Source organism: Mesoplodon mirus, assembly GCF_964341445.2.
Source record: "Mesoplodon mirus genome assembly, chromosome: 5".
NCBI lineage: Eukaryota > Metazoa > Chordata > Mammalia > Artiodactyla > Ziphiidae > Mesoplodon > Mesoplodon mirus.
Window position 1 is genome coordinate 10801179 of NC_138980.1, and position 144179 is coordinate 10945357.

Sequence of the window (144179 nt, forward strand, 5' to 3'; positions counted from 1 at the left end):
GACTAATGGATAATCGGAAGTGGTATATGCATACAGTGAAATACTATTGAGCCCTAAAAACGAATGGAGGATGGATATGTGCTACAACAGAGATGAAGATTGAAAACATTATGCTAAGTAAAATAAGCCCAGGGAACTCTACTCAATACTTTGTAATGGCCTATATGGGAAAAGAATGTGAAAAAAAAAAAAGAGTGGATGTATGTATATGTAGAACTGATTTACTTTGCTGTATACCTGAAACTAACACAACATTGTAAATCAACTATACTCCAATAAAAATAAAAAAAAAATAACTCAGTTACAAAAGACCATATATTATTCCTTTCCTATAAAATGACCGGAACAGGGAACCCTGTAGTGAGAGAAAGACTATTACTGGTTGCCTGAGGCTGGAGAAAGTGATGGACTGATAGAGAGGTGACAACCAAAGGGTTTAAGCTTCTTAATGAAACTCTGAATATATTAAAAAGCATTGAATTGTACTCTTTAAATAGGTGATTGGTACAATATGTAAATATATGTAAATAAAATGTTTAAAGACATCTAATCTTGAATAGGTATGTGTAACTAAACTGATAAATATAAGTAGATATTTGATGATTTCAACTGTAGTTCAGAAAGTATACATGTTCACACTAGCCCCAAACATTTCTTTGTAGATCTCCTCTTTGGGAAAATGGAGGCCCTCTCCAACCATATCTTGGTTAGATATAGGAATGAAATAATGGGTCAATGTGAATGTTGAAGAATATCAGTTCATTCCATTTTCAGTTCTTCCTGCCATGATTGTCCATACCAGTTTTGATCTCCATCCCTGGTCAATTACCACTTGGTCCATACCTTTCCCTTGACCATGTTTGTGTGTTGGAAGATGGAGGCAGGAACGGATTAAGACCTTATTGGTTCTAATCAGGGAATTGACCACATTGTCAACAGCTATACATAATTCAAAATAAGAGAAAACAAAATCTAACTCAAAATTTACATAAATGTGGAAATTAAAATAGCTTTCCAACTTTTGCCTTCTCTCTCCTCTTTCCCTTTTTCTTTTTGATCAGATGACATACTCTACAATGATGCCAGTGCCGTAAGTAACGTTTCATTTGGTGGTCAGTTGGCCGAGCATGGAAAGTGGGTAAAGGCAGATGCTGAGCATCAAGACGTATCTTGCTTTGGTTCTGAGTAGAAAAATTAGCATGTATAGAAATGCAAGAGTGTAACTGTGCTGTAGTTTTAGCGTTTGCATAGAGGCACATAGATGACACTTTCCTTTCTTTTCTTTTAGAAATTTGCTTCTGCCATAAATCCTTAGTTTAAATCTTCCTGTCTCTGACAGTGTAAAAGATACCTTAAGTAATGGAGGGGTGGGGGAAGTAGGTCAAAGAGTTTGATTTGATATGGGTGAAAAGTAGCAGGAATATATTAAATTGATAAACCTAGTTTTCCTGTATATTTCTATAAAAATGAAAGAGGCTAATAGAAATACACAATCAGCATACACATGCAAGCATAAACCATGTCCGCCTGTGTTCTCCTAATGATTGAATCATTAGTGGTGCCGTATTGTTATCGGTGTCTTCGACACTGCCTTAGGCATGACAGTCAAAATGTGACTACTACACTCATTGACGGTTTGACAGTTTCCACCTGAATCAGAATCCTAAGACAAGCTTGCCATTTTAGAAGGTAACTACCGCTGCAAAATTAAATCTAAAATAATTTACAAATATATCATACTATATTTTAAGCAGTCACTCTATTAGCATGTTTTAGGCCTTGTTAAAAAGGTTTTTATCTAGTTATTGTTATTTTCTCACAGTACGTTGAGACCCTTCTCTGCACTACTAAAATTAAAAAGAAATTTTAGTAACATGAAAATGCTAAGATGGCAACATTCACTAAAAATGGGGAGATCTTAAAATTTATTGTTTTAAATGTAACACCTAAAAAAGGAGACAATTGAAAAAAATCAAAATAAATTGAGGGATTTTATCTGTTTTATCCATAAGTTTAAGATCATGGAATGATTTTATGATTCTGGAGGCTTTTCAATATTATTCCTCCAGTAACTAACCTGCATTTACTCAGAATATCAATCAGCTGCATTTTTGTAGTGCATAAAACACTCTCTAATTAAGCTTTATTTAATTTGTTTTAACTCGGAGTGTAAAGGAGATGACACAATGTGAATTACTCATTATAGCAACCTCCCCTCAAGACTACATATGGGTACGAAGTAATGTCTGTGTGTGTTTTTATACTGTAACATCACTTACAGAAGGAGTTCCTCAGAAAGATAACAATAGTAATGACACTTAGCATTTATATAAGCGTTCTCTCTCTTCACAACACTTTGTAAACCTTAACTGAATAATAGTACTTGCTGCAATGAGGTTGCAACACCAGTGAATTAGCATGTCCCTTGCTGTAATGTTAGAGCTCAGAAATGTCACTTCACTGTGTCTGTACCTGTGGGAATGATTGCCCCCTCATGATGGATTAAAACCAGATACAATTGATTGGCTGATCTCTGCCTGCACTGTGAAAGAACCTTCATAACCTTTGGATGTTTATACTGATTAACTCAAGCAAAGGCATCTTTATTTGTGGTCTCAGACCAGCCCCCCATTGACATAGCCAAGTGGAGAGTTTAGGGTAATTCTTTGGACAATTCAGTCCCAAATCTCCACTCACTCTGAGTCAATGAGGTAGTTGCCTCATTACTCTATACCAGGGTTTCTCAGACTCAGTGGTCTTAACATTCGGGGCTGGAAAATTCTTTGTTGTTAGGGCCGTCCTGTGTATGGCAGGATGTTTAGCAGCATCTTTGGCCTCTATCCACCAGATACCAGTAGCACCTACCCACCCCACCCGCTAGTTGTGAAAACCAAAACGGTCTCCAGACATCGACAAATGTTCCCTGAGGCTCAAAACTGTCCCTAGTTCAGAACCATTGCTCTGTGCTTTGCTGGTGGCCAACATCCTTATTCTGCATCTCAGCACTACATATTTGTCTCCAGCAGCACCTCCTTTGGCAGTGAGCTTTGGGTACATTATTCCAGTCTGAGTCTCACTAACCAGGAAACTCCAGTGTGTTGGTTTCGGGAACCTTCATTTCAGGTCAGTTTGGATGACATGCAGCCTTCCTACCTCCCCCAGTCAGCCCAGAGTCAGGAATCCTCCCATCCTGTACAGAACAGTACAGAACAGCGGTGTAAACATACCCTGAAAATCAGTTTAGCATTACAGGTTATGAAAAACTTCCTTCACAGGGTTCTGAGATAAGTTGACAGAGGCTAGTTTGAAAGCTCAGCCTTACACATTTTGCTTCTTAACTGGGCTTCGAAAATTGTGACGACTGTAGTTGTAAGGAAGATACTACCTCAAGGCCCCATCATAACAGCTTCTATCTGCCAGATGTCTGCAGTTTTTTTTGTTGTTTTTTTTTTTAGCGGTACGCGGGCCTCTCACTGTTGTGGCCTCTCCCGTTGCGGAGCACAGGCTCCGGACGCGCAGGCTCAGCGGCCATGGCTCACGGGCCCAGCCGCTCCATGTCATGTGGGATCTTCCCGGACCGGGGCACGAACCCGTGTCCCCTGCATCGGCAGGCGGACTCTCAACCACTGTGCCACCAGGGAAGCCCTCTGCAGTTATTTTTGATTCTGTATTCAGTAAGTTTTATATGGATCTAATTCCCAGAAAAACTCTCCAGTCTGTTTACACGGACAGGATAAACTGGCTGTGTTTTCTTTGTATTCCTAGTGTGAGCTGGTAATTATCCATCTACTGCTGGGATATTTCATGTAACTGGTGGACATTTTAGACACCATGTGCATCCTTAATCTCCCTAGGATTCTCTAGCAACAAAACTATTTGATATGAAAACCTTTGATATTACAAGTTGTGTTTAACATTTCAAGCCACATTTACATCAGTTCAGTTCGGTGAACTGCTACGCACACAGGATGATGTATCATGGAGAGAAGGAAACCTATAGATGCACTCAGTAGCCTGAAGGTATATTACGCCACATAAGAAAAGTGAACTGCTGAAGGAGTATCTAAAAATTTATTAGCACAGGGTACATTAGTGAGGCAGTTGAGCACCATCCCAGGAGATTTTTCCAAATAAATAAATAAATGAGAAGATGTGTGGCCAGTAAAAATGATGATGAAGTTCTTGATGTATAGATTACATATACTACGACTGTGGCCTAATCTGTTGTGAACTAATTATCCAAGCGTGAGTGTACCAACTCCTCTATCTATTTAAATACTACAGTTTAAAATCTCAGTCTTTTTTTATTTTCTGCAAATCACTAAAGGCTTTGACAATTTCCATGCGGGCTAGAACTAGGCAAGCCCTCAAACAGTTACTGTAGATCAAGGAGGTACTAATGGCTGTAGCTGAAACACCTGCTAACCTGCTCTTGTAAGCATTTATCCACTATTTGCCTGCGGCAGAAATAAATGAATAAATAAACTTTTGCTAGTCATATTACATGAGTTAATGCATTATAGCATTATGTAAAGCAGCAAAGCACATTCTTCTGGGGCTTTTTAAAAATCATTATTTGTGGCAGGTTAGAACATATCTGCTGGCTTCTCTGCTCCATTTTCCTCACTCAGGTTTCTGTCAGAGCCCTCGCAACTACAGGGCTGGTTAGCCTTTGCTCTCTGAAGAGCACCATTGAGACAAACAGACTGCTGAATCCTCAGAGTTTGAAAATGGCATTGCAAACATGATGAATGTATTAAACACCTCAGCTGTCGATGAGCAGAATCAATAACAGTGGGTACCGAGCTTACGTTATATCTACTTACACAAGGTTTGCACATATTTGAAAAGGAGATCTTTTGACAAGTTGGCACCAGCTGTTTCGAGAAATAACCCAGCTGTATATCCCCAACACACCTGGCTCTCCTTTTATAATTCAAGGAGAAAGGATATAAAGCAATGACCAGAAAGGGCAGACCACTGCTAGAAGTCTTATTAGCAGGTATATTTTCATTCCTATGTTTAAAAAGGCTAAATTATCAATTAAAAATAAAAACGTAGAGTTGGTTGCTCTGATCTTTTAAAGCTATAAGGATACAATACTTTAGTCAGTAAAATATATAAAATACATCTCTGCAAGACAGTATCATGAAACACAATGATTATAATGAATAGCATCACTGAACATAGTATGAATAAGAATGTGTTGTGCTTCAAAATACACTGTCCATAGACCTGCCTAGATCTAAACTTCCAAGGTTAAATTTATGTTTGCATTTTCTATAGGATTTGCTCTAATTTTTAAAGATCTCTTTGCTTTTCTGATTCAGAAATCTTATATGGAAAATTGTGCATATTAGGACATAATGTGAGAGTATGCTTCCAGAGAGACATGTCACCTAAAACAAAGGGAGAAGAGAGTTTAACCCTCATCATTTTTAGCATCCTCTTTAAACATTTGGTATTTTACTGCCTGTGGGAGAAATGTTCCTAATTTAACTTCTTCAGTTGTTGTTGCTTAATTTTCTTATACTGCAACAGGAATACTATGGTAGAAATTAAAAATGGAAAACATCCTTGGCATTATACAACTTTGCATAAAATTAGCGATGTGCTATATTTCCTTGCAAGACAATTGCCTAAATCATTTACATTTAATGCATTAAATTTTGGAATATATCTATGGAAATGATATTAAGAAAACAATACCATTTACAATAGCATTAAGAAGAATAAAATAATTATTATGGAGTGTAAGACATGTACACTGAAAACTACAAAAATTTTGGAACAAATTAAAGAAGATCTAAATAAATGGGAAGACATCCAATGACCAATGAATCAGAAGATTTAATATTGTTAAGATGGCAATATTCCTCAAATTGATCTACAGATTCAACACAATCCCTATCAAAATCCCAGTGAGCTTTTTTGCAAAATTTGACAAACTAATCCAAAAATTCATGTAGAAATGCAAGGGAGAATATCCAAAACAATTTTATAAAAGAAGAATAAAGTTGGAAAACTCACACTTCCCGATTTCAAAACTTACTAAAAAGCTGTAATACTCAAAACAGTGTAGTTCTGGCATGAGGATAGACATATAGATCAATGGAAGAGAATTGAGATTCCAGAAATAAAACCTTACATTTATGGCCAATTGATTTTCTACAAAGGTGGCAAATCAGTTTTATGGGGAAAGACTGGTCTTTTTAACAGATGGTGTTGGACAACTGGATAGCCACATACAAAAGATTGAATTTGGACCCCTACCTCACACCATACACAAAAAATTAACTCAAAATTAATTATAGACTTAAATGTAAGAGCTAAAACTTTTAAAATCCTGGAAGAACACATTGGAGTAAATCTTTGTGACCTTGGGCTAGGCAATTTTTCACTTTTTTAGATCTGACAAGCAGCAAATAGATAAAGTAGACATCATTAAAATGAAATACTTTTATGTTTCAGAATACACAGTAGAGAAGGTGAAAAAGCAACCCACAGAATGAGAGAAATATTTGCAAATCATAGGTCTAGTGACTTGTATCTTAGATATATAAGGAACTTTAAAAAATCAACAAAAAGAAAAATAATCCCATTAAAAAATGAGCAGAGAATCAGAATAGGTATTTCTTCCAAGACTATGTACAAATGACAAATAAGCACATTAAAAGATACTCAACATCAATAGTCACCAGGGAAATGCAAATCAAAAACATAATGAGGGCTTCCCTGGTGGCACAGTGGTTGAGAGTCCGCCTGCCAATGCAGGGGACACGGGTTTGTGCCCCGGTCCAGGAAGATCCCGCATGCCACGGAGCGGCTGGGCCCGTGAGCCATGGCCGCTGAGCCTGCGCATCCGGAGCCTGTGCTCCGCAAAGGGAGAGGCCACAACAGTGAGAGGCCTGCGTACCGCAAAAAAAAAAACAGCAAAAAAAAAAAAAAAAAAAAAAAAAAACATAATGAGATATACCACTCCACACCCTCTAGGATTGATACATTAAAAAAGACAGACAATAATAAATGTTGAGGATGTAGAGAAATTGGAAGTCTTGTACATTGCTGGTGGGAATCTAAATTGGTGCAATGACCTTAGAAAACAGTTCCTCAAAAAGCTAAACAGAGTTAATCATATGTCCCGAGTTATCATATACCCAGGGTAAATGAAAACACACATCTACCCAAAACTTTTACATAAATGTACAAAACTTGTGCATGTGTGTTCACAGCAACATTATTCATAGTAGCCAAAAAGTGTAAACAATCCAGATATCTATCAACTGATGGATGGATAAATGTGGTATATCCATTCAATGAAATATTATTCAACAGTAAAAATAAATGAAATACTGATACATGTTATAACACAGATGACCTTGAAAATATTATGGTAATGAAAAAACTAATCATAAAAGACTATGTATCATATAATTCCATATAGATATAATGTGTAATAATGAAGGATAACTAGACATAAAGCCTCTGTGTTTTCTTCAGCTTTTTTGTCAGTAACAAGTCTTAGTGTTTTTCAATATCCGGAAGATAATATGCATGATATCTAATAGTGTTACCAAAGGAAAGAGTCATTACCATTTGGGAAATTTCTCTGAATTTTTTTTTTTTATTGAAAGGGAGAGGTCTATGATTTGTGGCAAAACACTAAGATTACTGGATGTTATGTGTAAAAATAACTTCTATGAAGTAAAAAGTTGCTAAGTTCAGCCACTGATTTCAGCACAACTAGGTACTGAACCCCTGCAATGTATCTAGTACTATTTTAGGCCAAGGGTCTTCAATGGTGAACAAGCTTCTATGAAAACAGACACTAAACAAGTAAACAAATTAATAAAATGTTTGCAGATGGTAATAACTGTTATGAAGAAAACAAAAGAGGGTAATGAGATAGAGTATCTGGGGGATACTAAATGAAGGAAATGATACTAAATGATGCTAAATGAGGGAAAAGATCTGCAGAATCCAAGGAAAGAGAGCTCCAGGCAAGTGCAAAAGGCAAAGATCCGCAGGTAAAGAGGAATGAGTTTGATGTCACCAGGAGCAGCAGGGAGCCTGTGTCTGTGGTGATTCACACGGAATGGGAGGAGGTCAGATGAATAGGCAAGACCAAACCATCTGAGGTCTGGTAAGACCACCCGGGCGTCTGGAATTTATTCAGAGTACAATAGCAAGTTGTTGGGGGAGGGGGGTTTAAGGTGGGGAAGTGCCAGGATCAGATAGGATTTTTAAAATTATATTGACTGTGTAGAAGAGTGTAGAGGCAGGGGCCTGTGTAGCTTCTCTTCAGGCCAAGGTCAGTGGTGCCATGGACATGGACGGCAGCCACGGAGATAGTGAAAAGAGCTCAGATCCCAGTTACTTAAGACATTTCTTTTTCTGTTTGATTTTATTTTGTGGGTTGTAAGAATATGGAACCTTTTGTTTAGAGTTTAAAAGTGAATTCTGACTGATTATCTGGTCTTGCCAAAATGAAAGGCACACAAAGGCATCTGTTTCTGGGCAGCTCTAGCCACCTCTACTTCAATTCTTAGGGTGTAATCAATAAACATAACAGAGGCTATTCATTCCACCAGGATGGATTCCAACAAAAGGGCTCTATTCACACTGGTAACAGGTGGACTTCACCCATTCCATCACAGTATGTATTATGACTAGCATCTTCAGTCACCTACCTGCTTTACTGCTTAGTGGTGATGAAATGCTGTGTTGGCATAAGAATGACTCTCAGCCGGGCTGTTTACACTTGTGGTGGCCAAGACGATGTCCTTCCAATAGAGGGTGAGTCCCTGTGTATGATGACAGATCATTCACACGTTTGAAAGATTATGAAATTTAGTGTCTACTAAAGGCTTGGATTGGGTTTTAAAGGTGTTCTCCCAAAAAGATAGTATTTTCAGTGCAACCTTTTAAATCGGTGTTAATAGGTTTGGTGAATTTTAGTGGACACGTGGTACTGGTGACATTTAAACAAAGTGGGGTTTTTTGAGGCATGGTTATTATCTTTTGTCCAAACTCTTCCATGGTGAGGAGCCATCTACCTTTCCTTGGATTTGAATTCACCAGGCCAATGGCAGTATGGATACCTACAAGCCCTTATAAATAGTGAACATTCATTCACTTGAGCTTTTTCAGTAGAAGGCTGGTGTTCTGGGTTTATTTTAGAGCAATTAAATATGATTTATTTTCCATCATTTATTGACTTATTCATCCAGCAAATGATTATTGACTGCTTACTGCTATGTTATACAATGTGAGGCAGACAACGCAGGCTAATTAATAATAATAATGGCTAGCATTTGTCAAATAGATACTAAGATCCAGCACTCAGTGCTTCATATGTTTATTTCACTTATTAAAAATACCTGACGATGCAGCTGCTATTGTTATTTACAATTTATGGAGAAGAAAACTGAGGCATGAAGAGTTTTAAAAATAAGCCCACGCTAGTACATGATAGATCTGGGAGGTGAATTCAGGAATTCTGCCTCAACAGCCCTTGCTTCAGTGCTAACATATCCAAACTGCCCAGAGATGGCTAACATCCTGTCCTCAAGAAGTTTGTATGCTGATAGGGGAGAGGCCACTTAAGCAGACAAGGATAGTTCATAGTTAATTCAAATATAAAAGCGGGTAAAAACAGAAAGCTATAGGTATTGAAAGAAAAAAGTCACTTCTATCCAAAAGCAGTGGTTCTCAACTTTGGCGGAAGGTTGTAATCACCTGAGGAGTTTAAAATATATATATTGATGCCTTGGTCCCAGCCCCAGAGATTTTGACTTAATCGACCTGGCATGCCCTTAGGCAGCTGGAGTTTTGAACGTTCCCGAGGTGATTCTCATGTGCAGCCAAGTTGGAAACCCTGGGCTAGAGGGACGAGGGAAGAAGTGAGGAAGGGGAGAGGATCAGAGTTGATTTGTCAAGAAGAAGTAACTATTTTAAAGTCAAGAATGTCAGGGGTGCAAATGGGAGTGGAAGGTCATGCTGTGATATGGAAGAGGTCCTCGCTACTCAAATTGTGGTCCTGGGACCAACAGCACTGGCATCACCGTGGTGTTGGTTGGCAAATGTGGGATCCCAGGCTGTCCCAGACCCCACGAATCAGAATCTGCATCCCCAGGTGATTTGTGTGTGTACATTATAGTTTGAGAAGTGCCAGCACAGAACAAAAAAATCAAGCTGGGAAACTACAGAGCATATTTAGTGGTTGGCAAATGGTACCAAGGGCCAGTAGGTGGTGTAGAGAGTGGAGCACGTGCATTGGCCTGCTTTGATTGATAAAATAAGCAGTTACAATTTTACTCTCTATGGTTGGAAGTTGAAAAACTTCCAAGCAAAAGTGATGTGTACAGGGACGGTTTAGGATAACAACCTGGTGATAAATTGCAGAACAGATAGGAGGAGGGCAGAGCCACAGGTGTAGAGGTGCTTTGAGAGGCCCCTGTGTGAATTCTCTATTCACAAACACCCAAAGAGTGAATTCAGTAGGCAAGTTCTTATCTTCAAAACACGTTGTTTTACTTTCAGGAATTCTTTTCCAGCAGTCTGACTTTAGAGCTACATTATGTATCTGAATAGAGATAGAGGCTGCATGGCAGCCAGTGTGTATAGAACAGCTTTGCCATTTCATCCATAATACACTTTCCCCCCAATAGTAGAAGACTAAATAGAGGAACAAGAACAGAATTCTAATGATATAAGAAAAACATTTCTATTTTTCCAGTAGCAATATGATAACTATTGTACTGTAAATTTTTTATGTCATCATGGAACAGGATATTGATAAACTGTTCTGACTGTGAGAGGGGTTACTATGAATTCTTGGGAAATGATATCTTCAGATATTACACCAGCTGAAAATACTTAATCCTGAACCCATATTGTATGTAATTTTTTAATTTGATAGTTATGACATTCTTTAAGATCAATAGCAATTACAGTGCCTAAGGATCATCATTAAAAGGGCAGCAACCATTTGATGCATGAAAATGAGCTTATTTATAGAATTTTTGGTTGGCCAAGTGCTGGGCACATGCACTGACATTATATTCTTTTAATCTAAGAGAAAACTTTTTATGATACAATGTCTAATACATTGTTTTGCACATAATAGTTCATTTGTTAAAGTAAGAAATGCAAAGGTTTGATATGAAAGCATATTGTATAACGAATAGACTTTAGAAATCAACTTTATAAGGATAAAATTTATGTAAAATAAACTGCAGTTGTTTGAAGTGTATAGACTTTAACATTGAAAATAACTGGATACTGAATAATCAAATGCATTACAAGTATCTTTGAAGTTATCTGTTAATAATCAATATAATACCACAATGATCACAAGGTAATAACTCTTAGTGTGGTTCATATTTTTAAATTTAAACTTGCAGGTAGAAATTTCCAAAGTTTACCCATGTCTTAAAACTTGATACTGCAATTTGTCTGCGTTGCCACCAGATGATGGTGTTTGCTTTATTCATGATCACTTGATCTCAGCCACTGTTACCTTTATAAAACAGGTGAGGTGGACTGATATTCAAACTATGAACACCCAAATCTTTTTTCATTTGTCCAAAACAAAACAAAGAAAAACACTAACAAATTGGTTTTTTGTTGGCAGGCATTCACAGTATAAATAAGAATAAGACATGGACTCAAGCCCTCAAATTATTCAATATACTAGTAAGGTATTATAGAATACAATTACTATGATAGAGGAAATTATACAGTAAAAGAATTGTTAAATATAATAAAAGAGGTAATAAAGCAGCACAGAGGGGAGAATGCTGAATTCTTCCTAGTGAAATCTGGGAATATTTCATAATAATATTTTTCCATTAATCAAAGCTTCGAGGGGTGAATAGTTCACCAAATGTGGAGAAGAAAATGAGAATATGGATAGGGTAGGAAGCAAGACATGCCATGGCACAGAGCATAATTATTTGTAAAAAGACAGTGAGTCTGTGATCAAAATATGGGGTCCGTGGCTGAAGTGGGGAAAGATAGTACCTGATAGTAGGTTTAAAATAGATGGTCAAGGGCAAGGCATACCCTACTGTTGGGTTTAAGTCTCATTTTTTAGGCAGTAGGGAACAATTGAAGATGTTTAAGAAAAAGATGTCATGATAAAATCTAAAAGATAAAGAGATTTTAAGAAATAAATTTATGGATGTAATTTTGTCTTATTAGGAAGAAACACAGCTCGTAAGAAGATTCTTGGGGAGGAAACATTCTCAACAAGAATTTTCCAGTAGTCTCTCATTTCCTCTGCTTTTTCCCCTGCTAGATTATCAAATCAATTTGTGCTGCAGTCTCTTACCATTTGCCCTAACGTTCAGGCAATGGAGTGACTCGTAGTTCCTCATTAAAGCCTCTCTCTCGCTTCCTCCTCGGGACCTTCTCTCTAGCTGAACTGTGGTTGGGATGTATTTTTGGCCTTCTTTCCCCTATTCTCTTTTTTTCCTTCCAATGACCATGGCTGTGCCCTGGGCTGTTAGAGCTCTTTATAAAGGTTTGGAACCCATTTGGGATGAGGTTGGGGGTAGGAATGGGATAATTACTTTTCCTAGTCTAAATCCTTTAATGGCTGCTTTGTTTATTGCTTGCCTTTACCTTGAGTGTTTAGTCTTTGTTTTAAAATAGAAGTGAGGGCAATGTGCCCTACATCTGTTTTGTTCTAAGAATAGTTGGTTTGCTCATATGGGGTGCTAAATGCTGCCTAAGTCTGGGTACCCTGGGATAAGGGCTACTTCGCTGTTTTCCATAGAAACTGCTTTTCGGAGCTGGCTTTTCTCTCCACTAGGCTTTGCCAAAAGACCAAAGGCTCACAGTTTGGTCACTGATAATACTAATGCTCTCCGACAATAAGTTGGCAACCTTTCCTATTAGAATGTCTTTGAAGTGTTTCAGGTTGGGGCTGGAGGCTAGAATTTGGGCTGGCAGGAAAGGATGCAGGCTTTTTCATCTGAGAACCAAAACTACCCTCCCGACTCCTTATTTCTCAAACTTCCTTGCACTGTGGAAGGCGTTCGGCCCCCTCAGTCACCTTGCCATCATTACAGGGCACTTCCAAGTGCTTTTGGAAGCCTGGCAGTGAATGTTGTCTCCTTCCCAGAGAAATAAGTTTGCGAAGATGCAGCGAGTACAGCATTCTTATTAGAACTCACCTTCTCACCGGCTTCTGGGCAGAGCGCTCACCTGCCCTTAATCTGTTACTTCTCTGAGCGTGTTTGTTGATGGCTGGGAACTGTACAAAGGCTTTAGGGAAGAAAAAAGAAAGAAAAATAGAAAGTTGAATTCCCAGCCATTCAATATCCCCTCCTTGAGCAGCGCACGGTATACGGTGCCTCTTAGGGTGCAAAGCATGTGAGGGGACCACAGCAGCAAAGGTTCCTGAAGCCTCTTGAAAGCACGTATAAGTGAGAGCAGCTTCTGAACTGGTTTTTGCTGCCCCTTAATAGAATTGTGTGCTGTTAGAAAGATCTTTCTTGATGGTGCCGCCACCCCTCCGTTCCTTCTTGCCCTCTTCCCAGGCCCACCTTGAACAGCTTATTTTAGGCACCATCTTTTCTCCTGGAGGGAGCATACACCACCTCCAATACCACTGCTAACACTTAGGTAGTGTTCCATGCCCTTTCCATAGAATAACTCATTTTCTACTCACAACAACCCTGATGAAGTGTTAGTCGCCATTTCTTTGATGGAAAACCTGAGGCTTAAAGAGGTGGCATAACTTGCCTGAGATGACTGAGCTGGTGGAACAAGAGGGTCAGATGTGCTCTGATGCATCACTCAGTCATCTCTCTGTCTTTAGCATCTTTATATCTCACATCTGAAAGGAGCCTTATTAATGACACAACCATTAATGAAAACCCTGCTGCCAGTAAGCCCAGTGAATTGTGCACATCTGTCTTACTGGATTCTAGTCCCTGTGCTGGATACCTGTTTTCAGAATAAACTTGTCCCTTTCAGAGACTATACATCTTGTTCATCTCATCACCCTTTTCATTATGGGGGGACACGGCTGAACCAATGGGTTCAGTGACAGTCCTCTGCTCCACTCACCATTTTTGGTACCTGGAAGCCGTTGCACATCATAGCATCTATTAATCTTTCAAAAGATGTTCACAGATATGGGAAACAAATGTGGAGAACTGTTGTGCTGCCTGGGAATTTGTTGTTAGGTCTTTCAACAGGTCAGGCCACATAAGTTTGAGGAGGAGGAAGAAGAGGAGATGAAGGGAGAGAGAATGTTAGAATTACTACTTTTTGTGCAGCACCTACTACAATCTGGCATTGCTAGGTGTTTTCCCCGTATGTCACAGATAATGCTCCCAACAAATCTAGGTGGGAAGTGTTTTCGTTTGACTCTATTTTATCAATATGATGATTGAGGTTCAGAGGTGTCAAGTAATAAGGATCAGGGTGACACAGCTAGTAAGGGGCTGAGATCATGTGAAACTATCATCTGAAGCCCTTGCTCTTTCACTCTATTAAGATGCTTTTAAAGAAAGCATATGACAGTTGCTTTTAGCCAAAGGGAAGTTGGAGGTTCATGACCCAGGACTTCATTCTCACCGTGGTGCCGTGTCATTTGATGGTAATGAGGATTTTAGGGGCCTCTTCTGTGGGCAGAATGTCAGGTGATCCTTGGAGTATTTAAATATAGATCTTCACTTTGGAAATGAAGCTAAATCACCTTTGCCATGTGAATTAGTTTCACCAATAGGACATGTTGGCCTCGTTTCCTTTCTACGTGTTAATTTATTAGTGGGTCATCAGATCTTGTAAGGGTAGGATTTTGTTGGAATGTCTGTCTTTTACTGCCTCTCATTTTCCTCTTCTTGCCCTCTCCCCTCTGTCCTTCCTTCTAGCATCATGGACAAGTGCTGAGGTGTGTCACAAGCTGTTCGTGACCTTGGGTGAGCCACTTAACCTTTCTAATCCTCAGTTTCCCTGTCTATAAAATGTGTATAACAATAGTACCTCAGACAGTTGTTTTGAGGAGAATGTTAATTAACATGTTTATGCAAGGTACTTGAACAAGACCTACAATACAGTAAGCTTAAATTCGTCATTGTTACTCCTTAAATAAATAGGTATTAATCCAGACATGGTGCAAGGCAACTGGGACTCTTTGCTGGGGCGCAAATGGAATTTCCCTGGTAGAGGATGTCACTAGTTTTCATCGTGATGCTCCTCTCCATTCTCTTGTATGATTATATTTCAAATATAGTTTAAAAATGGATTTTCAGAGTCTTTTTTTTTTCTTATTCCCTGCTCCCTGGCATCCCATCTCTTTGTCTCTTTTCTCTCAGAGTACTTGGCACCGTGCCTCTGTGAGGGTACATGGGCTCAGGGAGCGATCTGGGAGAAAAACAAACCTAGTAATGTGGAAAACCAAGGTACATAGGAAAAATAACAATTATGTAGCCCTCACCAAATGTTTTTCATCTTGAAAGTGCTTTGAAAACATTAACTAATTAATTAATCAAAGAGAATTTCTACCAATCAGTGAAAATGCTCTTTACAATGTGTTAAGCCTCTTGAAAGGTATGATTTATTCAGCGATGTTTCTATTTAGTCTTAAGGGAATCATCAGTTTCCTTTTTTGGAGACATTTCAGGAGATTTGGGGAAATCTCTGCACACCCCTCTGATTCTGTGCATCCCAGCCAGCATGAGCAAGTAAACACATATCCACACTCACCCCCATATACACAAACACAAAATATTCCTTTATCATGATGCCCCTTGACATTAAATATGGTAAAATATTACATAAGATTCTCTAATCTACTCTGCTTATCAACTTTTTATTGACCTGCCAGCAAAGTCAAGACAAAAAATTCCTGTTGAGTGTCGAGTATCAAGGTCACCTGTTACATCCATCTACTTTCCTGTCTCCTCTACTGGCCTGGGAGCCTCTCAAGAGCTGGGACTTTATTGCCATATCCTCAGAGCCTAGCTACTCATAGAAACTCCCCAGCATTAGCCCTATTCTCTAGCCTACAAAACGCCACTTCATCTCTTTGTGACATAGCAGGAGATTAGTAATAATAATCTTATGTTCATTCATTCAACAAATATTGAGCATCCGCCATTCATTTATTTATATATTCCTATAGCATACTCTTTATTCAGTGCAAGTCTCTGTGTGACTCATGGTGATGGATTCAAAAATGATCCAAACAGGGTTACTGCATTCAAGAAGTTTGTTGTCCAGGAGGAAAGAGAAGGCAAGAACATGAATAACTTTAATGTAAGGGGAAAATGGTCTTCACCTACCGTGAGTTACCTTCAGAAAAAGGGGAGAGGATTTCTGGCTGGGGCAATCAGGGAAGACTTTTGGAAATAGTTGATGACACCTGAATGGGATATTTGAAGAGGAAGTGGCTTGTGGAAATTGTGAAGGAGGCAATGGTGCGCCAGACAAAGCGAAAATAAGAGGGGAAATCCATGGACAAAGGAAAGCACAGTTGTATGGGAATCACTGATTTTTGACTAGAGCCTAGGCTGGGGGAGAAGGTTAGGGGACCTAATCTAGGAAAGGAGAATTGGTTCTATGTTCAGGAAATGCATGGCATATGCAGCACTATACTGGGTCAGCCCTGGAAACAGCCATCACTAATCTGTCTTAGCACTCAGAAAAATGTATTATAGATCACGGGAATGTGGTGTCCAAATCCCTCTTCAGACCTCTCTCCAGGAAGTCACTGTTTTTTTTAATTGAGATATAGTTGATTTACAATATTGTGTTAGTTTCAGGTGTACAGCAAAGTGATTTGGTTATACATATTATATATGTATATATATACTTTTCTATTCTTTTTCATTATAGTTTATTACAAGATAGTGAATATAGTTCTCTGTGCTATACAGTAAATCCCTATTGTTTATCTGTTTTATATATGGTATTGTTCATCTGTTAATCCCATACTCCCAATTTATCCCTCCCCACCCTTCCCGTTTGGTAACCAATAAGTTTGTTTTCTATGTCTGTGAGTCTGTTTCTGTTTTGTAAATAAGTTCATTCGTACTACTTTTTAGATTCCACATATAAGATTCCATTATATGATATCATATAGTATTTATCTTTCTCTCTCTGACTTACATCACTCAGTATCACATCTAATCAGATGCCTTGAAACACATTTGTTCAGGAGAGGAGAATCGCAAGCCACTCCTGGGCCACACCGTGGAGAGCCTTAAGTGATAGGCTGAGGAATCTAGGCTTTATTTCTCTGGCTTCAAGTAGTAATCAAGTATGGATTCAGAGTCAACACCATTAATATCATTCACTGGACTATAATAATGTAATCCGAAGATATACAGAATTTCTGTTGAAATGTGGGTGTTTGGAGGTTTACCTGAACATTAAATTAAGCCTTTCAAACATTTTATGTAAAATTTAAATTTGATCTCCTCCTTTATTCTCTGGTTATCAGTTTCTATTTCTTGTTATTATTAAGTTTCTAACGAGAGCTGTTTACCTCTTGTTTTCTAATTCCCTACAGGCTTGTAAATTCAGACCTGTTGTAATACTACATAAAATTAAAATATGTAGGTTCTGAGCAGTTGTTTGAGGGGTTTTCTGAATGTAAATTCAGATTCTATGACAACTGTGCAAGCTACTCAGACATTATTTCTTTTATCTGACTGATTTTTGGCAAGATGAATGATTATTGTACAAGTTACAATCTCTACCATTAAGTTACAGAACCAAGACAGTCATCAGTTATTCTCTTCTATACAAGGTGTAGCCTATGCAAAAATGCAAATACTGGTACATGGGTGAACTACTTGGCACTGAATTAATCTGGCTGGATAGAATCACATTCTGAGGGTCTTTCCTGACCTTTCTCAAAAGCAAAAATTACTGAATTTTCAAAAGGATGTTTACAGACATTGGAAACAAATATAGAGAAGTGCAGTGATTTTAAAAAGCTCAGGTTGTCTCTGCTTCTAAATTTCCCATTCTTATGAAAGTAAGACTTTTCCAGAATATTCTCTGTAAGGATTCTAGGAAATTGAAGAGAATATGTGTTAAGAGTGAATGATCTGGGAAATGGTTGACAACCACACTGCACTGCTGTTTAAAAGGAAAGGGAATAAAGGCTTGTCAAAGGGGACTCAGAATCCTTTGCTCCAATGACACTCATTTTGATTAGGTCCTCCAACCAAGCTCGCTTGTGCACTCTCTCTCTCTCTCTCTCTCTGTGTGTGTGTGTGTGTGTGTATATATATATATATATATATATATATATATATATATATATACATATATATATATATCAGATTTCTAATTTGCCAAATAAGCTAAATAATGCTCCTTTCGAGGGGCTATCTAAATTGCATTTAGTTTCCTAGGAGGATAGAGATATTACTGTACTTAAATTATTGTGCACACCAAGGGCAAATTAGCCACTGCCCTCACCACCACCCCTCCCCACATCCAGCTCCATGTGCAAAGGGGTATCAGGAATTCAAGACGGCAGAATGTAGAGCTCACCACACAGGTGATGGCATCAGACGGACCTGGATTTGCATCCCAGGTCACGTACTTACTAGTGTAACTTTTCCCTAAATGGTTTACTCTTTCAGAGCCTCCGTTTCTTAATCTGTAAAATGCGGATCATGACTGTACCTGCCTCAGAGAATTACTATGGGGAATAACACTCCCAATCTCTGTTAAAGTACTCAACAGTAGAATTATTAGGAGATAGGGTAGAACATGCATGGGATGGAGGTGTTTTTCCGTATCTAAGCATCTCATTCTTATAGTATGAATTCTTACAGGCTAGGAATTTGCAAAGAGCTACACACCAATATCCCCTTTAGAGGTAATACTCCAAAATGGAAAGGTGTTTAACAAACGCTTCCTATTCGTAGTCAAAGCCTCCCCTTGTCACTGAGCAAGCCCAGCAGTCTGCTAGAAGCAGAACCGTACAAAATGCAATTTTTACTTTCCCGTGGTTCGGAGCCATTGCTGGTGCTGAAAATGAGTGGGGAGGCAGTGAGGCATTGAGTGCAAGGTCAGGCCTGAAAAGGCAGAGGAATGAGACCTAAGAAAAGGTAGAACCCAGAGGAGTGGTGACAGGTGGGAAGGGAGGTGCCAAAGGTTCGCTTGCTTCCCTGCAGCATTTCCTCCGAGGGCTCCCCAGGTCCCTGTGCCCTTCCCCAGCCAGGAACCTCTGAAAAACTTGGATACTCTGTCTGCCACTCATGACACTCTGTACCACAAGTCTGTCGTGAAAGAGGCCTGGGTGTAAAACCTGGCTCTGCATGGTGACACTGGCTGTGACCTGGATCAGGTAACTTTCAGCCTCTGATTCTCAGATACCTTGTAAGATTTAATGGGCAAGAAAAGCACCAGCAGTGGCCCTTCCTCTTGGTAGACCCAGATATATCCTCAGACCCAATAGCCTGGTTAAGCTGCAGACCCCATAATGACCCCCCAATCCCGACCTCCCCTGAGACTCTCAAGTCAGACCTAGGTTCAAATCCCAGCTCTGTGACTTACTCGCTGTAAGACCTTGGGCAAGTTGCTTGATATGGTGTGTGTGTGACAGTGAAAGAGAGAGAGAGACAGCGAGTGAGTTTAAAGTTTACTAGGTACTATTGGATAAAATGGAAAATAAAAATAGATATCTCAGTTTTCCCCTGGAGTTTATAGTTTAGCAGATTTCTTTTTGGTGGGGAGCCTCAGTTTCCTCATCTGTAAAATGGGAATAACAGCATTTAGCCAGAAGAATCGTTGTTAAAGTTAAAATTAAAAAAGTTCTGAGCAAGGTGACTGTCATGTGGTGGGTGCTCAGTAGTGGATTACTGATGTCCTATTGCATGCACTTTCTACAATATTGAATTATCTCTGTATTCCCCCACGATGCCATCCCCAGAAATCTGTCTGCTGTATTTCCCATGAGCCACTTTTGTGTAGTCTGATTGGTTACTGGATAACATGAACCAAGCAGCAGAGCCTGAGGGCTAGTCACGTGGGCTTAAGCACCAGATGAACCAGTTCGGGTCCTTCTCTGCCACTTATCCAAATGTGTGACCTTGGGAAAGCTACTTAACCTCTCTTAGCCTCATGTTACTCATCTTTGAAATGGAGGTAAGAACAGTTCCTACCCTAAGAATCATTACTCCTAAGAGTTTGTGTGTGTGTGTGCGCGCGCACGCGCGTACCCATAAGAGAGAGAGTAAGTTTAACGTCTACCAGGTATTCTGAGATTAATAATATGGTCTAGAGAGTTGTGTGCATTGGGAAGACTATACTAACTAAATCACATAACTAATGGAAAATTGGAAATATGGCAACTTTTAAAAAGAAAAGTGAAATGATGCCTTGAAAGCCTATACTAAGGGGGATTTGACTCAGCCAGAGAGATCACAGTTGGCTTCCCTGAAGAAGTGACACTGGAGTAGAAAACTGAAGTACAGATAGGAGTTTGCTAGATGAATAGGGAGGGAAGGACATTCATTCCTAGCAAGCTTTCATCATCTGCATCACAAGCATATGATTGCCATCTTCTCGTCAGACTGTAACCACAAAGAGCTCTGTGATGTGTCTTTGTCATCTTCTGTCACCTGTAAGTTCCTTGAAGGAAGTAAGTGCTTAGTAAATATTTCTTGAATGAGTGAATGTTAATAGGAAATCAATATGTGTTTGTTGAATGAAATACAAAGTAACTGCTCTGCCCTCATCTCATGGCTTTATTCAGGATGCACTTAAGGAAGACACATAATTTAGTAAAAAAAAACAAAAACAAAAAAAAAGACCGACATGGACCTTGCAGGCAAACAGACCACACCCTCCTTATTTTGGCCCTATCACCTTGAGGAAGTCACAGGACATCTCTGTGTTAGTCTCCTCATGTGTAAAATGGGAATAAGAGTAGCTTCTTTACAGGGTTATTTTAAAGGTTATGATGGTAAGTCTGCAACGCCTAATTAAAAGGGTGACTCAGAGTACACAGCCAAGAGATGAGTGTTGTGAATATTATTAGTATTAGAACATTGGCAAATTGCAGGCATGCAGTTTTTCAAAGACTTGCAGATTGCTGAAGACAGGCTAGGTACCGCTTGAAGGCCAGAGGGTATTATCATCCGGACATCCCGCAGACCTTTACGTTGCTGGAAATGTCTAGAGTTCATCAATGCACTGCAATCTCTTTCCAGTTCCTGAGTCAAATTGCAGGTTCAGATTCCCAAATGCATTGGTTATCATTGACTAGCAGCAGTTGGTAAAATATCCTGGGGCCTCAGTTTCCTTCTAGGGTTAATCATATAGTGTTTGCACAAGATAAAATAAGTTAATTCATGGGCGTCTCATAGCACAAAGCCTGCCCAGGATAAGTAAGCAATACCTGTTAGCTGTTACTATTTCGACGGCCAGGCCCTGCTGGATTCTCTGTCAACTACTCTGTAACTGAATCAGCCTTTCCTGGGCTGGGAATTGCTTCCTTTTGTAATTCCCTTTACGGAAGGAAGAAAAGCAACTCCCCGCTGAGGTCTGGAAGCCTAGCTTCCCGGGCATCGCCCCCTCCTGAGCAGGTTCAGGGCCACTGAGGAGTCTAGGTGAGGCAGGTCAGCAGGGGCTAAAGGCTCTGGAAACTCTGCCTTCCCTCTGGAAACCACGGAGCTCGGCCCTACCCCTCTCTGCGTTCCTAACCCTGGAAGGCGCGATCTGCGGTTGCAGCCGAACAGTGGGCACGCTCGCAGCCCAAAGCAAGCTCGGGTCATCCGCGGGGCGCTCGGGCTTGCTGTGCTCCCCTGCGTGCAGGGACCTGGCTGCAGCTGCGGTGCCTCGAGTTTCGAAGACCTGGAACCTCGGTGCGTGCAGCCAGGGAACCGAGCCTCCCCCCAGCCAACCCCAGAACAGAACTGAACTCTGCACCAACCGCGTCTCGCGCACTCGGTGTCTGGTCTTGGAAATGCCTGGTTGGGGGAATCTCTCTGCAGACAAAGGGGTGCAGGAGCCCCTAGCGCCCCTCTTTCGCTGCCTTAATCCCCTCCCTGGTCCCATACCCCGCAGCCACAGCAGCTGCAGCCCCAGCGCCACCACCCAAGCCCCGGCGGCCTCGGCCTGTGCGCGCGCTCGGGGCCGGGGATTGGCTCGCACTCCCCATTCAGGGGCTGCGCAGGCTGGCGGGAGGTGCGCGGCGCTCCGTGTGTCTCTGTGTGTTTGTGTCTGTGTGTGTGTGCGCGCGCGCGTGCGTGTGGGCATGTGTGTGTGCGCGCGTGTGTGTCTGTGCGGCGCGCGGGCGGGCGCGTGTCTGTGCGCGCGGGGGATCCAGTGCGGGAGCCACTGGGTGTACGTGCGTGTGTTATGGGTTTGATTCCAGAGCAGGTTGCACACTGGTCCTGGGTGGCTCGCAGGCTCAGGTCGTGCTTGGGCGTCCTCCTCCTAATCGTTTGCGAAGTAGCAGCAGCCGCAGCAGCCGCAGCAGCCGCAGCAGGAGCGGCGGCACATCGGCAGCAGCTCAGCGGCACAGCCGGCAGAACTGTGCAGAAGCGAGCACCGTTTGGGGAGTTCGGGGGGCGGGTAAGAGGGAGGAGGGGGAAAGCCTGTCTTGGTCTTTGGGATTATTTTTCCCTTTCTTTCCTTCTCTCTCTTTCTTGAGGGTGTGTGTTACACCCTCGAAGTGAAGGAATTTTGCTCCAAAGCGAGCTGGGACCGAAGACTCTAGGCTAAGTTATCTCTATGTAGATGGTGTCAGGGAGCGAAGCTACTGACCGAGCCGCTGGTAAATGTTTTTCACTTCTTACTCTTTAATGCTTAAGGCTTTTTTCCCCCCTCTTTTCTTGCTTCCTTTCTGTTGCTCGTCATTCTGCAATCGCTCCTGAATCAGCCTGCAGTTCCCTTTTCTCTCTCTCCTTGCGTTTGTGCAGTTTGCAACTTGTTTCGTGGTTTTCTATGTATTTTTTTCCTCCTTCATCCTCAGATGAATGCTGGAACATTTAAATTCGGCACTTCAGGAGGTCATCATTAGTTGCATGAGTTTCAAGGGGGAGGGGAAAGATTGGTAGAGCAGACTGTTATTTCCCTGCAGAAGGACTGCCGGTTTCTCTCTAATGTTCATCGCAATTATAGGGATTTTTTTTAAGGATGCATTTTAACGTTGCATTGATGTTTAAGGTTATCGTTCTTCAGGATTACAATGCATTTTGACTCAGTTTTGACAGCATGACAGAAGCCAGTGATTCCAGAACTACTGTATGGTACATGCTGGCTAAAATATTCAAAATTAGAGGAAGGATCATTTGCATTCCAAAAGAGAATTTCTCAAAAATGCTGTTTTGCCTCACATTGCTGCAGACTTCCAGGAGGTAATAATAGACACCACTACTCATGTTGCTTGCAAAGATAATAAACATATAAGTGGTTTAGTGCATCACATACTGTCCTGTTCTCCAGTGTTTGAGCTTTTGCTTAAATTTACTTAATAATAAATTTAGGGCTATGGAAAAGGAGGGAGATTGCTAGTATTGTTTTATTTAAAATTGCGAGACATGTTCAGCAATTTCTAATCCCCAAACCAGCCCTTTCTTAGATCTTACTTGAAGTGGCATCTCGTCAATTGGGGAGGGGGAGGGGGAGGGCAGTTTCTGCCATCCACATGGAACAAAATTATTTTAAATAGCCAGCATAATGCATGCAAATTGAACTCTTAACTCCTTTCTTAGAAATAGAACTGACTCTAACTCTTGCTTCCAGGATGTTTTAAATATTATTTAAAAATTAACGTACCACAGTTCTTTCATGTATTCGTATTTAAGTTCTTTGGAGGGTCCTTAGCAGTTAACCATGTTTCGTTTGTTTTGCTCTTTTTCCCCCTAACTTTTCAGTTCCAGTTCAGTAGAAACACTGAAGGGTCAGTAAGTAAAGGCAAATCAGCAGTTTAAAAAGAAATCAGTTGATAGTTGTGAAAATTTCTGCTAAGCCATGGGAAAATAAGCTAAAATAATGACAGCTTAAATGTAGGGAGGGAAGTCGGGGGTAGAACGGATTGCAATTTCAGTATGTGTGTTACCATCCTGAGGAGCTCTGAACTCTAGATTCAGATGAGGATATCCAGTTCAGGGATACTCTGAGGCACACACATTTTACAGAGGGAAAATATTGTTATTTAAGGAAGCCTGCTTCTCTGTGCTTGCCACATCAGAGACCAGCAATTACCTAGGTGCAAAGAGTATGTTTGCAATAATACCGCTCAACTGTGTTTTAATGTAAACTTAGCTGATGTTGGAAGAGCAGCATAAAACAGTTTAGGACTTGGAACAAAACAAACTGTAAATTAACTCAAGTCAGACCCTCTTTTCTATAGAAGAAAGCCTACTCCAAGACACCATGCAAATTCACCTGTTCTGGGCTGCCTGTGTTGACGAAAGCTTTTCTTGAAATTGTGGACAGGATTCCTAAGATCTAAAGCTTATTTCTTCTTTTGTAGTCTGCTGATGGTAATAAGACGTTTTATTTAGAATGAAAGCTCAGCTTACTCCTGGGTCCCTTGAGATGGCAATATTGCTATTTAAAATATTTTTAAGGAACCTTGCCATTTACCATTTTGATCAAGTTGGAGGGAAAAACCCAGCTTCCACTTATTTGGATCACAGTTGTCTTTGAAGCATTTGTTTGCCTGGTTACAAAGGAAAAATGAATTTGTATAGTAAATTATGATCCTAAGAACCCAAGTCTTCTAAAGCATGGCTTTCTCATTCTAAGACCAAAACCAGAAAGCAGTATACTCCATGCTGAGCAGCTGCATTATTTCTCTGGCATATTCCACAAACAGGGGCACAAACAGATAACTGACCAGGCTAAGGACTGATTTCACGTGGCCCATGAAGCAAGATTTCTAATTGTTATATAATATATTCAGAGCATGAATTTATTTATGAAACAGCACGATTAGCTTCAGTTTCAGCATCTTCACTAGTTATGAAGACCAAGAGTCCATTGATTTAAAGAACACATTCCTTCCTGCTGTGGTTGGTTTTTACCCACCCACCCCTTTCTACGTCTAGTTTCCTGGCAACTTCGGAAAAGCTCTGAGAGTTTGTGTTAAAATATTAAACATAGCTATGTTTTGGGTGTATTGCCTGGTGAGATTGCTATTCAGTCAGCTGGATTTGTAATTACTCTTATATGGTTCTGTGTGGTATAGTGTTTGTGGCTTGTTGGTGGTTTTCTTATTATTGTTATTGATGTTAAGTTTTCCATTAAATCTTAACTAAGCTCGTTTTTCCTTTCTGTGCCTGGTGTTGATCTCAGATTAATGTGTCAAAATAATACCATCCTCTTGCTAAGCTTGTTGGTAAATTAGGTAGTTTACGTTCAATTGGTGTTTGTGTTGAATTTCAGCATTTCCAAAGGCATGGCATCTGACGTCTTGGGGAGAAGGTAACTTTTTTAGGAGGACAGGCTGTGTAGCAAGAGACTGTTGGTTCATGGAACTTGACAATGACAATACATTTGCCTGTATTGTTAAGGCTCCTATTCTCATTTTGATAAGAGTAGAGTTTTATCTGCATGTATGGGGTGTTTATTATGCTAGAGTTACTGAATGTTCCTTGAAGTAATGACTCTTTTTTTCATTGTGAATTGAAAGGAACTCTGCACTCCTTGTGTGTTTTTGAGGAAAACCTGTATTGGTGAGCTTTTCCATTGTTTTCTATTCTGTGTAGACTAATTTTGAGAAGTGATTTCTGGTGAAATATGGTCAAGGTCATTGCCAAGGGCCTTTTTATCCCTCTCCACTTAAAAACTCAAACTTAAACTGCAAGTCCGATTTAAAGTGACAAAACTTATATCAGACTACTATCTCAAATGGGACTATGTGAAAAGCATATGTTTTTGTCTCTCGTTACTTTGTGTGAAGCAACAGTTTTATTCTTTGACTTACTGGTTCCTAGTAGCCCTGATATACTCACAGGAAGAAACCTTCCATTCTGTACTCATAGTACATACAACAGATTCTCAGCCTTCAGGGAAGATTGTAAGGACATTTTCGGGGGGCGGTGGGAGGGATGGCTGTCTTTTCATATGTTCTTAATGGAAAGAGGAACGTAACAATAATTCATAAAATGTGATGTCGATCTAATTAGATAATACCCCATTTAAAATTTTGTGAAACCAACAGTAATTTTATGAGTCATGTGCAGTGAGAACAAATAGTAGCTTTGTCAAAGTATTTCTTTCTACTTCTGCTTTCGCTTTTGCTTTGTAAACGGAATATCCACAATGTTTAGGACTTTGTACTACCAGTAAATTGTGTGCATATATATATATGTGTGTGTGTGTGTGTGTGTGTGTGTGTGTATGTGTATATATATGATTGTTTTCTCTACCTAACAAAGATAAACCATTACTTAACATATTATTTTAGCTCCGCTAAAAGTATCCTGTTCATATTTCTAGAAGATTTTATGAAGTTGAAGAGATATAAAATCTTTTCCCAAAAATTCATGTTACTCACTGCCCCAAGTCTACTTAATATATTGCATTTTCCAAAGTGATTTTGAACTTGAAATATTGCAGCCTTTTTGTATGAATTCCTCATGGCAAAAAAATGAAGCACCTTGAGAAATAGTCTGCACATAAAGTTCCCTCATTTTTGCTGAAAGACTTTAATTGGTCTCCCTCTTCTAAGTGTATGTAGCATTACCAACCTTTTAGACAAAAAGAATTATCAGGAAAAAAGTATGGTTATGTGCTTTTCAGCAGTAGTGTGGGTAAAAAGAGAGCAGGTGTTTTAACTCTTTGCATGTAAATTTAATGACTAGAAATTGAGATTAAATAATGCAGCTAATACGTTAAAATAAAATCGAGTTTCCCCAGCAAAGATTTTTTTCCCCTGGACAATATGAATTGATCTTTGACTCTGATGGAATGATTGAGAGCGTTCCTCATCTCATCACCAGAATATTGGTGGTGGGTACCAAAGATCCTGCATCCATTTTGGGAAAGTATGCGTGCGTGGTTTGGGAGGAAAGAGATGGTTTCTTTAAAAGTTTAGACTTCTTATGCTTTAACTGCAGTTCTTTCAGAGGAGGCTCTGCTCTCCTTGATACTTGTTTAGATCACCTATGAAGACTCCTCATTATTTCTCCCGTCCCTGATTTGGTTCTCCCACAGGTTATTCTAATATTAATATGATGCCAGATTAACCAGCTTAGTTGTTCTTATCATTGTGTTAGTTTGTGACTTCTGGAATATGATGCAGATCTATAAAAGTTTAGGACCCGGCCTTATGAAAGATAGTCTATTTAATTGTTCTGGTGACTAAATTATTTAGCTGTATAGGCTTAAGCCTGTTAAAAAATATTAGAAATTTTGTATGATCCATTTCTATCATTATGGCCCTGCCTGGTAAAGTACTTATTTTATAATCTATAAAAGGGAGTTATGGACCTTGTAAAATAAAGAATTTATTTATGAATTTGGTTCAAAAGAATAAGTCATTTTTGTTTGTTTGTTTAGTTACCTCAGTCTTCAGTTTACCTATTAGGAGGCAAAAACTAAAGTTGGAGAATATAATTCACTTGGTGAAGATAAAATTGATGCTAACAATAATATACTGATTTCACATCTTTAGAGAGGACAATTCTATGGAGGATTCTTTTGGAAAAGGCTGATGTTTAAATGTCATTTTTATTATTGCTTAGGATTTAACTGATACTCAATGTCTTGACATTTCTCCTCCTTTAATTAGAGGAATAAGAGTATATGTGGAAAAAGAAATACATCATTAAATAGAAATGATTAGGTTCTTAGATTATTTCTAAGAATGAAATTGCACTATTAGAGAAGATAGCTATGTCCACATTTATGGCTAATTCAAACAGTAAATAGCTACATAGCTAAAATTATAGTTATTATTAGGGAACTTACTGCAACAGACTTTGTGATCTTAACTGTGATAATTTTTCTAAACCATTTCAAATGTAAGAGTATATGGTTACATACTATACAGTTCAGTAGATATTACCTATTACCTAGAAGGAACATAGGCAAATTAAAGCTGCATGAAAGTGTATTTCAGGCTTTTTTTTTTTTTTTTTTTTATTCCTTCAATAAGCAGTTTTTAGATTCCCAAGACAGGCCAGGTACTGTGCTCTGCTAAGAGCTAGATCTTATGCTAAGAGTAATTTGATGCCAAAGTGATGTCTAAGAAAGTAAATGAGAATAGAAGTAGGTTTTTTTTTTAATACAAGATAAAGCTTTGCTCTTTGTGTCACTTGAGAGTATATTAGAAAAGTGATTTAATTTAATTTTTTTTTAGGATTTGCTCAGGCAATAATTGTATACAAATATCTTCTCATTCTCTGCCTTCTATATGCCCAACTCATGTCTATTCATGTAGTCTGGTGCGATATGACCTCTGGAATTGGAGACCTCAGTCAAAATGTGGCTCTACCTGCATGGATTTAATGGAGGCATGAGGGCAAGGCAGTGTGAGTTTGTGGGAAGAGGATGCAGACCAGAGGGAAATGTACTCTGTAGTTGGCTACCATTTCCTTATGGTAATAATCATGCCACCAGTTTTAGTTTTAGCCTCACCTAAACTTTTGGAGAAGATACAAACTGCTCCTCTAACCTTAAGAATAATAATATAATTATTATAGAAACGTTTCACAGTGGTTAGGGCTCTGCAATTTATGTGACCTAGCATCTAATTTTTCTCCTCTCTAATTCTGTTTATATATCCCCGCATATAATCAGACTCAGTCAGATGAAACCAATTACTAAGGGGAAAAACATCAAATTTATTTATTATATTTATTGGATGTGTCTGTTGCTTAATTATCCATTGGCACATTTACATGTGGCCATGGAGAGGGCCGTGGATGAGTGTGGAAAAATGATCAATGATCACTCTCACAGTCCAGAGGAGGCTGCCAAGAAAACAAGAAAAAAATAAAGGACACAAACAAACAGAAAAACCCTACAACCCTACCCTTTCTCGTTGCTATCAACGTGGGAGACCTGAAAACTGAAAAGCAAGTATCACCCAGAAAAATGCGTTTGGCTTGACATAGGAGAGTCTGGAAAAGGTTGGGAGTTGTTTTCAGACTTCTTCATAACCACTAGATATAATGTCAGGAAGAAATGTAAGGAGTTCCATACGCTTTGAAACAAATAATGATTTAGATGTTCAAAGGTGTGTGTTGGAAAATGAACTCAAATTATCCTGTGAGGCAGATGACCAAACCCACCCCTTGGCTGTGAGTTGGACTGTGGAAAGATGGGGGAGGGATGGTGGGGAGGGTGAGGGGATCTGCAAGGGGCGTTTGCAAAGTGACTGACCGTTAGGTGTAACTGCAGTGATCTGATGCTAAGACAGCACTGTTAAAGCAGTGAATTAAAATACCTTTTGTTTCTGACTTCAATGGTAAAGACATACACAGACTTTTATTTTTGGTCTCATGTGTTTTTGTTAAAAAAAGTTCTCCCCTCAAACAAAAATGTTTTCTCTTCTGTTTCACCTACTCCCCCACCCCAGATTAATGGGATCGATCTCAAGCATGGCTTATTTCTTATTTTTTTCCCCACTTGCTCTCATCATCCTTTTTTGGAAATATATCAGTGTGGAAGTTATTCTTCAAAATAGATCATAACTGAAATAACCACCGTTTAAAGTAAATGTGGCAAGGCTAAATTGTAACAGAAGCATCATCTTATGTATGGGATTCTTCAGTTCCGGGGACCACTAAATTATCTGTTGTAGCCACACCGTTAAGGTAGAACGTGCATATGAACTTCAGCGAGAAAAGCAGATCACTTCTGAATTTGAGGCATTTGAAGATTGTCTTCAAGGGAACACTGACTGAAGTGTGATTTTAGGAATTGTAGCACACCATTAATGCATCCTTTAGAGAAGACAATAAGTAGATTATGATTTATTGCTAATTTCCATTTATTTGGAGATGCTGGTGTTGAAGAAACTATTTCAGCATTGTAGATTATGCTTTTGTTACATTTGGCTGCAGAGAAATGAAAATGGCAACATGAGTCTTGAGAATTGAGAGGGAAAGGTGGCTTTATACCTGTTGACTTAGCAAGAAAATATTAGCGATGAGGTACATTCTGCATTTATTCTAATCTGTATTTTAAAAGTTATTCTGTAAAAAAAAAGGTTATTACAGAGTAAAAGTTGCTCTCAGCTGAATTCACTGAAGAATCCAAACAGTAAATAAAGAATCTGAACTCTCCTTCCTATGACAGTGACTTTTCACTAAGGACTCTCTCTCTAGGTATATAAGGGGCACTAGTTCTTTTCATATGATTTGTGTATGTTCCCATAGACTGAAGTCTATTCCTGGGCAATTTTCAAGTTAAAATTGTGTTACGGCTACCCTGAAGGTTGTCATTTCTTGGTTTTTTCTCATCAGTCAATTCATAACTGTTTATTAATCCCCCATGGGGTATATACAGAATCATATACTATTTGGGTGTGTATACGTATGTATGATTGGTTTCTGGTCTAGAAGCTTACAGTCTGTAGGCAAAAGTACCATTGTATGCGTGTGTGCATGTGTGTGTAGAAAATAATACTTTAATTACAGAAGTTAGTAGTAGTTTTTTGTTTTGCTTTGTTTTGTTTTTAATAGCATTGTCCTGGAACTCCAAATGCATTTACTCTGAGAAAAGCATAGCTTCAAGCGAGGTCAGGGATATAACTTCTCAGCTTTCTTTCTTTTAAGTTCAGATATAGCAGACATGTTTAAGTAAAGAAGAAAGCCAGAGGGCTAGTATTAAACTGGGGATTCTTGCCAGGTTAACATCTAGGTTTCAGAGTAAGGGCAGATCCTGATGCCAGTTATTTTTAGGACGTTCCTGTTACCTGTGTCAGTCCAATCAGTGAATGGATGAATGACTTGATGCCCCAGAGCTGTCAGTTTACATTTTTTTATGACCAATGAGTCAATTTATGATTTACCTTTTTTTTTTTAAATGGAGGGTTTTGAAAAATGATAGGAATTGTGAAGGAAAGAAAATTTCCAAGTGTTCCCATGGATGAAAAATGTTCTCTAAAGGAATATTTTCCCTGTTGTACTTGAAAGCATATGGTGAATATGTAGGTTCAGGGATTTACTATTCAAAACTTATTCACTTTCTTAAGTTTATCTTTTATCAGTCATTTGTAGGAATGATAATATTCTTGAAAAGTACCTGGTGAATAGCTCTGAAAGTGGATGGCAAAGGAAGAGTGCACAGAGGCACTGACCCTTTTCACAGCCCAGGTAATAGCTTGCTGGACTTCGGCAGTCAACTTTGACTTTTGATAGCCCTGGTCAGGCTCTTGATTAATGCTCATTTTTGCTGTGATTTTCAAGATGTGCATATCTCATTTCCAGCAAATTGTAGCTAAACCATTAAATTTCTTTTCCATCTTCTGTTCCTTGTGGATCTGAATCAGAGAAGCAATGGCTGAGAAAAATAGGAAGGGATCTTCATTTAAACTTTAACTCTTGGCTCTTTTCCTGTTGGATCCATGAATTTCTGAGAATTTCTGAGATCACTTCTCATCTGCTGCAGGAGAAGGATAGAAAGTTTCCTAGTCTTTGTGATAAGAATGTGTGCTTTACAACTCACAATATTGCAGGATCTCTTAATTTCCCAACAGTTTCTAAAAATAACCAACACAGAATAAAAGCACAACTTGATTTATTATTATTTATTTATTTATTTATTTATTTATTTATTTTTGCGGTACGCGGGCCTCTCACTGTTGTGGCCTCTGAGCACAGGCTCCGGACGCGCAGGCTCACCGGCCATGGCTCACGGGCCCAGCCGCTCCGCGGCATGTGGGATCTTCCCGGACCGGGGCACGAACCCGTGTCCCCTGCATTGGCAGGCGGACTCTCAACCACTGCGCCTCCAGGGAAGCCCCTGATTTATTATTTTTGATTGTGGGGTTGGGTTATGTTCTTACTTGTAAGTTAGAGAGACTAATTATGGCGAACGTAAACAGAAAGGGAATGCGTTAGAAAGATATTGGGAATCACGGAGTCCCCGGGAAAGATTTGGAACCAGGCACTTGAGCTTCTGCCACTGAATACTGTGTGCCCAGCTGTAGCCCTCCGCATCCCTGACACTGGGCTCTGCCATTGCCTTTAGTATCAGCTAGCGCTGCAGCCCTGGAGGCTGCAGTGGTACAGTAGATGACTATTTGTACCAGGCCTGGAAGGAACCACTGTCCTTTCTTCTGGGGATCCCGGGCTCTCGATTCAAAGTTCTAATCTGGTGCATCCATCCAGTTGGCTGCATTTTGATCACGTGTCACATCCCTGTAACTAGAAAGTCTGGGAAATCAATAGTCTGGCCCTTTTGTATTCTATAATGAGGCAAAAAGACTTAGACTTTGAGCAAGATGTAAATGGTGGAATTCCGTCAAAATAAAAGGGGAGAGGCAGTCAACAAAACTGATAAACAAAAAGCCCCCAGCAAGTATTTACCATAAGTGACCTATAGGATCTTAGGGGATGGACAGCAAGGGCTTCAGTGCATGAACTTGGAAGGCTAATAGTGAGAACTGCTCTCTTGCTTAAAATGGATTGGAGGACATACCTGATTGTAAAGTTATTAAGCAAAATGCTTTTGATTTTAGCACACACCAATCTCAAATATGTTCGTCATGAAGAATTCTTTTAGTTATCACCAAGAACCATATTAAAATGTTATTCATGTGAATTCTGCTTCATGTTGAAATTAAAGATAACCCATTCTAGGTGAAGTTTGCCTATGCGTAAATATGTAAAGTCGATAAATGGTATGAAAAAAGTGAAGATTTGTTTAAAGTACTGTAAGGAAGACATCTGGATGGCTGAGTAATTGCCTGCAAGGAAATTAGTAGGAATTTGGTATAAAAGATCAGACCAACTTTCTACTTATAAATTGCTAATAAGAGCAGTTGTGGTACTTGAAAGAAATAAAACCACATTTCTTTTTTTCTGTGGTTTAGACTCTCTGAGGTTCAAACACATCTTCCTCACTAAATTATTAGCAAACATAGTGAGATGTAGGACCCACACAAGTAATCCATGTATCTAGGAAAACTTTTGCATCTGAAGGCTCAGTCCTTTATTCTTCAATTCCAAATTAATATATTTATCCTTCCATCACTGTCTCTCAAGGATTTTGAGAATTAATTAGAAACAAAATCACTTTCAGTCCTTGGATGTTACATTCTGTGCTGAAAAACTATGAGATACTGAAGTATTATTAATAATGACAAAGATTCAGCCAATAAAATAATCTGACTGAATTCTCACATGGTTGGTATTTTCTAATATAAATTACTGTAGGATTAGATAGTTAAATATTGAATATTGTCTCATTTAATGCAGTTGCATGAAATATTAATGATAATGATGGTTCTCCAGTTTGGGGAATAGGGAGGTTTTTTTTTTTTTTAAACTGACTAATAGCTTTGGCTGGTAACATAATACGTTTCACAAGATGATAATGATATTTAAATGAAGGTATAGCAGGAAATAAATGGCCACTGAATTGATAAATTTCAAACAGGTCAAACATCACAAAATTTTTTTAGTCTTTGTATTAAATAGTTTTCTCTCTATTCTAATGTCACCACTGTGGTCATTGTGGTTGACCTTGAGAATTTGTTAAAAGAGCAGATTTAGTCTATTAGGCCCTTGAAGACGAGCATCGTTGATGTTGTTTCATTGGCATGAGGTGTAAAAGTCTGAAAAGTGGATTGGGCTTGGAAGGAAGGCTGGCCGTTTTGAATGTAACAGTTGAAATAGGATTGTTCATGAAGATTAAAAAAAAAAAAAAAAAAAAAAAGAAGGCAAAGGAAAAATAAGGAAAGAACGAAATAGAGAAAGAAAGAGAACTCATGACCAAATAGTGCAACTGGTAAAACTTAGGTCTACTTAGAATTCACTATTTAATGAATAGAGCAAAAAACTTTTAAATTAAGACTTCTTATTGTTCAATTAAAAAAATTCCCTGTTTTGAATCTTCTTCATGTTCTGGAGCCTGTGCACTTATATCTCAAATTAGGGAAATACAAGCCAGTGATAAATAGGGTGACTATTATTGAAATATTTTGTCATGAATACAGAATAAGAACATAAACCAGTGCATCAAATTGGATTAAATCGGTTGTTTTCTCCACTCCCCCCCACCCAGGGGAGAACTTTAATGTTTTGTGGGATGATTTTATTTGAAATTGCAGTTATTCTTGTTTCAGACCTAGTAATTTAACAGTTGAAAAAGCTTCCTTTTTTGTTCTGTGTAGTTAATGTATGTGGTGTGAGTGAACACATTTTATTTTAAAAAAGTGTTTTGGGGTAGCATTCTTTTCGCACAAACTTATTCCTTGATAAAGGAGCTGGCTGTAATTTGCAGAAATGACTGTTTCTTTTTCTTTAGTTGTTGGATAATTGCTCTTTGTATACACTGTGGAAATGTGCATATAGACCAGTGACAAAGCCTAGCAGATGCACTTGCAATTATCTGGAATTTAAGTAAATTTTGCTTCTGATACACACAAAGCAAAGGCTTTGTCCAAGCAGGCTCACATACTGGCATGTAGATTGCTGTGAATACAGTGAGTAGATTTTTAATGGAAAACAAATGGGCCTGTTAGTAAGTCTTGTCTTTTACTTGAAAAGACACCCGCTTTAGGCATGGCCTACAACTTATTCATATTCGTAGTTGTTTCAGTTCTAAATATGACCTTTGAAATTGAACAAAAATTTTAGATGTTTAGAACAAAATGTGTAGCTGTGTTTTTATTGGAGTCACATTCGTAATTTTTTGGAAAAGGAATGGTGAAATAAATATTTGTTTCATATTTCAATGTTACTTTTTTTCCCCTGCTAAGGACAGCATTCACTTATTAAGACTCTAAAAATGTAAAAGGGGATTTCATGGTATAAATAAATCATGCTATAGATAAAAGATAATTACAATGTTACTTTAACGACCTCAATTCACAAGGGGGACCCTACGAAGGAATGTATAATGGGTCCAAACTCGACTTCTTATTGTAAACAAAAGAGATCTAACCAGAGGAATAGTTTTCTGCAAAAGCCTCTTTTCCGAGTTTTGTTTGAGATTAATCCTTTCCACTGTGTATTTTTTGTTGTTGTCAGATTTACGTAAGTGAGATATTTTTGAAGGCTTAATCTTTTGCTCTGTAGTTATTCTTAGAAAATATTAAATGTATGGATGGAGCTTCTTGGACTCTCTTAAATGCCTTTAGGTCTTTTGGCCGGGTGGGAGTAGGGTGGTTGGTTAAATTATTTCTACTTTCAATGGGAGAGTTATAAATAATTGGTCCAGTTGACTTCTTTTTCCTAGTTTAAAGGTGCTCCGTGCTATTCTGGCCCTTGAATGAAGCAAATTTCAAAAGTAACTCAGGCAACATAAAGGAGTGCCTATCTTGCCCATTTTCTCCTTTCTTCTCAATCTAAAATGGAATCTAATAATAACTGGAGATCTTTTCTAATTCTTTTAAGAATCAGAAGCCTCCAGGGGGTCTAAGGGTTGAGTAATTGTTAGAAAAAAAAAAGTGGATAAAGTAGATTTGGGAAGAAATTTTTGAGAAGAAAAGGGAGAGCCTGACAGAAGTATTTTGGGCTCTGAATTAGGGCAAGACAGATGTGCTGTTACTGGAATATCGTGCCTACAAAATATGCCTCCACCTTAACCATTTTTCCAAAAACAAAACTTCTCCAACTAAGGACTTTTTATAGAATTTTCAAAATTCCAGATTATTCTCTGTGCTCCACAATCTCTCCAGTGCCGGTAATGACCTCTCCACTCACCCCTCCCCTCCCCCACTGCTGTTTACATTTCTTAAAGGATCACAGGCTATTTTTAGGCTTGGAGAGGAACCAGGTACTTTCTTTGGTATTTAAGCAGCTTGCTATTTTGAAATTCCCTTAGAGAACTGTGGGCATTTTTTTATTTCTGTGTCTTGAAGCATCTCTTTCCCTCTCTGAAGGAGAAGCTGCTTATATAATACCCAGAAGCAGACCCCTGGGAACCGCCGAGCTATTTTATGGATATTTTGCAGAAAAAGAAAAGCAAGTGCTCCTGTGTCATGCACACCTCCCACGGGGGTCTCAATTTGAGATATTTGCACAATAGCAGATTCTCAGAAGGATAAATATATACAAATCAGTTTTTCAAATGGAGTGGGATCGGTGGGAAGCAGCACCTAGGAGGGTGAGAGCCCAATAGCTCTGAGAGTCTTCAGCGGTTCCAGAGCCAGTACCCAACTGTCTACAGAGCTTGCCAGAGAGACAGATGCTGCGTGTGGAAGACAGTTTTCCTCAGTTAGATATTTTGTTCTTGTCGATGGCCAACCATGACTCCTTGGGGAAATCGGAGAGCGAGAGGAGAAAAGAAGAGTAAATTAATCATTTTATTAATCCTTATTGAAAATTCAGTCATGTAACTAAATGTCAACCTGGTGAACTTTCCATGAAACCAGAAGGGTTGTAAAGACAGTTGCGGGGTCTGAAAGTTATGCCAGGTGATAAAGCCATCTAATTTAACCTGCAGATGAAATGACTGACACAATTTCAGATGCATACCTGGAGAAAATAGTAGTGTAGGAATTATCAAATAATCCAGACTCAAAGCTTGCTTTTGAAGGATTGAAAGGACTTGAATCATTTTTCTCTGAGAGATGATAGGTTTGTTCTCTGTTCTCTCTTTCTATATCTGTGTCTGTTTATGAAAATAGGTGTATATGTGAAAGATCATCTTTTCTTCACTGTTCTTCTTTCTCTCCCTCTCTCTCCATATGTGTGTGATATGCATGTGTGTTTATGTATACACATATCACACCTACAAAGATGTGTAACATTAAGCCCAGGTTACTGCTGCACCCTAAAATATCAGCTTTCATCCACATTTATCCTGTACTTCCAGATCTCCTGACTCTAGCACATGCAGTTGATTAGATTAAATCAGAACGTCTGTTATCTGAAAGATAGTAAAGTTCAGTTTTTGTAACTTATGACTATAGCCAGATTGTGAGTTTCTTTCAAATTTCTAGAAAGCGGTTAATATGGTAGATAATACTCTTAGTTTCCTCTCTTTTCTTTCTTTCTTTCTTTCTTTTTTTTTTTTTTTTTTAAAGATTGCTCATTTCTTTTGAAAACAAAAGAAGAGTTTGGTACAGTTTCCCAGATTCTCACTTGTTTGGGGCTGAGGACTTCAGGGTCCCTTTGAGCCAGGTTTATTTCATAGCTCTACCCTGTAGGTCTCCAAAACTAGAAGAAGTTACACGTTTGAGTGCCTAACGGTAGCCCCTATGCCAGACTTTTGATCTATCATTTTTCTGATAGAGTCTCAGAAGTTTTCATTTTCCAATCTGCATGTCCTTTCTGAGTTGGGATGGCAGATGGCCAAAAGGTGTGTGTTTGGAGAAAAAGTGGGCTTTTATTCCCCCCCCCACACACACACACACCAATCAGCTATTTGGAGGGTACTCTAGGAACTGAAAATCACAGCTGTGGAGCCAATTTAGAGAGAATATTTCACAATTGACTTGGGGAAGATGTAGCCTGCCTTCTTGAGCCACTGCGCTTGTCTGGCCAATATGGAGCTGTCTGAGATGAGACTCTTCACTCAAGGTTTACATGTCTCCACTGTATCTCATGTCAAATCAAGCACTAGGAGATGAGGTTGTCAATCTGCAGCACTCTCTGGGGAACTCGGGGTCTTGAAAACCCTGGGTCACATTGATCCTTGAGTAAAGGTTGTTGCATGTCTTCTGAGATTTATCAAAATAATGATGACAATTTTCATTTGACTGTTTCAGACCCTTATTTGTGAATGCACCTAAAAGGTGAATGATTCTTGTCCACATGCCAGAGGTTGCTGTCTTTCACATTGCCTTACACATAGTATGTGCTTGATAAATGTCTGTTGAGTGAAAGCATTGTGGATTTCTTTTCCTTTGGGAGCATGGAAGAATCTACCATGTGATTTTAATTTTTTTAAAACAATGGCTAGTTGAATGAGTTATCTTGGTTTCATGGATATATATTAGAAGTAACATTGTTCATGTTCTATTCTTTCATAAATAAGGAAATTGTCACAAATAAGACTGAAGGACAGATTCAGGTATTGAACAATAAATGTGTGGCAGAATTAGAATTCTGAGAGTCCTGAGTTAGGAGTCCATCAACTGTTTAGTATGACTGAAGATATTTTAAATAATTATGTTTACATTTTATCCTTCACATTTTTTAAGAGATGCTGTAGTAGTTGCTGTATAGGAATGATAAAAGTAGTAATCTTTTTGGTATGAGAAAATGCATCATTATCACTTTCCACGTACAAAGAGAGGCCAGGTATATAGTGTCTTACTGGAAATTGGGAAATGAGCTAATAAAATTGGTTTAATGTAGGGGTCAGCAAACTATAACCTGGGGGCCAAATTTGACCTAGTACCTGTTTTATATGCCCGTCAATGAAAAAAAAACTAATCAATCTAAGAAAGAAATGGAAAATTTTATTCAAGCCAAACTGAGGATTATAACCTGGGAGACAGTCTCTCAGAGAGCTCTGAGAACTGTTCCAGAGAGGTAAAGGGGGAGGTCAGTATATATGTGATTTTGGCAAGGGGGGTACATGCAATGAAGTACACATCTCAGTAGAAGTTTGCTGCTAGCCACACGGAAGAGACATCTTAGTTAATGGTTTTAGTGCTTTTGTAAGTATGGGAAGATGCAAGAATCTAGGTTCATTAAAAAATTTCTCCCAAAAATATCTACCTGAAGTCCTGTTCTGCTGGTTTACCAGAACCGAGCACAGAGTGCCTCATCCTAATCTTTGCCCTGAATTCCTTTCAGAGAGTATTGTAGGTCAGTGACCGCAGTGGCTAATGACTTGATTCTTGCAGAACTGGACGGTGGGCAATGTTCTTTATTTTATAATCTCTTCCCTTTTGGTCTTGATTTCAACGAGTTTGGGAGGCATGTCACGACCAATTTGTTACAGGGCACTAGGAATGCTTATTCCCAAGTCAGGCAAGGATTTCATTGATAGGCCACTCAGTGTGCTATTCCTGGAGTAGGGCTTGTTAACAGTAACCAGAAGTCTCTGGACCTCCTGCCTCACTGGTCTGTTACGGTCCAGGAAATGGTTCCCTCTTGTTGCTTCTTCTTCCCATATCTAGAGTTACCCTATCACAGTAATTGATCTTATAGAGCTATGTCTGAGGGTTCAGTCACACATTTGATAATGCAGGAAACAATAATCTTGTTTAAAAAAAAAGGCAGAATACAAGGTAAACAGCTAGTACTATTAATAAGGTCATAAGTAAGTCTTTAAGCAAAGACCATTAGCAGGTGCAGCCCAGCATCTCCCCAGGTTGTCTGACCAGTCTGTTCTGCACCAATCGCTGTCTTTAAGGGAAATGATATATTGGTATTGTACATAAAGTCCACTGAAGATGTCTGCACATACAAGACAAGTGGTGGGTCCTCGTGACCCCCTTGCAGGGTTGAGAAAGGAATGTTAGCTTCTAAAAAGTTATGTAGCTGATGCCAGAAGGAGACAAATTGATCTTTAAAGTTGAGCAGGCATTTGTGCCATTGGAGAGGTCTGGTTAACACATAATGCAGATGCACAATGCACATTAGAGGGGCGGGAGGAGGCCAAAGGCCAGAGAAAACGTTTTAGTGTGAAATTTTTCTTGTCTTGCCTTAAAATGCAAATTTTTATTTCATCCTGACCATAAGCCAAGAATGTTTTTCTATTTTCAAATGGCTGGGAGAAATATCACAAGAAGGGTAATATTTCATGATACTTAAAAATTATGTACAATTAAAATGTCTGTGTCCATAAATAAAGTTTTATTGAAACACAGCCATGCCCATTCCATTGCATGTTTTTGATGGCTGCTTTTGCAACAGCAGTGTTGATTAGTATAGCCCACGATGCTAAAACATTTCCTATTTGTCCTTCTACAGAAAAACTGTGCTGGCCCTTATGTTGTTTGAGGTTTACAGTGGTTCAAAGGCAATGCAACAAAACTGGTACATTTATGTTGAACTAAAACATAAAGTGAAGTATGAGTCTAAATGAACAAGGCAGAAAATGGAGGCAGAAAGAAGGCAGACCAAGTATCATATGAAAAGGTGCAGAGGCCAGAGAGAGTGTGATGGATTTGGGGAAAAGAGACGTCTTCATTCACTTCCTCTGAAGCAGAGCGTCAGTGAGGGAGAGTGCTGGAAATCATAGGAGTCAGATCCTTCATGAGTCACTGATTTATTTAGCAAACGTTTATTGCGATTCTGCTGAGTACCTGGCACTGATTTCAGAACAGGGGTAGTAAAAACACATGTAGTTTATGGTTTAGTGGGATGAGATAGACAAAAAGATAAGTAAACAAATAAAAGATCAAAATAATTTCAGAAAATTATAAGGACTTGGAAGACAAGAGAGAGTGATATTTATGCACATAAGTGTACATCTATGTGCATACATGCACCAGTTAATTTAGATAGGGTAGACAGAAAAGGCTTTTCTGAAGCAATGGTATTTGAGCTGAGACCTCAATAACAGGAAAGAATTGGGCACTTGGAAAGGTATGGGATTTTCTCAGGCAAAAGGAACAGTAAGTGCCAAGGCCCTGAAGTGGGAGTGAAAGTGGAGTGTTGGTGAGATGGAGAGAAGACCAGATGTGGTTATAAGGAGGTCAAGGAGAAAGAGAGTGGGCCATGATGAGATCTGGTCAGTGACCAGATTCTGAAAGATTCTGTAGGCCTCGGTGAAGAACTTTTAGATTTTATTCTCAATGCAGTAAGAATTTATTGGAGTATTTTAAGCAGAGGAGTGCTATAATCATATTAATATTTTAAAAAGATCACCCTCCCTTGAATGTTACTGTATCTAAATGGTACCTCAATGAATCTGACTTAAAATGAATAGCTATCAAACTTCTAGCTCTAATAATTCGTAGGAAAGAGAGGGAAAGAGAAATATGTTTCAAAGACACTAGAGGGATATAATCAGCACAATTCTCAATTTTTCCTGAAACTCACAGGCACTGATGAACTCAGGTGCATGTTGTCATGGTAGTAAGATGCAATAGACATGGGATATGGTTTTTTATTTTTTTATTTTTGTTTTTAAATTTATTTTTTTAATTTATTTATTTTTGGCTGTGTTGGGTCTTTGTTTCTGTGTGAGGGCTTTCTCTAGCTGCGGTGAGCGGGGGCCACTCTTCATCGCGGTGCGTGGGCCTCTCACTGTTGTGGCCTCTCTTGTTGCGGAGCACAGGCTCCAGACGCGCAGGCTCAGTACAGTAGTTGTGGCTCATGGACCCACTTGCTTCGTGGCATGTGGGATCTTCCCAGACCAGGGCTCAAACCCATGTCCCCTGCATTGGCAGGCAGATTCTCAACCACTGCACCACCAGGGAAGCCCCGGGATATGTTTTTGAGGTGGAGTTGGCAGCTATTGTTTTGGCTGCAAAAAGTGAGGGTAAGAGAAGAAAAGAGGATGACTTCTGAGGTTCTGGTTTGCGCATTAGAGTCAATGATGGCATCATTTATGGAGAAAGAATATCTTTAGGGGGTAAATGCGGAAACCACACCTAAAAGGAAGGGGGATCCACTGAAGGTAGATTGACTGGTGGCAAGATCAAGAGTAGACTAGGTGGTTGAGTCTTGGAGTCAGGGAGTTGGAGGTGAAAGACCATGGTGGTGATTCTGATGAGATGCTGAGCACATTGACTCAATTAATGAAAGTTTGAATGGAGAGAAGGCAAGGGATCTAGAGCATATTTTGGAAGAGGAATCCACGTGACTTAATTGGAGGTGGGAAGGAAGGGAGAAGGAAGACTCTATAGTGTCTTCAGGTTGATGGTGAGCATATACTAAATGATGGGCAGCTTCAGTCAGGGCAGAACAAGTCTTGGAGGACGACATTAGAAGTCCAGCTTTGACCACCTGGTTTTGAGATGCCTTTAACAGGGATGTCCTGTAGAATTAGATATATGAGTCTGAAGCTTAAGGGAGAGAGATGAACAAGAGCCTTCAGTAGTGTCAGTGTGAGCAAAATTGCCCAGAGAACTGGTAAGAAGAAGAGAGAAAAGAGCTGGACATAGGGGTTGGGAAACACCAGTGTTTCCAGCTTAGACTGAGGAGAACGGAATGTGGGGGAAGATTGAAAGGTGCAAGAGAGGAGGACCATGGGAGAGGAATGTTGTAAAACGAAGGCAGAAAAGAGTTTTAAGAAGCAGGGCACTATAATCAGTGTCAGACACTGCAGAGATGTCCATTAGATTTGGACTGGAAAGTATGCATCACATTTAGCTGTTAAGAAGCCGCTGTTAAATTTTTTAGCAAGATCACAGTCAGTGGAAGGCAGAGCTACATTGGTTTAAGCAGTTAATGGGAGTTCAGAAAATGGAAACCAAGATACTTTATCCAGCCAAAAATTAGGTGAAAGCCAAGTAGAAATTAGGAAGATCAAAAAGAAAAGAAAAAAAAAATGTGCTATCAAGCACCAAACATCTATTTGAATTGTTAGAACTTTCCCTCTATTGCCTTTAGTAATCATGAGTTTTACTTTAATTTGCTTTATGGAATTAGACTGTTCATATGAAGGTTTTATGGTATAAGTCACAGTTTACAGTTTATAATTGGGCACACATTGGAAAGAAATTTGTAGCCAGACCTTTATAATTCAAAAGTAACCTCTATCTACTAAATTCATATATATATTTGTTGCTTAAAGAAAAGCCTACCAAAAATGTAGTGGATGAAGAATTCTATGTGCCAAAGATACTAGATGTTTGGGCCATGATATAGAGTTGCTTTTTGAGTATATCATATATTTGTTCTGGTCTGATTGCTTAATTAAGAGCCATTTATTTAATAAAATGGAGAGGTAGATTGGAAAATTTAAAACAATATTTTTATACACATACGAATACCTTGCATAGAGCTAGTTTTTGGAATGAATAAATGGTTAAATTTATTATAAATGTTCATGTATAAATAAGTGATTATGTGTATAGATAAGCTTATTGGAACTTTTAGTTCTATTCATAGAAAGTTATTCTTTTCAAAACTTAATCAGGTGGTTTAAAACCTTCTATAATTTACTCATGTAAAATCTCTCTGATCATTGGACTTTCTGGAGGAAAAGTAAGTTGTTCTTTGTGTGTTTTGTTTAAACTTTGTGCAGTTGTTGTTATTTCCTGGATTTCTATTTGCCTGACACAGAATGACAGTTTAGTCAATTAACCAATACATTGGTTGATGGGTTAGTTAGTGAATTAACCAATTAATTAACTGATTAGATATTTTAAAATATAGTGTTAATTAATTGGTTTGTCATCCTATGGGGCTTTTGAGATAGAAATGTAGGCTGGTGCAAAAGCTACCTCAAAGATTCTGAAATCCAGAAGTTCCACATTTCTAAATTAAGATCCAATTTAATTTGATGAGAAGCTCTGAAGTTTGAATCGGATCGGTGTACGTTTTCAAGGAGGAAAGTTTGGCCTTGTGGTCTTCATGCATAAGCCTTGGTTAAAGGTACTGAAGTTTGGTATGAAAAGGAAATTACCTCCTAAGACTAACAGCATCATGAGTTACTCTCATTTTCAAGCTTATGGAAAAATTGATTCTCAAGGCATTCATACGTATTTCACATATCTTATTCTCCAGAGTGTAGGCAGTAATCTTAGATCTTGAATCTTGATTTCTTTACAGACCAGTACTGACCTGATTTGTGGGGTTGGAGGAGTTACGATGACATGCATAACTGCCGTTACACTTTATTGCATGAAAAGAGCATTGTCCAAGACCTACCCAAAGTGGAATTATAAAAAAATACGAACAGTAAGAACCAAAACAGGCTAAATGTTCCTTATTTTTGTACAGTCTTTGACTATTAGATTAGAGTCAATCAAATTTTAGGCTTTTTAAAAGCAGGCTGCAGGAACAACCCCCCCCCCCCCAATCATGTTTTATTACAAATGTTCCTTTCCATGTTATCCGTGAGAACAGCCTACTGGATCAAAAGAAATAATGTTGTGTCCATGGCAGTGGCTGTTTTATACAGCAAAGCACATAGTACAAGCTTGTTGATAGCTAGAATTTGACTACTCTTTTAGTTCTCCCTCTCTCTCCTTTCTTTAGTAGACAAATCTCATTGGAGTCTCCAAATGCTTATTTTATTTTGCTTTCTGATGCTCCTGCCTTTACTTATTCAGTGAGTTCCTTACAGAAAGTTGCTTGCCTGAGTTGATTTAATTCATATCACATGAAAACTCTTCTTGTACTTTTATGAAATTGATTCTATTATTCACAATATTATTTTACCATTCTTATAACAATAAAATGACAGGGGATATTTTTGGACAGACTGTATGGTTCATATGAAAAAGAACTAGGGAAAAAATGGTCTTTTTCATAAAAATATCACTGGAGTAGCTAGCCATTTCAGAGCTGTAAATCACTTAGGAGAACATTTAGTTTAACCTCCTAAAGGGGAAAATTTGGGCCTAAAGCAGTGAAACAAGTTGTGAAAGCATCCATAAAACCTGTTGTATTGCTTAAATGAAACTAATCATAAGACATTAAATTGAATGTTAACTCTATATTTTTAAAAAAGAAAGTTAACACTATATTTAAAAATCTCATCTTGTGAAAAGAATTATAAGCAGTCTGGAATGAAGTAAATTATAACCAAAATTTCTTAATAATCAATGAATAGTAATAATAGTTAATAATAATGTCTTTTAATTATTCCAGGTAAGAGTTTCCTCTTAAGAAGTATTAGACACTTGAGAGGTTATTTTGCAAGGATATGGATTTTTCTTCCCCTTTAAAGTTCCTCCACATAAAAAATAATTAAATGCAATTAATATATGTAAAGTTCTTTTTTTTTTTTGGTGACATTTTTTCATAAAACCCTCTAGGACTCATTTGCAAAGCTGCTTTGAAGTTAATTTCAGGCAGATCTTCCTGATTTGTAGTTGTAGTGAATTATTGTTAAACTGAAAGAAAAATATCTGAAAAACCCAAATCATCCAAACTTACCATTTATTTTATCTTTTGTTTAAATTGGTTTACTTTAAACCAGGCAAGTGATACTAAGTAGTTCAAGTCTCTCATAAATTAAACAGATGTGATAAAAATCTTTCTATGAGTTAATATAGGATTCAGCAGAATTGCTGTTTAATAATCCAGGTGTCTTCACCCCCAAACAGTTATTAAGATACCTATCACCTCATTAAAATATCCCTACAAATAAAAACCTCTTCCTGAGTGTTCTTTTCCTTTTAAACTGTCATTTGCATAATTGGGGGAAAGGTATTTTCATTATGCAAATGATTTCCAAAGCTCAAATCAGAGGAGTTGCTTAATTGTCAGTGAATAGGTCAGTTTATACCTCCTCATTCATATTTGAAGTTTTAGTTGAAACCACTAATGGCACAAGTGACAAGCTTCTGTCTTGCAGCATAATTTAATTGATTGTGACCAGGATGTCCGGTTTACTTTAAACTTTCTATGAGTGTGTATTTGTGATTGACAACCACCCTTTGTTGCCTGGTTAGAAAGGTAGAACTTCTTTTATGTCTTAAAATTATAAGGTCATTTTGAAGGTATGTGTAATTCAGGGCAAGGCAGTTGACAACCCTGCCAGTGTCTCATTTCTAGAAATACAGTAAAATTCAGTAAATAAATACTTTGATGATCTTGGAAGAGGGACTCATACTGTACAATAGAATGTAAAACGCTTTACATAACACATGTACTCTTTTCAGATGGTTCATTATTAACAAGGAGTGTGTCTAATGAGCATTTTAGCTTCTTACTTAGAAAATATACTCAACTCTCAGTTATAGGCTTTTGGACTCTAGTTTGTGGATTATCTGTAACAAAATGTTAATCCCAGCCATGATTCTGAGTCAATTCCTTTGCTCAGGAATTGTAATTCATTTTTAATATTAGCCTTAGGGGTAGAAACGTGATTAGAAATGCAGAATAATGCTTCCATTCGAAACCAATTAAAACAACTTCTGATTCTCCAACTTAATGGATAATTCACAGCACTGCATTTCTCCATTAGGATAGATTGAATTTGATGTATTGAAGGATGATTTAAGACTTAGTCACTGAAATATATTTCAAGAAAACATTTAATTTTAGTTTTTACTGATGAGGAAAATTCTTAGTTTTGTGCGTCATTTGAAATATACGAAATTGCATTATGTCTTGGCAAATGAAAAGTTCAGTTTCTGTTTTTGATGTGTTGCAAAAATGATGTTTCATGTAAACTGTACTATATTTGTTTTAAGCTAGCTATTCGTTGCCCTGCAATAAAGTATCATTTACAGTATATAGAGAAACCATCACTTACGAAAGTTATTTATTTGTGGCAGTATTGTATAATCTGGTACTTTTTTTATTTCAGACAGGGATAAAAAACACAGTTGAAAAGAAGATAGTTAATGGCATATTCTGTAAAGTCTTATTGTATTTGCTAGATTCATTGGCTTTACTTTTTAGAGATCTTAGTGTTTAAAACCAAAGATGGGAAGTGTTATTACTCTTTGAATAAGCACATGGCTTATTATTTGGTTATGAGTAGGTACCTTAGTAGGGAAATAAAACTTGATATATAAAAAGATTTTTAATAGTCTTCCAAGCTTGCAGACTGTGTTCCTTTCAGGCAGTATGCTCCACTGGGTTAGAAGGGACTTGTGTTGTTGAATGTCAAAGAAAAGCTTTTCTTCCACTCTGCAGCCCACTTATACGAAAAGAATGTGGGAAGGGAGCCTGTCAGATGTACTTTAAAATTAAGTAAAAAGAATTCTGTTAAACCATATTACTCATCTAGACCTTATTTCTTAACTGACCTTTCTTTCCAGCTGTTTTCCTAGGATGATTGGAATACTGAGTCAGGAAAACTATATTCATTCATTCATTTTAAAAAATTAAAAGGTATATATGTCCATGCCACTCTCTCACTTCATCCCAGCTTACCCTTTCCACTCCGCATGTCCTCAAGGGAATTCCCTGGCGGTCCAGTGGTTAGGACTCGGTGCTTTCACTGCTGGGGCCCAGGTTCAATCCCTGGTCAGGGAACTAAGATCCCACAAACCGCAAAGTGCAACCAAAAAAAAAAAGTCCATTCTCTACCAAATGTAAAATAGATAGCTAGTGGGAAGCAGCCGCATAGCACAGGGAGATCAGCTCGGTGCTCTGTGACCATCTAGAGGGGTGGGATGGGGAGGGTGGCAGAGAGACGCAAGAGGGAGGAGATATGGGGATGTATGTATATGTATAGCTGGTTCACTTTGTTATATAGCAGAAACTAACACACCATTGTAAAGCAATTATACTCCAATAAAGATGTTTAAAAAAAAATAAGTTGCAAAGGGATTCATAAGCAGATAATGACAAATAAATCGAGAAATATTAAACATGAAAAAAATTAAAAGGTCAAGAAAATGTCTACAGTGCAGATCATTAAGAAAAAAATAAAACAAAAAAAAAATCTTTTTAGATTTTTTCTAGAATGTTCTAGAAAGGAAGTTGGTTTTGGTTTTGGTTTCCTTTCACCTGGAACTCTGTGAGTCTCTTTGCTGCCTCAGTGTTTGCACAGCAATGCGATATGGATTCAAGGGCTTTCTTCTGTAGTGTCTTTTACTGCTTCCACATGCAGTGTGTGTAATTTCATAGAAAGATCTGTTGAATGTTGGGAAGGGTCTGTGGAGGGTAGAAAACGTCTAAAAGATGTAAAGAAAATTTGTCACCCGCTCCCTGGGTATCAAATATATTCATTTTATTAGTTTGTCAGTCAAGAGAATGCCAGTTTTTTATTGAAACCTGTAGGACATTCGCTAGGAGCACTATTGATTTTTAACAATACTTATAGAATGTTACTCTGTTTCCACCATTTTGGACTTTTAAAATGTGGGGTTTTTTTGACTTCTAAGAAGGCAGATGAGAAGATAATGTGCAGTATACCAAACTTTTACCTTAGTGCTATGTTTCTGATATGCTTAATTTAAAAGAAATTAATCTTTCCTTCTTTTGATCTATATGGATGTGCTTGCTGACAATGAATGCTCATTCTTATCCGAACTGCTGAAGTCTTTAATGAATTGTAGTAGGATGTAATAGCGCGGATGCAAACGCAGACCATTGAGCCTAGACTAGCTTTTTTAATCCTAAAGGACCTGAAGTCTTGGGTTCCCTCCCAACTTTACTGTCCTTTGAGCCAACCTGGGAGTCCTGGAATTGTGCATTCAGATCCCAGATATGTTATGGCCAGGCTAGCTAGGTTAATATACTTATTAAGATTTTTACAAAAATGAAAGAGTAACCAGATGCCCTATACTTTTTAGAAAACTTTTGGTCAGTTCAGTAGTAGAAGAGAATGTGCATACCCTTTTCCATTCTTAATCTGTCAAAATTGCTAAGTAGACTGGAGCTTGTTTCTTTACAAGTATTTCCTTGTCCTTTTTCTTTTTTCTTTTTAAAGCATATTGTTTTATTGTGTGATTTTACTTGATGAAAATGCTGAAGCATGGCATTGTCTGAAAGTAAAACAATGCAGAAAAGTAAAAAGAAGAAACTTTAAAAATCAGCCATATTCCCAGAACCTACATCTAACTGATATCAACATTTAGGTGGTATGTGTTCTTCCAGAGAAATGCATTTTTATTTACTTGTATGTGCTTGTGCACATACTGGAGCATAGGTACCTGATATATTTAACTTTATGTAATAAGTCATTTATTTATACAGCACTCCATATTCCTTATTTTAACCTCATATTCTATTATGCTTTTTTGGTCAATAAAAAATTTCAAAAATATAATTTCATGTCTGTGCAGTGCAGGATTCTGTTTAATACATTTTAATTCATTTATTCATTCTCCTGCCATTGATTCCTTGCAGTTTTATAAATAATGGAAGTGCTTGCATTTTGAATATCATTATTGCCCTGCTTTAACATACATATTTCCATTTCTTTCTGCCTTATTCCTCCGTTGCCCAGAATGACTGTGTCTGTTTGTCTGTTAATTTCATGATCACATATATAGATTTAAGTCCCAAAGGCATTTCCCAGCTTTCAGTTAAAAGGATAAGCCTGTTGACTCTGAGAAAAGATTTTAAACCTGAGCATTTCCAATTTAAGGAAAAACGCTCACAGAAGTTAATTTTGGTGGAACATATTTAATCTTTTACCTTATTTGGCTGTTAATTTATGAATGCAGTGCATGCATAGGCAAAACAAAAGTACAAAAGTATATATGTATCCAGTTCTCTGTATATATGTTGCTAGTTATTTCTGTTCATTCTTTCTTCAATCTACCCCTCCCATACCATCCTATGGCAACTTTTATGTTAATATTTTGATGCTTATCAGTCCACACTTTAGTGTAGGCTTATATAAATAAATAATTAAATAAGATGCCCCACTCCCAGAAAAAAACATTCCGGTGCCTTATCATTCCCATTATTTTCTAACGTACTCCACTTAAGCATGGTTAAATGTATATAACTAATTCATTCTTTTTACTGCACGTAATACAATGATTCTGCTTATATGAGTTACCTCAAATGGTCAAATTCATGAAGACAGAAAGTAAAATAGTGGTTGTCCAGGACTGGGGAGAGGAAGGAATGTGGAGTTGCTGTTTTATAGGTATAGAATTCCGAGTTTGGGAAGATGGAAAAGTTGTGGAGATGGATGGTGGTGATAGTTGCACGAGAATGTGAATGTATTTAATGCCACTGAACCATACAGTTAAAAATAGTTAAAATGGTAAATTGTATGTTTTGCATATTTTACCAAAAAAATTAATAAATAAACATACATAAACGGGCACTTGAAAAAAATAGCACGTAATACACCATCGTGCCCCAGGTGAGGTTCAATCTTTCCACCTTTCTTGGGGGCCCACTGGCTCCTGGTGTGTTTTACTTCTGCCAGCCAGTACCTGCTTCTCTCTGAAGGGCTTGGCTCCAGCTGCCAGAGCTGCTTTACACCCTTTACCCCCACCTTGGGAGTAGCCCAGGACCAGCAACTGACAGTTGCAGGGGGCTACCTGTGACAACACTGAACGTGACCCCAGCAGTCTCCAGAACTTTTCTATGTGACTGAGCCAGTTACCTGCTGTGAGACACTGCTTAAAATTGAACAGTGGCCTCCCTCCCCTCCCTATCCCCCTCCCCTAGCTGTTTTCCCCAGGAGCACTTCCTAATGAATCATTTTTGTACAAATCTCATCTCAGAGCCTATTTCTGGGGAACTCAGTCTAAGACATAGAGTGTGTATATGTTTTCTTCCCTGACAGTGGACATTTAAGTAGTTAATACTTTTGGCTCTTATAGCCTTTTCTTCATCATTCAGACTTGTATACACATCTTTACCTATGGCTGTTTTCCTTTGTTGCAGGATAGATGCATTCTAACATTGAGATAGCTGAGTAAAAGAGTTGATGTAGTTTTTAAATTTTAATAAACAGAGCCAGAAGAAAATCCAGAAAATGATGGCAGAAATTCATACCCCTTCCAGCAACGGATGAGTGTGCCTGCCTGTTTTCCTACACGTTAACCACATTGGGTGTTAACAATTTTTAAAAATTTTCTTCATCTAATGAGTCAGAAATGGTTTTGGTTATAATTTTTATTTACCTGATTCCTAGAGTAGTTGGGCCTCCTTTCATATATATTTCATTTTTCATGTCAGTTTGGTTTGCCATTACTTTTGCTATTCACGTTATCTTCGTGAATTGGCAGTCTATTCCATGTTGGGTGTGCTGTCTTTTTCTTATCAATTTGTAGAATATCTTTGCATTGGGATATCTTAATTCTTTGTCTCCATGTATTTTGAAACTATGTTCTTCCAGCTGTCATTTGTTTGGACTTTGTTTTAAAAATTGTTTGGAAGGAGAGGCACATAAAAATACTGAGGATGTTTCCTTAGATACAGAAATCCATTGCCTAAATATCATTTAGTTTAAATATTCGGTTTGGGAACCGTGCCTGCCCATTTGCTTCCCAGGGTATTGATGTACACATTTGTGAATCATATGCATCATTCCTATTTGGGTCAGTGTGCACAACAACTTGAGTAAATGCAGACCATCCTATTTATAGGCATATGCTTTAGGAATTCCCATAACAAAGCTTTTAGCATGAGTCCTGCAGGCTGTCCCACTTACAGCTTTGTGCTTCACATCAACACATGAGAGGAGGAAAGGGATCAGAGGCCTGGCTGTCCAAGTGTGTGGTTATCAGGCACTTGTGAGGAAATGAGCTTCCATCAGAAAACGTGAGAGGATCAACTCCACTGTGCCATACGTTTCAACTCATTTACACCCTTCCACAGAGACATGAGCTCCCAAGTTAAATTTTAGGCTCGAATTATCTGTTGTGATAGTTTATATTGATTAAATGATCAGCTGCACATGGGCACAGGCCTAGACACTCACCCGCCTTACCCTGTTCCATCCCCTCCCTTGGTTAACCTGAGCAAAGAAATAGAAACGTTCTTTCTTGCACTTGGGACTCCTTTTTGCCTTTCAACTTTTATTTCCTTTCTAACCCATTTATTAATTTTTCCATATTACTGTGCCTCCCTGCTTATTTTTAATGATTAGAAGTATAAAAATATTTACTTTTCAAAACAAATCGATGTCTACATAATTAACAGACATTTTTGCCAAGTACACATTTTTCCTTTGGAATAAAGTGTTAAAAATACAAAATAATACATAAGCAAAGAATATTTAAACTAAATGATATTTAGGCAATAAATTTCTGTATCTAGTTTGTACCCCTCAATGATAGTATAATTAAGTGACATAGTCCCAGGTTTATGGAGATAATCTTTTATATCTCCAAATTCCTCAAAGCTTCTTTGGCCTTGGGGTTGTCGAACTTGCTTTTTTATTGATCTTTGCATTTCAGCTTATGCACCTAAAGTTTTCTCCCCGCATCACAGGAGAGGAACAACCCTGTGATATACGTGTACATTTCCTAATTACAGCTTAAATCTAGTTCCCAGCAATGGCGCTTGTGAAATTTTAGAACCACAGAGTGAAATATTTTTAACTTTTTCCATCCATCACATTGTTTTTTAGGTTTCTAGTAATGTCAGCCAGAAAAATATCTGAATTAGGAGCATTTCTTCATAGAGACTGCTACTACATTTCTTAAATGGGTAAGTTAGTATTAAAGATATCACTGGAATTTATCCCAAAATGTAAGTGAATTTTTTATTGGTTTTAGGGTACAGTTTTTAGTTGTTCAGTTCAGATATGAACCATAGGAAGTGAAGAATGTGGCACAAGTGGGTGTCAGAACAGCAGTAAAATTTTACAAAGGAATTCTGTCTTTTAAGACATCAAACCCTTTGCCCAGAGATACTGTCTGTTTGATATTTTAATGGACAGCTTCTTGGATATGTGAACTAGGATGGCAGTGCTAGGTGAGAACATATGGAGTGTTACTTTTTGGCAACTAATTCATTATTTCGAACATGAATAAAAATCTCCTGCTTGGATACCTAATAGAGTTGGCTCTTCTGCTGCTTTATGGCTATTTGGGCAAACCTCTAGTTCCTCCTTTAAAAATTTAATCATGGTATTTTATATTCCTCCCCAAAGAAGTACTATATTTGTTTTAAATAGGAAGAAATGTTTTGATTCTATTTCTTCACTCTTTTTCCTTTTGTGTAACACAACTTTTATGAAACTAGGGCTATCTTTTTAACATGAAAACAACGAAGGCCACAGCTTTTTGGATGAACGATGTTAAAGTGATACAATAGCAAATGATAAACAAATGTTAGGCTTTAGTCTGTGCCTGGTGTTTTGCCCAGCACTTTATTAAACATTACACCATTTATTCCTCATAACACCCATGTGCACAGGTAGTATAGTTATCCTTGTTTTATAGATGTGAAGAGAAAAACTTTAATAGGTCAGGTAACCTGGTCAGACTAATAACGTACCTTGGCTAATAAGGTAAAATTCCACAATTCCTTATTTGGAGTTTAGGACTTTTGGAACTATAAATTCTTTAGAAAGACGATGTTAATGCCTTTTGGTTCTTGTACTAACTTAAGCTAACTGCTCATTACTACATCCTCTGCTTTTCTTGTGCAAGGAAATGGTTAACACCATTGACCTGGAGCAGGAACCATTGTAAATGACAAAAAATGGTGAAATCCATAAACTTCTAAGCAATGAGTTATACCTTTGTAATTCCTTTGTACTATTAGTCCTGTTTAATAAACCTTGTCTTCATCACAAAAAGGCAAACTTAAACCTAGCTATGGGTCATAATGTCTTTTTTTTTTTTTTTTTTTTTTTTTTTTTGCGGTACGTGGGCCTCTCACTGTTGTGACCTCTCCCGTTGCGGAGCACAGGCTCCGGATGCGCAGGCTCAGCGCCATGGCTCACGGGCCCAGTTGCTCCGCGGCATGTGGGATCTTCCCGGACCAGGGCACGAACCCGCGTCCCTTGCATCGGCAGGCAGACTCTCAACCACTGCGCCACCAGGGAAACCCCGGGTCATAATGTCTACAGTTCCCAGTGTGAATGCTTAAATGTTTGGGTTTTATTTATAGGAGTCTGAACATGTACAGTGTTTCAGTATTTATGGAAAGGTGCTCACTGTGGGTTTGAAAATGGAGTCTTACATGTCAATAATAGTAAGTCTTCGTGTTCTTTGGGCACTTGATGAGGGAGGCTGAGAATCTTGCTCAGAGGGGATCTGGAGCCACAGCAGTTAAGCCAGGATAAGGCAAGGGTGAGAGGGAGTCCTTCTTGTTTGTCATATATATTTGCCGTGGCAGCCAAGTTTGGGAGTCCCTCTTCTCCCTGTTAATAGGAGAATTTGAGGCCAGATATGAAGTTGGAGGTTTTGTCCCTCCTATTAGGAATCGAGTTACTTGATTTCTTTGGTGAACTCACTTGGCAGGTGACGTATATTATGGTTTCATTTCCTATCTGAGAAACTAATATTAGTAGTATAGATTTATGTCACAGGCTATGATGTGTTATTAGATTACTTTTGTCTTTGTTGTGGAATCAAGGTTATTGTAAAGTGCATCATTCTATTGGCTGTGAATTAGCTAAGGCATATTGTCATGGTTGATGGCCATGAAAGCTTTCAGCTTAATCCTCTCTTCTGACTGTTGGTCCTCTTCTGTTGCTATCAAGATTCATCTCCTTATGGGGTTCTGGCCTCTCAGTAATCATTAAAATCAGAATACAGAAGACAAAAACAATTTGGCTTACAGCACCTTCACAGATTTTATTGGCCTTTTACCATTTCTTTCTCTATAGAAGTCTTGCAGTGCCCCAGATCAAACACACTTGGAATGAAAATCTTTCACAAAGATAATCACTAAACTTCTGAGTATGTCCATCGATTCCATTTTCCTTACACACTAAACTCTAGTGCCTGCATCCAGCCATCGTTTAACACATATTTATCAAATGCTTCCAATACATCAGGCATGCCATTGGTTCTGGAGATACCATGATGACTAAGGCTGACAAGATCCCCTTGCTCTCAGAGCTCATATTCTCATGAGGAGAAGAGAGATAATATCCTATAAACAACCGGTATCAAGACAATTTCAGATGGTAGTAATTCAATAGAGATAACAAATGCATAGTGTACATAGAGAGTGATGGGGCTGGGAAAGGGGTTTATTGTAGTCAGGGGAAAACTCTCAGAGGAGGTGACATGACCTGAAATCTGAGTGATGAGAAGGAATCAGATGTAAAAATTCTGGAGGAAGAGATTCCAAGCAGAGGGAATCTAGGGCTGCTGTGGAAGGTTGTGTAGTATGTGCACTGAACAAAGGCACCTGGCTAAGGGAGAAGTAGGGGCTGAAATTTCATGCTTCTCTTACAAAGTTATGCTATCAGGCAAGGGGCTACATCTTCCCAGAGAACATCAGGACTTTTTAAAATTTTAACCACAAAGACCATTCCTCTTGCCAAGCCATGTACCTGAGGGGACCATGTCCACCAGAGGGTATGTATATGAGTTTTGTTTTGCTTTGTTTTGACCAAAGACCACTTTATAGGCTATAGTTTTGAGTGAATTAGGTGTGAAAAGTTGACTTCTTAGAGCTTAATTAGATTGTAAGATTACTATTGATACATCATTGCAACGGATATATAATAAAGCTTTCAAATATGATACATTCATCAGGGAATGTTGAAAAGCTTCTTGTGAGAACATAGCAGGTTGGCAAATGGAAGTACCTAGTATTGCAAAACACTGATACCATCAGCAAAATCTGAAGTAGAACAAGTACGTTGTCATTGACTGAATGAATCGGGATTCAAATGCATTATATAAGTTTATTTTGTGAAAAGCATGTATTAGATTGTAGGACTTAGGAATTATTTACTGGCGTTTGATGCCATCTCAGAAAACCAATCATTTCCCCCCCCCAAATGATCATGAGCTTTATAGGAGGAAGACCCTGACAGATATTTTTGGACTTAACGTTTCTGAACATCACAGAATTTGAATTTGACAATGGTTTTTGGAGAAAGGTAGAATAAAGCATGGGGTCTTTTAGGCTTAACAGTAGAGGAGAAGATTGTCGTGATCTGCTCTTCGCTCTAGGGAAAAGAAATGGAAAAAAAAAAAGACAACAAACACTGAACTCAGTGAGTCTTCATTGTCTCACTCTTCCTTCCCCCTTCCCCTAACTGTATTATAAAAGATCTGGCCCAATAAGGGAGTCTGCTTAAGGATTAGTTTCCTATTCACATAAGGAAGGTGATAGCTTGGGCAGGCCTGTGTTCTGAATTTTCATGGATACCCCTCCCTTCCATCCCCCCAGGGTGAGCAGAGGTAAGAAACAAATGGGCCAAACAGACTAAACAGTACAATAACCCTACAGAACCCTGTTACATAAAGAGAAAGAACCCAGATTAGATACTTCAACGTGAACAGATGTGGCTGGTTAATTCAGCTGCCCTGACCAAGCGATTAAGGGAATTAAACCTGGCCTGTTTCATTACGCTGAGTATCCTTATACCTACTCTTCTTTCGAGATACAGTGCTGCTTGGAGTCTAAGAGTTATCATCCAAGACCAGGGTGAAACCAAACATTATCAATCCCAGATGTGACATTTCACCTTTTCCCTTAAATAAATGCATTTGTGAACGTAGGAAGCTTCTGCAGAGTCTACCTAAATTAATCCCTTTTTAAAAGGGTACACAAAAACTGTTACAGCTTTGCTTTGTGATTTAGCTGTCTATTAGAAGGGTCTAAAATTTATATAAACCATCATTATACAAACCTGTTATCTAGCTTTAATGAAAGGCTTTCTTGCATGTAGTTTACACTATATATATATGAAGCGTGTAGATGGTTTAAACGTTTTTCCAGCACATACTAGGCTCTCAGTGAATGTCGTTAATTAGTGAATGTAAGAATGACAGGACTAATCTTTTGGTTTCCTATGATATTTTGAAACTCTAAATATTTTTGGTTTTTTAAGTGGTTGGGAAAAACAGAATCTTTTCTTCAAAATGCCACACTTTTCTAAAATGTGATGGAAATATAGGGAACACAGTTAATTCTTTTTAGTTATATCCTTGCCAAGGACAACATTTATGATCATTTTTTAGATTTAAGTAGGGGTAGTAAACATTCTTAGCACAATGATATTTTAGCATGCAGGTGTTTGGCTGAGATTCCAACCTAGAAATCATTTTTTAAGCATAGGTATTTCTTCAAAGAGCATACGAAATGTCATAATCATAGCATACTAATACATTTTACGTTATGTTTACCATTTATTCATACACTTCCCAGGATTGCTGGATGGTTTTCTTTGTAAATTCTTTGAATTCTTTGTAAAATAAGCTTGGAAAACTGTTTATCCATTACTTAGAAAATTGTTATTATGTAAGATAATACGTGATTTCTGTAAAGTATTTGCACCTTGTAGTTTGTTTGTTTGTTTGACATCTTGCCATCTGTGTTTTCATGGTAAGGATACCAGCGTGTACCATTGTGCACCTATTCCAAGTTGGTAAATCAAATCATTATGCTACAAGGACAAGATGTCAGGTTTTTGGTTTTTTCCCCCTCTGATTTGAATAGACTCACTGCTTCTATAGTCTGCGATGTTGAGTCATCATGGTACTAACTCCAAATATATCAAGCCATTTCCCTTTCTGTCTCTCTTGTACCAATTTACTTTTCCCTCTTCTGCCCTGAGTAATCCTCAGAGTCTCACAAAGTGAGGGAAATTCTAGTGTTGGAATAGAGATGGAGGCCTCCTGTCTGCTGTCCTTATCTGAAAAATCATTAGTGTGCACTGTTAATCATACTGACAAATGCCATTTCTCATGATAGTCTCTTTAATTTCTGTTTGTTTGTTTGTTTGATTTTGCATGTATTAGAAAGGAGCTAGGACCCAAAACAAAAGAATTCCTAATTATGTGGGTAAAATACAAAATGAAAACATGAATGCACTTTACATTTGTAAGAATAGTTTTTCTCCTCTCTGATTTGTGGGTTGAAGGAAAAAGGTTGATAAACCTGAGCTATTTCTTGTTTAATGAAACTTAAGTCATGAAACTAGGGTGGATCCATTCACTATGGCTGCTAACTCCCTCCTGGTTATTGGAACTGTCCTTGAAAGAAAGGATAAAGGAAAATGCTTTCATTCTTACTAATATCATCACTCATCTTAATGAGGTTAAGATAGATTTCCCTATGAGAGCAAGACACTTTTGTTTATGCCAAAGCCCACCTGATTACTCCCTAATGAGAAAATGGGATTTGGTGATACCTGGATTGCAGAAGATTATTTGTCTTGCGTGTTCCTTAGAGATTTGTCAGCTGCTAACAGTGATGCCTCAGATTAAGGTACCTACTCACGCCCCAAATTTAGGGCCTCTCAGCTTCTTGCCCTTCCTGTCTTGACTATAAGAGGTGGCAAAAATAAATAAATAAATAAATATATATATATATATATATATATATATATATATATATGTTATGAGTATTTCCTTCAGCAATTTGATTGACTAGTAGGTATTTTCCCTTTCTGGTCTTATTACAAATAAAAATTCTTCACCTTGAATATTATACGTGGGATTTTTCTTGTCTCCTGAGATGAATCAATATATTTCAAGTAGGTTACTTTTGTCAAAATAAACAGACCAATTTCCAACCCAGTGTTCTTGTGCTCCTTTGGCCATATAACTAAAGAACACCAGGGGAAATCTGAATTATTTATCTGGAAGCACTGTGATATAATTATTTATATTGCAATAGAAAATTATATTATTTTTACTCTAAATGTTGTGTGCGCAGCCCCATCATATTGTACACAGTGTTTGTAAATGTGTGTCCATTTTCTAGACATTTTGTCCAGTGGGAATTGATATTCATTGAAATCAGTGAAAATAACTAACATCCATTGAATACTTACTGTGTGCCAAACACTTGCTATATTAGCCCATATAATCCTCAGAACAGCACTGCGAGATAGGTATATTCTCATTCTGAAATTTAGAGAAGTATCTTAAGTATTCAGATGCTTTCAGTTATAAGGAATAGTCTGATAGAAACTGATGAAAGCAATAAGGAAATGTTGTCTTATATAACTGGAAATCTAGAAATATATCAGGCAGGATCCGGTTAGAGTTCTGGCTTACTTTTTTTTTTTTTTTTTTGCGGTACGCGGGCCTCTCACTGTTGTGGCCTCTCCCGTTGCGGAGCACAGGCTCCGGACGCGCAGGTTCAGCGGCCATGGCTCACAGGCCTAGCCGCTCCGCGGCATGTGGGATCTTCCCGGACCAGGGCACGAACCCGTGTCCCCTGCACTGGCAGGCGGACTCTCAACCACTGCACCACCAGGGAAGCCCTCCTGCCCAGTCTTGAGCCGATCACTGGCGAAACAGAAGTGGATTACTATGATAAAGTTTATACATATCAGAGCTCGGGCCTGAAGGTGAAGGTGGGAGTCATAAGGAGGATGGGATAACTGAACACGGTTGAGATTCCTTGGAGAAGAGGGAAAGCATGCATGGGTTCTAGGTAAAAATCATTGTACACAGCAGAGGGACCAGGTGATCTATAAGGCCTTATAACTACTTACTGGTGGTCCCTAGTGGTAAATCTAGGTCTTTTTCATTTCAGAAGCCCAGGCTTCTTTATTGTCTCTTGTGATGACTATCCAGTCTTATTTAGGAGAATATATTTTCAATAAGACTTTAAAAGTAATCTGAGTAACCTTGGACATGTCATTTTCTCTTGGCCTCAGTTTCCCTATGCATATAAAGTAAGAGTGAATTGAAATATTTTAGATTTTGGCACAATTATTCTGCCACTATAGCATGAAAGCAGGCATGGGCGACATGTAAATGAATGGGCATAGCTGTGTTCCAAAACACATTATTTACGGTAACAGGTGGTGACCCATGGATTCTAGTTTGACAGCCCCTGGACTGGATGAGTTCTAATGCCTCTCTACTCTAAAATGTAGGCTTCCGATTATATACATCAGTAGCAGTTTTAATATACATTTTGAATCAGAAACTTTTATTCTAGCTGAACTTCTATATTTAATATAACAGATTTAAGAGATATTAAAATTCATAATTGCTAAGACTTTACATTATATATTTCCTAGTATAAAATTTTAAAATTTATCCTCTGTAATTTGAATATCTGCAGGAAATTTGTCTTATTTGGAGTTGTCATAGCATTCTAGAAACATTTTCTCCCAGATCATGTTGACACTTGTGAAAGCAACATTCCTGTCTTTACTGGCATGTTAACCTGATGGAGATGACAAATCCATGTCAATAAAGGTAGGATAAAGGCCTAGGAAAAGAGAAAATGCAGGAGAGACCCTCAGCTGTTTATCGACATGTGATTATCAGGTGTCAATCTTTTATAAAAAACAAAGTTGCTCATGGAAAATAACATTGAATAGTCTTTTACAGTTCCTAGTCTTCTTCATAATGTATTCTTCTCTTAATTATAAAATGTGTAAGTAGATGAAGGGTATATAAAGCCACTCAATCACCTTCATTAACATTAAATGAACTACATTGCATATAAAAAGACTTGTTCAGTCAATTTCCCCTGAAATAATATATCACAATTCTTGTTACTCCCAGAGTAAAATAAATTGGCTTTAGTGTTTCGTTTTAGTGGGTCAGTGTTACACCCATAGCAAAGAGACCGGTGCTTGACAGACAACAATAAAACTATCAAAGAACTTGATAGCTGAAAAGCCGTCTTACCTGTTTCTTTTTTTCCCCTAAATTCCACTTAAAAAAAAAATATATATATATATATATACACACACACAGAAACCAGGCATCATCTTTGAGTCATAGAATGAATAGACTAGTGAAGGTTCATTATGATCATAGTGTATGCCCTTTGCTTCTACTAAGAACAATAACTCATGAGAAATAGAGATTTTAATTTTAAGAATGCATATAAGTAATCACTCATTCATTCGTCCACATGTGTAAAATTGCAAATAACATGTGAGGAGATGAGATTTCTGCCTCAATCTAATCTGTGTATCTTGATTCACTCTCACTGCCATGGAAATATTTGGGGAAAAATATCTAGAGTGTCTAAAGAAAAAAAAAAGTGAAAGAAAACTTAAGGATGATCAGAACTTTTGAAGAGGGCAACCAGGTGGCAGAGGTCTGGAAGACTGTACCACAGTCTAGTTGATCGGGAAGAAAAGGCAATTCCATTCTTGCAGCTCCAATTCCCACATTTGTAAAATGAGACAATACCTTTCAGAGGCCTGTTAAAATCAAATGAGTTAGTGTATGTGAAAATGTTTTGTAATCTAATGTGGTTGTATTGCAATGAAGGATTTAAAAATCTTTCCCAAAGTAGATTCCTTCTGAGGTCTGGTCTGCACAATAGATGCAAGCTCTGTCTTACTATTTTCTATTTGTGTTGCTAATTCTTCTCTTCCCTTTGATTTACCTTGTCTACAGATTACAGACTTAGATTAAGGCATAATCTCTTTTACTTATTCATCCATCCATCCATCCATCCATCCATCCACCCATCCATTTATTCACTCAACATTCATTTTCTATTATTTAGAGGGGATTGAGGTGAGTCTCCAAAAGAGTAGCAATGATTCAACAGCCTGAATGGATGTTTTCTCCAGAGGGAAGGGCCTTCTGGAGAAATTGATGTAGGCAAGGTCAGAGAAGAATATGAGTGGCTAAGTCATTTGCTGTGGTTAGATGCCTGAGTGGGCATCACCATGCCTGGTAAAGTTGGTTGGGGAGAGGTTGTGAAAGACTCTCCTGAGCTATCTGCGCCTCTTCCTGGAAGGAACAAACAGCACAATTCTAGAAATGTAGAATATGCTTCTATGAAGATCCTGGGGCTCTCAAGCCCTCAAAATTAGAATAAATTAATTTGACAAGCTTTGTTTCCTTCTAAAAAAAAAGAAAAGGAAAAAAGAATTCTATTCAGGGCCAAGAGCAAGAAGGTAATCTACCAAAGTCTAGTCCTTTGGGGGTGGGAGGTGGGGTAGGTCAGGGGAAAAGAAAAGAACGATAAAAAATGGAGGAAGAATAATAAAATATGGGAGAGTGTCAAAAAGGTTTTTCCCATTTCTAAACTTTACATAGATCCAGCTCTATGCCCTGAAATTAGAAATATTCACCTAGTATTAAAGTTCTTTATCTTCTGGCCCGTCCTGTCATGTCACCACGTATAATACATTTTCTATGGGAAAATTATTCCAAGTGAAATTTACTCACAAACACTTTTGAGACATAGCATGTCAGTGAGCAGATAGTCAGCCTTGAGCTCAGGAAGAATTCTCCTCTGTACACTGAAACACCTGAAAGTCAACATTCTATATGCCTGATGACTCAAGTTACTGGAAATCGTTTTGGAAGCTACAGAATAGCATTAAGAATGCTAGGAAGGGGCTTCCCTGGTGGTGCAGTGGTTAAGAACCCTCCTGCCAACGCAGGGGACACAGGTTTGAGCCCTGGTCCAGGAAGATCCCACATGCTGCAGAGAAGCTAAGGCCGTGAGCCACAACTACTGAGCCTGCACTCTAGGGGCTGTGAGCCACAATTACTGAGCCTGCGTGCCACAACTACTGAAGCCCACGCACCTAGAGCCCGTGCTCCGCAACGAGAGGCCACCGCAATGAGAAGCCCACACATCGCAACGAAGAGCAGCCCCCACTCGACGCAACTAAAGATAGCCCGTGTGCAGCAACGGAGGCCCAATGCAGCCATAAATAAATAAATTTCTTTAAAAAAAAAGAATGCTAGGAAGAAACTTGGAAATACTTTTTCCTCTTTTTGTTTCATAGCTGAAGAAAGAGGTTCACAGATGTGCAGTCCCTGGGTGTATTTGGTCTGCCCAGACATTCTCTATCCAGAAACTGTGAGCAAGCTTTGCCTCACAGGGTAGAACAAAGGAAATCTTAAGGAATCTCTCCAAAATGGGCGAAAGATTACATTAGTCATTTCATCCCTTTGGATTTTATATTCTTATCTGTAAAATAAAGACTGTGGGCCAGGTGAATTATAAGAGCCTTTTTATTGGCTAATTGAGCCTTCCTTTTGGAGATGTGGGTGTTTGCTGGTCTGTGTTGGAGGCAAAGTGAATTACCTCTCCTGTCTGTCTGCTCTTACCAGAGTTTGCCCATGGCTGATTTCGTAGGGAAGCACTGAAGACAGTGATGAAAGTTCATATATATCCTGTGTCTGCAGCATGTTTTATTCATTGCATAAAGAGGTCTTTTTTGAAAAGAGTATTAAAGGGATAGAGAATACCCTTAAAAGAAGACCTAAATTTCCTCCCCCTCTAAACACGCCATAACCTTTCACATAAAATAAGGCAGACAGGTGAGTTGTCATGAAGTAAGTCAGGAAAAAGAAATGACTTATTTCTTTAATTTGGGGGATGGAATGATGAATCTGAGTTAAATTTACTCAAATGATTGCTGCAGAACCAAAATACAGTAGTACAGGAAATTAATTGTGGTAAAAATTTAAAATGCTATAAAGAACTGTGTTAATTTAATTTCCCGTTAACTTTGTGGAATGTACAGAACATAAAATTCACAGAATGACTCATAAAGCTGGTGGTATACTTTACTCTTCTGACTGTGAGGCTGTAGTCTCACCTTCATTTTGTTGTACTTTTTCTTTTTTTTAAAGAGACTATCTTGAAAGGACTTTTTTTTTTTTTTTGATCTCTGCATGCAAAAAGGGCATCACAAATTACACCATATGTTACTCTTTTGGACCTGGCAAATTTTTGTTCATGAACCTAAACCTGAATTAAATTTCTCTGTCTCAGCTTTCTGTAAAACTGATAGATGTTTGCCTATATTTGTCTGTCTTTGAGGGGTTCCTGCTCATCGATTTGAGCTCTTTTTTGAAAGATTGTAGAGGAAATATCAAGGCTCTGGAGCTAGAACACCTGGAGTAGAATTCTGGTTCTGCTGTGTACTAACAGTGTGGCCCTGGGCAAGGTACTTAACTTCTCTGTGCCTCAGTGCTTCATCTGGAAAATGGGAATGATGAGAGAACCACAATTCATAGAAACTAACCACAATTCATAGAAACTAGAGGATTAAATAACTTAAAGCATATAAACTGCTCAGAACAAGATCTGATGCACAATATATGCTTAGAGGATGCTAGTTCTTATTATTGTTTTTGTTATTTTGTCTTGATTAAATTACCCAAATTACAATGGAAGTTCACATAAGTTTATGTTCTTCAGCACCTATGTACAGGGTCTTCATATCACATTTTATCTGCCCTTGAACTTACCTCTGTGTATCTACTATCAAAAAAAAAAGAGGAAGTTTTTGCATCCAAGGGACTTTAATATCTACTTGTTAAAACAAGACTCACTCCCCAATTTTCAAAACCCAGAAACAGAGTCATTGAATAACAAACTCTAATATAATGGTTCAAGTTGAATACCCAGATGAAAAATCCATTGGAATTCCTCAAGGCAGGGTTTTTTAAAGTTGGGCAGCCCAGTGTTGAATCTAGCTTGCAAATATGGTTCACATGTATGATTGCCAGATATGAGGATTGTCAGAGGATACACAGTGAAATCTGAATTCCCAAGTAAACAACCAATTGTTTTTAGTATAAGTATATCCTATGCAACACTTAGGACATTCTTTTTTTTTTGCGGTACGCGGGTCTCTCACTGTTGTGGCCTCTCCCGTTGCGGAGCACAGGCTCCAAACGCGCAGGCTCAGAGGCCATGGCTCACGGGCCCAGCCGCTCCGCGGCATGTGGGATCCTCCCGGACCGGGGCACGAACCCGTGTGCCCTGCATCGGCAGGCGGACTCTCAACCATTGTGCCACCAGGGAAGCCCACTTAGGACATTCTTAAACTAAAATATTATTCATTGTTTATCTAAAATTCAAAATAAAATGGATTGCTATAGTTTTATTTGCTGATTCTGGCAACTCAATTCACACTGGTGTCTTTATAAAAGTAGTTATTCATTGCCTACTTCTAAATTTTGGAAGATTTTACATAGAAATACGAATTCTTATCTTCTTTTGAAAAATTAGGACGTTTGGCAAGACTGGACCCAGGTGGCAATGACAAGCCAGACTTGAGGCTTCGCCTTCCTTTCCGTGGGGCATGTCATCTCCCATCAACACTGTCTCCCAACCCTCGCTGTCCTTCTTCATTCTTTTGTCTCTAATTCCCATCACTTTCTTCTGGAGACCTTCGGTTTTGAGATCTTTGCTATAACAGCTACATAAGAATTTGGAATTTTAATATATTTTGCTCATTTCAGTATGAATGCTTTTAATAATGGTTCAGTTATACACTAAATTAGTAAAGACTGAAACACAATCTATTTACTGTAAGGGTCTGTAGATAAATTTACCAAGGCCTTATCTAGCTGAATGAAAACTCTTCCCTCTGAGCTGTCATGTGCTAATACAGTGTCTGGGACTTACTACCCACTGGCCCTCTTAAATGCTTCAGCCCCCTTCTGAGAATTTTAGCTTCTAAGATTCTGACAGCTTGTAGATAGATGAGGAATAATAATTTTCACATTCTGCACTACTGGGGCCAATCCAAGGACAGTAACAGGAATTCCTACTGTCCCTTGCAACTAAACTTCATCAGCAGTTTCCAGCTAACTGTGTTTTAATGCATGGCATTCTGAAGTGGTTAAAATGTCATGAAGGGTATTAACATTAGTAATTTCTTAAATTGTGCTTGGCTTAATATGTGAAGAGTATTCCTCACATTATACCTGTCACACATGAGAAAGTCATACACCTGGATGAATGTCATCCTTTTATTGGTTTGTGTGGACACAAGCCATGAGAGAATTATTTGAACGTCTTTTGAGATTCAGAGAAATTAGGTGTACTGTGATTTCACTGTGTTAGTGTAAAAGTGTAGATAATTTTCAAAGGTGAAATACATCTAATAAAAGTGCTATTCTTTTGTGTCTATAACCCTGAAGGGTGACTGTTTATATTTACATTGTTGACCAGAATGGCAGTAGAATCAGGCAGTCAATGAATTAAAAGAGTCTCTTTGCAAAACCACTCTCTGTTATCTTCTCAGTTTTAATTACCCCCAAGAAAACGTGTTTGCTGAGAATGTACCTATATGTCCAAAATAGAAATTGCAACATGAGAGTGTCTATATTATGATCAGGGAATAAAAATGAGCCACATAGTATAAGTCTACAGGTCCAGATTCAGCTGCATTTTTCTGTTCTACTGGTGAGACAGAACACAGAATTCCCTTAGTGACTTGTCATCTGGTCAACACTTCTCTTCTGAAAGCAAATTATTCAAGAAGGCTTGCTAATGGGAAGTACCATTAGCAAATAAATAACATATTTATTTATTGGAATTTTTAAAAATTCACAAGCCTGGAATTTCACTCAAGGAAAACAGGCTTAATTTAAACTAATATATCCACGTTTCAAATTGAGGTAATAGGCTATTCAAATAAATGAACAAGCAATCAAATTAGCCTTAAGAACAGAGATTTATCAGAATTGACTATCAATCAATTCTCTCCTTCTTCTGGATTCAGTTATTAGCTCTAAGACTTGGAAAAAATTATCTCAAAATCTTGGTAAACTATTTGAAAATTGAAGCATCATGGTTATAATTTGTTGCTACATATTATGTGTGTATTCTCTTTTTCATTAAATAGTTATTGAGGTTCCCCTATTTGCCAGTCAGTGTTCTAGGCACTGAAGATAGAACAGTGGCTAATAGGGACTGGTCTCTTCTCCTGGAGCTCCTGTTCTAGGAGAGACCCGAGGTAAGCAGTAAACAAAGGATGTCACACAGTGTCAAGGGTCATGAAGAAAATAAAATGAAGATGGGAGTGAGAGGCAGGGCTGGCAAGACTACTTGAAATCATGGAATCAGGTCTGAACATGGAAACATGGGTAACAGAATGAACATAGCCATCCATGTAAGGATCTATGCTATCAGCTTTGTAGGCAGAAGCAACAGCAAATATAAAAGGCTTAAAGTGAGATTAGCTTGGCTATTTCAAGGAGCTGAAGGAAAGCCATTGTGAATGGATGCTAGTGAACCCTGGGGGAGAATTGTGAAGATGAGGCTGAGAGGTGAGTGGGTTGGACCAGACAGGGACATCCATTCATATACTCCTTTCAGCCCAGGACTTCCAGATTCACCTTTCTACAACATCTGATAGCACTTGGTTACGTCCTCTTTGAAAATCCTTTGGCATCTTCCCACTGTCTGCACGAGGAAGTTCAATCATTTTAGCATGGCACCTCATTCCTGACTGCCAGTACTCAATAGCCATATGTGGCTAGTGGCTGCTTTATTGGACAGTGAATCTCTATAATATAACTCTAATCTGTTGTCCAGCGTGACACAGTCGTGGTTAAAAAACTCGACGTTTGGGCTTCCCTGGTGGCGCAGTGGTTAAGAATCCGCCTGCCAATGCAGGGGACACGGGTTCGAGCCCTGGTCCGGGAAGATCCCACATGCCTCGGGGCAACTGGGCCCGTGCGTCACAACTACTGTGCCTGCGCTCTAGAGCCCGTGAGCCACAGCTACTGAGCCTGCACGTCTGGAGCCTGTGCTCCGCAACAAGAGAGGCCGCGACAGTGAGAGGCCCGCGCACCGCGATGAAGTATGGCACCCGCTTGCCGCAACTAGAGAAAGCCCTCGCACAGAAACGAAGACCCGGCACAGCCAAAAAAAAAAAAAACCAAAAAGCTCGACTTTTGTAGTCAGATATTAATTAATTCAATCCCAGCTGTGTGCTGTGGGATTATAGATTGGTGAATACCTGCCTGCATTAATTCCCACATCTATAAAAGATACCCTATTATCATTAGAATTGAAGATGAAAACATAGGTCAAGTATCTAGTTCTACACCACAGACTTTCAATTGATTAGATTTTTCTTCTATCCCTTACCAGTCCACCTATCCCATACTTAATCCTTTAACTGTGTTGAATCTCTATGATAAAAATAATAATTAGAAGGACAAAGACTTTCATGTCTGTACACCTTTGGTTATGATCATCTTTCTCAACTTCCTTCATCTCTATCCTTTCTTTTCTCCTTTTCCTCCAGTGTCATTTTGTCCATGAAAATCCTGACCAAACAAGTTGATATGCATATATTAATATAGATTTGAAGATACTTTACTTCTGACACTGATTTGAATAGTTCTGACACTGATTTGAATATTTTTCCTACCAGGCTGTATAGTCTTTATCTGAGGAGTTATCCATTGGGGGCACACAGACCAAATTTGATCCACAGTCCTGTTTTATTTTGCCTAATATAGTGTTTGTTCAAATAGGATTTAAAAATTGGTTGCTAGCATTTAAGAATCAACTAAATTTGCATAGAACCTAGATTTGCAGCTTCTCATGAAAAAAGAAAAAAAGGAGACAGAAAAAGTGTTGGCAACGCAAAGCCTGCATTTCCATATCATGACAGTCTACTGAGCCAAATTGAAGCTTTCCCTTTAGACAACATGTGTTTTCCAGGTATCCAGTCTCCACCATTCCTTCTTGTCTTTTTTTTTTTAATTTAATTTATTTATTATACAGCAGGTTCTTATTAGTTATCTATTTTATACGTATTAGTGTATACACGTCAATCCCAATCTCCCAACTCATCCCACCACCCCACCCCACCCCTGCTTCCCCCCCTTGGTGTCCATACATTTTTTCTCTACATTTGTGTTTCTATTTCTACCTTGCAAACCCATTCATCTGTACCATTTTTCTAGATTTCAGATATATGCATTAATATACAGTATTTGTTTTTCTCTTTCTGACTTACTTCACTCTGTATGACAGTCTCTGGGTCCATCCACGTCTCTGCAAATGACCCAGTTTCGTTCCATTTTATGGCTGAGTAATATTCCATTGTATATATGTACCATATCTTCTTTATCCATTCATCTGCCAATGGGCATTTAGGTTGCTTCCATGACCTGGCTATTATAAATAGTGCTACAATGAACATTGGGGTGCATGTGTCTTTTTGAATTATGGTTTTCTCTGGGTATATGCCCAGTAGTGGGATTGCTGGGTCACCTTCTTGTCTTTTGACTGTAAAGCTAAATGCCAGATGCTATTTATCATCTCTCTTATACTTGCAATTTTTTTTACCTGTTACCATTACTTCACTGGCTACAGCATGCTAATGAATTTATGACTTCTCTGTTTCAATGTTAAATCTGCCCTCTTCAACTCCACACCCTTCCTGTCTTTCCAAAAGCAGCTAGAGACTTTAACATATACAGACATTGTATCATTTTCCTCTGATTGCCAGTGCTCACTCTATACTTTTGGAGATAGGACTTGAGTGTTATATTTGATGTGAGATGTGTGGGTGTCCTGGAATGTGTGTAGGCGAAAAGCTTCCACTTTTGGTAAAACCCCCCACCAAGTGATCTTCAAGCCTAAAGTACAGCCATGTTGTCATCAATTCTCAACAGGATTTTTTGGAGAATGGCAGTAACATAGTGAATGAGCTGCTTGAGGCAGAGCCCACTGATGGTTTTTCCAGATTAGTCAACATTTTCATGATGGTGTGATTGTATCTAAGATCCTAGCAAAGCCCTCAGGAAGCAGAAGAACAGATAATGTTTTTCAACCTCTGTCATTGAAATGAGACCACTAAAGTAGGAATTTATGTTGTTTAGTTCTTAAGTCTCTTCAAAGACTTCTGGAGGAATTTCAAATTTCCATAGCTCCATTTAAGATATGACTTTATCCTATATAATCTAGAGTCATATTCAGATAGGGGTTGGGGATCATTTTGAGGGGATGTGAATTACTAAGGTATTATTATTATTATTATTGTTAGAAATGCCTTCAGAGGTCGTCAAGCTCAAGTTTGTCATTTAATGCTTTAGTAAGTGAGGTCTAGGGAATGGTCACTGGCTAAGTCCAGTTCCCCCAGCTAGATAGTGATGAAGTCCCTGTTTGAATTCAAATATCCTCTTACTTGGTAAAGCCCTGGAGATGCTTATTTATTAGCACTTACTTTAGATGCAAAATTATGTTAGGATCATAAATATAATTCTACTTGCTTGTTAAAAATGGTGAATATTAAATGTTACTTAGAAAAACTGTGCTATTAGTATAGATCATCTTGTGCTTTTATTTTCTTTTTTAGAAAAAGTACTTCTACTTCAGAAAAAAATCAAGCTTATATATATATATATTTATTGGGGTGTTTTTTTCTCCTGATTATAATGCATGACTATGTACATTCAACTTGAATGATTCAGGAACATATAAGGAGGAATGTAAGTGTCATCCAAAATCTTACATCCAAATATTATCACTGTTAATTCTTTGGTGCATACTGTCCCAGACATCTCTTTATTCATACCATATATAATTTTACATAAATGGAATCATGTATTTACATTTTAAGTATCTTTATTTTTTGCTCTCTTGGCAATAGAAACTTACTGTCATGCCCATGAACACAGAGCCATATAATTTATTATGGTGGTATAAGAATCTAATAAAATAAATATGTTATAATTCGTTTTACTAATATGACATATAAGTTCTTTCTAACATTTTTACTACAAACATTAAAATGAACATCTTTATTCGTGTACTTTTAGTCAACTCTAATCTTTTAAAAAGAATCCCTAGTATTAGAATTAATGAATCTGAGGGTATACATACACATTATATATTTTGATGCATATTGTGAAATTTCTTTCACAGAATTATCAACAAATATTTTGTGTTGATTTACTTGTGTATCCAGCAACATGTGTTTTATCGTATTTTTACACTTTGGCAATCTAAGTGAAAAAATGTATCTCTTTGGTTTTCATATCTTTGCTTACTATTTATTTTGTAAATTTTTTCTGCCAATTTTTATAGGCAGATGTTTGCATTTTTCTTTTAAATGTGAAAGAACTCACTATATTAGATTTATCAAATATATATGTATATAGCAAATATATATAGTAAGTAGTCATATTTTTTAACATTTTCTTTCATGTATTTTTTTTCCTGAAAAAAACAATGTCAGATTTAGTGGGTCCATTTATTAAAGTAACAAAAGACTATAAGTCAGTTTCATCTTTGAGGTGGTCAATAGGTATCCCAAGATGTCTAAGCTTTGCCACTAATGAGTCAATGTGATTCGAGGCTTGTATTCTCATTCTTTATAATCTCAGTTTCCTAACTTAATACATGAGAGAGTTGTATGAGAGAAATTATTCATAAGGACTCTTTCAGGTCTAACATTCTTTGAACCTGTTACATTTTATTGGGCTTTTCTACATTATCACTGAAACTTTGAAAAACATTAATTTCTTAATAACAGGACATAAAAAAATTGTAACTCAACAATCTAGTTTCATCATTAATCGGAGTTGTGCTTTATTTTAGTCTTTTTATCCTAGCCAGCCTAGTCACGTATATTGTATGGATACAACATACACTGGATATTTGCAGTCGTAGAATCAGTACCCCAATAAATATATCTCTTTGCTCCATTGTAACTTACAGTGTGAGAAGTACTTTCTTTTTCCTTCATATTCCATCTACTAATACAGACCCTTGACCTTTGTGGATTCTCAAGGTCATAAATATAGCAAGCATACCATTTTCTTCACAAAATGTAATTAAGAACAACTAGAATTCTTAAACAATCCCCTTTGTGCTCTGATGAGTCAAAAGATAATAGTATAAACAGTGCTTTGGTTTATCTGAAACATTTTGGAAGTGTGGAAGGGGCATACTCAACATCTCCGTATTGTTGGATGCTGGCCCATACCCTTCCATTCTCTACACTCAGCACTAGGAGAGTAAACTGGTGATTAAAAACTCCTAAACAGGGCTTCCCTGGTGGTGCAGTGGTTAAGAGTCCGCCTGCCGATGCAGGGGACACGGGTTCGTGCCCTGGTCCGGGAAGATCCCACATGCCGCAGAGTGGCTGGGCCCATGAGCCATGGCCACTTAGCCTGCGCGTCCAGAGCCTGTGCTCCGCAACGGGAGAGGCCACAACAGTGAGAAGCCTGCGTACCACAAAAAAAAAACCAAAAAAAACCCCTCCTAAACATGGCTCCATTGCTTCCTAGGTACATGGGCATGTCACTTTGCAACCTCTCTAAATCATCCTCGTCTCTAAAATCAGGATTACATCAATTCCTTCCTCATGGGGTTGTTGTCAGAGATAACCCAGATATTAATGATGGCTGACATTTATCCAGTGCTGTGTGCCAGGGACTGTGGACTAGATCTGTTATTCTCACAACCTAACCTACACAATACTTGGCCCTCAATGAATGTTGCTTTATTAATTTCATAACCATCTTCCACAGGTGAAAATAATGAAACATTTTGTTCAGTTTATATAACAGTTTCCAGTTACAAGGAATGGAAAGCAGGGGCTGGTTAGAGCCCTGGCTGGACCTTGCTAATTACCAGGCTCACTCTGTCCTGGGGGCTGCCCTCCAGCTAGTGTTTCAAATCCTTACGGTTGGTGGCACAATTACTAACAGCCACATGGATGTTCCTATGATGTGGGCAAAAACAACCAGTGATTTCTTAGAAACAAACAAGTTAAATCTATGACTGTTAGGGATCAACCAAGCACCCTGGCTAATCTTTAACAATTTCCTAGTTCCTCTGTTCAGTAGTCACTGCAAGCCCATTCCTTTTCAGTTGTTCTACATTGTGTTTTCCTTCCTGGGCTCTTTCATTCTTCACTGGTCACAATTCACACATCACACATCTTCCGGGGTAGTAGATGCAGGCTAGGGGCCCATTTGGTTGGTGGAATTTAAATATATATATATATATATATATATATATATATATATATATATATATATATATATATATATTTAAAAATATATAAATATGTATAAATTAGTTATGAACACTTGAGTGTTAAGAATTGCAAATAAAATAAAATCTAGATTTCTGGCTTTCCTTGGAAAAAAAGAAAGGTAGATATGGCAGCCCTGGGCTTTTATTCCCAATTAATTGCAAATGGCTGGTGACCCTCTTAGATGGGCCACATGCTTCATCCTGCACTATCCACAATGCTTTCTCTCCTTTCATTTCCCCACCTTCATCTTTACTGCGTGCCCGCTTGTGGACTCTGCCCTATGAGGATTCGGTTTGTCCTCCTAACTCCTATTTGCTTGCTTCTTTCGTCTGACCTTTCTCCTTCCTTCCCCACTTTCAGGAGTCAGCTCTGTGTTTTCATCTTTGCTGCTTCTTCTGGCTTCTGTCTCCATAGTAACAGGAACAGAGCAGGGAAGTGAGAAATTCTGGGTACTACCAGCAGGGGGTGAGAGTCCTGAAAAGGAAGGGGAAGGAGAGTCTGCACAAAGGAAGAGGTGGCAACTCTGTCCCATGTTTCAACACAGCTGATGCCTGCCAGGCACCCTTTATTTACCACTCCTCACCTCCTTTCATGGGACATCACTTCCTGCAGGGGTTCCTTGGAATGTTCTAGTGTGATAGAGCTGAAGGGCCTTAGTCCAGGGTCATCTAGTCCTGTGCTTCACCACGTCCAGGCTTTGCCTAAGGAGCCTCCTTAGCATCACCTCTCACAATTTGGATTCAGTAGAACCAGAATGGGACCTGGGAACATGTAGTTGTTTGAAGTGATCCAGGTCTTGTAAGGAGCTGGTGCACAGAAAGACATCTAGAAACTGCTAAAAGCTTCATTTTGAGTATAGGAAATCTAAGACCCAGACAAGGGGCAAAACTGTCTAAGAGGCTCATCCTACAGACAGACTAGTGCTTACGTGCAGGATCCAAGATCTCTCCTTCATGTCGACATTCTCTGGAAGTACCAGAGAGTATTTGTTTTCCAGTTTAGTATCCAATTTAGACCGGCTTTCGTCTGAGCCAAAAGTAAAGAGAATTTTAATATTGGAATGTTCACATTAGAAACAAATTAGATTTTTGGGCTTTCCTTGAGAAATGGCAACCCTGCATGCCCATATAACATGACTTAAGTTAGGAAACTCGAAGTCATCCGAGTGCTCGAGTTGGTAGTTGATTCCAAAATAGGATAACCTCATAGGTATGCATACATATATATATACTTAGGCTTATAACAGGAATAGAATGAACAGCTTGTTAGGATAGAAAAGTTTTTTCCTCCACGCGTCTCCTTTTATCCTGTTGTGTATTTTGAATTCTTTAAAAGCCTCCTGAGTTGTTCAGTTCTCCTTCCTGCTGAAGAGACCTTCATATAGGTTTGTTTGGTCGGTTCCCACTGCAAGCAGTGGGCCACTCTGCAATCTTGCTTTGCCATCGTTAGAGATAGATAGCCTCGATTGCTGGATTAAAACACCTACCTATGTGAACATGGAATTCAATGTTTTGTCAGAATTCCACTGAGAGTCAAGAAAAGGATATTAATTTTAAGTAAATAAGTACACTTTTATTCACAGTCTGGGGAATATTATAAGATTACAGGTATAGCTAATTTCAAGAAATTTATGAGCTTTTGTAGAATACATACTCAAGGGTAAAACCACCAAAAAAACTGCATGCATGTAATTGAGCAACAAATAAGCCACAATAGAGATGCCTGGTGGCACAATTTGCAAGTCTGGCCTTAGAATTCAGGTTGAATGATGTCCGTAGGATTCATTGGGATATATATTTTTGCTGCCTTTGCTATTGGGTTTCTGTATTGTCCAGGGTGGATCACAACACAGTTATGATCATTAGTAGGAGAGTTTTTTGAAGGGGGTGAGAAGCCTAGAAAGTAAAATCTTGGAAACCAACTAAATGCCCTTGTGTTTTATTAGCTAGCACTTTTTATTGCTCATAATAAAGTCAGCTCAGAAGGTCACTTCTTGAACATGGCTATGAATATTGTAGTGTATGAATTCTCAAATTGTTTATAAGCAGGCAGGGTAAGGATTTTTAATAAATACTTGGCCAAGAGAACTATTCTGATATATATGTATATGAATCATGCAATGAAAAGTTGAATTGGATTCCTCTTCCTCTCTCTCCCTCCCATTACCTCACCCCAGGGCAGCAAGTCCCATCTGCATTGAAGCTGTGGTTACTATATCCTTGTTTTTCCTCTTGCATTGATTATCTGTGGAAATCATGGGGATTACAGTACTGTTTACATACTTTATTTCTAACTTAGCTGAAAGATTTTGTCACCTTTATTTCCTGCCATCTTATATCTATTTCTTAATGTTTTTCTGTGGTGAATGCAAGGCTCCTACAGATAAAATTCTCGCCTGAATTGCTTTATTTTTCAGCTCAAAAATTAAGGTGTAATTATTGCAAGCAATACCAAGTAGGTGCATGTAGGCAGGGCGGTGGGAAAACTTCAATGAAAGACAGAAGTTAGAAGGAGAAAGCACATAGGCTCGCTTGCTAGAATAATTTTCTCAGTGTCACATGACAGATTGACAAGCGTTAGATCAAAGGGATAGGATCCAGTTTAGTAATATCTGCAGGAAAAGTGTTAACCTTAAAATCAATCGTACATTGTGATTAAGCACATATATAATTCACATCTCTTTATTCTTGCTAGTTTTTGAGAAAATTCACTCCATGAAATGATGCATTCAGTCCAATAAAATGGAACTAACATCCAACATTGCTGATGTGTACCTGATATTCTTCTACTTGATTTATGGAACAGGGTGAACAGAATAAAGCAGTTTGGCCCAAGTTCAGTTTCCATCCACTTGAATTCCATCTTTAGAGCTGTAGATTTGTACATCATGTTGTCGCTGAGACTCGTTTTCCTTAGTTACGAAGTTAATTGTGACAAGCTGATTGTTGTCTTTAACCCTGATGGGTAGCCTTTGAAAGGTGTGTTTGCAATTTTACTGGATATTTCTTTCTGTTGAAGGTGCAGTTTGAAAAGTGAAAGCCAGCTAGTCAGTTTCAGTTTATTTTATAGAGATTTTGTAGTTTCCTCTTTCCTGTCTTTTTTATGAAAATATATTACGGACTTTCTGTGCCTAATACTAAAAAGAGATGACAATGAAACTTTAAAATGGCATCATTTAAAAGAAGGTAAGCGTATGAACATAAGTACCTTAACCATATTATTCTGAATAATGCTGATACTCATTAGGGGAAGCCTTTTTGTTTTTAGCTAATGTAAGTAAACACACTGCAAACACCAAACTGTCATTCAACATTTGTAACGCAATACAATTGGGGGGTGGGGTGGAATATGGTGTTCAGATTTCTTTTTTTTTGGATGTGATACGATACTACAAAGTAAAATTCTTACATTGTTGCAGGGTCTATCTTTTTTTAAAAAATGATTTTTCCCACTTTAAATAAAAATTCAAGAAAAAAGAGAAAAATCTTTTGCATGACCCATTTTTCATGCATATTTGGTAAGTCAGTATGCATGTTTTTCTGACCATACATGCACCTTGACTTTCCTAAATCCTTAAGATAATTAGGAAAATAGGCATTTGTCTATGTCGAAAAGCCCCAGTGATAAAATGCTATATTGGATTTGGGCACTTCACACATCTTGAGTGGCGGGGTGGCAGGGGTGATGGCGGTTGGGCATTTCAGGAAAAGTGAGAGAAACCTGCTCTGACCTACATGGAAAAGCCTAGAGGAGATGTTAGGAATAAGAGAATGACACTGGATATTCCTATGTGCTTTCCTACTTTCCAGACCAGCCCAAATAACCCCCCCAAACCATTGATGAGTCTTGTCACCTAATGCAATCTGGAGGGTTCAGCAGCAAAGACGAGGTCATCCTTTCAGGGTTGCACTTCACTTAGATATGTTAGAATTAGGTGATGTGACAATTGGTTGTCCCAAATTGATATCCCAGCACTGAACTCCTTCCTCTCAGAATAAGGAAGAAAAGATAACAAAAAGAGAGGAAGGTGTCCATGTGAAATTATTTTAAAATAGTGGTTCAGGCTAATGAGTTGAATTATGATTATTATTGTCTTCCAGCAGTTGTTCCAAGTGACTGTTGAACTGTGTTGATAATTTCTGAGTCTCTTTGAGGCTGAAAGCCATGGGTTGGCTATTTACACTACTTCACTTGATTTCAGGTTGACCACTCTGGTCACACCTTATGGGCATAGGGACCCTTAGCTGCCATAGAAATTAGTGCTGTCTTCTAAGGCTCCAAAATTCCTTCTCAAAAGGGAAAACATTCTTCTGGAGTAGGTTAAAAACCTTTGTGTTGGTGATTTTCTATTATAAATGAAAGTGTTTTTATATATCTTGGTTTGTGGGCCACGTTATATTTTGTAATAAATAACACCACAAACCTACATACATATTATAATGGTTTAGGCTGGGTGGGAGTACATTAAACCATCAGTTTCTCATAAGCTGACTCTGTATTCAGGTGCCCAGATGCAATTTGAAATTGAATAGCGATTTAATTCTTGTTCTTCATTCTTTCCATTCCTGAAATGTCACCACAGACTCTACTTTATTTGAATCATATACACACAGAGATATTACTATGCATAGTAGTTCTTTAACTGCAGCGTATTTCATTAGGTTGCATGCATTAATTCTACTCCATTGGAAAAAGAAAAAAGAAAACTGGAAGTAACTACATGGCAGTTAACTTCATATGAATTTTCATGAGAAAATATAGGCACTGGCTTGATGCTATTAGATGAGTGATCCTCGAAAGTTCATTATTCCAGGCCTAATATGACCAAATGTGTAATTACAGAGTTGGCAATGTAACCACTCTGAAGAATTGTAACCACTTTGAAGAGTTTCATGCGTCTGCTGATTTAAAACTTTTGCCTAAATTTAGATTCTTTGCTGTTAGACATTGGTAATGATGTCATCTACCACCATTGTCTATGTTACATCTACTTTCTTCCACTCTTTTTTTTTTTTACGGTACGTGGGCCCCTCACTGTTGTGGCCTCTCCTGTTGCGGAGCACAGGCTCTGGACGCACAGGCTCAGCGGCCACGGCTCAGGGGCCCAGCCGCTCTGCGGCATGTGGGATCTTCCCGGACCGGGGCACGAACCCACGTCCCCTGCATCGGCAGGCAGACTCTCAACCACTGCGCCACCAGGGAAGCCCTCTTCCACTCTTGGTGGTATTTTCACAATCTCCTAACTGTCAGCCAGGTTACGTTTATTCATTTATTCAGTGATTATTTATGGAGGGAGCTATTATTGAGGCTAAGGCCACAGTAGTAAAGGAAGCAAGGAGACTGCCTTCACAGAGCTTGTATTGGGAGCAGAGTGTGGGGTGGCAGGAAGAAGCCAGGAAACAATGAAGTGACTCTAGGCTAGTTTTAGACAGTGATAAGTCCCGCAAAGAAAATTAAACAGGATGAGAATGAGATTCTGCCTTGGTAGGAAGGTCAGCTTTAAGTATGCTGGTCAGAGAAGGCCTTCTGAGGAGAGGATATCTGCCCTGACTCCCTCCTGGGGAAGATCCAGGGGGAGGAGTGTTCTAGGATGAGGGAAGAACCATTGCAAGGGACCACAGGCAGACCAAGATGGAAGGTTTGTTTTAAAGTTTGGAGCTATTATGTATGCACATGAATAAAGTCAGAAAGAGATGAAACTCAGCAGGTAAGTGGGGATCAGACTATTTCAGGCTGTATTTCTTCTTCATTGTGACTCATCTGCTTTGTTGGGAATAATTGTTCAGCATTTCTAAGATAGCTTACTTATAAACAAATTACACCCTTCAAAATCTTAGTTTTTTAAAATTCTTTAGAGCAATAATACAGTGATCACATTTCATGTAATCTTAATTTCTCCTCTATTTTAATTATATTATGGGTTTTCACATTATATCAATAAAATGTCTTTGCTTTGAATTCTTATATTCTATTTAGACATAAGCACACATTTTTTTCCAGAGTTGAGGTATATTTCATGAAGTTTTTCTTCCCCTACCTATTATTATTTTACATCTTTGAGTGGGAAGGTCAAATGATGTTGGTGATTATTTTCCTGAGGCACTGAATGCAGGATTTATTTAATTGTCTACATAATCAGTTGAATTTGTTTTGAGCCGTCCTGTTTTCCAAGGGCCTCATCCTGTTAAATATGTGCACTTTCTCAAATTCTTTTTTATTTGCTCCTGTGTTCCTAACCTCCAAAGCCTTCTTATTATCTCTCACCAGTCTTTGCCCCTCGTAGCAATTTAATACTACCTGTAGGTTTAATTAACTTGTTGTTTATTTCTCTGGCCTGGACCATTAATGAAGATGTTAAGTAAAACCAGTCAGACCCTCCTACACTGAATATGCTTTGTCATTTAAATTCTATTTTGCTCTGGGACCTTCAATTCAGTTTTCAACAAAGTACTCCTCCCTTAATCTGAATCCGGTTTGGAAAGCAGATTGTGTGAATCTTGAGTGTCTATTTAAAAAAAAAAAAAAATAGGTGCATGATGAATGTATATAAAGGTCTATTGGTTTCTTCAGCCCTGGTAAGGACATTTTGCATTGCATTTTGAGGAAGGTTTTAGCAAACCACTTCACAGACTTTGCTATCTTCCTCTTGTTAGAAGAGCAAGTCCTCCATACCATTGCTCTATAAGCTTTAAGTTATGTTATGATAATTTGATTTCTTGAGGCACTTCAGTGGTCATATGAGGAGAAAAATTTTCTTGGCTGATCTCAGGTCCTAGACATCACTTGTATTTATTCCTGCTGTTTTCACTCAGTTCTATGATTTGGAGCTTTTTGTTTTTAAGGTCTTCATTTAGACCCCCGTTCAAATATATTCAAAAATAATAATGGTTTACGGATTCATTGCCAGTTGTTTCCAGTTTGCAGCAGGAAGTTACATTAGGATTATCTCTGTTTTACATCTTAGGCCCTGATTACTTTCATTCCAACACAGGATCCTAGCCCAACCCTGCAAAACTTGCAGAAGTGCCCAAGAACTGGTTTTGCCACCTTCTCACCACCAACCACCTTCTTGTTAAAGCAGCTGGAGGAGCTGAAAGGGGAACTGGAAATGGAGGGTGAGATTTCTTGGAAGGAGCTGTAGGGTCTTGTGAAGGGGTGAGGAGTGGACCTCTTGGGCCCACCGAGCAAGGCTCCAGAGACTGATTGACTCAGGTGCCCTGCTGACACTTAGGCACAGAGTATGGTGCTGGGACCATTCCTAGAGAAGAGGAGATGAGAAAACGTGGCCTAGATTAGGGAGCAGGGAGAGGGGCTGCTTTGGGAATGGTCTGTGCTCCTGGGTTCTATTGTAGGGAAAGATGTGTAAGTGTCTTCTGTGGGCTTTGGGGGAGAAACTTTCCTAGAGGAGGTTTCTTAGAAGGCAAGACAGGCCCAGGAGAAGGAGACTGGAGATGTATCGTGAAATGAAGACTGAGGGGCATTCCTTATAGCAGCCAATGGAGACCCTTAGGGGGTCTGTGATGAAGATGTCCTCGTGATGGCAGAAGGTGGGGGAGGAGCCCTTGAACAGTCAGGCATTAAACGTCTTTCATGACCCAACGACTCCAAGGCCAGGTTACATCAGTGCTAGTCAAGTAAGTGGTAGTGTACCCTGTACCTTTTATCCCTTCTCTGCTTCCCTGCTCCAGTTCTGGAGGGATCAGAATTCAAGGGAGACAAGCTAGGAATTGGGAAAGAGGAGGAACTCGAAGCAGTAAACAGAAATTCAGGGGACTGCGATGGCCCTTCTCCATGACTGTGTAGTTTAAGCTTGAAATAGGACTGAAGGAGAAGAGAGGGAATAAGTTAGCTTTAAATGAACTTTGGAGTTTTAACTAGTACCTAGGACTGGACATCTTAACTATAGATTTTTTTAAACTGAAAAGCATTTTAGTTAACTAAAAGTCACTTAAAGACTTTCATTATCTCAGAGTGGTTAGAAGAATCCTGGGGTTGGGCTAGATTGTCCTTAAAGGAGAGAGAAAATCCACTGCCACAAGAATGAGCTTGAATGAGTTTCATGACCAAGCCTAACTTTTTGCACCTGTGCCTTGTGTAGCTCTGCGCTTTCAACCTAACCTTTACCTTTTTGCTTTTAGAGATTACTAAGAATATAAACGAAGTGATGAGACTTTCTTTCAGGTTAACAGCTCAGAAGCTCCTTGGATTCAGCATCCTCAGCCTTTATTTGATATCTACATTTTGTCTCTTTGGTCTGTAGAAATGAAGCCCAAATCTGGCTGCGGAGAAATTCAGTAGGAAATGTAGGCATCAGGAAAAGGTGACAGGGTGATGACGGATCTGAGATCCTTCCCATATGAAGAACAGATATAAGGGCAAGGGGCATATTTAGTGTGTAAAAAATTGAGAGAGTCTGGCACCTATCTTCATATATCATGGATGAAGGACTGTATTTAATTCTGTATGTCTTCATAGAATCAAACTTGGGAGCATTCTAGGGAGAGAGATGATATGCTAACCAAATTACAACTTTAAAATGTTCAGAGCTGTCTTTAAATCCTGGAACCAGGTGTGCCTAAGAGAGTACGCTATTGTTTCTAGGTATTTGCAAGCAGAGACTGACTGGCTAAATGCAAGGGATGCTGCAGGAGACCCCTGCATTGGGGAGAATCTCCGATTTCATAGCGTAAGATCCCTTGCCAGTGCTGAGGTTCTGGGTGTTGGTAGTGTGTCCTTGAAGAGGCACTGCTCAGGAACCCAGACCATCACAGCTCTGCAGTTACCACTGTAATACACACCTGAGGCACCTTTGCACATGGCGCCTGCACTAATATGTTTGTTCTATCACGCCCAATATGGCTACTGCCCATACTGCAGTTGTGTAGCTGGATTTTGTTTTTCTTTCTGGTTGTGGTAGCTAGCAAATGGAAACAACACAGAAGACAGATGCAGTATTAACTGCAAAAATAGAAGGTTGAAGCCACATCACATTTTAATTTAGTCTTACCAAAAACATCTGTGCATCTATAATGTGTGAAGCCTTATGTCAGTTTTAGTACTGGTTTCACTTTAAAGACTTAGTTTTCCAAAGTTATAAATATATCTCTAATCAAAATAACTAAAGGTTCTGAAATGAAGGCTCAGTGTACAGAGGTTGCTCTTTCATTGTCATAAAAAAAAGAGAAAAGCACAAGTCCTCACCTGCTCAGTTAATGCTTCACCAACATACATCCTGAGAGGAGTCGAGTTTGAAGGCCTGGCTGCATTCTGTATGTCTCTTCTGGGATTTAGTTTCCAAACTGAGACTCTAATAATCTGCTTCTGCTATTTACAATAGGAGTTCATCTGTCAGCATAAAGACATAGCCTTCTCTCTGGCAGCAGAAATAGGGCTTCTAGGATCCATTCATTCATCCATAAGTATTTTTAAAGATGCAAACATGCTGTTATTTTCACTACGTTAAAACACACGCACACACAGATCTCTTCATCTTACACTCCTATCTAGCTAACACCCTGTTTATCTGCTTTTCATCAGAACTTTCCAGGAGCTTTCTATTCTTGTGGTCTTCAGTTCTTCTTAAAGCATCCTTTCTTGAAATTAGTACCTTGCAGATCGCAAATATCTTACAGTTTTGGGCTTCCCTGGTGGCCCAGTGGTTGAGAGTCTGCCTGCCGATGCAGGGGACATGGGTTCGTGCCCCGGTCCGGGAAGATCCCACATGCCGCGGAGCGGCTGGGCCCGTGAGCCATGGCCGCTAAGCCTGCGCATCCGGAGCCTGTGCTCCACAACGGGAGAGGCCACAACAGTGAGAGGCCCGCGTACCGCAAAAAAACAAAACAAAAAAAATATTCTTACAGTTTTAAGATCATTCCCAATATATATTACTATCCCAGACATTTCACTTGCCAAAACCAGGGAACAGGCATGGTTACCAGAGGAGATAAGCTTTGACATGAATCTTGAAGTTGAAGTTAAAAATTTAGACAAGTTAGAAGTTGGCTGGCAGAAGGCTGAACGTGAAGTCCCCAGGACAGACACATGGCCAGGTGGGTCTAGATGCTAAGAGAATAAAAGGCAGTCTCCTTGTGGAATTAGGGTCAGGAACACAGAAGGCAATAAAAGTGTTGGCCGAACAGAGGTGAGATGCCAGACTTCCTGTGAGAAGAAACACTAGCAGAGACCTAAAAGAAGTATTTGAGACACTAAATCTCTAATTATATCTATTTTCCTTGTGTCTGAATCTGGTTCTGGAAAATTCTTCATTTCCAACACTTACTTTTCCTTGTAGAGGCCTTTACCGTGCAAAGGAAAAAAAATCTATACAATGTATTTTAATAAATGCTGAAAATTACATGAATAATACTTCCTCCACTGGCAATTACTAATCTTACTTTACTGTAGCTCGAAGGCCATAAATACATTGAGCTTTAATGAATCTTTGAGATAAATTATTGATGATCATGAATTTCCTCACACTGAAGCCAACTTAGAGCTATACCCCTGCAGTTTTATGAAAGTAAATTGTGTCTGTATATTATAAGTCTATTAAGAGACTCATGATTTCCTGTTGATGAGAGCAGTGGGTAGTATCATTTAGCAACATGGTGGTCAGTTTTCAGTAACCCTTAAGTTATTAGATACCAATTAGATGCATTTTCTTTTTCATGACACATCAGGACTTTGGTGAAAGGGGAGCAATAACTGAATAGCCGCGTGCATGTAGATAGTAAACCATATAAACATCATGCATTTCCTCAGCAACTGGCATTGAATTTGTGACAAGTCAGCCTTTACTGAGTGCAATTCCCTCGGTGTAGTCAACATTTACCTGGCCCTGTTCACTAATATCAGTGCAGATATGGATCTCATTCAGGATATGGAAATAATACATAAGGGATGTCTTAAGGAATGCCTTTGGTTGGGAAGATACCCCCAGCAGGCCATAATTTATGCAATCAGCCTTAACTAAAGATTTCAGAAATCCATAACCACCACCAATGCATATGGAAGCAGAGTTCCTGAAACAGATTCTGATACTTTGGACTTGAGCAAGGGAACCACGTGTAGGCTGATGTTCTTGGCTGTGAACAAATTCATCTTCACTCTTCCCACCAAGTGTCTAATTACCAAATAGGCAAATTGTGAAAGTGTTCAGAGCCCTAAGAAAGCAGGGACACCAAAACGTTTCTAACAATCAGCATTAAAAAACAAACAAACTTGAACTTTGTAACCAAAGCAATCTGGAAAAACTCCATTTTAATTTCAGCACGTGCATGAAATTATGTGTTTTATGATTTAGTTTTTTTTTTTTTAATTACAAACTCAGGAGGAAGTATCAAAATATTTTCAGGTTTTAGTGCCCTTTCAGCTGACCTTGTTCTGCACTGAAATGGAAGCAAAGCCCCTCTCTGAGAGTGCACATGTGTTCCAGACTGTGTGCTGGTCCAGCAGTGTCTTTGTGACCCAGAAGGTAATTAGTCTGATCCCAGAAGGATGATTGGATTACCCTTATCTGCACGTGAGCTTGCAGCGTGACAACCTTTATTAATGGTCATAAAATTATCTGATCCCTTTTTAACACCAGCCTTAGCATTTGTCTCTCTGACCTCGTGCAGGAGGTATTCCCACAGGCTGACCAATGTGCTGGGCGAAGATGAATTCCTTTTTATTGGTTTGAAATTTATTGTCCGTTAATTTCATCGATCAAAGGGAATAAAAGATCAAAGAAAGGGTAGCCCATTACATGAAGATACAAATCATTATTACTTTCTTTAATATTTTTGACATTAACATTAATCACTATGAACTATGGCAGTGCTCCTTTGGATATAATATGCAACTTCAAATACATTTTATTTGAACACCACATTATTGCTCACCATGTTACTTAAGCAAGTTTTCTTTTAGCACAGTTTTTTTTTTCCTCATTTGCAACCAAATGGGGGGAAAAGCATCATGTCTGTATCTCTAGAGGCTGTAATCACACATCTGTGTACCTGTATCTGCTTTTGCAGCAAAATACTTAATATTTAATAGACGTGACTGAGCTGTGTTCTTTCCTCAATAGACTACACCAACTTGAAAGGCATATAAATATTCAGGTTCTGTGGAATCAAAGACGAATTTGATATTTTGGGGGGGAAACTTAGAGCTGTGAATGATAATAGGATTGTGTACTTGATTTGAAAATGTGAGGGAAAAGATAGAAAGACGTCTTTGATGCATCTATAAAGACATACATTTCCTAGCCTAAGGACTGTTTTCCAAGACAGTTTTGTGGGGATTTTTTAGAGCTAAGTATGAAATATTCAATTATATGCGTACTTTTGGGAAGATTGTTGGGAGCAATTTGTTATTTCTTCTTATTCAATACACATCTTTGATTATTTACAACAAAGAGGATTTTTTTTGTTTTTTTGGTCCTTTTTTTTTCTTTAGTCCCTTCTTTTGAATGTCTGCCTGTGTGGTCAGTTATGATCTCATACAACAAAATAGATATTTGAAAGCTGGAGAGATTTTTGAGATTATTCTATTCAGCTCACTTTACAGGTGGAGTGTTTGGATGAAGCAGAGATAAAAGATTTGTCTAAGGATTCACAGCTGGCCAGTGAAACCGCAGGCTCTGGAACTACACATTCTGACTTCCAATTCATTGATCTCCAAAATAAATCTCATTTGTTCTATGGCTAAATTGCTTCAAAGGCATACTAATTATTTTCAAAATAATTGAGGTTGCCTGTTTGTTTGCTTAAGCTTAAAACTGAAGGTTCTTGTCCATCAAATGTCAAGTGGAGTTCAACAGTCATTTACTCAGCATCTCCTGTGTGATAGGCCCTGAGCCAGGTACTGGAAAAAGCAAAATGCTTGAAAAGGGAGCTCTTGATTTCAAAGTCTTAGTGAGGCAGACAGGCTCAGGTAAAAATCAAATTACAATATAGTGTAAAGTGTAAATGCTAGAAACTTCATGCTGTTTGTGCATGCATTCAAGGGAGGGAAGGCTTATCTCTGGGCAAGATCAAAAACTGTTTCAGGAAGAAGATAATTCTTGTCTGTGTGAGGTATTGAAGATAAAATAGGTGTTTTCCTGGCAAAAAAAGGGAGGGGGGCTTCCCTGTTGGCGCAGTGGTTGAGAGTCCACCTGCCAATGCAGGGGACGCGGGTTCGTGCCCCGGTCCGGGAAGATCCCACATGCCACGGAGCAGCTGGGCCCGTGAACCATGGCCGCTGAGTCTGCGCGTGCTGAGCCTGTGCTCTGCAGCAGAAAGGAAGGGGGGAATTCAAGGTGGAAAAGGAAAACTGAATGTGCAATTATCCAGAGATGTGAAAAATTACAATGTGTTCAGAACACTCAGCTGTGCAGGAGATATGGGGACAAGGGTGCACGTGGTGGGAGATGGGGCTGAAGAGGAAGACAGCAGCCAGCTCCCTCACAGTCTGGCTAAGGAAGTTGGCAAAGCCAGAGCCAGGTTTATGCAGATGTGAAGCATCTGCATCCTTTAGGTCTGATTTGTGTTTTAGAAATACTGTTTGGAGGACAGTAAAGAGGACTGGTTAAAGGGGGCAGGGGTAGGACTGGAGACAGAGGGCATAGGCCATCTCCTTGGCCCAGGAAAGAGTGACAAGGGCCTGAAGTATGACAAAGTGCGATTGTTTGTTAGAGAGGATTTGGTAGACTGAGGAATTGTGAGGGAGGAAGAAAAGGCTGTCCTGGAGATTGAAGTGTCAAGTGTAACTTCCAGAGTTTTGGCGTCTATTTTTGACGTGTGATATAAAGGGACTTTGAGGTGAGGAAGAGGGGTAAGAACACAGTGAGCTCACTTTTGAATATGTTGTGTTTGAGGTCACATCATTCATCCATGTGGTCATTGTGACTACTACCCAGTGGGATGTACAGTTCTGGTTTTCGGATGAGAAATCCAAGTCGGTGGTGAAGGGATCACCAGTGTGTACAAGTCACTTAAGCTTGTGAGAGATTGTGAGCATCCCGAGAGTGCATAGAGAGGTAGCAGAAAAGAAGGACACAGATGGAACTCTCAGTGCCACCAGTATTTCTGAGACATTTAAATGAAGAGCCACAGGTATAGAAGCTGGCTAAGCGATGGAGAGCCGGCAGACTGAGATTTTAGAAAATGAGGGCAGAATGTTTCAATGAACCAGAAGCCTAAGGTCATGGTAAGATGTGTGCTGAAAAGTGTCCACTTGACTTGTCCACTAGTGCAATACTGGTGACTTCAGCAGAGGCAGTTCCGGGTATGGTGGGGCAGAGGTCTATTCCAGAGGCAAGAGAGGATATGGGCAAAACCAAGTACAGTTGACCCTGGAAAAAATGATGAGGTTAGGGATGCCAACACCCTCACAATTAAGAATCAGAATATCACTTTAGAGTTGGCCTTCCAAATCCACCGTGCCGCATCCTGGTATTCAACCAACTGCAAATCATGTAACACAGTAGTATTTATTGAAAAAATATCTGTTTATAAGTGGACCCACCCATGCCGTTCACACCCATGTTGTTCAAGGGTCAACCGTACAGACAGTGACAAAGTAGTGATGGTCAGAGAAAGTCCAGGGGTCAAGGAATAGAATTGGGGTGGACAGGTTGGAGCAGTTTTAGAGACTGATGGGGAAGAAGACTCTAGAATGGGAGAGACTGGACCTAGAGGTGAGGGGGCAAATTAAAGGAGAATGTTACTGGATACCGTGGTCCCAGCACAGAGGGAAAGCCGCCTTTGACAAGGAGGAGGGAGAGTTCACACTCTGAAACTACAGAGGAGGAGAGTGTGATGTAGACTTGCTTGAGGGAGAAGACATGACGTGGAGAACCCTCCCAAACTGCATTATTTGGAGTATAAATCCTGACTTACTGGCTGTGTGTCCTTTGCAAGTTTTATTATCTCTCTTTTCTTCAGTTTTCTCATCTGTAAAATCGTGACACTAATTATCTAAACCTTATTGAGTTATGTGGATTAAATGAGATAAAGCCTATACAATTCTCAGTTCACTACCTAACACAATATAAGTGCTTGAAAATGGTGGCTCTGATGAAGGGCCAGCTGAAGAGCTTTCATCCCTACATCCTTCCTGACTTTTTTCATTCCCTTCTGCAGAGGTAGCTTCTCTCCATTCCCTTTTCCTTCCTCCACCTTACAGCCCTACCCTGGCATCTTCCTCGTCCAATACAGAGGTCACTCTTTAGAGTCGGAAGTCAATTTATTATGAATGGCCTCTTGTTCTTCTGTATTTAAGATTGTACATGGTTCAAAGGGAAAGCACAACTAGTCTATCATTATCAAGCTGCCTCTTTTTTTCCTAGTTCGTTCACTCAGCTTGTTTGCAGGAAGCAACTGTAAGCCAGGCAGAGTATGTATCACAGTGTAAAGACAGACCTGCCCATTTCAGGGGAGCAAAGAGAATTGCTGGAGGCAAAACAGTAGTTATTTGCCCAGACACTGAGCTCTGGACACAAGGAATTCGGTCTGCGCTTTCCAACACTGATGGTTGCTTGGCTCTTCATTTGTGCCTTGAGGAGAATGAGTGATGACAGGGGGATGAGCGGAGAGAGTAACCTATACTCATCTTCTCTGATCAGTTTCTCTTAGACTGAAAGATCAGTTGTCTTAAATATGATGCTCAACCACATTTCTTAGTCCCTGTCTCAAAATTTGTCAAATGTTCCTTAAGACATTCTAATATAGCCACTTACTTGTGAGCACACAGAGCAAAAAGGTAAGTAATCAAGAACTCACTGGAAAAAAAAGGCAAAAGGGTCTCCTTCCAAATCATAGTCACATTGAGAATAACCATGTGTGAACCCCTGTCACTTGTCTCCCTGCCCAGTCTCCTATACACGAACACTCTAAGAGGTATAATGAGAATTTTTCCCCAAATATTTTGTTTATTTCCATGGTGAAAAAGAATCGTGTGATTTATTAGTCCATTGAAAACCCATTAAAGAGCTACTTGCCTTGATTAAATGGCACCATTTTAAAGGTTAATCAGTGTCATTTTTTTATATTTAAAACTTAAAGATACAGTGCTTCTTACATACTGAAAATTACCACCAAAAAATGGAATGAGAGCAGTCTTTGAAATGCATACTTACTAAAAGTGTGGAATAAATAGTGTGAATCATTTCTTGGTCAGAGCCTATGGATCAGTACACTACTAATAATACACATTTTTCTCACTTCTAGTAACTCCAAGGTCAGTATGAGTGTCCCTATTTATAGTTTTCTCCATGCATCTCTGTACTAAGCAGGCTGAAGAATTTCCCCTTTTTCTCTGTCCTTTGATTTCCAACAAACTGCGTTGGTAGATCTCTTGCCACCAACGTGGAAAACTGTGCCCTAGACTAATGGAGAAATACTCTGGTTTTCTTTATGTAGCTTTTTATTACAATTTGCTTTACTCTCATATATTTTCTAAATTTTTATATTATATTTAATATCTAAATATTCTTCTCATATGTAGGGTTGAATCATCACAGATAAAAGTCATCTTTGACCTTCCTCCCACATCTGGTCCCCTCCCAGATTCTCTAATCAGCTTGACATAGGTAATCATTCTACTTTTTTTAACATCAAAACATCATTCTGTAGGTGTTCATCTGTACCTGGCATATTTCAACCTCTGTTATGTCCTAGAGATAGCTTATTTTGCTTTCTTAATTTATCTTGTGAGACTTACAAAAAAAATGTTCAAATGAGTTTTGGAACTATTGAAAAGGAGAAACCCTTCACATGTAAATCAATTATGAGTAGGTATTAGAAGGTAAATCCTTTAACTATTTAAGGAAGCTTCTTGGCTTTATTAGGTGATAAGAGAGAGGCTAGTTTATATTATCTCTTGAGATCTTGACAATCTCCCATCCTGAGATTCTGTTTTGAAGACTTTTCCCCATTTGTCTATATAGAGTGTGGTTTCCTTGCTGATGACTCTCATCATAGTAAGTCTTTAGTTGTGAGAACTAAATGGTGATGTTCCTTATGTGACTGCCTGGTTTTTGCTTTCCAGTGAATTCCTGCATCAGGGAACAAGCATCCTCTTTTAATATGATGCAAGCACACTAGTGTTGGTTAACTTATCTGTGCTTCATCGCTAGAGAGAGAAAGAAGAAAGACCCTATAGCAAAAGCCTGTACACAGCATGCTCTTTTTTGTGTAAAACATATTGAAGAAGCAATACCACTTTGATAGTGCTATGCTCAATGGCTTTGCCACAGATAGAAGAATTCAATAAGAAAAAAAAATCTAGATGAATTTAATCTGCATTCATGAATAATTATTTGGCTATGATTTCCTTATTTACCAAGTAATTATGGTTTTAAAATCTGTTTGGGTTAGCATTTAGCATTTCTCCATCCAAGGGAATCATAACATTGATGGAATATCTATCAGCCCATTCTTATGAGCTAAAGTAATTAAAAAAATTCTTTATTATTCTCTGTATGATAGTAACCTATAATAAATTTGGAATGAGTTGCTCAAATATTGACTATCAAAGCAATGTACTTCTGCTTCACTGAATAAAGGTGGGGGGGGAGAATTTGAAGGACTTTAGGCTTTAATGACACTCATGATTTCAGAATCACCCATACACTGGAAAAGAAATGAATGAGGTTTAGTCACACCACACATACACAGGACCAACCACACATACACAGGACCAACCACACAATTATATGCAATGTGATGCCAATATTCATCAGACCTACAGAAATGAAGTTAGAATCTGAACTTCAGAAGCGTGAAATGTTAGGGCTGTTATATGGTAAGTTATGATTCGGTACTTTCTTTTGATTAAGTTAAATCAGGAAATTCACCCTTTTAAAAATGTGCCCCATCTCATTACTCTATATAAACGAGCAGCCATTATAAAATTATTGCTGCTAAACAAAAACACCTATTTGGGTTATTTTCTATCTTGAGTTACTTTCTAAATTAGGTATAATACTACAAGAAATTTAAAAAAAAATCTTCCAACAAAGTGAGGGCATTGGACAAGAATATGTCTCAGGTCTGACTGCTACCATTGTATAGTAATTCTAAGATAGCTATCATGCCAACAAAGATTCTTTGATTTGTTTCCCTTTGAAAATGTTATTTGTAGCTATTTAAAATTTGCAAGTGAGGATGGGGGAGCAGAGATAGGGGTTCTCAGCAGGTACTGGGAGAACAGTGTACTTTTTTTTTTAATAAGAACCACAATGTTGAAACTACGTAATTACATAGTAACTGTTGACCTTGTAATTACACTGTAAGTACCTGTAGTGACAAGATAAATGCATGGTTATTTCAGTCTTTTAAGCTATAGGGCTGTCATGCGACCCTAACAATGTAAGCTACGTAGTAATTTATTTGTAGAGTAAATAGTGCTTACCCACAAGTAATACCCACACATGTGCAGTGCTTGCTACACAGAGCCATAGAAACATGGTAAATCCGTGCCCTCTGGATACTTTTATTAAAATGACACACAAGCCACATGCATGTATATCACTAGGATTACTTAATTTATTTGTGGACCATTTGGAGGTCTTCAGCACTACCTTTTTCCCTAAAATGTACTTGTCTCTACATAAATAGAGTGAGCTCTTTTTATTGATAATTCTTTTTTTTTTGTTACAATAGCATGTAATTTTATGGTTTGTTGACCGAGAGTCCTCTTACTTTTACAGGTTTCCTTCACTTAAAATAAAGGCACTTTCACAAAAAAATGCACATGCATCAAACAATGTTTTAACAAGTTTTAAGTGATCATCTTTATATGACTGTGCAGTAGAAATAGTAGTTGTGAAGAATTTTCTGAACCATACATGCTTTTGTAATGTAAACAATAATCGTTTGTGCTACAGTTTATTGAATGCATATTAAGCCCTAGGACATCATGAGAATTTTGCCATGCCTAACCAAGTTCGGATTTCAACATACTGAATGTTTTTTGGCAATTTGATAAGCACTAAGAAGACAGGTGACTTCTTTTTCAGTCATTTATTCATTCAAAATGTTTGTTTTCAGTCTCTCCATTGTACCAGATACTATGCTATGTAGTCTTTAGAGACTAAGTATAATGTGAGAGAAACTTGAACCACTTATTTCAAATCTATTGTATAAAAATTGTAGTGAGCATAAAATACGATGGGAATCAGTGGATGTTATCCAGTCATAAGGGCAAAGGAGGGCTTGTGATGTAGGAGAAGGGTGTTCCGGCTGAGGGGACAGCATGGTACAAATACCCAGAGACCAAGGAGAAATGACAGGGGAAATTAGAAGCCTCTGTGTCTGGGACTTGGAGTTTGAGAGTCTGAGCTTGTGGAGAAAAGACCCCAAAAGACAAGCTCTGTTCCTCGAACAACCTTATAGTGGGGAGTCAGGATTTCCTCATGGGGTCAGAGAACATTAAAGAAGGTAAACAGAAGAATGCAAAGAGAACATAACACCTAGAACATCAGAGGCCCCTCCCCTATTCTGTCTGCATAGTTCTTCACTCTGGAGTGTTTAGCGTCACCACCCTTAGTGAATATTATACATTTGTCCAGGTCCAGTGTAAATGCAAGGTGGGTCGACTGATGGCACTGGAAGAACCAGTCTGGAACTATTAACTGGCCAAGGTCTAGTCAAGATGCTTATCATTGGACCCTGAATTTGATGTATGGCACACTAGTGTTTATAAGTTCTGTGGGTGGGAGTTTGACAGCCTGAAGGTGGTTTCAGCTCATGAGACATACTTCAGTCTTCCCTTGTCTAAAGCATTGAATCATTCAATAAATAAGCCACTGGCATTTTTTCCCCTGTGGCCTCTCTGTTGATCCTCTAACCAACACTCAGTTTTCACATGTCATATTTGTTCCTTTTTTTGACAAGGGTTTGTGAGTGAACCTCCCTAGGAGAGGCTATATATGTGCACCACTCCGAAGGGCTTATGGAAAGCTAAATTGGGACTGTTTTTCTTAGCACATCAGTGTATGATCATGAGAAAAGAAAAGAAAAAAGCAAAAGGCAAACTTTTGTTTGGATTCAAATGTTATCTTTGCCTGTGCCGCATTTATTTTTACTTCCTCTCTGACAAGGAATGTTAACTTTCCAGGAAAACTCAACTTCTCTAAGAGAACAGCCAACACAAACAATTTTTGTTAAGGTGTGATTTTCCTTGAGGCTGTGATTTTATCATTTGGAGCGAATGGTGGGTTAGAAGAAAAGAAAGCTTGGAGTGTACATTTCCTTTACTGGGACATCAGCTGGAATCATGCTTTGGATATTGTGACTAGTTTTCCAGTCCTTTGCCTCTCAGGAGACCCCGATGTGAAACAAAATGGAAAACTCTATTCACATTTTCTTTGGGTCAGATCTCCAGGGGACCTGAGGAAGGTGAAAGAAACTTCTGCTTGCTCATGACATACTCTAGACAGACATGTTCCCTGAACATATTTGCATGGTCAGCTTTTGATATTGGGGCAAGGTGGATTTTCTGAAATGAAAGCAGCATTTTCCTTTCTTAAAAGGCAAAAAAAAAAAAAAAACCCACTCTATTTGGATAGGATGTTCTCAGAACAGTTTTTTATATAAAATATTCAGCTATACAAAGATCTGAATTCCTTAATTTTTGCCCATGTCTCTTCTGTATTGCAGATCAAAGATAATATATATGTATTTCTATTTTTTCAATTCATTTAAAGCTTAAGTAGATTTCTCTATTCCTTCTATGTGTTATTAAGAGAGACCCATATTCACTTGCAGGATTTCTTGGTGCTTTTGAATTTGAATGAATATCTTCTGCTTATAATATTTATGTTTTACAATTTGTAGCATAAACAGTTGGCAGGTAAAGCCATTCATGTCCTCCTTTTATTATGACAAAAGATTAAGCTCATTTATATATGGTGTTTCACAGTTTAACCCCATCTTACTAGTTCTTTTATAATCATAAACTGTATCAATGATTGTTATTTAGAAAATAGGTAAAGTAGAAAGGGTGGAGAATAGCTCAAGAATATAATCTCACTAATATTTATAATTATGTGACATCTTGAATTCTACCTAATACTTGAGCTTTACTTTTTCCTTGAACTTTTACTATTAATGATATTCAGGCTGAAAAAAAAAAAGGGTTGAAATGCCAACATCATATTGGAAGACAAATTTACATTTCATTCCCAACACTGTAATTTAATAAAAGTTTTATGGGGCTATGGGTACTTAATTATGCTTGAAGCAGAGCTGAAATTTAACTTTGTTCCACATACAGAGAGGATTTGGTGGTGCTTTATTTTAAAAAGATCCTTTGAAAGAGCGTTGTACTATGTGATACACCAAATAGGCTGCTTTTAAAAGACACTTTGGAAAATAATGAATTACTTAAATTGTATTTCATTTCTGTTGCAGAGAATAAACTCTTATAATTCACTTAAAGTGATTTAATATATGAGGCTACTGGATTATCATGCCTTAAAATATTCATTCCTCTTAGAACTGCAACTCTGTTGATGTTACTATGATATATAGACTGTGTATGCAGCTTTTACAATTGTAAGCCAAGACATGAATTTTCTGAAAAAATTTTTAAGTCAACATTATTTAATTCTTGGGGGCACCCTTGGAGATAGGTTTTATCCCTCCTTCCCTCTTCTAATATCTAATCAACAGTCCTATTGATTAGATCCTTTTAAAACTCAGTGAGAATCATGTTATCCTCTTCTGCTTAAAATTGTTCAAAGCCTTCTTCCCCAGTGTTGACAAAATCTAGTCCAAACTGCCACTTACAGTTCTCCAGTCTGGCTTCTCCCTACTTTTATTTGCATCCCTCATATCCCGGCCAAACTCCAGTCCTCAGAACAGGACCCTCTCTGCACTCCTGTCACTTCATGCTGTTCCCTCTAGTAGGATTCTTCCGCTTCTCCCATTTCCACCTGGTGATTTTTTTCATCTTTTCAGACTTGGCCCATATGCTGCTTCTTTCTCAGACAGAAGTTTTTTTCCAACATTGGCTTCCTGTACTATATTCTTTATTTTCCTTTACATTTAGACTTACAAAAGAATTTTTTTTTCTTATACATATGACATCTCCGTGTTAACTTCCAAGATCCTTGTCAGAAGACTACACATCTCACACATGCCTTGAAGCACTTGTACAGTGTCTTCTACATAGTAGCTACTTCATCATTGTTTGTGGAATGAATACATTCAATTTCGGAGCAGATGTTTGTAGGTGTTAAAAGCGACTGAGTGGGCCTCCCTGGTGGCGCAGTGGTTGAGAGTCCGCCTGCCGATGCAGGGGATACGGGTTCGTGCCCCGGTCTGGGAGGATCCCATATGCTGCGGAGCGGCTGGGCCCATGAGCCATGGCCGCTGGGCCTGCGCATCCGGAGCCTGTGCTCCGCAACGGGGGAGGCCACAACAGTGAGAGACCCGCATACCGCAAAAAAAAAAAGCGACTGAGTGGCCACACCTCTTTTCCTTTGAATAAATTTTACTTAAGGTCTCCATTTAAACTGATAATAATGTCAAAACTACCACTATAAACTATTACCCTTATCTACGCATGCAGTCTTCCACCATTAGAAATTCCTGATTGGTTGCAAGTGTCAATTTTTCCATCCACTTTACAACAGAGTATCTTTTATGTTGACCATCTCATCATTTTGTAGGGTTGCGTGACTAACATAGGTATTCCCAGGCATAGCTATTTTGAGAGTGAGGGATTTTTTTAATTCATAAACTTTATTTTTAAGAGCAATTTTAGGTTCACAACAAAATTGAAAGAGTTCCCATAAATCCCTTGTCCTTATGCGCACACAGTCCCCTTCGCTAACAACTTACCACACCCGAATGGTGTATTTTTTACAATCCATGAACCTAAACTGACATTTCATTACCACTCAAAGTCCATAGTTTACATTAGGGTTCACTTTTGGTATTAGACTTTCTGTGCATTTCCACAAATGTATAATGACATGTATGCACCACTATTATATCATATAGAATAGTTTCACTGCCTTAAAACTACTCTATGTTCTGCCTGTTCATCTTTTTCTCCTCACTAACTGCCGGCAACCACTAATGTTTTTACTGTCTCCATAATTTTGCCTTTTCCAGAATGCCTTATAGTTGGAATCATACAGTTTGAAGCTTTTTCAGATTGGCTTCTTTCACTTAGTAATATGGATATAAGAATCCTCCATTTCTTCTCATGGCTTGATAGCTCATATGTTTTTAGTGCTGAGTAAAATTTCATCGTTAGGATGTACCACAGTTTATCCACTCATCTACTGAAGAACAGCTTGGTTGCTTCCAAGTTTTGGCAATTATAAATAAAGCAGATATAAACATTCATGTGCAGGTTTCTGTGTGGACATAAGTTTTTGGTTCATTGGGGTAGATACCATGGAGTGTGAATGTCAGATCTTATGGTAAGCATGTATTTAGTTTTGTAAGAAACTGACAAACTGTCTTCCAAAGTGGTTGTATCATCTTGCATTCACACCAGCAAATGAATTACATTTCCTGTTGCTCCACATTCTCACCAGCACTTGATATTGTCAGTGTTTTGGATTCGGGCCATTCTAGTAGGTGCATAGTGGTATTGTTTTCATTTGCAATTCCCTAATGACATGTGATATGGAATATCTTTTCATATGCTTACTTGCTGTCTGTATATAGTCTTTGGTGACATATCTGTTCAGGCCTTTTGCCCTTTTTAAAAAACAGATTTGTTAATTTTGTTATTGTTGAGTTTTAAGACTTCTTTGTATATTTTGAATAACAGCCTTTTATCAGATGTGTCCTTTGCAAATACCTTCTCCCAGTCTGTGACTTGTCTTATCATTCTCTTCACATTTCTTTCACAGAGCAGGAGTTTTTAATTTTTTTTTTTTTTGCGGTACGCGGGCCTCTCACTGTTGTGGCCTCTCCCGTTGCGGAGCACAGGCTCCGGACGCGCAGGCTCAGCGGCCATGGCTCACGGGCCCAGCCGCTCCGCGGCATGTGGGATCTTCCCAGACCGGGGCACAAACCCGTGTCCCCTGCATCGGCAGGCGGACTCTCAACCACTGCGCCACCAGGGAAGCCCAGGAGTTTTTAATTTTAATGAAGTCCAGCTTATCAGTTATTTCTTTCATGGATCATGCCTTTGGTGTTGTATCTAAAAATTCACACCCATATCCAAGGTCATCTAGGTTTACTCTATGTTACCTTGTAGGAACTTTATAGTTTTATGTTTACCTTTAGGTCTGTGTTAATTTTGAGTTAATCTTTGAAGGGAGTAAGATCTGAGTCTAGATGTGTTTTTGCATGTCATGTCCAGTTGTTCTAGCACCAGTTGTTGAAGAGACTATCTTTGCTCCATTATTATCCCTTCATGAATAGTGTGAACTTTATTACAAAATATCCCTAATTCCTCCCTCCAGTTTCTTATATCATTGCTATTATTCATTTCACTTATATATAGCTTACCTAAGGGTCTAGAATTCTAGATTGGTAGGGTTTTTTCCTCTCAAAACATTGAGTGTTTCACTCCCTTATCTTCATGCTTGCATGATTTCTGCAGAGAAGTTGGATGTAATTCTTATTTTGCTCCTCTGTAGGTAAAGTGTTTTTTTCCCTCTAGCTTCTTTCAAGATGTTTTATTTATCTTTGATTTTCTGAAGTTTGAACATTATCTAATTTTAGTTTGTTAGGCATTTATTCTGTTTGGTGTTCTCTCATTTTCCTGGATCTGTGGTTTGGTATCAACACTAATTTGGGGGAAATTCTCAGTTATTGTTGCTTCAAGTATTGCTTTTGTTGCCTTCTCTCTTTTTCTGTTACTCCCATTATACATGTTACACGTTTTGTAGTTGTCCCACAGTTCTTGTATATTTTATCCTTTATTTTTTTCCCAGTCATTTTTCTCTTTGTTTTCAGTTTGGAAGTTTCCACTGTCATATCCTCTAGTTTAGAGATTCTTTCCTCTGTCTTATCCAGTCTACTATTAGGCCTATCAAAGGCATTCTTTATTTATGTTAGTGATTTTGACTTATTTCTTTTTGATTCTTTCTTAGAATTTCCATTTCTCTACTTACATTATCCTATTCTTGTATGCTGTCCACATTTTCCATTAGAACCCTCAGCCTATTAATCATAGTTTAAAAAAATTATAGTCTAATAATTCTAATATTCCTGCTATTCCTGACTCTGGTTCTGTTGCTTGTTAAGTCCTTTCAGACTATGCTTCCTGCCTTTTAGTATGCCTTATAATTTTTCTTTTTTTGTTGTTGCTGTTGAAAGGCAGACATGCAGTACTGGATAGAAGGAATTGTGTTAAATAGATCTTTAGTAGTGTGGTAGTAAGGTATGGGGGGAGGGTAAGTGTTCTATAGTCCTATGATTAGGTCTCAGTAAACTTGGATTGTGAGCTTTACCAGTGCTTCTCAGTGTTCCCCTGCATAGGTGGGACAGGATGAATGGAGAGGACTGAAGCTGTGTATTTCCCTTCCCTCACATGAAAACCTCAGAAGGTTGGATTTGGGTATTTCCCTTCCCCTACATGAACGACTATATAGAACTGGAATTAGACATTTCCCTTCCCACAGATGGATGAGTGTCTGATGAAACCCTGCCAGCTTAAACTCTGGTAATATAGTTTCTCCTGAGGTCAGGCCTTGTTAAGAAGTATAGAATGTTCTAGCATATTTCAAAATGATTTCTTTTCCTCTCCCTTGCCAAAAGCACAAGGTAATTTTTCTCCAATATTCACTCTGAGAACCTGATAGAGCTTCTGGAGGTAAAACTCACAAAAGTTTGGGAGACCCACTATGACTGGGGTGCCCCTGGAGTTTTTCACTCTCAGACTTGTCCAAATTGAGCATCCAGCAATTTGTTAATTATAGTTTAGATTTTCTTATCCTGCCACTGATTCCCATGGAGGTTTCTGGTTGTGGGTTTCTGCTCTGGTAATTTGCGATTCTCTGTATCTGCCTATCTCTCCAATTTTTAAGGGCAGCCTTTGACCTCACTTCTCTGTCATATCAAACCAGAGTTGTGACTTTTCAGTTTGTTCAGCTTTTTACTTGTTAGAACAGAGTGGCAACTTCTAATCGTCTCACACACCAGATAGGAACTAGAATTTGAGAGTCAGTTTTTACTTTTTGTTGACTCTTTCACTGTTTGAGTCCCTACCTCTGAAAAGGATAGCAACATTTTGGTTAAAATACTTTATCTTCAGAATTTCACAAGACTTCCCAGTCATTACAAGAATTTTTAACCGTGGATTAATAAAAACAACACAGTAAATAAAGATAAAGATAAGAAATAGAAGAATTTAGATTACAGTAATCACTTGAGTTCCCTATTTGAGTCACGTGATAATTTCTTTTCGAAAAACATGGGGATCTTGACATTGAGATGTATCTGTAGATAGATTATAAGGTGTCGGCTATTTGAGAGTACAGACTTGGATATATAATAGGCATTCTACAAATGTATTCTACAAATACTTGTTGACTCATCAACTGATTGACTGATATAATCTATACTAAATGTCAATCTGAGATACTTATTGCAGTGGTGCAATACATGATGACTTTTACAAACTCTGATAATTAAAATGTGTCAAAAGTAACAAAGCTCTAATTAGCTATTGTTATTAGGTGTGTTTTTTCCCTTAAGAAGAACAGAATTTTGCATTTTACTTCCTAAAACATTTAAAACTATGTAGTCCTACAGTTCTCAAATTGGGCTGAGGCAACTATGTGAACCTTAGCCAACTCACTTGGTACCTATGAGATATTTTAAATATTTAAACACAGCAACATCTGTCTAAACCACTATTGTTAAGTTGTTTGGGCCTAATTGCTTAATAACTGGAACTGTTATATAATTCTTTGCCCTAGGGACATCATGAAAATATTACTGAAACACTAAGGGTACCATGAACTGAGAAAGTTTGGGGACCTCTGATAAAACCCTTCATAAGAATATGAGTATATGGTGGAGGTGGGGACAAAGAATAAAATACAAGTCTATGGTATACATCAGGAAAGTTAAGATTGAAATTGACTCATCATTACTAAAGCATATAAAGTGATATGAAAATAAATGTATGAACCTCACTTTAGTAGAGTAATAATGGATAATTTGGAGTATAAGTAGTAATTCCAGATAAGTTGGTTTCAGAAGGTACAATTTGTGTCAGCTCTTTGGAATTCATAGTACAGTTGACCCTTGAACAATGAGAAGATTAGGGTCACCAACCCTCCACACAGTGGAAAATATGTATATAACTTTACATATCTGTGGCCCTGCATATCTGTGGTTGCACATCTGCTGATTCAACCAACTGCAAATTGTTTAGCACTGTAGTATGTATTATTGGAAAAAATCAGCATATAAGTGGAGCCACGCAGTTCAAACCCATGTTGTTCAAGTGTCAACTGTACATTGGCCAATAGAGAGGATGTTAACAAGGGTAATTATGTTCCCACATACCCATATAAACCTACTTATCTCATTACATAGCTAATGCCAATTAAAACAATACTGGATTATATCTGACAGTTTTCTTGCCAAATGTTTCTACTTCTCTGTGGACAAGACTGAATGAAAGATCCTACTTTGTGGTGGGTTTTCTAAACAGTATCCATACACACGAACATGCATACATATATCTCACCCCAAGGGAATTCATAATTAAAGGTAAACGCCAGTCACACATGAGATTTGATAATCATTGAATGGTAGTTAAGGATAGTTAATGCTTCAAGTTTTTCTTTTATTCTTCAATACAAAATTATTATATCTTTGTCAGATCTTTAGAAGTATTCAAAAATATGTTACATACTAAAATTTTTATTATACACACCTTTGTCCTGATTTTAATTTAGAATTCTTTTTTTAATTAATTAATTTGTTTATTTAGTTTTGGGTGCGTTGGGTCTTCATTGCCGCGTGCGGGCTTTCTCTAGTTGCGGCGAGCAGGGGCTACTCTTCGTTGCGGTGTGCGGGCTTCTCATTGCGGTGGCTTCTCTTGTCGCGGAGCATGGACTCTAGGGTGCACAGGCTGCAGTAGTTGTGGCACACAGGCTCAGCAGTTATGGCTCGCGGGCTCTAGAGCGCAGGCTCAGTAGTTGTGGCGCATGGGCTTAGTTGCTCTGCAACATGTGGGATCTTCCCAGACCGGTGCTCGAACCCATGTCCCCTGCATTGGCAGGTGGATTCTTAACCCCTGAGCCACCAGCGAAGCCCTAGAATTCTTTTACTACCTTTGTCTTGGAATGAGAGTGTCAACCAGTGTCGCCCCCACCCCCCAGAAAATGAGTTCACAAGGAAATATGTCAATTGACATACCAATTTGAGCTACATATATAATTTAAAATTTTACAGTGCTCACACTAAAACCAAGTAAAAAATTAATTTTAGTAATGTATTTTATAAAACATATCTAGGGCTTCCCTGGTGGCGCAGTGGTTGAGAGTCCGCCTGCCGATGCAGGGGACACGAGTTCGTGCCCCAGTCCGGGAAGATCCCACATGCCGCGGAGCGGCTGGGCCCGTGAGCCGTGGCCGCTGAGCCTGTGCGTCCGGAGCCTGTGCTCTGCAAGGGGAGAGGCCACAACAGTGAGAGGCCCGCGTAACAAAAAAAAAAAAAAATCTAAAATATTATCCACATGTAACAAATAAAAATTATTCAGAAGATATTTCATATCTGTTTTCTTATTGAGTCTTTAAAATCTAGTGTGTAGTTTTTACATTCAGTGCACCTCATTTTGGACTAGCCACATTTTAAATGCTTAGTGGCTACCTTATTGGACAGTACAGGTGCAGACTGTAGTAGAATCACCTATTGTTGCTTATTAAAAATTCAGATTCCTGAATCTTCCCTGACACTTGCTGAATCAGAATCTCTGAGGAAGAGTCTAGTGATCTGAAATTTTAAAAAAACTCCAGCTGATTCTTCTGCATGTTAACATTTAAGAACCATTTTACTTCTAAGACTGGTGAATGATTAATCTCTTCCCACCTCCTCTCTCTCTCTCTCTCTCACACACACACACACACATGCACACACACACACTGTTAATCTTGGCTAATTACTATCTTCCTGGTAGAAGGAGTAAATTCTCTTTCTTCTATCACCCCTTCCGTAAGTATATGGTGCTGAAAAACAGGTGTGCTTTCCACAATGATAAGAAAAGACAAGTAGAGCTTCCCTGGTGGTGCAGTGGTTAAGAATCCGCCTGCCGGTGCAGGGACACGGGTTCAAGCCCTGGTCCGAGAAGATCCCACACACCACAGAGCAACTAAGCCCGTGCACCACAAATACTGAGCCTGTGCTCTAGAGCCCGTGAGCCACAACTACTGAGGCCACATGCCACAACTACTGAAGCCCGTGCGCCTAGATCCCGTGCTCTGCAACAAGAGAAGCCATTGCAATGAGAAGCCCACACACCGCAACGAAGAGTAGCCCCCTCTCGCCGCAACTAGAAAAAGCCCGTGAGCAGCAGCGAAGAGCCAATGCAGCCAAAGATAAAATAAAATAAAATAAATAAATTTAAAAAAAGACAAGTAATGTGACACTTTATAAATAAAAGGAATGCTAACAAATATTAATATCTTAAGTCAGCCTGAATAATTTAATAATTCATGAGTCCATTTTATATTTTCAAAATGTAAGTCATACATTTTTTGTTATAAGAATACATGACAGCCATTAGATAACTTCATTGGACTGCTTTTATATTTTAACTCCAAAGAATTCAGTTATGAGAGAATAGGCATCATAGCACAGTGCTGGCTAAGAACGTGGGATGTGGGATCAGATAGATCTAGGTCCAAGGTCCAGCTCTATAGTGTGTCCTTGGACAATATGTTTAATATTTCTGTGCTTAGGTGTTCTTGTCTGTAAAATGGGAATGATGAGTGTTCTGATAGCATAGGTATGATCATAACAATGAATGGGATAAAATGAAGTAAGGCTCAGTACTTAATATGGTGTGGTTCTTGTATGGTTAGCACACCATCTTTTCATGCCAGTCAATGAGAAATTAAACCCTAACGTTCCTTATGCACATATTTATTTTTTTGAACTATATTTGTTGGCAGAACTAATTCACCTGTTTTTATTGAAAGAGTTCAAATTTTGAGAATGTCTGCTAGGCAAGAGCAATATTTTGGCCATGCATAGCTGCCACTGATCCTGAAGTTGAGCAATTCTGTTCTAGATAATTGGTGGCTACTCAAAGGGATTTACAATGAACACAGATAATTTAACAGGCACGAGTTATTAGATTCCTCCCTTTTTTCGAGTTAAAGCATTTTAAGTCAGTTTTATACTTAAGGGTTGAGAAAACTTTACTCACTACTTCCTGAATGAGTTTGGGACACTTGGGGAATTGGTAAGGGTGGCTTACCAATTCCCAGAAGTGACAAATGGCAGTGAAAGTGAACGAAAAGAGTTAAAAATATTAATATCTCAAAAGGATCATTTAAGCCCTTTTCTAGAGGCAGGTAACTTTTTACACACCTCCTATTGGTGAAGCAAGTACAAACTGAATTCTTGTGTTAAATGTGTTTACTTTTGCCCCGAAATATAGTAATACAGAGAGTGTGTTTCAGTTAAAAGGAAACCTGGAGCAAAAATGTGTTACAGTCAGGGGTAGAAGCAGAGTGTATCATCATCTCATAGGTACAGCAGTCAAGATAATGAACAGCTAAGAAGACTGGACAATGGTAGGTGAAGGATGCCTTGTCATGGAACTGTCGATAGAATCTGAGCTCCCTTTCCTTTAGAAGGTGCCATCCAATTGCGGGGATGTGCTGAGCAGCTGGAGGAAAAAAATAAAATAAAAGTAGCCTGATAGTAATTTTTTTTTTTTTTTTTTTTTTTTTTTTTGCGGTACGCGGGCCTCTCACTGTTGTGGCCTCTCCCGTTGCGGAGCACAGGCTCCGGACGCGCAGGCTCAGCGGCCATGGCTCACGGGCCCAGCCGCTCCGCTGCATGTGGGATCTTCCCGGACTGGGGCAGGAACCCGTGTCCCCTGCATCGGCAGGCGGACTCTCAACCACTGCGCCACCAGGGAAGCCCCAGTACTCAGTAATTTTAAGCCTGATTTAATATTTTGACGTGATTACCAAAAGCCTTAAATCAATGATTTCAGTGTTTAATTCCTCTTATTCTATGAGTTGATGGTCTGGGTTTATCAAGTTTATCAAGACTATTGCCTTGACCTTGAAACAGAAATTCCTCAAGGATTCTTCCTTTGAGAGTTTTTTTTTTGTTCTTGTTGTTCTTTAGTATGGAGTGGAAGATTTGAATAAGGTTTGGAATTCTGTCCCTGGTGAGGGGAGGGGCATTAGGATACCTTATAAGTTATAATGAGAGAAGGGCTGAAGATGTATTGGGTTGGCATAAACATGGATTGCTACTGAACTGAGTCCAAGAGTAAGCATCCTCAGTGGATAAAAGCTAGATAACATATGGGCCAAAAGAATCCATCAGGTTGGATTTCAAATGAAAAATTCACTAATGCTATAAATCCAAGAAGGTATATTATAGAAAAAAACCTATGTCTGGTGATAGATGGGATCAAGGAACAGTAAATATAACTGTTTTTGGTTTATTTATTCATTCATTCAGCATGTATTGGATACCCACTTCATGCCAGGTGTTGTTCTACGTGTTCTAGGTCCTGGGACAGGGGAACGATAGGCAAGTTCTCTGCTCCCATGTAGGGAGACGGGTAAGAGGTGGATAAACAAATGAACACAGTGATTTCACATCGCAATAAATGAGATGAGGAAAATAGAACAGAGCATTATGGGAGAGCAACTGGGGGTCCAGGACAGCTGCTCAATAACAATCTCTCTGGAGAGAAAGTATTTTCAATCCAGAGGGAGAGGAAGCTAGAAGAGGGGAGATCTAAATAGATTCGAGTCTAAACAGAGGAAGGATGCAGGAATAAGCTGCCGTGTTTCTGGCTTCCTCTTTAGTGCTTAACTTCAACCTTCTTCCCCTAATCAGAGCCCTACCTAGGCATAGCTGTTAAGGTCTTTTTGGTAAGTCTAGTGGTTTCTTCCTTCCCAAATCTTCTAGAAATGTCCAAATTGACAGATACATTATAGATTGCTGGAAAGTTGCTCAGGGCTTTTTCACTCACTTTAGTTCTTGTATAAGATTCTTTCTGCCTCTTCCTAGAGCCACCCATTGAGCCATCCAAAAATAAAACCTTGTGTCTTACAGATTCTATGTATACCAAGCACCCAGTGCCAGGTACACAGTAGATACTATGTAAATATTTTCTGCATAAAAGAAAGAATGGGCAAGAAAGTCTCAAAAAGTCAAGCTGTTAGTTCCTGAATATACTTCCAGGAGTTGTCAAGCTCAAGGTCTAGGATCGATTTCAAAAGAGCAAGGAAATTTTAAAATTCCTGGGTTTACCTTTAGAGACTCTTATTCAGTGGATCCGGAGTGATACCTGTGCATCTGATTTTTTTTTTTTCCAGGTTCTCCAGTTGAATTCTTATCAGTTAGCAGTTTCGTGAGTGCTATCAGACTTAGGGAGGGAGACAGGGGAGAAACAAAGATTTACTCTTTCCAGGCTTCCTGGACTTTTGTCGTTGTTTTAGTAAGTGGTGCATTTGAATTGGAGCCAACAATCAAGATTGTTCTTACTGTGTTTAAGAATATAGCAGATAAAGGTGAATTTTGTTGTTTAAATTCAAAATTCAGAAAGCAAATGGGGCAAGATACAGGTTTTCTCTTTTGAAATATGCTCAAAGTCTGCCTGTCTGTACTAGCCCCCAACCCTACAATGAAATCAGTTCTTTTAATATGCAGAAAGTTACACAAATTGAACCGTATTCAGTTGTTTCGATATTCACATACTGAAAGTTTTGGATAGTTAGGATTTTAGATTAGAATTCAACTTTTCCCCCTATTAAGTGCCAGCCAGGCGAGTTGCATTAATGACTGTGGTTATGTTTGAATGTAAATGGGGGACATCTGGCGATATCAGGAGATCAAACGCTGGGAGTCTGCATGATGATTCTCATCTGTTTGTCACCCAGCAGGTGTAATGGATGGCAGGCATGTGGGCTCTTTGCCCAAGTTAATGTACAGACCTAATCTATCGAGGAGGGAATTTTCCTTTGCAATTTTAAAGTGTCACAGCTCAAGATAGGTGTCTGGGGAGGGTGTTGTGGGGGGAGGCGGGGTGGATATTTCCTATTGCACCCATTTCTTTAGTAAAATCGCCGCTTTCTAGCCTACAGGCATTTCCCTTGTCCTGTTTCAACAAACTTCCACAGCCCAATTTGTTATTCAAAAATTTATGGAAAATGTATGTTAAAGTGAAAAGGGTATATTGTACAGAAGAGGGAAGCAGCTTGTAAGCATATCATTATGTGTGAGCGATGGGGCCCGCAGATGGCACTTCTCCTCAGAACCGAGAGTGGTGCCAAAAGCTGAACTCTAAACACGTTTAAATCACATATCTTTCCTTAAAAATGGAGTATTTTGGAAGGAAAAGCAGATGTATTTAAGTACACAAGTGGTATTCTTTTGTTCCTCATATAATAGAGCCCTTTACAAAAGTCGTTGCCTTCTAAGTGTGCAGTAAGCCTTTGATTCCTCAAATTCGCCAGAGGATTTAGTGGCAGTGCATGGCTCAGTTCTTAATAGGATTAACCACTGAGGTAGCACCTTACTAGGAGAACGACTCTTCAAGTCTCCTCACAGCTACTGAAAATTAAAGGATTTGTTTTGATGACTGTGTTCAATGCTAACAGCAAACCTTTGTTTTGTACATTAGAAATAGTAACAAAAAATTATCATGACATACGGGCTTCTTATTTTAATTGAAAATAAATTTAGTTCTTAGACTGTGCCAATCTTTAATTAAGGGGAGGGTAGGCAAAGAGATGAAGGCATTTATATACTACTTAATATGATTTTCTGGGAATATATATATATATTTTAATCAGTTTTTGTTTTTTAATTTATTTATTTTTTATTAAAAAAAATTTGGGGGGGCTGCGTTGGATCTCCATTGCTGCATGCAGACTCTCTCTAGTTGCGGCAAGCTGGGGCTACTCTTTGTTGCGGTGCGAGGGCTTCTCATTGAGGTGGCTTCTCTTGCCACGGAGCACAGGCTCTAGGTGCGAGGGCTTCAGTAGTTGTGGCACGCCAGCTCAGTAGTTGTGTTTCGCGGGCTCTAGAAAGCAGGCTCAGTAGTTGTGGTGCATGGGCTTAGTTCCTCCGTGCATGTGGGATCTTCCCGAACCAGAGCTTGAACCTGTGTCCCCTGCTTTAGCAGGTGGATTCTTAACCACTGCGCCACCAGGGCAGCCCTATATTTTTTAATACAGTAATCCTGCTGATTTCTTGTTTGGGGTGTGTTTATATTTATTCTTCTCGGAGAATTTATATTTTAATGGGTACAGTTCATGTTGGTGAGATGAACATGGTAAATGACCAGTTCATTTTCATCTCTTCTTCTGGAAGAATGGCATATTCTTTCCACTAACACCTTATATAATGAGTGTTTTAGCTCTGAAATTAATGGTGACTGGGTATCCTTAATTTTTATTGACGCCATTAGATCTGACAGCAGTGTGATTAAAATAGGCATTATTTGTATTAAAAATTTTAGAACATAACATTTTAATATTCTCACAGCTTCATCTGTTTAGTGATTGTACTTTTAGAAAATATAAAAGTATAATTATATCTATATGACATTTCGGATATGGGATTTTTAATTTTCAAAATATTGCGAACACATTATTTCCAAATTTCTCTATCTCCTTTTTCCTCTCTTATTCTGAAAGAGTGAACATAGAGTAAATCTCTTCCAATTGTAGAGGCCTATAATGAGTTGATGTGTATGTGTGTATGAGAGAAAATGTGTGTGTGTGTGTGTGTGTGTGTTTGTACCCATGTATGAGTAGTGTGCCTGAAGGGGAGAAACATGAACTTTTTTTAAAAATGCAATTTCATTATTTTCATCTAACTACAAGTAAAACATAGTGATGGCTGATAAAATGTTGGTAAATAGAAGTCCACTGGCAGCTATTCTTAATGCAAAAATATGAATCAATTATGATTTTTAGTAAACTGATCATTTCAAACTGAGTGCAGTTAAAGCAAATTTAAAGGTGCTTCAGAAGTTTTTGTTCACAGCCTGGCTAGCTGTATTGATTGTGTTTATTTTTGTGAAAAATTTCCTACTCTGTCTTTACTGTGAAAAATTATCATAGACCAGCGCTGGTCAGTGTTCATGTACTTGGCAACGAAATTCCTTAAGCTTTTTTCTTTGGCTTCTTTTGTAGCTTTATAGCATTTGGTGGAATGCTGTGCCTATTTGTATTCTACAGTATTCTGTATTCCAGGTCAGTCTCTCACCAAGGATGACTGTGTGTTGATGTAAAGTTTTAGGTGGTAGGCCGACTTGATACCTTGTTGGCTTACTCACTTGAATAACCCTCCCTGGGTGGTGAGAATGCAGGGCCACGAGTGAGCAGAAAAGGAGTTCAGCTGTCTCCATGTCAGGGAATTAATACTATGAACAACTAGATAGCCCTTTGAGGGTATCGTGGGAGATAGTTGAGGGGATCAGATTAACAAATTAAATAGTTTGCTCATAAACAAGTGTTAAATATGTTGATTACTTTATAATGAAACCACCTGAGCAGTCTGAGATATCAGGTGAAAAGAGATGGCTACCATACACAAAGATCAAACTCTTTTTCTGATTTCAAAAGCATTCTTATTCCGTGGGTTAGTTGTCCATCCATCTATCCCTATTTAAAAATAGATGATAATTTTATAAATGTGTGTTTATGTTTCAATGCAAATCCAATGCCCCAGAATGTTTCAGCGTAAATCAATTCTAAGCAATGTCTTTTGTCAAGTTTTTATTTTTCCTTAAAGATTTCAAAATTTCTCTGAAGGACCCACATACATTCCTCAACATAAAAGAAGTAATCATGAAGGGATTCACAGGGACCTACAGGTTTCTGCTTGAACCAATTTGTCTCTGAACACAGTATATTGTATCCTAAAGCTATTCAGAAAATAAAAACAGTCCTTATATGATCGAGTCCTCTTTTGATTGCACTCTGGGCCTCCATATGAATGCTCTTTTAAATACTTTAGCAAAAGCAAATGAACCCCAACTATCTATGAATTAATTATAATTAGTGCCTGATTTAATGTTTTCTTTTGCATTCCTTTTTATATGTATCCCTCTGAAACAAACATTATTCTAGGCTGCAGTACACAATTATTAGTTCAGGTTGAAGTGATTCTGTATAAAATTGACCTCATATTTATTCATTCAAAAAATGAGCAGGGAGAGAGTGAATATTTTATAAAACTCCAGTAATGTCTCTATCAAAAAACTCTGAAGCAAAATAAGGTTCGACCCTTTCAAAATTGCTTAAAGAATTGGTATTACACGGGGTATCTTTTTAAACTTTTGTCGATTATTTTTTTCTCTTTATTGAAACTGTTGAACATAAGCTTTGGATCACATATTATGCATTTGAAAGTTGAAAATATGATTGTGTTTTGACTGGTTTGGTGCATCTCTATGATAGAAACCACATATTCTGAGCAAAATTATGCCAGAATTTGACAGGTTATTGTGGAAATCTCTGTGTGGGAGAGAAGATGATTTAAATTAATTGAAATGTTATCCTAAAGCGTGAACATTTCAGAGGTTCCATACAGTGAGAAAAGGAAACTTCTTTGGTCAGAAGTGGTTTTGGAGGGAATAAAACATATTATAAAAATAGATATTATTTTAAGCATACCTTCTTGTTATTATGTGTGATATTGGTCAGAGCCACCAATGATCGTGCTCTGCTAATTAACCTCTAACGTTTACTTGACAGTTCTGTAATCTCTTTGTCACAGCCTTCAGGTCCTCAGGGGGGCTTCAGGGACCTCTAGAGGTTTTGAAATGTTTTCTCGGGGCTTTCTCCTCTTCAGATCTAACTTAGCTAGCTTGGAGATATCGATGAATTTCAGATAGCGTTTGTGTTGAGGCCGCTCTCTTGCTCCACTGTACAAATTTACCATTAAAAGCAAATAAAATATGAGCTCCCTCTCCCTCCCCTGAAGCCCGAGGAGCCTGCACCACCACCCCAGTGGTACATTTGGCACCTCAGATTGACCTAATGCTCCCCTCATGACAAAAGAAGTGAGATGCATTGAACAACCATAACTGTATTAGAGATTTCTTTGCAAAAAGCAGTGTTATGTTTTAAGTTGTTCATATTTAATAGCTTTGCTATTTATGTAACTTTTTTTTTTTTTTTGTGGTACACGGGCCTTTCACTGTTGCAGCCTCTCCTGTTGCGGAGCACAGGCTCCGGACGCTCAGGCTCAGCAGCCATGACTCACAGGCCCAGCCGCTCCACGGCATGTGGGATCTTCCCGGACCGGGGCACGAACCCGCATCCCCTGCATCGGCAGGCGGACTCTCAACCACTGCGCCACCAGGGAAGCCCTATTTATGTGACTTCTGATGTGTCTTTCTAATGCATATGACTAGGTGGCAAGATTTCACAGGTTGGCTTGTGGCTCACACTTTAATGCACCTTCCTCCTTAAGGACACAGGTCCTTAAGCAGCCTTAGTGCCCGGCCACAAGCATGCATACATGAATACAAAGACCTGAGTTCCTTGTTAACTACTGTCATTTTCTTGGGAAGGGCTGTGCAATAGAAATATAATGCAAACCCCATATGTTACTTTAAATGTTCTAATAGACACATGAAAAGTAGTTAAAAGAAGCTGGTGAAATTAATTATGTGAATATATTTTATTTAACTCAATATATTCAACATTATCCTTTCAATGTGTAATAACCAATATAAAAATATTATTGAGTTAGTTTACATTTTTATACTAAATCTGTGAAACCACGTGTGTGTTTTCCATTTACAGCACATGTCATTGCAGACTTGCCCCATTTTAAGTGCTCAATAGCCAACAAGTAGCCATATGTGGCTGGTAGCTACTCTGTTGGACAACATAGATCTAGAGCTCAAAGTAATATCTGATATATGATCAATTGGGTATTTGTCAAATGAATGCATGAATGTCATTAGTTGACTGGTTTTAGTATATCTAGATCAATTAATACTTCTCTACCTCATAAAATTATTTTATTGCAGGTCCAAATGCCTCATTATCAAATTTCCTTATTGAGTAGTAGAGAGATCTTCTATGTGGACTTAGAATATTCCATTTTTGAATAAGGCTGAAGTTTCTAAACATTTATGTGAATCATAGAAAGCAAAATGGCTTGAGTATTCTGAAATTCATTTGAACTCATCATTTCATTTTCTTCTGCCGTGTGGAACGAAACTCATATGCTCATATTTTTATGTTTATGAAATATTTTTATTCATTAGAAAGAAGTCAATTAATTTGCATTTACTAATCTCCCATTCCTCACATTGTAATATCATTCTCTTTATATCTCAAGGGAAAATTGTTCATATTTCTTCTAAGCCTATAAACTTAATTTCCATTAAGGGAACTGGTAGTTTGAATGAAGATAACAACATCTTGCAAGTTTTACTCCTATTGTCTGGCTTTTTATAGGTTTATCTGTATCATTTCATTTTGTGGTGTTTGTGTAAAATACGTAGTCTGGTATTTGTTTAATTTTTATGCTGGAAAAGTCTATCTGAGAGATGCAAATTAAGGCATTCCTAAATTACTCCCCAAATGTCAATAATATTTAATTAATTTCAATTACTCATTTTATAATACTTTTAAAAGAATATTTAGAATTCTCAAATTTCCTATAAACATTAAATGAAAAGTTAAAATAATTTGATTGAATCAACAGTGGACCCAGATTAACTTCTGTCAGTCATCTAGAAAATGTATTTCTGTTAGAGAAAAGGGTTTGGAATAAAAATAGATAGATGGAATTGTCCTGTGTATGCACAATTTTGTGTATTCCATGTGAATTTATTTATAAAGAGAAGTCTAGGAGGGTGCTCACCAACATGTAAGTAGCAGTTATCACCAGCTGATGTGCTTTTTTTTTTTTTAATTGGAGTATAGTTGCTTCACACTGCTCTGTCAGTTTGATGTGCTTTTGAACGACTTTTACTGTCTTTGTTTTTATTTAACTGTACCTTTTTTTAACAATGATACTATAAAAGAATATTCAAAAATAAATTTGAAAATATAGATTTCATTGTAGTTACATAAAGTCTATAAAATCTAACAAAAATTTATATTTTAGAAAAAAAAATACAGTTTGGGTTGGGTTAGTTTCATAATTTAATTAATAAAATATTTAATTTCAATCAATATATGCATTATCTGACATCAGTTTAGACGGAAACCTAATAAATAACATTTGATAAATGTATTGCCTTAAAGCATGCATCATTTGTTACTGAATATTTGATAAGTGAACTATACTGGTCAAAAAATCATTTCCATTTATCCAACTGACAGATATTCATAATGCATATAATATGAGGTAAATTTGATACTTCAGAAAGCAGATTTTTATGCAATTCTACTTCACTAATAAAAAATAATAATAGCTAACATTTAGTATGTACCAGTCATTAAGTGAATTACCTATGTAATCTTTACAACAACCCTGTAAGTTAGATATTGTTATTATCCCTATTTTACCCAGGAGGAGTCTAAGGAACATAGAGGTTTGAAATTTGTCTTGGAATCCATGGCTATTGTGTCTTTGTCACATGTTAAACCCAAGCAGTTTAACTGTAGAGGCTAGAGATTTATTAATCATTATGCTGTATTAAATATACTATGTACACTGACCATGCCTGTTTTTATTTTACATTCTAGCAACAGGCTTTTAAATTTATAATTAACATGATTTGAAGTAACAAAGCCAATAACATATCTCTTGCCTAAAATTAACAGCTGTCTTGTTGTTATAGAGAATTCCTAACTTCTCTTTAAAATAAATTTGTGATCTAGCTGAAACAAATATTTGACTTAAGTGCAGGCTTATTTACAGGTCCAAAGATGAAGATCAGTGATCTGTCCAAGTCTGTACCACTAGTCCATGAGAAGGCATACAAGCTCCATGTGTTTCTACTGTTGAGGCTTACTTTTATGACTTGGTGCTATTCCTAATTATAAAAATAAGTTTTAGATTCAACCCATTAGTGAATCTTCAAAATATTCTCTCAATTTTATTTAGTAATAAAATTGTTAAATTGTGGCTCTTATTAGCATTAAAAACTAATATTCAAGAGAGATTAAAGGATCAGAACTGCACAAGTGAGTAAACAGACTTGATTATAAGGACACCTAATTATTACAAGGTAGGATATAATTAAGTGCTAAAGTTGTACAATATAAAGACAATAAAGGCTACAGAATTTCTAAGGAGGAAATCAAAGAACTGTATTGCTTTGCTGGGCTGTGATTGCCAGGTTGAAAACTTGGAAAAAAAAAACAAAATAAAAACAAAGCAAGTTGACACAAGGTCTTATAATTCTGTCTAGTCTTGTCAGTTTGTCTTTTAAAGACACATAGTCTTGATCAGACAATTCTAATTCTATCATTTCCTTATAATCAGACTATCAATGTACTAAAATAAGCAAGATAGCAGAGCAAGGAAAGCAGAAATTGCGATGAACATTTGTTGTATGCCTACTGTGTTCTAGAAACATTTTCTTTCCCTATTCAAATTTGTGTTGTAGGAGTTTTGCCCCTGCTCCCATTTTACAGATAAGTAGACTGAGGTTCAGAGGGTCTGAGGAACTTTGCATGAGATTGTACTTATTAGTGATAGAGACACAATTCAAACTCAGGTCTGCTGTGACTTAAGTTCTGTACTCTCCATTGCTCTATGGCAAGCCCTCTTCCTATCTGGAAGATCAGGAAGCTAGCACCCAGTATTTATTACGTCTTACCAGGAGTCTTTGTGGAGGGCTGGAAGGTTTTTCAGAGTGGCCAGGGAAGATAGAGCCATCAGTCTGAAAATAACACTTGCCCTTGGGAGGAGGGTGATTAGGAGTGTGGTATCCAGCTGTGGCCACATATGGACACTGGAGATGGGCTCAGTCAGACTGGCCCCCCTCTTGCTCACCAGCACTGCCTGGGAACCTACCTGGGTTTTGACATGTGGATGTCTACGTTAGTACTCAGGGAATGAGAATGACTGGAACAGAGCTGGGAAATTAGAACCATTCATTTTCAACTGTTGTTTCTCTTTGTTGACCTTTCTTTTCATGTTTGCATTATTTGTGAAATTCCTTTGCAAACTTAAGAAATCTCCCTGTGCCTCCATCACTGCCCCAGTCATACTGCCGGGGAGAAGGGAATCTAATGAATAGTGAACATCTTAAGCAAATTCACTTAATTTGTGGACTTTTTTGAAAGGGGGAGGAGTGTGTGTGAATTTTTAAAAGTTAATCATTGGGAAATGAGCACAAAAATCTCTGTTGATGATTTCGGACCTGTGGCCTTGGGGTCGTGGTAACAACTATGACAACAATGACAGCTGACAAGTAATGTAGGGGTGCCGTGTGCCAGGCACTGTACTAAGTGCTTTGATAGATTTTTGTGTTTAATTTTCACAACATTTCTGTGAAATAGATGCTGTTATATCCAAATTTTAGGTAAGGAGAGCTTACTTAGGTCATTTGTCCAAAGCAAGTTGTGTTAGAGTCAGGGGACTTCCCATATCCTATTGACTATGGCACCAACTAGCAAGTATTTGAATTTAAAAGTTGACAAAATAGCACTCAAACTGTATGGGTGAGCAAACAGTACATTTTAAGATGAAATAAATAATTTATAAATACGAAGAGCAGACCTAAAATCTGTATATTGCTAGAAAGATGCCTTTAAACTCTTCTCCCATTCTAATACTGTGCATTTCAGCGTTATAATATTATAAACAGCATCACATTTGAAGTATAACAAATGAGTATGCTATTGTATCTTAATCGGAATGGTGTGCCGTAGTCAAAATAACTGAACTAATATGTTTTATACCATATTTTACTTTCCTCTTTTGAAATATATTCAAAAGGGTAAGGTATACAATTAAGCTAATTTAGCTCCCAATTCCAGCTGCCGTACATTTTGAAGATATATGGTATTTATTTGCATTTTTATTCTTTTTTTGGTTTGTTTTATGTGCTCATTTTAATCTTATCTATTTTCTTTCTTTTTCTTTTTTTTTAACAGTCACATCCAGCTTTTTATTGCCTAAGCAGTCTGGGACTTGCTTCATCACTTGGCTTTGCTGTGGAGCACTCCTGTAGAGCTCACTGTTGCATGTTGAAGATCCACCATTTTGGTGAGTGGAATCATAGCTACAATTTTGTGTTTTGCTGTGCCTCAAGTTCCGTTTGCATTGTTGACCAAAGTGCTTTCATACAGAGCACAAAATAGGGCTTTTCCAGCTCTGTGCAGGAAAGCTGGCTTTTCTTTTTTTTTTTTTTTTTTTTTTTTTTGCTTTTTTCCTTATGGACAAAAGTAATTAGTACTGTCATTTTCTCTCTGAAATCTGCGATTGTCTCTCTCGCTCCCAACCCAAGAGAATGACTTTACCATTCTTCAGTCATGCATCTGGTTCTTATCTACCTGGATGGACTCCCCCTCCAGCCGCCAATTCCTCATTCCCTAGCCTCTAAGAATAATTTGGCCACCACACTTTTGGTATTTGTTATGTACATATGGAAATAAACGGTGATGGTTTTGATTAGCTGGACCACATAGCATCACATTGTCGTGTGTAAAGACCTTTTGGATAGAAAAACTTGTTCCCCTTGATCTGTTTAATGTTGTTAATCTATGCAGGCGGAAAGCAAAAAGGAAGCTGGCAAGTCTTTCTAATGCTCCTAGTAAAATCCTTTCTGCTTTTATTGTCCCTGAACTGGCATCCTCAATATATTTCTACAGCATCTAACATCATATATCAAATGTCTTCCTAAGGCTTTCTTGGGCTTCCTACATCCATTTTTCTCTGGTGTTTTGCTTTCTTCGATCTTGCTTTTATATTTTTACAAGTCAAATCCTACCAAGTTTGACCCGTAGGTGGGTTCTATAGGGACAATTAATATATTATACAGTTCTAATTTGGGGATGGGACATCTGACTTAGCTAAAACATTAGTTACAGAATAATTTCAGTAATTTGAGTATGTATAGAGATGTTGTGGCCAAGGATGAGGTATGAGAGGAGGTCCAGTAAAGACTCATAAGCGATTAGATGGATAAATGGAAAAGGTATCTGGATTAAATCCTTTTTTCTTTTTCTATATTTCTTATTGCTTGCAGAAGCTTTTTCAATGAGAATGAGGCAGTGAGTATAGGTCTAACGTGGCTGAGGGAGTGGGCATGGGAATAAGGGAGGGGTGATGATGGGAATACCCTCAGGAAGGAGGTGTGTGTAATACAGTCATCAGACAGCTTAGTTCAATCAGTCAGTTTAGAGTCTACTTTCTCTAAAGTATCTTTGTTCGTAGTGTCTTGGAGATCAGATCCAAACTGGGTTGTACAAGGAAAACTTGATTTTGTTAGAGCACAGCTCTGACTTCACGGTTGCTCACACACAGATCAGGCACCATCCTCTCCCAGAATCATCTCCTGGTTCCACTTTCTGTCTTGGAAACTTGGCTCCATCATTGTTTCTATTCTTAAGGAAATATCACCAAGTGTTGGAAATCCATTATAAATGCAGAGTTGTTAATTTTGGAAGCAATAGGAGGGCGTACGGTGAAACAGACCTAAGACTGACCTATCCATGCTAGCCCGTCTGTCCTCTCCCAGAGCAAGTAACAGAGGAGAACACTGCAGAGTTAGAGGAGGTGAGTTTGGTGGGGTAGGACCTAGAAGAATTAATCCTGCATTGGAGAAGGAGGCCTGTGTTTAGGATTCCTAGAAGATTTCCCTGACCTTGTTAGAGCCAGCAGTTGTCCCCTGTTTTTCCCTTTCTTGCTCATCATCCTAAGTTTATCATCTAAAAAGCTTATAACCTTTTGATTAGGTTTTCTGGAGAAGATAGATCTTTGGTACATGGTGATCAGGCAGAGGATAATGAGGAGTAGCATGTAGATGTGGGAAGAGGGAGAAAAGGCTACATGGTCTTAGGAACTTCCTTGATAATGAAAGCAGGTCTCCAAATCTCAGTGATCTGCCTAACGTGCTGGCCTGAAAATTCATTACGCTTTCTCAATGTTCTCGTTAGGTTTTGCCATCATTTTAGTTATGGCAGTACTTTGGTAATTGACTATTGCAACCAAAAATGCCTTGAATTTTGGCCAAATAACAAGCCAGTCAGTGAGGCCAGGCTTGGTTTTCAGAAAACTACTATTAACTTTGAGAAGAAGTTCTTCACGATAACTCTCTGGCATCATATTTTATATTCTATTGAACCTGTTCTCAAGAAATACCCACCTACTTGGAAAAGGACTCTGCAAGGCTTCTGCCCTCTGCTGTTCATTCAGAGTGTCATTTGCAGCCCTAATAGAATCAGTGAGAGTAGCTTTCCCAGACAATAGGAGGCTTTATAAATATAAGCTGGTGTTTGCCCAGGTTTTCACTTTCCTTCTAGACCACCAATGGCTTTTTTTCTTTTCAACTTAAGCTTATGCCTGAAGTTTTAAATAACACTCTCTTTGCTCATAAGAGGCAGAATAAAGCATACAGCTTTTCTGGCCAGGGATCTACCTTAAACGTTTCCATGTGGCTCCTTTTGCTTCACTGGTAGTACATAAAATGGTTTTTACTCCATGGTGATGGTGGATTGATAGAAAACACGAGATTTAAATGGAGGTTCTTATAGTTCTAGGACAGTCATATCTGCTTTCAACCAGACTAGGATGAAATGCAAGCTGTGATTTTATCATCACTAAAACATGCTTTTTGGCTATTTTTCACTATTTTAAAAATGACGATGAAAGAGAAAGCAACTTAAAAATCATAGAAAAAACTGTGATACTTTGAAAGATTGCCTTTGATAAGGGCTAAACAGAACGAATGTTTCTTGATTTCCGATATTATTGAAATGAAACTCTAATTTAGGTAGAAAATTTGGGAAAATCAACAGACCTACATGAAGGCTGTGTTTTCAGCTACACATCGGCAGTGGGTGAGGTGTGGTTTTAATTCCCCATCAATAGAAAGCAAGTGACATTTTTCACTTTCCTTCCCATTTAAAGAGTTCATAATAATCAGTATGTACTGAATATATGTGGCCAAGTCTCTTTAAAAAAATAAGATTAACACATTTATTCTCTAGTTTCAAATCCACTTCTATACAAGAACTGAAATTATTAGCACCATTTTGAAAGTATTACACTAAGCTCTTTTTTTTTCCCTTTTCTTTTTTTGCCAGCAGAGAAACACCCTTTAATACTCAACATCTAACCTCTAAGATGAGTGCATTTTGAGATTTTCTTTTTCCCTGCATTACATGCCTGAGTTGCTTCTTAACATTGTGAGACTTACAACAGGTTTTCTTTAAATATTTCACATTCTCTCACATACAGTCATACAATATTATATATTTCACAAAATATTTTCTTGAAAATTTAAAGAACAAAGTAGAACTTATATAACCAGAACTAATATATGATGCTTGTGGTATTTTAATATAACAATTATGAATAGATGAAAAGTAGAAAGGAACAGTTAGTAAATGCGTACCATGTACCACATTTAAAACATGTTTTCTCCTTAATATAAATTATTTTATTTAACATAAAAACAAAGTCTTATTTAATCCTAAAATCTGCGGTCTAAGAGGTTAAATATTTTGTTCAAGGGAACCAAGTTTTTGGGTCCAATCTGTTACTCCAGATACTGATCCACTGATTGAACATTTTTTGACCAGCAAAAATATGGGATTACTCTAGAGAAAACCATATGTTTTATTATAAAGAATTACATAACTTTCTAAATTATGGATTGTCTTGTTTAAATTCCTGCTGTTGTCACTTATGCTGAAGTGGGACTAATGTACTTAGCATTTTTGCTAACCATCATTGGATGCAGATTTTGGTTTCCATGTCCCTGAATATATCAATATATATCAGGGAGATATTTGTAACATTGACTAAGAAAATTATAAAATGCTATTTAAATTTTTAAGTAGCTCATTTGGAAAATTGACATGGAATACCTTTGAATGACTTTGTTTACTATTATAAAACATTTACAAAAAAGAAGAAAAGTATCCTATAGCTGTTTATTGTATCTTCAGAACTATGCAAAACAGGATGAACAAATAGAACAGAATTTGAGTAAAACCAAGCATCTCAACAAGGTGTTGAGTAAATAAAGGAAAATAAGTAAATGAGTTCAATTTGACTGAGAAACTAAAACATAAATATATATTGTTAAAAGGTCAGTTTAAGGGCTTCCCTGGTGGCACAGTGGTTGAGAGTTGCCTGCCGATGCAGGGGACACAGGTTCGTGCCCCAGTCCGGGAAGATCCCACATGCCACGGAGCAGCTAGGCCCGTGAGCCATGGCCACTGAGCCTGCGCGTCCGGAGCCTGTGCTCCACAACAGGAGAGGCCAAAACAGTGAGAGGCCCGGGTACCGCCAAAAAAAAAAAAAAAAAAAAAAAAAAAGGTCAGTTTAATATAAATTAAATACCATCATACATAATATAAATTATAAATAAGTCAAAAGATTATAGTCAAGGTCTTTAAATGGATATTTGCATGTGTGTGTGTTGTGTTCATGCATATCATACCCAGTTCCATAGAAAATGGGTTGCAAAAGTAAAGCATCTTAATAAAGAATGTAAGAGTACAAGATCATAGTCATACAAAGAATAAAATATCAAGAACATAGGGAAAATAAATAAATACAGTTGAGTCTCCTTATTTGTGGTAGTCATGTTCTGTAAAGCTGTCTAAAACACTGAATTAGCAAATGCTAAACCACTGCTCCTAGGGGGAATAGAGGATTAAGTAAGTGCAGCCCTGTGGTCGCAATGTTTTTTTTTTTTTTTTTTTTTTTTTTTTTTTTAATTATTTATTTATTTATTTATTTATTTATGGCTGTGTTGGCTCTTCGTTTCTGTGCCAGGGCTTTCTGTAGTTGCGGCAAGTGGGGGCCACTCCTCATCGCGGTGCGCGGGCCTCTCACTATCGCGGCCTCTCTTGTTGCGGAGCACAGGCTCCAGATGCGCAGGCTCAGTAATTGTGGCTCACGGGGCTAGTTGCTCCGCGGCATGTGGGATCTTCCCAGACTAAGGCTCGAACCTGTGTCCCCTGCATTGGCAGGCAGATTCTCAACCACTGCGCCACCAGGGAAGCCCCGGTCGCAATGTTTTTATCAATCAACAGATCAATATGTAACCTTGTTTTATGTGTGTTTCTGTTTAAATACAAAAGAAAAAAGAAAAGAAAAAAAAAGACTTCTTATTTAATATATATTGTTGATTGTTAACAGTGAACTCACAGACAACAGCACTATAACTCCCCCCTGAACAAAGCTTATCTAGCACATGTCCTTTCTCCATTAGGCACATCACAGCCTTTTTGCACTTACATCACTAGACAGCACTTCAGTACAATGCTTGGGGGTCATTTTTTTTTTTTTTTTTTTTTTTAATAATATTCTTTTTTTTTTAACCCCCACACTTGTTTATTTATTTATTTTTGGCTGTGTTGGGTCTTCATTTCTATGTGAGGGCTTTCTCTACTTGTGGCAAGCAGGGGCCACTCTTCATCGCGGTGCACGGGCCTCTCACTATCGCGGCTTCTCTTGTTGCGGAGCACAGGCTCCAAACGCGCAGGCTCAGTAGTTGTGGCTCATGGGCCTAGTTGCTCCGTGGCATGTGGGATCCTCCCAAACCAGGGCTCGAACCCGTGTCCCCTGCATTAGCAGGCAGATTCTCAACCGCTGCACCACCAGGGAAGCCCCGGGGGTCATTTTAAATAGCAAAATCACCAACAATATGCACAAAAATGTAAAAATGTGTCACTATGGAGACAATGCAAAAGGCTTATTTATAATATGATCACTGACACCACAAGGCAGTTTCCTTGTTCCATCTCAGCTGGAAACCTGCATCAGGTGATTCAAAGTTTTCACTGCTCTGTGCCAGGAGTCTTGATTTCAGAGTTACAAATATCTTTAGTTCCTCTGTAAAAAGAAGTTGAAAGTGGATACACCTATGTTCAGTAACTAATGTTTCAATATTTTATCTTATTTGGAAATTATCTAGATATTCATTGAATAGTCATCATTTAACTTATCTCAGTACAGATGGTTCCTGACTTACAATGGTTTGACTTAAGATTTTTCAACTTTATGATGGTACAAAAGAGATTCACGTTCAGTAGAAACAGTACTTCAAATTTTGATCTTTTTTCAGGCTAGTACATGTAGTACGATGCTTTCTCATGATGCTGGGCAGTGGCAGTGAACTGCAGCTCCCAGTCAGATATTCAGTCATGAGGGTCAAAACCCGATACACTTAAAACCATTCTATACCCGCGCCAGCATTCTGTTTTTTACTTTCAGTATGATATTCAATAAATTACATGAGACATTCAACTCTTTATTGTAAAATAAGCTTTGTGTTAGATGATTTTGCCCAACTATAGGCTAATGTAAGTGTTCTGAACACATTTAAGGTAGGCTAAGCTAAACTATGATGTTTGGTAGGTTAAGGGTATTAAATGCATTTTCAACTTATATTTTCAATTTACAGTGGGCTTATTGGAATGTAACCCCATCTTAAGACTGTAGAGCATTAAGGTTTCAAGTGACCAAAAAGATTTTGGAAAGTATATTTAAGTTGACATGCCATAAAGCATAATTATTGTTGAAAAGTTTATTTATAAACTTTTATCTATTTACATCTACTTAATTTACTTATTCTTAACAATTATGTTTAGATTACTAATGAAAATTTCATGAGGCATTAAACAGGTGACCATAGTCTTTTTTTTTAATTTATTTTATTATTTTATTTAATTTATTTATTGTTTCTGGCTGCTTTGGGTCTTTGTTGCTGCTTCGTTGCTTTTCTCTAGTTGCAGCGAGCGGGGGCCACTTTTCGCTGCAGTGCACAGGCCTCTCATTGTGGTGGCCTCTCTTGCTGTGGAGCACGGGCTCTAGGCACATGGGCTTCAGTAGTTGTGGCCCGTGGGCTCAGCAGCCGTGGCTCGAGGACGCTAGAGCACAGGCTCAGCAGTTGTGGCGCACGGGCTCAGTTGCTCCGCGGCATGTGGGATCCTCCTGGGCCAGGGCTCAAACCCGTGTCCCCTGCACTGGCAGGCAGACTCTCAACCACTGAGCCACCAGGGAAGCCCCTGACCATAGTCTTAAGTTATCTTTCTTGCTGATAAATTCTGTAACCGAGATAACATGAGCTTATTTGAATGTTAGTAACCAAGATAGAATAAAAGTAGTATGTTTAATGTTGATAACACTAAAAATATGCCTGTTTTAATTAAGGCAACAAACTTAAACTAGCTTTTATTTTCTGAAGATTATCCTAGATCATGAAACATGAAAAACAGTTTAGTTAGTTTCTATATTTCTGAGAGTATACTTGATTTATATAAACAGTTGTTTGTCTTTGAGACAATTAAATAGAACTGTTTACAAATTAAATTTGGTGATATCATCTGGAGGTAGAAAAAAATATCACATATCTATAACATACATACATAGACATATATAAACTTACAGACAAACTCAGAGATCTTACAGCTTTTGTTTTAAAATTTTAGCCATGAGACAAATAAAATAATGCAAAACTCACTAGCTTATAAAAGAACAGTTGAATCCAAATTGTGTTTCTGGCACATAGAATAAGTTAAGGTTATCTGCTCAGATGGCTAAAGATTTTACTAATATTTGTGGAAAAGACTTTTAAGAAATTTCATTTACCTAATTTCCAAATAGCTTCTTTTTTTTTTTTTTTCTAATAAGAATTACCTTCCTGAAGTTTGCATTTCAAGAGATGGCTCTGGGTTCCTAGAGAAGACCAGGTAGAGCATTTACATCTCAGAGAACACAGAGAAAGGATTTAAGTTTCTCAGAAAAGGGATTTTGTTTCCTAAATCCAGACTTTTACAATATCTGTAAGCCTTTAAGATGAATGGGGGAGGCTTTGGGGTAGGTACAAAGGATAAGTGGGCTTTGAATTTTTTCTATAGTCACATTTCTGTTCTTGTAAACACTATATTTGTAAGACAAATACAAATAAAACTGTTTTTAGTTTCTCAAAGAATTGGGTTGTAACCTGAATGATATCCAGAAGCTGACCCAGCCATCCAACTACATTATGCTCAATTTGCTTCTTTATATCAGGAAGTAGATCTTCAACTAAGATGGAAATCAAAAGATTCCTGTGTTCTAGATTTAGAGCTGGGTGTCTTTAGAATGTTTTAGTAAATTCTTCCACAGCAGCTTCAGAAGGCTTTTCTTTCCCTGTGGATACGTAGTTTCATTTTAGCTTTGGGAAGAAGGCCTGAAAGAAAGTTCCTATAAGGCTCTGAATATCAACTTCCAACTTGACCAACTTCTGAACATAAGGCCACTTAAAAAAAATCCTTTTGAATATCTTGTCAGGTTTCAGCCAGGACAAACAATAAATATTCTTGGCGGTATTGAACAACGCTGTGAGCACAAGAGGAGTCCCCAAAGAGGATGCAAAGGATATTGCCCTCCCAAGATCCAGAGCCATATCTCAAAGATAGACATAAGAAAGAAAAACTCAGTTCCCCTGAGAGCTGGCAACACTCATTAGAACCAAGCCACAGAGTGCAACCCGCATTTCTGTCTGGCCATATTTGGGGGCCCCTCAACCTCCCAGTTGCCAAATCAAGTTCTCTGGACATGAAATGAAATAAACAAGAGGCAATAGGCATCCCTGGGAGAGACAGGATCCATAATCAATGTTTTTTCCTGCTAATCCAAGCTTGGAAAGGAAGGGACTGAAACCACCCAACCCAGATTGGGACTAGAACCCACGGGCCAGGACTGATACCCAGCCAAAACTCAGATTGGGACTTGAATCCTCCTCTGTCTTTTAATTGAGATTACACATCCGGTCTCAGGATTTAATGAAGCTCAGGTCCTTGATGTCTTGTTGCAGATGAGAATTCAGTGAGAGACAAAGTGATAAGTAAAAAGTGGATTTATTTAGAGAGATGCACATTCCATAGACAGAATGTCTCAAAACGCAAGAGTGGCCCCAGGACATGGGGTCGTCTCAGAAAGTGAGAGGGGCCATGGGAGAAACACACTTCACAGACAGAGTGTGGGCCATCTCAGAAGGCCAGAGGCCCCAAAATATGGGGTGGTTAGTTTCTACAGGCTGGGTAATTTCATAGGCTAATGAGTGGGAAGATTATTCCAACTATTCAGGGAAGGGGTGGGGATTCCTAGAAATCAGGCCACCACCCACTTTTTGGCCTTTTATGTTTGGCCTCTGAACTGTCTGCTGCCTGTGAGTAGGTCATTTAGCATGCTGATGTATTCTAATGAGTGTACAATGAGGCTCAAGGTCCACTGGAAGTCAGGTCTTCTGCCATCTTGGACATAGTTGGTCCTAACCAGTTGTTGTCATATCCTCAATGGCTGTGTCATTCTTTTAAAGGTTTGCCCTAGCCTCCTTCTGTCCTGTTTCAGGACTCTTTGAAATTTTACCTTCCTCTCTTGACCAGACACCAAAGATACCGGTCTGGGACAGCTGACTTTGGAAAGAATTCTCACCCTTGGCCAGCTTCTGGCAGTTTTTCCAGGATCCCATCTAGGTCCTGGAGTGAGTGTGGTGTCCCATTAAGTTTCATTCTGGTCACCAGAAACTATAGAGGAAGGAATAATAATCTTCCCTCTACCCTTTGTAGTGAGTGCCTACCTGAGACTCCTTTTTCTCTAGGGCACCTCACAAATGGATCAGCTTATGTTAAGATGGTTGAAAGTTCTCCATAGTGGTCACTGTAATGCAAGATTATCTTTGGTAAGGTTAACCTACTTGTTCAGCCTTAAAACAAAATTGTATTCACCTGAAGCCTCACCCTGGACCCAGTCCAGCTTAAGTCAGACCCAGTCTGGTTCTTAAGTCAGACCCAGTCCAACTGCCTCGGTTCTGAACCCAATCTGGAAAAGAAATGCTCCAATAAAGCCTGAAAGCTCATAATGCAAACGCTGGCATAAGAATTCAGTAAAAAGGAGGAGGAAGCAGAAGGGGAGGAAGAGAGTGGTACTTGACGCCTTCTGCTGTTATCCGTTAGCTGTTTAACCTTGAGAAGCAGGTTTACTCTCTGAGTCTCACTTTCTTTATCTATAAAATGAGATGATGTCGACTCCTGGCTAACATTGTGGCAAATGTTTTGAAGTGGTTGCAGTGAAAGTCTAGCACAGTAGGTGGTATGTAATAGGCCCTCAGTAAGCAGCCCTTGTTGTGATTCTGCTGTGCGCTTATCAAACCCCCAGCCATTATTCACGGCTCATTCTGTGCCATCCATTCTCTGGTGCTTTCCCTTATGCGTGCTGCCCACGATGATAACTACAATGATAACTCTTACCTCTGAATTTCATATCACTTCTTTCATTCTTTTAAAGCACCAACTTATACTTGCAATGTAATTGAACCTTTTAGAAAGCAAAAAAGGCTTACAAACTTTTACCACATTTAACATACTGTACTCTCTTAAAAGACACACATATAAAACATTTCATGAATTAGTGTTTTCAATTAAGAATTACATGAAATAAGAAAGGTCGTCTCAGCAGAACCCAAGAAGGTGAATTCCCATCGAGGTAATAGTGGAAAAAACATAATTTAATTGTCACCTCTCAAAGTTTCAGTTTTTTCTGCAAAGTGGCATCAAAGTGGCTTGCCCAGGGTTGCAAAGTCAATGATGAAGCTGGAAACAAGGTCTGTCTGACTTAGAGCTGAGGTTTGATCAGTGACTGCTCTTAAACTTGGCAGGCTTGATCATGTTACTAAACTTCCAAGGGCTCCAGGTTCCCATGTGTATAAGCGCTTCCCTCATGGGCTGTTAGGAAGAGTCAGTTAGTTATTCTGTGTAAAAATGTAAAAATCCATAAAACAGTGCTGGGCTTATAGTAAGCACTTTTATTTTTGTTGTTCTTGTTATTTTAATTATTATGACTATTATCATTAGCAGTAGCAACAGTCATCATATTATTATAGCATTATTACCCAAAAAGCCAAATGAGTAGGCACTGAAGTGATTAATAGAACAGTGAAACAGGGAAACAGAACAATGAGGAAGTTATTCCCATTTCAGATTTCTCTCATAAGTCCATTAATTCAAGAAGAGCATCTCAGTTTATATCTACTAAGGTTTTAACAACTCCTTTAAACTTGTTCTCTTCTCTCTTTTAGGAAAAAAAAGATAGCAGGCTCAGACTCAGAGCTTTCATTAGCTAACTGTATGTAGTTTGAAATGAGGAATGTTTTAAAAATTAAATTTATTTTTACAGCTACCTTCTAGCCATAGCAAACAATACTGTTTCTTATGCTTAAGTCTTTTATCATTAACTTTTAAAATAGTGTGTTTAAAAAACAAAAATTTATCCAGATATGTAAAAATAGTAAGAAATAATGCCGATGGTGTGAGAGGGTGGCCATTGGGAAGGTAATGATGGAACTATGGTTGGGAAATATTGCGGTATGAGAAGCTGGCAAAAAGTAAACGGAGTGAGCAAACTCCACAGAGGAGCCACTGTAAGCAGAGCGGAGGGCTTACATAGAGAATTCGTGGACTATAAGGTCGGTGAAGATCTCCTTTTGCTCTTTCCACCATGAAGTGATGAAAATGTGGGTCGGGGAGGCAGCACCGGTCTGTAGACAATTACTGGGGAATCTCTTCTCTAAACCACAGCATTCGGGTGAGGACTCTCAGTGACCACTTCTTTTTGTGATTTAAATTCAGGAAACCTTTTTGGAATAGCCAACTTGATTCAGGCTTTTCTCCTTAGGAAACAAAGTTCCTAGAGGGCAGCCACTGTGTCTGGCTTCCTTATTACTAAATCCCCAAAGCCTAACCAGCTGCTTGGGGCATTATAGGTGCTCAATAAATAGTGTCTGAATGAGTGAGTGAATTCTTTCTGCTGAGGGTCCTTCCCGGAATTCATTTCATATTTGTGTGACTACATCTAAGAACTTTGATGGGATTGGCATAGAGAGAATAAGTGAATTAATTGAAAATGTAGGAGATATATGAGCTTCGGTGAGGTCACCAGTGTCACTATAGTAGTGTTTCGGAGACCCACCACTGTCAGATGAATCATTGGTACCACAGATTGAGATATTAAATTGATCCAGGAGCCCCAAAGTACACACAGATGTCCCTCCTGGGATGAGGATATGACTACAGGGGCTTCAGGAAAGAAACGTCACCGACCACTGAGTTTCCTTAAAGGACCCATTCAGTGTTTTTTATTTTGGCCATGGCATACGGCATGTGGGATCTTAGTTCCCTGACCAGGGATTGGACCTGTGCCCCCTGCATTGTACCACCAGGGAAGTCCCAGGACCCATTCAGTTTTAACTGTTAGGAATCATCATGGATTGCCAGCAGCGGGGTGGAAAAGCCCGTTGGTAGGGCAATGGAGAGCAAAGAGATGGGGCTCCCACAAAACGGCATGACTGTTTTAACAGGACATGAAGCAGGATGATTCATGAGACAAATAATTCTTGACTACAGTCTGTGTGTGTGTGTGTGTGTGTGTGTGTGTAAGCTGAGGTTGTCAAGGGAAATGCTTTCAGAAAAGTTGCCTAGTCTACCGCTCTAAAGCTTCCTCCTTACGTCAATCGAATATTGAGGATCGTTGATTTAGATGAGGACGTGTGAAATTAGCCATTACAGGATGATTCTGCTTTTGGTGTGCTATCTCATTCAGGTATAAGGGATGGTAGTGATTTTTTGGTGAGGGTACTGAGAGGAAGGTTATAGGGATTTTGTAGCAAGAGGCACCATATCACGCTTTCCCAAGTTCATTGCAAAGCAGTGAGTTCTAACTGTTTTGTCAAACAAAACCCCTCTGCCTATAGTGACTAATATTTTGAAGATGTATCTATAGGATATCCAGGATTTTGCCTCTAATTACCCATAAGCTCTGTGTTGTGGGATTGCTTTGGAGAGCCATATTAGTTCTTTATGTATACAAAACAGATTGAGAATTTCCCCAAAATGTAGATAGAGTTTAGACCAAATGTTGAAATTCAGTAACAACAACAATAATAATAAATTCTGGAACTTAATAGTAGCTAACATATGGAGACCATATAGTATCATGGGTTGGCTCTGCTAAGGACTAACCATACATACATTATATCATTTGATTCCCACAGTGCTCCATGGGACACTCCAGACTCATAACTTCTGTACTCACTAAAGCTTCAGTTCATCACCCAGCCTTACCTGCATATTGTTTTTCAGCTTCTCTCTCCTAAGTTGGACAAGCATTGAAATAGCCCTTTTTTTCACAGTATAATTCATCATTGTTTAATATAAAACAAAAAGACCCAAATTTGTTTACTCTATCACATCAGTATCAGAACCCAAGCTGATGTTATATATTATGAATGGCAGCTTTCTGAGTGAGTAATACTCACTCAGTCAATGTCTTGATCAGACAGTCTAGGGGAAAAAATGATATATTATACATACATTTTGGTTGTATGAGGCTCTTAGTCACAACTTCTTTAACATGAGGGCCACGGTGAATTATTCACCTGATTCAAATATGATAGAATTATTTATTTTCAAATTTATCCATTCCAGATCATGAACTCCAAATTGCTCTTTTGTATCCTTGAAGGCCACCTTAAGTGATAAAGAAATTCCCCTGACCTTGGAGTGACTCCAAGACACAATTCAAAGGCAAGACACAGCAGCATTCAAGAAAAGCTCAACATAAATTTGAATGTGCTCTAAAGAGAGGGCAGTTGTCACCATGGTGATTTTATTCTTTCCTGGACTGAGCTCAAAATGAAAGGGGAGGAGTTTTCAAAGCAAAGATGCTGAAATAGGTGAATCAAAGATCTGGATATAATTTTTAACTATCATTAGAAATATGGTACTTAGTTTGAAGTTTGGAGCTTACATTTGGGATCATATACTCAAGATAGTGATTGTTAGGTAGCCTGAGAGATCACCCTTCTATTGTTAAAATATTTATAGATAATTTCAGAGTTATCTTATTATCAATATTCTGCTAAAAGGTATTATACTCACACTAATTCTTCCTCAGCTAATAATATTGAATGTTTACTATTCCTGTGCAACACACAAAGTGCTTTGCTTGCATTATTTCATTTAATACTTAACAAATCTATAAGAGAGATAGTATAATCATTCCCATTTTAAAGATGCAAAAACTAAGGCAAAGGAGACAAAGGCTTTAAAGTTCTTTTTAATTTTGGTTTGGATCTGGTTTTAATTTTTTTCAATGGTGTATTCTGATAAAAAAAATCAGGTTTAAAGCCCCATCCTCATGGAGCTTGCCTGCTAGTGGTTTGTGTAAGTCACACAGTAAGTTGCAGATGTCAGAGTCAAACCCAGGTTCAAATTCAAAAACCCTATTATAAATAGCTAGAGTCAGAGTATCAAGGCATATGTAAATATTATAGGATGTTGAAAGCCTTGTTTAAGGTCAGCCATACCTACAAGTCAAATTTTGGAACAATACAGGAAGGAAGACTGTTGATGTGAGTCTGGAGTGCTCACAGCTACTTTTGTGCCCCACTATCACAATTTCACGAATAAACTACCAAGGATGTAACTTTTTTTCCTATCCTCTATTACCCAGAAGTCTCCCTGGACTTCTAACAATTCCTGTCAACCACAATTGAAGAATGATTCTCTTCCAGTTGGGAAGGGCCTTCTCTTAAACTGAGCACATGAAGCAGAAATTTATCAAAACCAACCCTGGCTGCCATTGTGGTGACAGATGTCCCAGCTATATCTACCTCAAACAATCCTGGAGTGACTCTTTGGAATTCTAACACATGCCAACAGTCATTTCCAAACACCACAGTTTTTTCTCATGCTCTCCCTCTTGCTTTTCATGTGAACTTCATCTGGTAGATCTTTCCCCTGTACTTGTGCTTTCTGACTTTTAAAACTGGGGGGAGCCATTCTTTCCTCTTGGAGAGATCACTGGGACTCTGACAAGATGAATATCGTGGTGAATGTTTATCAGCATTTGGGGTTATTGACCCCTCTCATGGTCCAGAGCTCCTGTGTTGTTCACCTCCTAACCCCAAAGCAAAAGAACCTTCCTTTGTCTCTTTTTCAAATACTTTGGAGAATTCCTAGCCAGTATCTTCATTTCCCTGGAGGAAATGCATGGGAGCCAGCTGCTAAGTGCTGGTGTTTGCATGCACCTGTTTGTTTATTTTTTAAAATGTAATTGGGAATATGCCTAGAAGCCTGAGTCTGTTTCTCTAGTGCACTCGAAGCAGATTTAGGCTCACAGAAGACAATCACAGCCTTGTATTGTGCATCCTGCACAACAATACAACTATTGCATGCACAGGTCTCTAGTTGGCATTTTGCAAAGATGTGATGATTAGGAATGCCTGGAACACAAACTTTTAATGGGTTACCGAGACACGAAAAATTAACCAGGAACATTTGTGAAAAACGCCACGTAGTAATCATAACTCCTGATCACTGATTATAAAGTTCTTTATCAATGGCTTTTAATGCTGGCTGCATTTTAATATCATTTAGGAAACTTTAAAACACACACAAACACACACACACACACAGACCCTGGACTCCACCTTTAGTGATAGTGATTTAATTGGTCTGTGGTGGGGCCCACGTATCCATATTTTGCAAAAGCTATATAAGTAATGTTATGTATTTGGTCCTGGGAACCATAATGCCTACCTTTCTCACATTATCTTTGGGCATCTGCCCCCATGCTCATATACTGCAGTCCATTGTTCTGCTTTCTGTTTGAGCATATAGAGCTCATTCCTTCTGTAGGGTCTTTGGTCTCTCTTTTCCCTTCTACAGAAATGCTCTTTACCTAGATCTTTGCATGCCATTTCTCTTGTGCCATTTAGCTCTTAGCTCACAGACCCTCTTAGTGGAATCTATATAAGCAGCACCTTCTGGGGTTGTGCAGTGCATTTTAAGGGAGGCCATAAACTAGGATGCTGCCTTTCCTGATGATCAGCAGTCTTTCCAGTTCTTCTCAAATCAACTAGTTTAATTTTTCCCTTTTCCAGGTTACTAACTGAGACCAATTTGTTTATTGGGTTTATGTTTTTATTTTTATCTCCTATCACTAAAAGTTAGGAATCAAAAGAGCATAGGAACTTTCTCTGACTTGTTCAGCGTTGTATTTCTGGTACCCAGAATAATACCTTGCATAAAGTTGGTACCCGATAAACATTTGTTAAGTGAACGTTCTGTGTGTGATATACAAAGCTGAAAATCTCTGCTATAAGGCAGTAATATTGATATAAGGTAGTTGAAATTTATCAGGAAATTTTTTTTTTTTTTTTTTTTTTTTGTGGTATGCGGGCCTCTCACTGTTGTGGCCTCTCCCGTTGTGGAGCACAGGCTCCGGATGCGCAGGCCCAGCGGCCATGGCTCACGGGCCCAGCCGCTCCGCGGCATATGGGATCCTCCCAGACCGGGGCACGAACCCGTATCCCCTGCATCGGCAGGCGGACTCTCAACCACTGCGCCACCAGGGAGGCCCTATCAGGAAATTTTAATAGCCAAAGTAAGGTTCCGAGTAGATTTCAAATAAAGAGAGGGTGGTCTCTGACAAGATTTGGGAGGATGATCTTTGTAAGGGGAACAGTATCCCTTAAGAGCTAGAGCAAGTCATGCTCAGAGTAGCACAAGTTAGTTATCTTGGCTGGGATAAACAAGCTATGATTAAAATTACGCCAATCTCATGATATAATGAAATCATCCAAAGCGAAAACAGTATTTGGAAATAGATCACAAGTGGTATCTAATGCAAATGTCTCTAAATAATATGATCATGGCTGTCATGGAGAAAATACAGTGTCCCCAATTATTATAAAAGCTTGATTTTCAATTAATATTCTCAAAAAGCTAATCAGATAACAACAACACTGACTACCATTTATGGAGTGCCTCCTTAGTGCTGGTTATTAGACCAAATACTTATTTATTATATCATTTTAACTCTTATAGCAAACTTAGGAGGTGATTGTTATCCATAGTTTACCATCGACAAAACAGAGACTTAGGTCAAGCAATTGACTGAAGTCCTACCCCAAGTAAACGATTGAAGTGTGATTTGAACCCAGAGTTGTGGACCTCAAAGCTGCTGCATTCACCCAAAATACTGCACTGCTTGATTTGGACCCAGTTTCATCAGATGTCATCCTGATGATTGTCTGTCTTTCCTACTAATTACATCTCACCAAATCAGAATTTTAATAAAAAGGACAGAAAGTCTTCGAATTATAATTTCTTAGGAACTTTTATTTATTTATTTATTGATCTATTTATTTTTGGCTGCGTTGGGTCTTCGTTGCTGCATGCAGGCTTTTTTTTTTTTTTTTTAGTTGTGGCAAGAGGGGCTACTTCTCACTGAGGCATGTGGGCCTCTCTGCGGTGGCCTCTCCTGCCACAAAGCATGGGCTCCAGGAGCACGGGCTTCAGCAGTTGCGGTGCGCGGGCTTCAGTAGTTGCAGCTCGGGGGCTCCACGGTGCACACTCAGCAGCTATGGTGCATGGGCTCAGCCGCTCCATGGCATGTGGGATCTTCCTGGACCAGGGCTCGAACCTGTGTCTCCCGCATTGGCAGACGGACCCCCAACCACTGTGCCACCAGGGAAGCCCTCTTAGGAAGTTTTAAAGTCCATGATTTGAAGCTTGAAATATGCCTTCTTAAAAGAATGTTATGAATACTGCTCCAATCCCCAGGCCACAGAAGCCAAACATAATTCTGAAAATTTTCTTAGACAAGAAAAACAAAGTAATTTTATTTTACCTGTTGTTTACATACTAATATTTAATTATGGCAATAGCATATAACATTTAAAAATAGACAAAATTATTTGCCAGTGTTTTAATATACTGTACAAATATTTGAGCAAAAGAGACCCCCGAAATGCCCATTCAATTTTTGGTTTATACTTAAATTGAATGCTGGTAGCTAGTGATGGTTTAATTAGAATAGGTGAAAAGATATATGGGTGATTTTGTATAGATGTCAAAGGAGATTAGGGGCTCTTTCGAAGAATTTAGGTGAATTGCAGTTGTTTTCACTACATGTGATTTCATTTCAAACTGGATTATTTTTTTTCTTTTCTCGTGACGGTATCATTCCTGTTAAAGCATGTTGACATAAGGAGAGGATGAGGGGAGGGTTTGGACAGGATCTGCAAGTCCAAGATAGATGAAAATGCAAGTGCATTACATGTATTAACGAGCATCAGGAATTAAAGACAGAGGAGGGGGGATGAGCGTAGGGAGAAATTTGAAAGAAGAAATATTGCTTGGGTTGGGCCCAGTCACTAAACTGCTCTTAGCTTGAATCTCTTTACTTGTTGTCCAGAGTCTAGAGTACAGGGCTGCCAGTAAGATTGGAGCTGGGTGACAAGAGGGCATGAGCTCTCAGAACTCAGCAGGCAAGGCTTGTCTGCAAGGCTTAGGTGTTTCTAACTCAAGGGAGGGGCTGCTTTCTCTTTAGTTATAGAGGATTGACAGACTATATAGAAAGGTAATTCCTGTTGAATTCAAGTACCAGTACAAAGAAAGTACGAGTTTCTGATAATCAGCCTCAATTGATATTGAGTGCACAGGTGGGCCTATTTTTCTTTTCTTTTTTTTAATGATTTATTACTGTCAGAGAAGAATGGTAATAAACTATTACAGTATATTTCCTTCAAAAAGTGGAGCTACTGCTGGTTTGTTTTTAAAACAGTTAATTCAAAACTAACAGAATTCTCCTTTAAAAAAAAAAGATGGTAGTTGCTTATTTACTTCGTTTCAAAGGTTTTTTTTTTTAATTCAGTCTCCCTAGCAACAGAGACATCTGTCTCTATTCTCTTAGTCATTAAAGCCAAAGAAAGTAGCTGCTTCAAAAATAATAAAGGCAATTTCTATGAATTGGGTAACTGTTAATTGTTGCCAAGAAATCTTAGTGAGATAATGAGGCATACAGCAATTGACAAAGATCTTTTCATTGATGCATGAGCTTCTAGCTAGCCCATGGTGGTTAGCTAATATATACAGTACCATCGATGAGGTATTGTGTGATTTGCTATGTAACACAAATAGAGAAGTGATCTTTACTCTTTCTAATTTCTTTCAGAAGTATGCCTTGCTGTGATTTTTCTGATTGCTTAGTAACTAATCATACCTTGGGATTCCAGGGAATATATTTGCCCATTACATTTCATGAAAGTAGAAAGGTTTGAAGCATTCACAATGGAGATCAATGCAACAAACAGTGTAGTAGCTGTTGCGGTGTTAAAACACAATATACTTATTTGAGTTGTAGATTCTGCAAAACCATTTTAGTGAAAATACTTAAAATTGCACTCGATTCTAAAACGTATATTGGCATTTGTGCTAAAACTATTTGCAGGCCGCTTGTAATGAGACCCCAATCACCCTCTACAATAGCTTCACTAATAAACACAAAACAGTTTTTCAACGCTTTCTGCTTTCCCAGCAGCCAAGGAAACAAATTATATTAAGTCAGTATTTTTTATTGTTGGCCCTATGTTTGGCACATGCCTGGCTGTATGTGAAACTACTGTTAAATGGGTAATAACAGAAGGAGAAACATATAAGCATATAAAGCATATAAAAACAGGTTTTTGTGATTTTTTTTTTTAAATCAGGAAATATGCTTCCGATAACCAGATGTGGAATAGCTCATCTCATTATTGGCTCCATAAGCCTATTTTAGCTTCTTAAAGGGGGCGGGGGTGATTACAAATGGGAAGTGTAAAAAATGCTGAGTCTAGTTTCAAAATTAGGATGTTTATAAAATTTACACATGCATGGGTAACTATCAAGGCAAATACAATAAATATTAAATGTGTATCAATTTTAGCAGAAATTTGAATAAGAATTTTGCTTTTATGATGGCATGTTGTAATGTAGTACGGGTAAGAAACAGAGGAACTAAAACATGTTTTGAACCTCACAGTATCATTTGTTTCATGTCAGACTCTAGATATATGTAGTTTGGTACAATATACAGGTAATAAAGGCATTGCTGGTTAGAAATTGGATGAGATCTTGGAATAAAAATGTAAGCACAGTTAGGCAAAAATCTTTTTGGTGTAGAGACATTTCTGTAATTTATGAAGTATTTTCTTTAAAAAAATCCTCTCCATACAGATATTTCTAGTAAATGCTTATGAATATAAATGAATAAAAGACATTATCTTTTGTAAATTACAGTTTTTGTCTGCATAATTTCACACTGTTAAGGTGACAAACTGTTAATTTCCTTTCAAGATGCCTCTAATAGAATAAAAGTAGAAAGAATTTTTTTAACAACCGAGTAGAAATAGACTTGAATAGCTGTTGGTGACTTTTTATCAAAAGTTTAAAAAATTCAGTGTCAAGAAAATCTTGGCACTTGATGTAGCATTTGTAACATACTCTGGAGGATCTCAAAGTTACAGCGCTGGCTTTGTTGATCAGGTTTTACCATATTGTCTCTCAGCATGTCACTTAACAGCTGGTGCAGACCTTGAAATGAATATTGTCTCAAACAAGGGCCATGTATAGGATGTGTCTTTTTCTCTAAATAAAGGATTGGGAAACTGTGGCCTATGGATGAAATTAGTCCCACTGCCTGTTTTGATATGGTCTGTGAACGAAGAATTATTTTTACATTTCTAAATAATTGGAAAAAAATCAAAGAAAGAAAAATATTTTTTAACCTGAAAATTATATAAATTAAAATGTCAGTGTTTAGAAATAAGATTTTATTGGAACATAGCACACCCATTGATTTACAGATGGTATGTGGCTGCTTAATGCTGCAATGTCAGGGTTGAGGAGTTATGACAGAGATGGTCTGGCCCAGAAAGCCTAAAATACTATCTGACCCTTTCCGGAAAAAGTTTTCTGACACCTGCTTTAGATTTACGTTATAGTATCAGAGAGAATTTTTTTAAATGTGACACATACAGTATTTCCTAATAGCTAATAAATGCAGCTAACATGTAAAGGGAACTTTACTGTGTCAGGGATTGTGCTAAATATTTTGCGTGGTTCATCCCCTTGAATTTTTGTAATAGGTCTATGAGGTGGATACTGAAATTTTTCCCATTTTATAGATGAGAAAACAAACTAAAGGAAAAGATTTGCCCAAAGCCACAAAAATGAGAGTAGTGGAGCTTGGATTTAGAGCTAGGTTTGTCTGAGGGCAAAAATCCAACTGCACTATAGTCATTTCTATGAGTACGAGTGCTTCCAGATCAAAGAGAAAAAGACAAACATTTCACTAGAAAAACAAAGGAAATGAGTAGACATTTCCTCAATGAAGAAATACTAATGCCTTTTTCCCACACAGCTATTAATTTGAGGATGAAGATGAGAAGAATTACTGAAGCCCTTTCTGGTTTTCTGACTTGGAGTCTGAGATTTGGATTTCTTTTCCCCTCAAACCCTGGTTAATAATTCATCAGGGGTCTCCAGAGTTTCTGAAACATGACCTTCAGATCCCCACCCTGGTGTTTCCTGGCTAGAGCTTAATCATGCTAGCTAGAAAATATGGGAGAAGTAAATTCCTCTAGTGGATTCTCTATGAAAGAGAATTCACTGAAAAAGAAAAATAAAATTGTTAACGACAGGGAGAAAGAGTGCTCCAAGAAGGTCTGGCGCACAATTCTGTGGTGTTAGGAAAGCCATTTTAACCCAGATTCACTTTAATAACCTAGGATTCCATGGACACAGGTGCTCATGGGGAGGTTCGAAAGGTCTTACACCACTTCTCTGCTTATTTCTTTTTTTCTGGTCCTGTGTTTTTGTGCCAGATTGTCTTTGTATGAGCTAGGATTCCAATTTGTAAACAACCTAAAAAGAGAAGGAATGTACTGGAAGAATGTCAGGTAGCTTTGAGAATCAGCAGGAAGCCAGGAAGGCAAGATTGAGAAAGGAGACAAGAACAGAAGATTTGGCAACAAGAGCCATTGGGTAGACCCGACCAAAGGGTTGGGCTGAATGGGACAACGTCATTAGTATTGATGCTGCTGAATGATGCTACCTGGATCGACTTTTTTTTTTTTTTTTTTGCGGTACGCGGGCCTCTCACTGTTGTGGCCTCTCCCGTTGAGGAGCACGGGCTCCGGACGCACAGGCTCAGCGGCCATGGCTCACGGGCCCAGCCGCTCCGCGGCATGTGGGATCTTCCCGGACCGGGGCACGAACCCGTGTCCCCTGCATCAGCAGGCGGACTCTCAACCACTGCGCCACCAGGGAAGCCCCTGGATCGACTTTTGACCTGTCCCTTAACCTTTGTGTCTTTTGTAAAAATTCACAGTTATAAATAGGAGTAGCCAATTGCCCAAGTCTTAGACTATGTCCATTAGCTCACTAGCCAGGTGTAGGAACACCATGTGGACTTCTTCAGCTTCCAGAGTGAGAGGGAGAAGGTTTGAATACTGTGTAGACCAAATATAAGAGAATTTATCACTATATTTGGTGAAGGACTAGAATGAAAAGATGATTTTCATAGTTCTTGACTTTTGATGACTCAAAGTCATCAAAGTGCTGTGGTATCTTTGGGCAGTGGTTCTTGGAAAGCACAGCCGAGGGATTGCTCACTTGATCCAGTGGATGATGAGAGGTGCCCTGTGACATCTTTCCAAGAGTAGGGAATGGTGACACCTGAGCTGAGCTTCAGAGGGTAAATAAGAATGTGCACATGGCAGGGAGGAGACAGTGCACTGCGACTGGCTAATGGCACATCCCCAGTAATTACAAAAAATTAAAATGCTGCTAATTTGATGGCATATTTAAAGTTTTAAGAATCATCTGAAATGGAGACTTCCTGTTTTATGTATTACAGCTTTATTGAGGTATAATCGACATACAATAAACTGCACCTATTTCAGGTGTACAACTTAATGGGTTTTGACATAGGTATACTTCCATGAAACCATCAGCATAATCAATTCCATCACCGCACAGGTTCCCTGTGGCCCTTTGTAATCCATCCCTACCTCCACCCCCATTCCCGGGAAACCACTGTTCTGCTTTCTGTCACTGTATAGGTTTGAATTTTCTAGAATTTAGTATGAATGGAATCATTCAATATATACTATTCTGGAGGATGTGGCATCTGGTTTCTTTCACTCAGTGGGAGGACATTCACCCATGATGTTGTGTGAATCAATAGCTTATACTTTTTCATTGCTCTTTATAATTCCAACCAAAGAAAACAAACAGGAGGCTCCGTCACTTGTCACTAAGTTTTTAGATATGTTTATATAGTCCATTGAGAGTGAATCACAAAAGTTCTCCAGAGCTGATCATTTTGAAATGGTTTCACTAAAGATTGTACTACTTGGATGGGTCACCTGGAGCAGATCTGGGTGAATTCACCACCGGTTGGTTTTCTTATCGCTTTAAGTCAGGAAGCCAAACCTAATCAACAGGCTGGGACAGGCCTTGTAAACCTCAAATTCTGTGATTTAAAATTAGATAAGTTTGTATCTTTCTTAGATGGCAAATCAGATTTCCTTGCAAAATGAAATATTCTTGGAATTTACTGGTGAAGTTATGTTACATCTAAATTTAAACCTATGTATAGATTCAACAAACATTTCATGGGCTTCTAATAATGTGCCAGGTACTGAACTTGGTCACAGAGATGTAGAGATGATAAAGGCATGGTGCCCTGGAAGGACTTCTGACGTAATAGGGGGATAGGCTTCGAAAAGTCACAGTTTACAAACTGCTATTTATTGAGCGTCTGTTATATGCCAGGTCTGAGCTGCACCTTGTGGAAATGGCCACTTCCCTTCAATCAGAGGGCTTACTTTCTAGTGGAAGACACAGATGATAAGTAATTAAACACATAGGTAAGCTGGTTTAGTATAGATTATGAGAAATTTTATGATGGAAAAGAACAGGATAATGAGGTAGTAAATTAGGAAGACCATTTTATAGAAAGAAATCATGGACAGCTTTGCTGAGGAGCAGAGAAGTTGGGGCAAGAACATTCCAAGAGGCACAGAGAATGGCAAGCACAGAGGCTGATGTGGGTTTCCTGGTGAACGGAACGCAGTGAAGGAGGATTTGGCTGGGCAGAGTGAACCGGTGAAGAGTGCCTTGAAGTGAAGGTAGAGGGATAGGCTGAGGAAGATCCTGTAAGGTTTTATCAGCCACGATCAAGAGTTTGGGGGTTTTATTTTATTAAGTGAACCAGGGAGCCCCTAGAGGAATTTAAAGGAGAAAGCATCTGACTTTTTCCCCCCTATAGTTTAATTTTATTTTAAAAATGAGGTCAAATTAACACAATACAATTAATAAATCAAATTCATACCATAAAATGAACAGATCTTAAGTGTTCAGATTGAGTTTTGACAGTTGAACATAACTAGTGTATAACTACCACCATCCAAAACAAGATACAGGGTATTTCAATTCCAAGAAACTTCCCTTGTGGTCTTTTCTGATTTGCTTTAAAAAGATCAACATTGAAAAAATGCGCAGGGGTTTCACCTGCATGTTGTTATCTGACTTGCCTTCTTATTTACCTCTCCTGAATCATAACACTTTTCAGGAATCGCTGTTCCCTTTTGTTCTGGCCCCAATTAGTTTTTTACCACAGACTACGTGTTCTGATCATTCTCTTTCAGACTTACTCAGGTACTTTATTTTCAAGGTTGCCTCCTGGTGAGACTTTGGTCTTTCTTGTTCTCTACCTGTCCAAATTCTACAAGCCTGACAAGCTTCAGCTCAAATCTTACCCTTTCATAAAGCCTGAAGCCCATAATTAATCCATTCCAGACAGGTCTGTGTACTCTGAACGCTGACAGTGTTTCTCAGCTATTCCACATGGAGTTTTTATTCATACTGTCTAGTGGAGGGGTAAAGAGAACTATATGGTAGTAATGAGAATTAATATACTACATGATTTAGAGAAAATGATCATGATAATAATATAGAGATGAGAGGCAGGTCAGTTCTACCTCAATGAAGCCTTGTAATTTTTAAAGGGAAAGCCTATGCAACATGTATAGACCTGGCCCCAAACACCCTGCAGTCTTGGTTTGGTAAAACTGCTGAAGCTATTTGGTTTTTTTCTTTATCTTGCAAGGAGTTGTTTTTGTCCGCGATCTACTCAGCCAGTCATGAAGGCTTACACACTCCAGAGAACGCTGGATGCCTTTCTGCCAGGCTCAGACTTCACTGTCTGCTGCCTTGTCATCCATCTAAATGCTAACTAATGCCTTTTTTTGAGAAAGCCAAACGCTCAAGGCATTGGCTTGTCGATGGTGGGTGTTTGCTTGTACTAGTCCTGTGGCCTACTGAGGTAATGGATCTGCAGGATTTGCTTATTTTAAAGATGATTTGATCTGTGTGGGTTGATGTGTCAAAAATTCAGGATGTTATTTGCAAAGAATTGCAGAGAAAATAAGGGCAAATGGGACCTCAGCCAAGATTTTCTTCCTTATCCATGCTGCCATCACAAATATTTAATTGGCATCAAGGTAAATATTCAAAGGTTAATGTAACATACTGTTAATGGATCAAGAAGGTGTGTGGTTCTTCCTGCCTCCCTTTGCTCCTGGAATATAATTACCAGCACAGGGATGGTCAGATGTGGAAGCTTTGTATCATCTTTGGCATTCACCTGCTGGTAGCATACATAAGAAATGGCGATAGTTATGATCCATTTTGTGTATTTGTGCATTAGTCACAATCCGTTGTTTGCATTTCCATGGGTTTAAGATCCAACATTAGTGAATTAGATAGTACTTTCTGGCAGCAAGACGATGCCGAAGATTTATGTTTACTCCAAAGTAGAGTTGGATTTATTTCTAATGCAAGTCCCATCTTCGACATTTCTTGGGGGCATAAAAAGACCCGTTCTAAAAGTTCTTTTTCATGGTATGTACTTTTCTTTTTCATGTTTCTCACATAACAAACTTAGACAAATGCCTGGCATATAATAAATGCTCGATAAGTGCTTCTCTAGGTAACTACTTCTTTTTTCATGGAGAGTCTTCTTTGTGCAAATTGTTTCTAATTTTTGTTTGTGCTGTGGCTGCAGTGACAATAATATTTGAATGACGTTACTTATTGTATAAATAATAATGCCAAATTTTTCTTCTTTCCTTTTTAAAAATTATCTTAGTCATAGAATTCTATTCCAAGCAAACCAATTATGCTAAAGTATATTACTTTTATGTGGTCATCATCTGGGAAATGAATACAGAGTTACTTTAGGCTATTATTTCTGCTCCAGTGCATTATTTTTCAAACACTTAACAAGAATCACGATAAATAACATTTAAAAGTAGGAGTATTTTATCTGATGTACTCCATGACATTTAAGTGCAAGTCACACAAATGATGTGTTAACAGAAGAGAGTGGTTATAATCATATAATCACTTATGTCTTTGCCTCTTGTTTCTAATTGGGGTTTTCCACTTATGTATTAATGATAAAAGAGAGCTGCTTTTGAATGGTCAGGAAGTCTTAGGCCTTTTTAAAATAAATATTTATAAGAAAGCATTGAAATTTCAGATTTGCGCTTGCTTGCAAGACTGGGCCATACACCCTGAGGTTACTCCAACCTGGCTCTGACTTCTCTCAGAGCTGTCTTCCCTGTTGTTTCTGCCCGTTTTCTTTCTTTCTTTTTTTTTTTTTTTTTTTTGTGGTATGTGGGCCTCCCACTGTTGTGGCCTCTCCCGTTGCGGAGCACAGGCTCCGGACACGCAGGCTCAGCGGCCATGGCTCACGGGCCCAGCCGCTCCGCGGCATGTGGGATCTTCCCGGACCGGGACACGAACCCGTGTCCCCTGCATTGGCAGACAGACTGTCAACCACTGTGCCACCAGGGAAGCCCTGCCTGTTTTCTTAGTAAAGAAGAGATTAGCAGCTGTTAAATGCATATTAGAACCCAACTGAGACTTTATTCAAGATGAAAACAGAAAACTTGAGAACACACTGAGAAAAAGGGAACCCCTTACGGAGGGGATGGTCAGTTTAGAAGCATTTTGTCTAAAATGGATTGTTTCTGAGACCCAGTTTCCATGTTCTGGGAGGTTATTCTATCCATAGATATGAACCAAAGTTATGTGATGATTGAAAACAACACTACGTTGATAAGCATGTTTTTTCCTATTCTGTATCAGCTAAGCAAAGTTACTAGTGCTGGTTCTCTAACCATGTCTGTGAAGCTCCTTTGCATTAGCATCACCTGGGGGTGGGGGGGTGGGGTGGGGGTGGGGGGGTGTTGCAATGCAGACTCCTAGGCCCACAACAACCTATGGAATTAGCATCCCTGCAGTCAGGGCCCAGGGCCCAGGGCCCAGGACTCTGCTACTTTAGACCTTTTCTAAAATGTCCGTGTGAGAGATTTTGCTGCAAAAATATGTGTCTTTTGACTTTATTAATACAAAACTGTTACGAGTGTGGGATGTGGAGCCTGACCAGCTGGCAAACTTTGTACCCCCAGCTCTACCATTCACTTGCTCCAGTTACCTGACCTCTCTGTTTCTTATTTGTAAAGTGGGAGGTACAAGAGTATGACCACTTAGGGTTGTTTTGGGACTTGGGTGAGACAGTCCCTGTGAAGCACTTTGCACAGTGCTTGGCAAATATCAAACATGCTGCTAAGTGTTAATTGTAGTTGCTAATTATACTAGTATAGTTCTTATTGTTTCATTAATAGAAGTAATAATGATTACATTGAAGCTTACCTGTGACAGATACGTAGAATAACCGTACCAACAGAAGTCTCATATATTTTTGAAGCATAGAAATGACTACCTCTGTAGCTCTCTTGAAAAAGGAACTTAAAAAAATAAATAGAAGTGAATGGATTTTTTGCACTGGGGCTGTTCATTTCAGCAGCTCTCAAGAGAGATGCTATAGTGACAGCCTATAGAAGGCTGCCTCAAGGGTGGGTGACCAGCTCAGAGTGAGCCCTGCTGTCTTGTTCGTTGGCTGAACGACATGGCAGATTTCTCCATACTTCTTCACCCTGCAGCGCCTTTACCTTTGCCAATGGCTGCGGCCAAAACCGGCGAGCAGCCTTCCACCCCCTGACACCTGCACGCTGAAGGTCGTCCGTCGGGCCATTTAAAACATGCCTGTCACCTTTCCGCTTGTAAAGGTGGCCTTGCATTTTCACTGTGTACGTTTTCAGCCAAGTTCCCACACACTGGGTTTTTGGCGATGAGAGGGCTTTAATTACAGCTATTAGACAGACAGTCTGAGCGAATGACAGCGTTTTGCCTCTGGTCGTCTAGCAGAAACTCGAAAGGGGGAAGGCACAGCTAGAGATGGCGTGTGAATGGTTCCTGCAGTTCAGATGCCAGGGGCACCTGGGGGATGCGAGACAGTGCTGCTGTGTCTCCTCTGGGTGCAGGGGAGGCCCACCATTCTCACCTGGAACACACTGGCTGCTGTCTCCGGCTACCATGAGGCAGCTGTGACTGCCCCAAAGACCCCACTCTCCTCCCGCTCCGTTGTTCTCCTTGCTGGTAGATCACTTTTATTTTTCTTGAGGCCACGCTTTGGAGACTGAGAGGGTCTTTCAAAATGCTCTTGCTAAATGCGCTGAAGACTCTGCTTCTTTTGCTTTAGTAGTTTAACTCTTTTCCTTGTTTTCCGTGTAAGGAAAGCATCTTTCTTTCTTACCGTCTCCTTTGCTCCTGCCACATTCTCTGAACATACGTGGTGCCTGAGAATCAACTTCTCAGGGTTTTTTTTTTTTTTTTTGGCAACAAAGTGAGTTTTCCTTTAAAATTATAAACTGCTTCCCTTGTATATCTGTTATAAAAAGCAATCCAGAGAATTAATTCAGGCTATTTTCAGACCTATTTCAAACATTTTGATGACTCAGAATCTGAATCAGAGCAAATAGAACACGATCTAAATACTACAAGGTGACACAAATTCAACACGAGAAGGAAAGGATTAAAAAGGCAGTAATTACAGTTATTCATCTTTAATTAGTTTATATTGAGAGAAGTAATGCTGAAGTTCTGGAGATATATGTTTAGGTATCAGTTGCATCATTTTTCAAATATATGGTCCTAGGAAAATAAAAATAACTGAAATTTATGGACTCTGTAACCAAAATACAGTCTCTCTCTCAAAGTTTTAGATGGCTTCTTTATCAGTTAATGAATTCAGGATTTACAGCGTATCCCTCACAATGATCAGCAGTGTAATAATTAATCTACCTTGATTCTAGTAACTTTTGGGGGGGCTTTTTTGATATATAGAAAGAGTATATGGTATAATTCCTGCCTACAAGAAGCCTCTAGTCTAATTTAGGGGAGAAGCCTAATATGAAAGTAATGTGAAATTGTTTATTTGCCTGTGCAGTAAATACTTATGAAATATGAACTATGTTCCAGACAGGGTTGTACTATTATTTATCTGTGACCAAACTGAGTCTCGAAGAAGTAGTGAGTTTTGCATAGTACCGCCTTACTGGGAGATTGTATTTCCCAAAGACAGGAACAATAGTAGTATCTCCCATTCCACATGCCCTTCTGCGGTGTGGCCTTGGACTGGCTACACTCCATCAAAAGGTGGAGTCTGTTTCCCATCCCCTGATTGGGGGTCCTCTTAGTGACTCACTTGTAATCGATGGAC